We start from the raw sequence: 143,563 nt of genomic DNA on the forward strand, positions 1-143,563 counted from the left end.
ACAAGAGGCGCCAAGAGGAACCAATGTTTTATTTCAGTGTGTGTGTGAATATCCAGAGATGGGCCTTAAACATGAACAGACATGACAGACACAGTAAGAGCAAGCAATAACAGTACATGAAGCTGGTTACAGTCCAGGCTTTCATTGTGAAATTAAACAATCACTTTTATGATGTTATCAAACGTAAACGGACCTGATTCATTTTATAGGACATTTCAAATCAAGTAGGTGAAAGAAACTCAATCATTTTACCCACTTTCATTATTTACACATAATGAGGCTAAATATCCAGCAAACAAGGTTTAAATTAGGAAACAGCCTAATTTTAACTCCACTGGCAAGAAAAAAAACTCATTCCAGCTCAATGAGAGACAAAAAACCTCTCAGACATAGCAGCACTTTGTTAGCTGACAATCAGAAAATCCAGTCACACAAACTGACAATCAGCACAAATAGAAGAAGAAACAAATAAATTGATGAGAACTATAGTTTGAATCTATTTATTCTGATAAACATGCAACTGTTGGATGGCTACAGTAGATCTAGTGAGTGAACTGAAGAGCCGCGAGCGAGTTAGCATTCAGTCTAGCTAGTTAGCATTTAAAACAGACTGAACGAGTTAAAAGCTTGACAACATGGATTCTATCCAGTGAGCTGTAGTAAGTGTTTAACCCATAGTTAACTAGCTAGTACTAGATAGCTACCTAGTTTTAACTAGCTGGTTTGCCATGTTAATTAGCTAGTTTTAACCAAAATAGCTAAAGCTATCATGGTAGAAGCTAGTTTTAGCTATCTAGTTAACCATGAGGTGCAATGGTCATTGTTTTCAAACTGGCTAACTTTTGCGTTATTCCTTTAAGATGTGACAATTTTATTTTAAAATTAAATAAATATAAATAGATAAGACTACACAATTATTCCAACCAATGAAAGGCAATCGCATTTTGATTCAGACAACTTGATGAAATGTATAAAAACAATGCGGGCACTTAAGAAGGTCAAAGCACATGGTGGAAACAAACAATCAAACTGCAAGATAAACAAACAATCAAACTGCAAGATAAACAAACAATCAAACTGCAAGATAAACAAACAATCAAACTGCAAGATAAACAATCAAACTGCAAGATAAACAAACAATCAAACTGCAAGATAAACAAACAATCAAACTGCAAGATAAACAAACAATCAAACTGCAAGATAAACAATCAAACTGCAAGATAAACAAACAATCAAACTGCAAGATAAACAAACAATCAAACTGCAAGATAGAGAAGCAATTAAATAGCAAATAATGAATGAAAGTCATTTGTCAGTGGGATCGTCAAGCCTGGATATGATTTAAAGAATAACTTCCTAATTTTGATTTATGAAGATATTGTGTAAACCACTGAAAGGTATGCCAATGTTTAAATGTTTTATCTGAGTGCTGACATATTTTAAATGGCAGCTGACTGGTTTTTGACTTGTTGTAAAAGTCTTGGAAGATATTCACTGAGTATGTATTGTTTTTCTCTGTGCTAATGAGACAGTATCTCAAGAGACATTAAAAATTAAGACCATTGAGAGGAACTGACCTCTACAATCTGCAGTAAAATTGGATGGGCATTTAAAAAATCAATGTAGGAAGTGTGAATATATTGATAATTTATCATGATTGTTGACTGATACAGTGTTCAGCCAGTATATTAAGGTATACAAGAAAATATGATGTTTATTATGCAATTTTGCAAAAATAGTGACTCAAATGAATTGGTTATCAGTTTTAGGAGTTTGGATATGTTGCTAGATGACGACTGTCAGCAAAATATAATTTCCTGTCAGTAGTCAACCTTTTCAGGACATTATCTACAATCTCACAGAAAGGAAAACAAAACCCAATAAACTGCTGTAGTTTTTGCATGCATAACACAAGTATTGATGGTGTTGTCTCCTTTAAATCCCTTTAAAATCTTCACTTTGGAAAACATTGTTTTTGAAATGTCACTGCTTTAAACCATTAGACCAAGTTTTGGGCTATGCTCAGGACATTCTGCAGCGTACTGTCCCTGAATGGTCCACATTTGGTGCATCCTAAATATTTCAACAGAAGGCAGCATGACTTCTAAAAGCCTGAATGGAAGCACACGGCGATAACAAGAGCATGCTTCTCCAACACTGAGGTATTGTTTCAACATGAAATGATGTGTGAAATACTACAGGTTGACATCAAAACTCTAAGATAGAACTCTAAACGCGCTCTAGAACCGTGGACATTAACAAAAAACCCAAATCTGAACATTCTAGAAGCCCCGCCTTCTCTTCACAGCAGAGACATACGTCAGTGATTTGAAATGTTGATTTTACCCGGAAATGTTAGAAATGTTCTCAGAAATATATAAGATAGATTTAGAGATTTTCATTCCTCTGTGTGACACACAACCGCACACAGAGACGATGCTGTGGGTCAAAGTCCCATTCCACCAGTCAGACAGTCAGACAAGCAGCTGTTTATAATGATGAATCTATTGTTGAAGATTTTTAAAGGATTCAATCTAATGGGAGAAATAAACATTCCATAATCAAAACAATCCATATGTACAAACAATGTTCAACAAGTTAAAAGTGGTCCAAGGCAGAGGAATCAATCCAAATTTATCGAATGCCTCCCAACCACAGAGTCATCACTTTGAACATGGAGGTTATAATATTGACATTGGTCTGCAGTTTGCCGACTATTAGGACCATTGTATATGATAAAATAAAGAAATGTGGCCACGGAGAATAAAAACTCTTATAGACTGGACCCTCCTATTCAAACTTCAGTTTTTATGGATTTTGTTTTTGATGCTGCTGTTGCAAAGCCGCCAATCAATGCCGCCATTCATTTCCGTTAGCACTAACAGGCTGTACCTTGAAGACCGTGAATATTAGCATTAGCACTAGTGCTGAGACGGTTTCCACTTTGCCCATTAATGCATATTAAGGTATATTTGGAGATTGAACTATGACAATAAGTAATCATAAGAGTTTTTAGAGAGGGTCTAAAGTCGGATGAGGTCCCTAACCCTTGGTAAATGTCTCAGGTTTTCCATTTAAAGTTCTGAGTTTTAATTTTAATTTAACCCTTTTACCGCTCTTCCATCATGTTTCTAGTAAATATGGAAATTTAACTGCTCTGTGGCCATATTAATATGTTTTAATCTACAGTGACCCTAATACTCTCATAATGCTTTAGTTTAGAGAAATTGAGTGGAATTCCTTGGGTCGTAATCTTGCTCAGATATTTACATTTCTATCACATTTCCACTGAAAGCTTGATCAGTTAAAGCTGATTGTTTTGCCTAAAGACCATCTGAGCAGTTGACATGAAGCCTTTGAACAATAAACTGAGAAAAGTCAAAGCTCTGGACCCCTTTTACCTCACCAGACATTATTTTGTCTTTTACATACAATACATCAAGGCAGAACATTGTCAAACTATCAATAATTCAAATCATTTCCACCAAATTACCTCAACATCTGCATTTATGCCACTGACGTTTCGTCAATCCAACATTCACAACATAGATTTAATATGCAAGGTTTCCAACGTACGACTTCTTCCTTTTTGCAACCATTAATTTTCCACTTGTATTCAATACTTGGCTGATCAATCTTTTTCGCTATAGGTGAAGGCAGACATCTTTTATTAAAAACAGAAATCCATTGCTGCAAAGTACTGCAGAGATACGTTTCTGGAGGGGGCAACATGTCACCTTTATGTTCCACTCTGGGTTCATTCCTCCAGACGTCACTGAGGTTAGACGTCTCCTCTGAAGTTCAGGTCACGTAAGGACAGCGGCCGAACGTTTTCCTTGGCATTTCTTTCCTTCAGTTAATCCATCAGGACAAGTTCATGCAATGGATAGATGGAGTTAAACATTGTGAGCTTCAGCTTTCACTCTCACCACTGCCCTCCTTGTTCTCCTCTCCTACTTCTTCACTAGTCTTTATCATTGTAGGTAGCGGTAGACCTTGAAGCAATGGTTACCAGAGTCGGCGACCACCACATGGCCGTCCGAGGTCAGTGCCAGGCCTTGCGGGCCGTACAGTGGATCTGCTGATGTGTTTATGTAGGACAGGAAGGAGCCACTGCCATCAAAAACCTGAGAAAGTCCAGTGAAAATGAGAAATATAACTGGGGTTTGTTGCTAAAATGCAGCATAAATGCCATAAATCAGTGCTTTACTTGGATTCTGCTGTTGCCCCAATCAGCTACAATGATGTTCCCATTTACATCCACAGCTACACCAGTGGGAGCGTTGAACTGGCCGTTTCCTTCCCCATTTGAGCCGAACTTCAACACCAGCTCTCCCTCAGTGGTAAAAACCTGACAGCACAAAGATATCAGATTATGTTCAGTGATTGATTGGACTCTATTAAAAGCAAGAGGGTGAATGTAATTGGTTGCGTACCTTGACAGAGTGGTTATGGAAGTCTGTCACGATGATCTCATTATTCTTGTTCACTGCTGCAAAGTGTGGACCTTCAAGACGAGAACAAGGAAGCAATCAGATGTTTTATATCAAAATGTCTTCCCTTTATTAAAGGATTAGCCAAAAGATTAAAAGCTTCAAGTGAAGGCTGCTCACCAGCACTGTCGTACAAGGTGTGTAGAACTGAACAATTAAAGTAAACTTCACACATACTAAGTTTTAGAGGAGTCTAACAGATTTAAATGTACTCAGCAGTTCAATGGAAATCCAGCTTACCTGCAAACTGCTTGTCACCATTTCCCCGACTCCCAAACTTAGCAATTAGCTTGCCGGTTAGCTGGAAGATGAAGACTGTACACGCCTTGTTGTCGACTACAATCACATGACCATTTTGGTCCACAGACACGCCTTTTGGCCCCATGAGTCTCCCTGAGCCCAGTTTCGCCTTGGATACAGCAGATGTACCAGTTAAATCCAAAAACTGCCTAACCAGCCATGATGGGAAAGAAATGTCAGTACTGAGGAACTGAACAGCTTACCTTGAACTTGCCCTCGCACGTGAAGATGCTAACCCATTTGTTATCATAGTCAGCAATGATGATGTCACCGCTCGGGTGCACCGCGACCCCGGTTGGCCGCTGCAGCTGGCCAGGAGATCGCCCACGCACCCCAAAACGACTCTTAAACTCACCCTCGTTGGAGAAAATCTGAGATCAAATCAATTTCTGAGTATGCAACCCGAAACTTAGGTTTCATTCAATTTACCTGTGAGATGTCAAGACTGGATGAACTGAAGTATACCTGGACACACTGATTGTTGCTGTCAGCTATCAGAATCCTACCGCTAGAAGAGGCAGCCACTCCTTGAAGGTTGGTGAACTCACCCTTATTTCTACCCTTAGTTCCTGTAAAAGAGAAGAACATATTAAAGACAAAGATGTTGTCCATTGCCATGCTAATTATATTTAGTCATCGCCTCCTGAGTCTGAACCACGCATCGCCAACTTATTTAGCTCCTTTGAGCACGTCTATCATTCAGGTTGGTGGCCCAGATGTTATGTTCAGAGGAAATTGTTTCAGGTTTTCTCACCGATCTTGAAGATGAGGTCGTCCTCGATGGATTCTGAGTTTTTCGTCGTGGGGTTCCCAGAGCGCTGCTGGCCCTCTTGGAACCTTTCTTCTTCTGACCCGGGGACTTTCCTCGTCTCTTTGTCCCGTCAGAGGAGCCTGTGGACGGGGTGGCATTGGCTGCTGAGTTGGTTGCTGTGGTGGTGGATGGAGACACCTAGAAATCCCACAGAGAAGTATTCATACTTTACCAAAGTTACAAAATTTCTATAAACCACTGATCCTACGTCGTAAAGGTCCACATGGGTTAGCCGACCCACCTCGACCTCGGTCGCCTTGGTGACGGTCAGTTTGAAGGGGCTTCCTTTGATGTGCTGGTCGTACAGACGGAGGGCCAGAGAGAAGTTGCCCTCCTTGGGCACCGTGTAGACGAACTCATATGTTCCGTTCTTGTGGTCCAGGATCTCACCGTCAACAATGCTGCCGTCGGGGGTGAATACCTGCATCAGCACACGTTTTATTGAATTTTCTGAATGAATGAATTAATGAATCAAGAAATGCAGTTAATTTGTAGATTGATTTATGCCTTTGCAGTTGCTATCATTATGTGACACCAGCAAACAAGGAGTTTTATTATTTATTAGTTCAAATAATTCAGTATTTCACTCAGTCTCTTTAAATCCAGTAGAGATGTGCTGAGATTTTTCCTCTGATTCTGTTTATATTTCTCTGAAACAAACCTCAGCTGATAAGATGGCATTTCCACTCTTGCAGGCTCCCCCTGACTTGTCTCTTGTTACTATAGTAACTGAAGCAGGATGTCCCACAATGCACTGCTCCAAGCCGTGCCCATGGCTTCACTCTGACTTGCCACAGCGCTGAGGAAGAAAATAAGGGTTAGATACAGAAGAATCAGCGTTTTGTTGTATTTTCTGTTTGTTTCGTCACCTGGTTGTAACTATGGTCCCCAGGTTGTGAATGGACTTCCTCAGCCCGTCTGTCTCCATCACCAGGTCCAGCTGGTCGTTCTCCTCTGGCTGGCATGGCATTCTCAGAATAGCCATCCTTGAGCCTCTCCTCCAGCTCATGCTCCACCTCCAGCGTGGCCACGCTCGCCTCCTCAGCCAGAGCTTCCTCCGTCCGGGTGCAGGTGGACGTGATGTCCCCGTCTCCACGTGTGAGGTTGTCTATCTGGGCTTGGAGGACCTAAAGACAGATAGATCATTCTTCAATACTTCCAAGTTTCTCTTCCTGCAAAGTCAGAGCACAGTCCAAATGACTGGCAAATGCACTCTGTTTTATCTGTCTGCACCTTTTGTTTGAGCCCATATGTGACTTCGAGCTCCATGAGAAGGACGCTCTTCCGAACGTCCAGCTGCTTGTGCAGGTCCTCGAAGCTGGACTGGATGTCCTCTTCGATGGAAGCTCTCTGGTTGTTCAGCTGCTGCAGAATCTCCGTAACGAAGGACAGAGCATCTGAAATCTGGGGCAGTCTGCAGAGGAGGAGGGAAAAGGATCATTTCATACTTATCAGCCCAATACTTAAATCTTGTGCCCTTCATGTTGTGTTTCCCCACACGGCCACCAGATGTCAGTGTTTTCCCGTTTACAAATGCTGTGTCTTTAGTCCAAAACCATGCTGTGTTCCAGTTTCATGGGAAGTGGGAACTTTGACATCTGATTCAAGCTAAAAGAGTTCTAATTAAGAACTTGGAATTTCAGTATTGCGATGTTCTCAACATTGTTTGCAATAACTCTTACAAACATCATTTTAATCTTTCATTTCCATCAGCAAACATCTCTTTTCATTAGTTCAGCTCAGAGTTGCAGACGATACATTTAACAGTGATTTTAGACTCACTTTTACATGTGTGTCTAGTAAAATAAACATGTTTCCACCACATCTTGATGTGTGGAGCAGCGATACTGAAGAGCAAAGTCAGCCTCACAAGTCATAACTGGGGGAAGTTGGGGTTGCTCCAATTTCCCAGTTTGTAGGGCGTTCCAGTTGATTTTTTTGACTGGAAAATCAGAATTTAGCACTATGAGTACAACTGGAATGCAGCATCAGTCCTGCAGGGCCAGAATGCTGCATGTTTTAGTTCTCTCTCTTTTATTTACCAACACCAGAGGCGTGCTAACAACCAGGGAGAGAGCTAAAACATGCAAGACCACCTACTGGTCACCCCTACACTTGCTGTACTTCATTTATGTTCTCTCCTTTTCATATTTTAACTATTAGCATATAAATGTCCGTGTGTGGTCTTTGGGGTTCTCTGCTGGTACCTGCTCTGGACCGCCCCGAGTCTCTCCTGCAGCCGGCTCCGGTGCTGCTCCAGGGCCTGGCTGAGCGCCACCGTGGGGTGATCCTCATGGGCCGGTAAGCAGTCCTCACAGGGCACACTCACAGGCCGAGCAGTACAGGTCAGCCACCTGCAGGCGGATGGAGATGAATTAACTATCATAATCCCATCAAATTTCTGCTTTTTAGATGATTTTTTCAGGTTCAAGCTCAAATAGATCATAACTATAGGGAGGCCTGATTTAAAGGGAGTTTTTATGTAAAGTTGCTTTTTTTGTGTTGAAAAGAGCAGGAGCTTCTTAAAGAGACAAAGGTTCAATTTCAAGGCAAAATAAGAAAAATTAAGTCATGTTTGGTATACAAATTGCATTTTTATAATAACTGAATGGACTATAGTTATTTGATTGTGCTATAAAAAGGCAACATGAAAAATACATAGAACTGCCCCTTTAAGAGTCAAGGTCAGAGTTTGAATCATCCTAATCAGGTTGCTCACCTTTAATGGAGAAAAATTTAGTAACACCAGCCGTAGTTTGACTTCATTGAACTTAGTGTAACAATAAACAAAGTTATATACAAATAAAATAAATTTAAAACAAACACAGTGAAGTATTTTTATACGTTCAGAGTGGGTAGAAGAGTGAACTGCTTGTTTTTCACCCACCCTTCTTACATCTGTAGCATCATCCATAAATTACTATTTATATTCATTTGGTGCCATTAGGATTAATACTTGCATTCATTTAATATAATTGTTCACTTTATATCTATTTAACATATTTTACATATCAAGTATACATTTTATTAAGCTCTGATGTAAATACAGTTGTATTTTATATCTTATTCACTTCCTGTTCTAATTTTTTACATTTTGTCATTTTATTGTCCTGTTTGGTTCATGTGTTAGTAATGTGATGTGAACTCGGAGGCGTTCTGACCTTCCCTGCATGCTGCAGGCAGCTGTTCTTGCTGGGCGCGGCCTCCAGGACGGTGCACTCCTCACTGCTGCTATCTGGGGAGTGTTGGTGGGCCTCCATCTGCGCGGCAGCCTGCTGGGGGGGAACCTCCAAACACACCCCTCCTTCCTCACCGCAGCCAGGGGAAGACGCTTTACGGTCAAGCAGAGGGTTTGTTGCTTTGGTTTCTAACAGGTTCTTTCTCCCGACTCTGTTTGTTTTTCACTCCATTGGACATTCAGGAAAAATGAGAAAAACACTCCAGTAGAAACTGTTGGCACATTCTGAATATAAAAAAGATCTGCACTGATCTTAGATTTGATGGGTTTTAGTCAATAATCCACATTAACGTTATTCTTCTGTAGATCTGAGAGTCTTCTGTCCCACATTCCAGATGGTTATTTATCCATTGAAACACCAAAAAGAAGAAGGTGAAGGCAGATAGTTTCCCTTCAGGAGTAATTTAACTATGATCAGTTGAACTGATTTTATTTGGGAGCACTGAGGATGAATCCACTGATTCCTGCAGGAGAAAAATAGAAAAGAATGTTAGGAGTTAAAGATTAAGATGGAAAGAAGTCATTCAAATCTTGACCACATGCTTTCATTTGCACAACTTATAAAATCAGTGACACCAGCAGGTTGTCCTGATGATAAGGAATAATTCAGTCCTTTGTGTTCTGATCTGTTATCATGCCAGCAGACACAGGGTAAACAATGCAACACAAAATTAGTTTTATATTTTATTCAGTTCTGCAGATAATCTCCAGTCCCACTATCACCACAATGTCTCCTCTGCAGGCCGCAGCAGGGGCAGCTGTGAGGTTTCCATTGAATAAGGATGAAGGTTGAGCTGCTTTCTGTAGTTCTGCAAACCACCACCAGGTGGCAGTGTACTAATGCCTGAGTCTCTGCTCTCTTGATTCATTAATATTTTTGACTTGATCATTTAAATCTGAAGAACTGAAATCCTTCAATATCCTCCTTTACAGAAGTTTTCCACCTTTTACTCATCATCTTTGCCGGGTAAAATAGTTATGATTATGATTAGTAATCTATCACCAGGATGGACCAAACAAGGATCACAACTTCAGATACAATAAACTATATAATATTTTCACAGTTATTTAAGGTGATAAATAAAGTGAAGGTTTAATCACACAGGCACAAAGTAGAGGAAAAAGGCCAAAATGGAAACTTTAGGTTATAAAATCCGCGGTTTAAGTTGGCAAAGGGAGAAACTGATGTGAAGTTGAATAAAAGCAACGACACTTCATTGTTGTTTCCAGACATCAAATTGTTTTTAATCTGATGTCTGTTTGCAAACGTTTCCCTATAAAAAGCTTGTTTGCAGTGTTCTGGGTTCTCTCCAAGTCTTCTGTTTTCTTTCCTCTGTCCAAAAACACGACGGCGATTCTGTGAGACGAACACCAGCAGGTGTGGATGATGGATGGCTGGCTTGCTCTCACTATCTGTGGGATTTATTGATTTCAATCGGCTTCAATCACGGTTTCTCTTCTTCTGAATTAGTTCCACTAAACTGTTCGCTCCACAGATCAGGGAAAGCCTCTGCCATGCTACCATCCTCAGAACAACCTTGTAAAGTCAAAACCTAATGAAGAGCTTTTAATGTAGGTCACCAAACAGACGTCAAAGTGATGGAGAAAGGTGGGGGGTTTCCATGGTAACAGACTGCACAGAGCGAGTGGGGGTGCGGTGACACCAACCAACGAGAAGAAATAGAAGAAAAATGTGAAGCGGCGACGGGTTCTTTAATCCCAGGACCCTATATTTATCCTCCAGCATGTGAATGGGTTCACACTGACGATGCAGAGCATTCTGGGTCGCCGGCTCCCTCTGCATCAGCGATGCACACGTTGTGATGATGATGGGCGGTTAGGTGTGAACAAGAAATCTGTCTGGTCCTCAGTCAGGAGGAGATCAAACCTCTAATGGGAAAAATGTCTCAAATATGAATCTCAGCAGCAGGAAACTGCAGGTAACAACTTTCACTAACCAGGTTTGATTCCTAAGATCTGACTGTTGATCGTTTTTCTGCCAGCCAAGCAATTTCTGTTCCAGTGTTTTTAAAAACACGAGGCCCAATGTTCTGGTGAATAATTCAGAGAGGGGAGGGGTTGCAGTGGTTTTCCTTGTAATCCAGTTCAAAGGCCTGTCCCCTGAGATGTTCTGATCAGCCTCCTGCAGACAAACCCACTCCTAACGTCTGCACACACACACACACACGCACACACACACACACACACACACACATACACACACACACACACCCACACACACACACACACACACACACACACACACACACACACACACACACACACACACACACACATCGTACCGCAGAAGGATTCCTCTGAAGTCTTCAGGATGCACACCCCCACATCTCCATTCACTGATGCTCTGATGTTACAATGCAGCAAAGGATTCTGGGACGCTCTCTCGCAGTGGGTTGTGTGTCTGGTGACGGTCTGTGGCTGTTACGGTTCTGCAGACAATTCAAGCCCTTCTTGTTTTGGATGTTTGAGAGGAGCTGATTGTTTAATGCTCCAGAAAATGTTTCAGCATTTTTATGAAATGATTTAAAGTTTTGAAGAATCTGAGTGAACCGTAACCTTTTGTGCTTCAATGTCATGACTATAGGGATGGATTCTGCATGCTTTGGTTGCAACAAGTTCTCCTTTAAGCTAGTGTTGAATTCTTCTTGCTGCACAGACTGGCTCATTTTCTTCCTGCAGCTGTCATATATCTATCCAGTCATCTGGTGTCTCTAGATGGGTACGCCTATAAATATGATTGTCATTGCTTTGACTAAAAGCAATTAGACACACCATTTAAAGGATGGGAAACCTACTGGACCGAAGCTGAGGACGCTCAACAAAAGGATCACCAAACAAACCAACCAACGTGGCAACAGGACAATAGTTGTCTAATCTGAGGAGAGGCCTCAGAGCAGCTGACTCTCACTGATAAAACTCATGAAAACACAATCAGATGGAGGTTTTCAGGTCTGCAACACACACACACATAAAGCTCACATCTGCAGATGCAGCACTCTACAACCAGCCTGTCGTAAGAGCTTTTGTTTATTAGTGACACAGAAAAAGATAAGATGGATTTCAAGTGTCCACACAAGCATAAAAGCAGACATGATTCCAGATGCTCTTAGCGAACAACAGTGAAGCAGAACAATCATTAAATACTCTAATTTATTTATTAAGGCTATTTATTAAGACATCTATTCACATAAATACAAAATTAGACAGGGAAATTTATAACTCTTGGTACTAAATTGTGGCTGTTTTATTCTAAATGAGAGTTTAAAAGGTTTAACTCAGAATGAGACGCTTTGAGCCTCTTTATCATGGTGACATTATCTCCTACGAGAAGCATAAAAACTCAGAATTTGAGAAGTTTGGTACCAAACGTCACATCTGAAGTCTTGGATTTAGAGCTGATGTCAGATTTCAGTTGAACAAATCAGTTCCACAAGTTTGTGTTTCAGGTCAGAGTTTGATTTCAAAAGCTAAACATGAAGTCCATCCATGTCCGATGGACGATGTGCGTTTCATTCGTTACATTAAACCAGGCTCTGACATTTCCGTTAAATTGTTTCACCTTCATACTGGCTTGATTATCACATAAATCTCACCGAATCAGCAACAGGCTGATGGACGAGACCTTTTCCCGTGAGGAAAGGTCATTTCTGTTCAATTAAATGTCAGGAATTGATTGAGTAAATTTCTGGAATGAGATAAAAAAGGGGACTGAAACAGAGCCCTGAGGGACCCCTCATAACAAGTAAAAAGGAAAATACTTTCTCCTTCTGATATGGGGTTAATCTCTGTTTGAGTTCAGGTTTTGCTGCGATTCAGTTCATTCACGACTGAATGAGCTTCGTCTGTCGAACCAGAACTCAGTTAATTGAAAAACTGCTTAAATCCGTCTGGATCAGCAGACGAGGCTCCATCACCTGATTGCAAAGCTCAATAAAAACTAATTTCAGGGAAACCTGCTGGTAGCAAGTCCATAAATCAACAAACCGGTGCCAATCAGACAAAGAAACACACAACACACACACACACACACACCACACACACACACACACACACACACACTGGGTTCATCTGATCCGTCTCCTCTGACGTTCCCACGGGAATGTTCGTGTCCACTTTCTGTTTTTCTGTGTTGTAATCACTCATTCATCACGTTCTGGTCCCACACATACTCTCCCTCTCCTCCCTTTCTGGGTGAAATCAATAAGAAGCTTCATTTTCTACTGTAAGTGTTGAAGTGTCCCAGCGTCTCTGCAGTGTTTTTGGAATATTGTGTGTGGGATTCAGAAAGAGGTTAATAATTTTACTCTGTGGCAATAAAAATGGTCTCATGTTGGCTGAACTAATGTGTTTTGTTTTTTATTGATAATCTTTTGTAGCTGATGGTAAAAATCTGGAAGAAATGCAGTGAAATAATCTGACACTTCAAAATGAAAGCCAATCTGTAACATTCATTTTATAAATCCACATGATAAAAAGAAAATAATTAACAATATTGCAGTTTTTTATACAGATGTGTGTTTTAAAGTTGCTTTGTAATATTTGTTGCCATTTTTGTATCTTTTAGCAATATTTTTGTTTGTGTTTCAAGTGTTTTGTCTCTTTCTAGTCGATTTGATTCTATTTCTACTTCAAGTTTTCTTTTTACTTGTTTGCTTGTTCTGATCTTCTTATAACAACTTTTTATTCAGAGTTTTGGTCCAACTGTTCTGTCATTTTAACATTTATGCATCAAATGCCTTTTAGAAATCAATCCGAGTCTATTTATGAAGCTCTTGTTCGGCTTTATGGACTTTATTTTGAATTGATTTGTCTTTTCTTCTGCATCTCTTCCTAAATCCAATTATTGTTGAATTTATGATACGTTATATTTTCCTCTTTAAGTTAATATTTGCATATTTTTAGTGATATTTTCAGCCGTGTTTTTCTATTTGCACTTGTTTTGCATCCATTTTCTCTCACTCAACTGGATTTTCCAGCTTTAAGCATCTTTTTTTTTTTTTACTGATCAGTTGATCGGTTGCATCTGATCACTGATCCATTTGAATTCTGCAGGAACTGCATGTTCCTATAGACAGAATGTGTCGCTCAGTTTCACTTCAGAGAAGTGACGTACCTTCTGTTTCTGTTAGCAGACAGGATGCTAGCATGTGCATGCAGGCCTGACAGCACACACACCAAACACACACATACACACACGCACACACACACACACACACTCACAGATAACTGATTATTTATCCACAGATAGCTGGTCAGTTTGCACTGCATTCAGTCGGTCCATCCTCATTTCCTCCATCCCAGATCCCATCATGCAGTCCTTTCTGCATCATCCCCCTCTCTGAGGCATGCTACAGCTGCTGCTGTCACCATCAAACATTCCTCCACCCATCGATCACTCATCCACCCCTCCACCTTTCCATCCATCCATCCTTCTGTCCCCAGGAAATGCATCCAGCTCTCACCCTGTTTTCCAGGCCATCAGTGGGAGCGTCTGCTTTCCAGCCTGCAGCCATCGCGTCATGAAAAACTGTCTTGTTTGCTGCCTCTTCTCTCCTCTCCTCCTAGTCTGTGTGTGTATGTGTGTGTAAGAGGGGGAGGATATCATCGTCACAGCAACACCAGCAGCTTGCAGCAGCAACAACCACCAGCGAGGAGGAGGAGGAGGAGGATGAGGAGGAGGATGGTGGAGGATGAGGGGACACAAATAATATGCACTTTGAGCATCCAATCAGGAGCTAGATGGAGGGAAAAGGAGAGAGGGGATTGGTCCATATGTCCACATACTCTCTTTCTCAATGACACTCTATTCATTTTAGTGTCTCTTGACCTGCAATAGTCACAAGATTTCTCTCTCTCTTTTTGTGCAGATATAGATGGTATGCTATGTATAGCAAGAACATTATATAATATATTATGATTTTAAAAAACAGAGAACAGTAGTTTTAAAGTACTACTACTGATAAAACAAAAAATAAAATCTGAGAAACCCAAGCAGGGAAGGATAAAAATACAATAGGCCTAATTACTTTCAAGAATTAATTTAAAGAACATAAAACTTTGAAAACTGAAAAAGATAAGATTTTGTGAAGATTGATTAAAAAAACACATAAAAAAGCAAAAAACTCTGGTGTTCAATAGCTGCTGGAAATATTTTAGATAATGAAAAATACTTCAGTGTGTGAAAATGCATTTAACACATAAAAATCAGCTTTTTTAAAAAAAAATCATCATCAATCCAATTTTCACTCAGACTTGAGTTCATAAAACACAAGGAAAGCTATTTAGAAAAACTAAAAATATAAAAGCGGAAAATATATAAAGTATTTTGCTTACAATATGTATTTATATAAACATTTGATTTAACCTGACTTGAATAAATATCTAGAACTTCCTCAGTATTTTTGTTCTTTATTTAAAAAAGAAGAAAAAAGAAATAAATCTAAACTGCAATAAATTTTCTTTTTTCCAGTTCACCTCCCGTCCGGCAGGCGGCGCCCGTGCACCGTGACGTATTTAAGCAGAGACGGAACTTCGCTTCGGTCATTTTGCCACAGTGGGCGAGAGGAGCAGGTAACTTCGTCTTTACTGCTGAGTTTTGTGTTTGTCTCATAGATTAAAAGGTATAATTTAACATCAGTCTGTTTAGATGTGACGTTTAATCTTTCTACTAACGAGAAGACGAGATGGTGACTTTATTTGGTGGATGGAGTTGGATTGTTTGTCGCTGATTTCTGTCGCAAACTTTCGCCTCCACGTTGTGACGCATCTCGAGCTCATTTCACGATACTTTCTGGGATTAAAGATGAATTTGCTTTTAATTCATTGCGTTTTACCGATAAAGTGACATAATTATTTTGTAAAGTTATTTATTTGTATTTTTTCCGTGTTTCTTTGGCTTCAGCCTGTATAATTATATAATATCTGTAGATTTAACATGTTTAGATTATTACAATAATAGTTTAATTACTGAACATGTGTAGAAGAGTTAATTGTGTTCATTATGAATTGCCTATTGTAGTAAAATGACATGATTTATTATTGCTTAAATGTTTTTGTGGCTACATTTAACATCATTTAAATAAAATGTCATTTAGTCTGTGAGAAACCAGACTAAATGTTCCTCATTCATTTGCTCAAACGCCACATTATGGTACCTTTATTTATTACATTAATGAGGAAAATGCATCTTGATGTGTAGCTGAATAATTTGTTTATTTCTCCTCTTTTTTGCAGGGTTGATGCGTTTCTAGCGTTGAACCAGCAGCAGCAGCTCAGACCAGGTGAGTCTCCTCCAGGTGATCCTGGCTGCATTCACTTCCTGCGCTGTGATGACGATTTTCCTGCCATTCGTAGTTTCCACCAGAGGTCTTAATGACCGAAGATGGCAAAATCTTCCTTGGATGTCTGAGCGTTTACTGTTCTCACCAGTAACAGTAAAGATTTGTTCTGGTTCCTTTCTGACTGCAACTGTTTCCACAGGGTTCTGCTGGTTGGACAGAAAATGGTCCTCCCAGCCACCGTAGAGGCTCGGTTGACCTTTACCGATATATTAAGGAGAAGAAGAAAGGCGAGAATCTCCTCAGGTAGAGTATTGATGATATAAGATCCGTTTGTTTATGGTTAAATCTGAAATATGGAGAGAAATTCTGCCTATAAAAACTAAGTGAATTTATTTTAAGGATAATCACATAAAAGTTTAATCAAACCTGAGTTTTCAGGTAAATTATATATCATAATAAACTGGCTGCATTCACTTCCTGCGCTGTGATGACGATTTTCCTGCCATTCGTAGTTTCCACCAGAGGTCTTAATGACCGAAGATGGCCAAATCTTCCTTGGATGTCTGAGCGACCCTAAACCATCATTATAACCTTATTGATTATTTATTTTCCATCTAGATAAAGGAAACCTTTAAGCATGGCCTCCTGAAAACCACTGAAAATGTAAAACAATTATAATTGTAATATGGATGTCAGTTGGAACAGTATTTGTTAAAACGGGGCTCTGACCTTCTGTCAAAGGCAAGTTTTGTGCAACCATGTCAGAAAGCAATAAATGCTGGTGACTTGGTGTGATTTTAGGGGGATGATTTAAAAAATTTTTCAAAGCAGAAACTTTCCTAGATCTTGAACTGGCATGTAGGATCCCTGTTTTAAATTTGTATAAAATTAAAACCTCAAATTTGTTTGCCTAAATTATCATTAGTTGCTAGAAAATGGGTGTTTTAATGTGACAGTGCTGTTGGTTCTGAGTATTAGAATAATATTTTCAGTTGAAAGTTAATCTAAACCTTCCTTGGATTACAGTTGAAAATGAATCGTATGAATCTGTTGACAGGCTGAATGTCTTCCTGGTGATTTTCTTGCCAAACGATGAAGCTGCTGGGTTTTCTCCGCTCATCTAACTGGTACGTTTGGTTCAGTTTATGTTCAACCTGTCTGGTCGCTGTGATGACGATTTTCCTGCCATTCGTAGTTTCCACCAGAGGTCTTATATGACCGAAGATGGCCAAATCTTCCTTGGATGTCTGAGCGACCCTAAACTATAACCTTATTGATTATTTATTTTTCCATCCTTTGCTTTAAATCTTTTTGCTTCTTGTTTCAGGTAGAGGAGTTTCTGCAGGAAGGCCTTTCAGTATTGGAGGCATGCAGGTTGGTACCTGACGTCTTAATTCATTTTTTCGAGCCGTTTTGACGGGTGTGTGATGGACCAGGTCTGTTCGCTATGATGACGTATATTCCATCCGTTCGCAGTTTCCACCAGAGGTTGAAAGACCAGAGATGGTTCATTCCTTCCTTGGATGTCTGAGCGAAAACAAATTAATCTGTTTGATCATTTAAGAGATTAGTTGGTCCTGAACTAAATCAGTGTATAGCTGATCTGTTGTGTAGTGAGGTCCAGTCCAACCTTTCTGCTGGCCTCTGATGTTCCTGCTCCGGTTTGTCAGTGAGATCTGATCGGTTCAGTCTAATTCAAACAGAATTTATTGGCAGTTAATATCAAATTTTTTAGAATTATGACTCATAAAAGTCACTTTTTGTCTCAAAATACTTTTTTAAATGTATTTTTTAGTGATCCTAAACCTCGTCTGTATAAAATTGAGTTGTCCTATTGCGTTCTGGTCCAACATGTCTGACTCGGGCCGTTTCCAGCAGCTGGTCTGCTCCTGCCAGAGGATCGCAGCGCGACATGCTGCTTTTCAGACTGACTCAGTTTAAAGGAGAGCAGAGTAGAAATGAATCGTTTTCTGATATATTACTAAAAAGCAGCACAATGGAGGGCAGATTTCCACTTCTTGTTCCGTCTACAATATAAGAAAAGCACTAACCAGACGTTTCCTCTTCCAGGTGGTGAAACGTTGCAACCTGCTGGGTCGTCTCCAGTGGTTCCAGACCTCATGCAGCTGATGGTACGTTCAGGTTTATATTTACTTTATTTTGAGTCGCTGTGATGACGTATATTCCATCCATTCGCAGTTTCCTCCAGAGGTCTAAAGACCGAAGATGGTTCATACCTTCCTTGGATGTCTGAGCGACTTTACTTCTGCTTGCAACAATTTAATCAAATCTGTATTTTTCTTACGCTTTCTCTCTTCTTCCCTCAGATGGACGGATTCGGTGAGGACGACTGCTGCTGGTCCCTTTGATTGTTTTGCAATTTATTAATAAAGTCTGAAAGTTAAACTGATGAAAGTGTTTTGTTTCTGCTGTCATTCATCTGGATTTAACTTTAACATGAAACAAAGGCCTGAAAAATGTTTTGATTATTTTTTAATGGAACTAAATGACAATATTTTTTTTATATGTGAATTTTTAGATTTCAACCAACTGGGCTATTAAGGTTTTGGCTGATGGCTTGTTACACTTCTAAAGATTTATTTTCTGGATGAGTGACATTTATAGATCTGTATGCAAAATAAAAATATAACTTCTGCTAGAAATACTTTTCTTTCATGACCGGTGTGATAGTTAATCGGGTCAGACTAAGATTTGTTTTATATTCCAAGAATAAAGTAAACATGAAAATAGTCATACAGGCAGAATGAAGACTTCGTATTAACAGGCACAAGTCATAAACTTCATCAAACATTGATGCTTTTAATCATAAAAACAATATTTTCAGATGCCCTAATCTTCCGTATGGAAAGCTTTACTAGTGTAAAATCTGGTTTAAAATTTATATTCAACTTGCTTCTTTAGGAATGGTATTTTAAAAATGCGAAGTTGTGCGTATTGTCCCTCACGGCGTCGCGTACACTCGGCTCGGAGCCGCTAACGCCGCCGGCCGGCTGGTCTTCGCCAGGAGCGGACAGGGTGAGGCCATGGCGGGGGTTCAACCTCAGGTCAGTGGTTTACTGTTAAAATAGGAATATTTTATTCTGGTCTGACTGCGAACTGTTCCGTGTTTTACGTGAAGAAGCGGAAATGAGCGCGGATAACTGCTGCCAAGCTAACAGGCTAACTAGCCGTTAACTGCCGGTGTTTTGACGTGGCATTACAGAGATGTTATTACTCACGTTTCAACCACGTTATGTCATCACCTGCTGCTAAATGACGTTTCTCCGGGTTGTATCGGCTTTACCTGAGCGGCTGAGTCGTGTTGACCTACATTTAAATGTCCAGAGAGTTCAAACCTCCCAGCTGCTGCTATTTGTGTCCCATCATCTCAGGACGACCTGCTGAAGATGACCCACCGGAGAACTGGAGGTGAGTGCAGGCGGCTCCCGTCATCATGCTGAGGGACAGGCATCATCAGCCGTGACTCCAGCTTCCTCCTCCTCTCTGCAGGGTGCAGCATGAGCGGCTGCACGTCAAGCACCGGGGTCATGAGGCCATGCATGCGGAGATGGTGCTGATCCTCATCGCCACGCTGGTGGTGGCGCAGATCGTCCTGGTGCAGTGGAAGCAGAGGCATCACCGCTCCTACAACGTGAGCAAGATCTGCTTCCTCTGAGCCAGACAAATCCAGCTGCTCTCCATGAAAACGCAAACACCTGGTGGTTTTTCTGACAAACTTTTCCACGTTTCGTCTCCTCAAAACCACACGCTTCAATTTATTTTATTACCTGACATACCAGCATGAAGTAGTTAATAAATGTAAGGTGCAAGAAAATTGAAAAATTGAAATATCCTTTTTTTTTTTTTGCAACTAAAAATCAGAAAAGTGTGGCATGTCTGTATATTCAGCCCCTGAGTCAATATTTACTATTTTTATATGCTATGAGTGGAATTTAGTTTAATGTTTGCTAAATAGCTCATGTCTGCTTCCACTGCTGAGGAAAAGTATGGTGTCAGCATCATGCTGCCACTACCATGTTTCACCATGGGTATGGTGTACTCAGGGTGAGGAAGCTGCTCTGTTCATCAGGAAGAAATCTTTACAGGTTTGTTTTCCAAAATGTAAAGTTGACCCAGATGGGGCCTCTGACCTCAATGTCTGTTATTATGTAATCTGTAAACTCCTTTCAATAAAACCAAAGGTCAGAAAGGAACAACTGGTGGCTTCTTAACAAAATCCACTTTAAAAAATCTAAATTTTCCCTTTAAACAAACCCAGATTAATATAAAAACTTGGTGGTTTTAGCTAAAGTTTTGCCAGATTTGGGATTTGGAGTGAAGTTGTGATGTGCTCTGTTTCTTCCAGCTGGTGACTCTGGTCCAGATGTGGGTGGTCCCACTTTACTTCACCATCAAGCTGTACTGGTGGAGGTTCCTGTCCATGTGGGGGATGTTCTCCGTCATCACCAGCTACATCATCTTCAGAGCCACCCGCAAGCCGCTGTCCTGCAGGACCCCCAGGTAGGAGGCCGACTCGGAGAACGATTCCTAAAAACTACTAATTTTAAAATAAACGAGTCCTACAGATTTAATAATAAGAGGAGAACCTGGTCGACTACAATAGATCAGAAATAAATAAATGATGATTGTCATGGAGTTTCTGCAGTATTTTGGCTGCTGCAGCTTCCATACTTGAAAGCAAGGCTCTTGGTGCCTGGTTGAACATGAGAGTTGAACAAAAAGACAGAAACATGAACTTCAATGGAGATGTCTGGCACAGACGGAAGAAATAAAGTTTCTGCTTGGAAGTGTAATCATGGCAACAAAGTGTTATTTTTACAACCAGGAGCAGCTGATTAGCATCTTAAATGCTCACATAATACCTGAACTCTGACCCCAAATCTCAGAGGAGATGAAAAGGATGCAGGAGGAAGTTTATACCATGTCTTCCAGGTTCCTGTGTGAGGCTTTTGAAACGTAAAATTCTCAGTTTTATTTGTGAAACCTGAATAAACATGGATCTCTGTGTTGACGTGTTGAATTGTTTTTATTCGCCGTGTTTGTGTTTCCTGTCCAGGATGGTCTACAAGTGGTTCCTGTTGATCTACAAGCTGAGCTACGCTGTGGGCGTCCTGGGCTACCTGGCCATCATGTTCACCATGTTCGGCTTCAACGTCTTCTTCAGGTCAGTCAGCTCAGTCACAACCAAGCAAAAACACAAGTCATGTGGATTCTCAACAGGTGTGAGTTGTTTTAATTAGTTTTTAAGTGTAAATGACTGATGAAAATAAACATGTCACCTTATATTTTCTACAGACAGAATAATAATGGTTTATTAATGTAATAGTTTTCAAAAGTTAAATTGACATGATTCTTTGATTTGCAACACATTGATTTTACCATTTTATTCACTGTTATTTTGAGTTTTGTCTCACTAAATATCATTCAAAGATGAAAAAAGGCCAACCTGTGGTCTTCTACTGGTTTTAAAATGTCAAGCAAAGCACTAAAGATTATAGTTTTTGTTCAGTTGTTTCAAACAAAATAAGATTTGTTGTGCTCATAAACCGTACCATAAAGAATCTGCATTCAGTGTTGCACTTTTAGCCTTTATTTAAGAAGTTTCTCACTTTGAATTAGAGGTGATCAAAGTTTGTCCTGATGTAGAAAATCTCTGTAGCAACATTACAAGCTCTGAACACCAGAAGCAAATGTCTCCCAGCTTTCCCTTTACTTTTGATGCATGTAGATAAAAATATCTTTCAACCATTCAACCAGTATAAGGTTAATGTTTTACAGTAATGTTCTAAAACTACATAAAAATCTTGAAATTTGAGTGAATTGAAAGCAAAGAAACTTACTTTGTCTATTTTTTTATTTTGCAAATGCATCAGCTGCAGTTTGAGGTACAATAAAAAGAAAAACTGATTATAATTCAATAAAGTGCAGTAATTTTTACCTTTATTTTAAAACATTTCGTCTTTCTCCTGTTTGTTTGCCTGTGCAGGATCAAGGCGGAGGACTCCATGGACGTGGGTGTCATCATGCTGTTTTACGGTCTCTACTACGGTGTCATGGGCCGCGACTTTGCAGAGATCTGCTCTGACTACATGGCTTCTACGATCGGGGTAAAGGAAGCCGCTCTGCCTTCAGCAGAGACCATTTCACTGCAACCCAACATGGTTTTAATGCACAAAACCGTCCAGTCTGAGTAAATATTTACTCTAAGTGCAAAAAATTCTGCAGAAAATAACAAAAAATTACCTCAAGCTTGCAGAATCAGCACATTTTATATATCTATAAATGTTTAGAGAAAAATGTAGTAGCCCCATATCATGTTCTGGTTATTACTTTGATGGTCTTATTTGTAGAATACTGAAACACCCATCTGTGTGCCTTCAGTACTACAACAAGGGCGGCATGCCCAGCAGGAGCCTGAGTGGAGACATCTGTGCCGTGTGCGGTCAGAGGATCCTGGTGGAGGTGGAGGAGGAGGGATTTATAGAGGACACCTTCCAGCTCTCCTGTGGTCACATGTATCCTGCTCTCGTTTCTTCCTGCTTCAGGCTTTTCTCTTAGCAGGAACGTGACTCCAGGTCAGGAAAACGCTCCTTTTCTCCATGTGGAGCCTGTCAGCCTTAACTCAGACTCTGCCAGATTCCATGAGTTTTGCATCCGGGGCTGGTGCATTGTGGGTAAGAAGCAGACGTGTCCGTACTGCAACGAGAAGGTGGACCTGAAGAGGATGATGAACAACCCGTATCCTTGAAAGTTGTGCTCCACAAGTTTCCTTCAACAATATTTTATTTTTTTAAAAGTCACATAAAGTAAGAATAATAAATACAAACATATGTTTGTCACTTGCATTAGGAGCTACACAAAAGTTTACACCATATTGAGTTTAAAAGCTTGATATCCTGAAGATAAATCATTTTCGGTCTGTTCTTACTTCAATAAAAACTGAGGAATCGTGAAATAATTGATTTTTAATCCTGATGTAGTGGAGCCGCGGTATTCTGTGCTGTTCTCCTTAATTCCTCCTGCTTCCAGCTGGGAGAAAACCCACGTTTTGTACGGCCAGTTGCTCGACTGGCTGCGGTACTTAGTCGCCTGGCAACCCATCATCATCGGCATCGTTCATGGGATAAACTTCTCTCTGGGCCTGGAGTAGAGCCCTGAGGAACACCGCTACAGGATTATCTGCAGTCAGCGCCAAAAAGGACTGCTTCAGGCCGCTGTTCTGAACTCTTGCTGAATTTCCTGCTGGATTAATTCTTCTGGGCTGAAACGTTGCTGCAAAATCAAGTTTCCTTTGCTCGCACAAAGGAAACTCCAGGCACAGATCCAGTATTCTTAAACTGCTTCTTGAAACAGGTTTTGTTTAAATTAAACATTAATTCATCTTGTATTATCTCGGTTTAATTGGGTTTTATTTGCACTCTTTGCTGCTGGATTGTTTGACTCCAGTTATGAGTTTCTGCTTTATTTATCTAAAGCTCTCTGCACAGTGTTTACATCAGGACTTCTCTGTCCAAACGGTTCTGGTTACTCCTAAAAGCTTTTTATGTTTTCAGGTCTGCTTGTTTTAAATGTTTCATTTGGAGCTCATGTTTTATTTAACTATTGTCCATTTAAGTTAATTTCACAGGTAAATTATTGGTTTATTGTCCTAAACCATCAACACAGAGAATGAGTACTTCTCTGAAAATGCAGAAGTTTGATTTTGAAGTGTCAAAAATGTCCGTGTTGTCAAATGAAATATTTATTTGCCAAAACATCTGAATTTGTATTTAATAAATAATTCTGAAATATTTTCAAAGTGTATGTCATATGAAATGCATGTAGTTTAGTCCAACAATCTTATGACTCTTATCAAAAACACAGCGCCCCCTTGGGACATGGGGATTTTCTTTTCTTTTGCATCCCCTGGCAGTACTGTACAGTCAGTTATGCGGCATAATTCAATACTTTCTTATGGTGGCCGCAGTACTTTCTGCTTTAATAAGGTTATGTGAGGTTTTTTCATCATCTTAATGTCTCTTTGTGAAATATCTGAAGTTTGAGATTTTCCTTTCTGGATAGGCACAAAAAACTTATGATATAAACAGAAACGTTCCGTAAGTAGGAATAAATAAAAATACATTCTAATTTATTATCAGAAATAATCAGTCATTCGTAGTTTAAAGAGCTGCTTTCATGTGAAACTCCATCTTAACCTTAACAGACATAAGCATGCAGTAAATAAATCGATTTTTGATCAGTTTTGCACCAAGACCCTACAAAAAAAGCGAAAACTACTCTTGCGAGGTTTTGTGGACTGAAATGAAACCATTCCAGGTTGAGTTCAAACAAAATCAGAAACAGGAAATTTACAACAACTTGGATTCGCACCTCTAGTTTGACGGTACGAGAAAATTAACTTTGCTGAACATACACGAAACTAGCAAACGTAAAAAACAACATGTAAACCGATTATATAAAATTTGATTTAAAATGGATGTTTGTTCTTTTTAGTATCAGAATTCCCAGTCGTAGTTGAATGCACCATGCAAAACGTAGTCGTCGATGATTGGCTCTGGACACATGGCGCCATTTTCTAAATCCCCTCTCAGTAGCTGACATTGGATCAGTGGCAGGTGAGAGGGTAGAGAGAGGATCCACGGCAGGACTGAACACCCACTGGTGGGTTAATGTCTGCCGGTTAACAACCATAAATCCTCTCGGACCTCTCTTCCACTGCTGTCGGTATCATTCCTTCCGTTGTTTACGCCATTTTTCTCACTTTTTACTGTACATTTAAAGTCAACAACAGTTTCCAGGCAGAAAAGCTTCGTAAGTAATGTTCAAATATTTAACAACATGGGACAAAAAAACAAGTTATGTTAAATTTAAAACGGGAAAATGATGTAATTTCTAAATGTATAATTTCTGTTGATGTAATGAATTGTTATACACTCAGTGGTGTGAAGTTATGACAACCAGACAGCATGAAGTTGGCTTCTGACCTGCAGCTTCCCTTGGAGCTGCAGCAGCAGCAGCTAATGTTTCTGCACAACATTAACTAACATTAATATTAGGATTTTTAGTTCAAACCCCCCTGCAAAATGCAAACTTTACATGCATGAGTCATTCACTCTAATAGGGGGGAAATTAAAATCAGTTTCAGTGTTTTTTATGGCAGGTTGGACTCCTTACTAAGTTACAGCGGCGCCCTTGTTGGGGCTTGACAGCTAATGAGGAATTAATCTCCCGCTCTTACTGGGAGCTTAAACCCTCCCAGTATGACTCCTGATGTGAGTCATGGGAGCTGTGAGTCACATCAGGGCTTTTTTTCCCACTTGTTTTTTTTTTTTTTCAATTAATACAGTTTTAAAAAGACACTTTAATTTTATTTGGACATTTGAAAGAATAAGTTTTCCCTTTTTGTATTTTCCTAATGGAGCCGCTGACTTAATTTGGATTAAACAAAAGTGCAAATAGTTAATATTCATTCTCATTGTGTGACTAGTTGTTCAGGTTGTTTTAAAATTCTGTCTTTGTCGTTTTCACAGCTCATCAAAATGGCTCCCAAAAAACGAAAGACTTCAGAAAAAATGCCAGACATCAGAAGCTACTTTGGGAAGGAAAATGTCAGTAAGACGCTGGTTTAACAAAGCAATTTTTTTATTTATTCGGTGCCTAATATTTATGACCTTGACTTTGGGAGTTGTACGTTGAAAAGGATTGCTGTTGTTACACATTTGCCTTCTTTTAACAGGATGTTCTGGCAGTTCCTTCAAAACACCAACAAAAAGTGGTGGAAAGTCCCAGGTGAGCTGCAAGTTCATAAACAATCAGTATAATATGCCTCCTTCTAACTTAGTAAACTGAACTTGGCTGAATTGTATTATTAGAAAGTATGTAGACAAATTTCAATCTGTCTGTAATTTGCTTCTTTTCTCTTGTCTCAGAAACTGGTCTGAGATATTTGTTGAGAATATAAACAAAGTGAATTGAGCTAAATTGTGATAATATCTATAAATCTCCCTCCACACTTCAAAGTCTTTTAGTTCCTTCCTTTGTTGTTGCAATGGGGCAATCGTGACCAAATCATAAATTAAAAACTGCAGTGGTTGATCTGTATTTCTGCAGCAGGAGTTCAGTCCCAGTGATCTTAATATGGCGGTTCCTCAAAGTGTCCACTATGAACATCCTGTGTCATGTCCGCTTATTGTCTTAAGGACAAAAGGACCGTTAAGCTTTGCCTGCTTACGGCCAACACCTGCTGCAAACAGCATTTCTACACACATCCTGTATGTAGAAATGCAAGCACATATTTACAAAAGTTAACTCCTTCTTGGCAATCTTTATGAAGATGTTTTTAATACTGTTGCATAATCTGACAGTGATTATTGAAAACATTATAAATATGTTGCTGTACCCAGTTGTTGTTGCCTTTAAAACTTTGTAAAACTCGGTTTGCCAAAAGCACAGCGTTTCCAGGTTGTGCTTCTCATCTGGTTGTTGACCATGTGACTCCTATGATGTGGATAAAACATTTCTATTGCAGTTAAATGTACCACCAAATTTGGTGAAATTTGATGCAGCTGAAAAAAAAAACACCTCAATCTTGTTTTCAAAATGTCAAATTGCGCAATGGAAACGACTATTCATCTGTTTTTCCCTTGTCTTTTTATTTGAGTCAGTGACAGATGGACATCTACAAAATAAACTGATCAATTGTAAAAACTGAAGCAGAAATAAAAATGCTGAATAAGACTGATTTAGGGAGATTGAAATAATTCCAATTCCCTTTGCTTTACTTTTTTTCCTAGACTCTGACACAAACACCAATGAGAGTGAAGAAGGAGAATGGAAGTGATTCTCTGGTTAGTTTCTATCATCTGCAAAAACAGTCAATTGTTAAACCTAATTTCTGTAATCAGAGTTAAATTTCCCCACTGATTTCTTGCAGGCAACACATTCCCATCGTTTCATAGTAAAACTCACTCCAACAGAACTTAAAGAGTACACCATCAGCTGCGATCAACCGCGTACAATCCTGGAATCAATTAGATCCGGTCTTGGCACAACTGAGAAGATAATGAAGTATGCAGATGAGAGCGTCATCATTCAGTTGGGTAAACAGGACAAGGAATGTGGTTCCGACACATTTCCCTTGTTCTTGTATTGTGAGGGGAGACAGTGATTTTACATCACTATATATCAGAAAAGATTGAGAAAGTTCAGGAGCAGCATGACAAAACCATACATCCAAAAGACAATTATTCTGTCTTCTACATTGATACCGTTGGGGGTCTGAAAACCAAAACAAAGGAGTTTTTCAGAAACACAATCATTAAACAGTTCAAGTTTCTCTGTGTTTATGGGGAAAAGGGGATGACGGTTGAAGAGGCTCTGAAGCAAGATGGCCGATTCCTTGACAATCTTGGAGAATTCAAGTTGTCTGATAACAAGAAACCCAACCGCCTCACTGTGCACACACAGAAGGTTGATGGCCTCCACCGTAAGAAGTTCAAGATACGTCTTCCACTGAATAAACGGGAAAGTGTTGGAAACCCAACAATCTCCATCCTAAATGTTGCTCGTGTCAGTGGGAGAAGTGTTAAAAAAGCAATGGAAGAGCCAGTTAACAGCGGCTGCTCCACTGAAGAGATTTATGAACTTCTGCGTCAGCAGTTTCCAGAGCTGAAAGAATGGATGGAGAGCAGATTCCCTGGTGATTCTTATGAGAAAGCTCTGAACCTCGGGACTGAGAAGTTTGGAAAGATTCAACAGTCTTTCAGTGAAGTTCATAGACTTGAGAAGTTGATCAGAATGGGCAAATCTGTCTGTAAAGTCATTGTTACTAATGCTTCACAGGGAACAGGCTTTGTGCTGTTTGACAAGTTTATCCTGACCAGTGCACACCTGTTTAAAGACTGTGTCCAAGGAAAGAAACTGCTGGATCACGTAGAAGTCTATGCTCTGTTTAACTATGACGAACCTGAGCCAGAGACAAATTACTTTCACTTCTCTGCTGAGAAAACATTTGTTGACATTGACTTTGAGCTGGATTTTGCTGTCCTTCAGCTGAAACCAGATGGCACAAAACCCAACTCCAAATCCAAACCAGACAATGTAAAAGTACCACCAGGGCTGCTGAACAGATTTGGTCCACTTCCTGGAAGTGGAGAGGCCTGTCTTATTGGACACCCTGCAGGAAGTGTGAAGAAAATAGATCCTACATGCATCATTGAGCCAGAAAAGAGAAAAGAGGCTGTCATGGATCATTTGGCTAAATACAAAGACCAAAGGGTCATTGTCAAAAAAGTAAATGAACTGAAGGACCAAGGCATTGATGATATAATGATGGGTGGAGAAAAAGCAGAAAAGGTGGCTGCTTACAACACTTTCATGTATCATGGAGCTTCTGGCTCTCCAGTGTTTGATGCTCATGGCCAGATTTTTGGGATTCACACTGGAGGATATGGTCTTGGCGACCATGTTATTGAGTACGCCCATCTTCTGCTCAGTATTTTGAGAAGTTTGTGATTAATCTGAAGGAAAGTGGAAATGATCAGATGTTGGAGAAGGTTAAGGAGGCAGTGACTGAGAAGGACTACCTTAAGAAGATCCTCCAGGTTGAGCCAATGGTGGTAGATTAGGCCAAATACACTTAAACATTTCTGACCTACATCTTTAACTTTCTCAAGATTCAAAAATTTAATCAGACTAACATGTCAGTTCATGTTTGCTAGACCTGCTAAATTCCTACATTCACAGAAGATGGTGATGAGACAACCAGTCCATTTCAGAGACAAAAAACAACCATTTACACATCACCATCTTGGACATGCAGATGTGACTCTTATCCAAAGCTGCATTATCAGAAAGATGAAAGTGTGTGGACAGACCATCCAACTCCAGACCATCCAACTCCAGACCATCCAACTCCAGACCATCCAACTCCACACCATCCAACTCCAGACCATCCAACTCTACACCATCCAACTCTACACCATCCAACTCTACACCATCCAACTCCAGACCATCCAACTCCAGACCATCCAACTCCAGACCATCCAACTCTACACCATCCAACTCTACACCATCCAACTCTACACCATCCAACTCTACACCATCCAACTCCAGACCATCCAACTCTACACCATCCAACTCTACACCATCCAACTCTACACCATCCAACTCCAGACCATCCAACTCCAAACCATCCAACTCTACACCATCCAACTCTACACCATCCAACTCCAGACCATCCAACTCTACACCATCCAACTCCACACCATCCAACTCCACACCATCCAACTCCAGACCATCCAACTCTACACCATCCAACTCTACACCATCCAACTCTACACCATCCAACTCCAGACCATCCAACTCTACACCATCCAACTCTACACCATCCAACTCCAGACCATCCAACTCCAGACCATCCAACTCTACACCATCCAACTCTACACCATCCAACTCTACACCATCCAACTCCAGACCATCCAACTCCAGACCATCCAACTCCAGACCATCCAACTCTACACCATCCAACTCTACACCATCCAACTCTACACCATCCAACTCTACACCATCCAACTCCAGACCATCCAACTCCACACCATCCAACTCCACACCATCCAACTCTACACCATCCAACTCTACACCATCCAACTCTACACCATCCAACTCCAGACCATCCAACTCCAAACCATCCAACTCCACACCATCCAACTCTACACCATCCAACTCCACACCATCCAACTCCACACCATCCAACTCCAGACCATCCAACTCTACACCATCCAACTCTACACCATCCAACTCCAGACCATCCAACTCTACACCATCCAACTCTACACCATCCAACTCCAGACCATCCAACTCCAGACCATCCAACTCTACACCATCCAACTCTACACCATCCAACTCCAGACCATCCAACTCTACACCATCCAACTCTACACCATCCAACTCTACACCATCCAACTCCAGACCATCCAACTCCAAACCATCCAACTCTACACCATCCAACTCTACACCATCCAACTCCAGACCATCCAACTCTACACCATCCAACTCCACACCATCCAACTCCACACCATCCAACTCCAGACCATCCAACTCTACACCATCCAACTCTACACCATCCAACTCTACACCATCCAACTCCAGACCATCCAACTCTACACCATCCAACTCTACACCATCCAACTCCAGACCATCCAACTCCAGACCATCCAACTCTACACCATCCAACTCTACACCATCCAACTCTACACCATCCAACTCCAGACCATCCAACTCCAGACCATCCAACTCCAGACCATCCAACTCTACACCATCCAACTCTACACCATCCAACTCTACACCATCCAACTCTACACCATCCAACTCCAGACCATCCAACTCCACACCATCCAACTCCACACCATCCAACTCTACACCATCCAACTCTACACCATCCAACTCTACACCATCCAACTCCAGACCATCCAACTCCAAACCATCCAACTCCACACCATCCAACTCTACACCATCCAACTCCACACCATCCAACTCCACACCATCCAACTCCAGACCATCCAACTCTACACCATCCAACTCTACACCATCCAACTCCAGACCATCCAACTCTACACCATCCAACTCTACACCATCCAACTCCAGACCATCCAACTCCAGACCATCCAACTCTACACCATCCAACTCTACACCATCCAACTCCAGACCATCCAACTCCAAACCATCCAACTCCAAACCATCCAACTCCAGACCATCCAACTCCACACCATCCAACTCCACACCATCCAACTCCACACCATCCAACTCCAAACCATCCAACTCCAAACCATCCAACTCCACACCATCCAACTCCACACCATCCAACTCCAGACCATCCAACTCCACACCATCCAACTCCACACCATCCAACTCCACACCATCCAACTCCAGACCATCCAACTCCAAACCATCCAACTCCAAACCATCCAACTCCACACCATCCAACTCCACACCATCCAACTCCAGACCATCCAACTCCACACCATCCAACTCTACACCATCCAACTCTACACCATCCAACTCTACACCATCCAACTCCAGACCATCCAACTCCAGACCATCCAACTCCAGACCATCCAACTCTACACCATCCAACTCTACACCATCCAACTCTACACCATCCAACTCTACACCATCCAACTCCAGACCATCCAACTCCACACCATCCAACTCCAGACCATCCAACTCTACACCATCCAACTCTACACATCCAACTCTACACCATCCAACTCCAGACCATCCAACTCCAAACCATCCAACTCCACACCATCCAACTCTACACCATCCAACTCCACACCATCCAACTCCACACCATCCAACTCCAGACCATCCAACTCTACACCATCCAACTCTACACCATCCAACTCCAGACCATCCAACTCTACACCATCCAACTCTACACCATCCAACTCCAGACCATCCAACTCCAGACCATCCAACTCTACACCATCCAACTCTACACCATCCAACTCCAGACCATCCAACTCCAAACCATCCAACTCCAAACCATCCAACTCCAAACCATCCAACTCCACACCATCCAACTCCACACCATCCAACTCCACACCATCCAACTCCACACCATCCAACTCCACACCATCCAACTCCACACCATCCAACTCCACACCATCCAACTTCAGGACCTGAATTCTGAACAAGTTATTAGGCATATTCTCTTACCTTCTGGTCTTCTAACAGATTTTTCAGAAGAAGCAACAAATCAGTTAAATTTTATGCTCCTCCATCAATAAATCAATTTTCTACATCCTTCTATCCCTGCAACATCTCAGAGGTTCCTCTGCACCGGTAATTGGGCGAGAGGCGGGTCTCTGACCAGATCAGAGACTCTTGTCCTCGTATTCTTGCCTTGATGCACAACAGGTTGTTGGGTCTCTCTACCAGGGGCAAATGAAATTGGTTTATTTGCCCCTGAACAAAAAGAAAATTAACTCAGTAAACATAAATTCATGTTCTTCTGCAAACCTTTTGTCATGCTGCTGCTGCCCAATAGTTTCCCATTTTCCATATCAATAAAGTACATTGTCTTCTGTTTTCCTTTAACTGCTGAATACCAAAGATTAAATCTGGATCTGATGTTTTGCTGAAAATTGAATGATTAATTTTTCATGGTAATTTGATCAACATATTGCTATTGCTAGGCTTTATTGTTTAATCATCTCATGTTTACATTGACTACATTCATTCCTTAGTTGTAATCATTGCATTGAACACAAGCAGCTGAAATTGCTCATGAATCTGCATGTTCGTGTTTTAAATCTCTCAGATTATGTTCTCAGGGTATAAATTACTTTTTTATTCCAAAATAGGTTGGATTTTTCTTCAGTGATTGAATGAAATGTAATCAGTTTTCATATATCTTCATTACTGTTTCAGAAATCATGTATTTCTGATTGTACTGCTAAGATGATATCACTACATTATGGACGTCTTTGTTTTTCCATATTCACATCATTTTAAACTTTTATAACCTGTTGATTTTTATTTCCATTGTTCATTATTTTTGGATTGCATTGTACTGTTTGTCATTTAAAGGAAAAGCATTTTCTCTTTTTCAACAAATAAATCTGAAACCTGTCAGTTTATCGACGGCTTCTGATCAAATGTCTCCTTTTTTAGTATAGATGTTAAAGTTTCACGTTTGGGTTGAAATACTTTGTGTTCACAATAAACAGTAATATGAACCATTCACTTTAATTTTAAGCTGCTGTAAATCCTACAGCAGCAAAAATAATCAGTAATGAAAATATCACCAATATTATTTTTTAGTCCAACATAAATTTTAACAAAATTATAATTAAAATTATAATAAACACTCATTCAGTTTATTCATATTGAGTAAATGCCCTTATTTTGTAAAAGTCTAATGTCTACAAAGTGCTGCAGTAAAGGAGGAAAATATTGTGATTAGATTTAATCATCCAATGATGCAGAATATCAATTGTCTAAACTCACAGGAGGATTCGTGTTACTATTGTCTTACTGTTGGTTCCATAGGATAATGAAGGGATGCAGAGTTTTTGTTTTCAAATATAATAATCACTTTGTGCACCACAATAAAGAAAACACTTAAAGTTCAGAAAAAATATGAGCTGCAGACTCATGATGAGATTTTTAGTCTATACCTTATATTGATAAACAAACATTAGTTTGGATTTTCCCATTATTGAAACATTTTCCTTCATCTTGTTATGAGGCGGCAACATGTCTGACAAACTACATGAACTAAAGAACAAACTGTAGAGTCCAGAGTCCTCCCAAAAGAAAACTATTTTGGTTTCTTCATACAGAAACAAACAACTTTAAATGTGATACTAAACCAAATCATTTAGATTTTTCTGTGTTTACAGGAAAAAAACAGAATATATGCTCATTGTGAACAGCTTGAGTTGTTCAAAACCTGTTCAGTGTACACCTGTTTGGGTCCAAGGAAAGAACCGCATGAATCAAATAAAAAAGAAAGAAAAATACTTCTACCTGGCCCTGTTCAGCACCAGGGCTGCTGAACAGATTTGGTCCACTTCCTGGAAGTGTCTTATTGGACACCCTGCAGGAAGTGTGAAGAAAATAGATCCTACATGCATCAATGAGCCAGAAAAGAGAGAACAGGTTGTCATGGATCATTTGGCTAAATACAAAGACCAAAGGGTCATCCTCAAAAAAGTAAATGAACTGAAGGACCAAGGCATTGATGATATAATGATGGGTGGAGAAAAAGCAGAAAAGGTGGCTGCTTACAACACTTTCATGTATCATGGAGCTTCAGGCTCTCCAGTGTTTGGTGCTCATGGCCAGATTTTTGGGATTCACACTGGAGGATATGGTCTTGGCGACCATGTTATTGAGTACCCATCTTCTGCTCAGTATATTTGAGAAGTTTGTGATTAATCTGAAGGAAAGTGGAAATGATCAGATGTTGGAGGAGACTGTGGAGATGATAACTGAGAATGATGACCTTAAGAAGATCCTCCAGGTTGAGTGGTATCTCAACCTGTAGTATTGGCCCATCTAAATACAACTAAATACTGCAGAGTTCATGTTAAAATGATTTTGAGATATATGTAACTTCCTCAAGATTGAGAAATTGAATGATTTTAATTTATGTTATGCTTTTAGAACAGTGGACATGTGTTCATGCTCTTTCCCAGCACCCTCTTTACTTTAGTAATTAATTGAAGCTAAATTTCTAACCCTTGTTTTAATAATAAACTATCATGATGATAACTTGTGTAACAACATACTGAGTCTCAATAATTATGTTTTTGTTGGTAAGTCTGTCAAAATAACACATTTTGCTGGATAAATTGTTCCAGTAATTGTTGTCATAACTGATAATATTGTTGTTTTGAGACCATTTCAAGTAATAATTCAAGCTCACATCTCAAACACCAAGAAACTTTAATTTTGTAGAAAACAACACTGAAACTGTAAAATATTTTAAATAACAAAAAAAAAAAAACAGCCAAAAATAATAAATACAATGAAAGCCACACAAAACCGAAACCATAAATGAAATGGTTTATAAAGTCTCTGTAAATAAAATATTACTTTAACAAATGTTAATAATCATCATGTAAATTATCAAACACATTTTAATTATATTATGCTCTTAATCGCTTATTATTATGTGACAGTTATGTGTAGGTGAGTTTCTTGAATATTACTAACAGCTTTTTCAGGCACAGTTAGTGCAGTGACCACATCCTGTGCTGGTTCTGTCTTGTTCTCAGCACTGGAACATGTGCAAATAAATACTGACATTTACAGCTTTGTCTGGTTGAGGAGGGGCAAAAAGGTGTGTAAACAGGTTTCATTCACTTCCTGGAACATGCAGAGCTGATAGAGAGAAGCTGAGGTAAGACATGTTTCTTATCATTCATAGAAAAGTTTTTATTTCTTCTCTTTTGTGGTAATCAGAATAGAGCTTACTATAGAATGTATGTCTTTAGAAGAGATGGCCTGAAAAAGTATGTAAATATGTTAAAAATCAATTGTACTGAGTTGTAAAATAAATATTTATTCTGGTACATTTTGGTTTTCTTTTCAACTTTTTGTGCCTGACATTAATCTGTCAGCTGCTTCCTGTATTTTATGATTTTTTATGAAATCATAAAAAAAGGAAAAGCTAGCAACAACCTCCATATAAAAATTACTGTTTTGAGTGTCAGTAGGTTATTATTTGGTACAGACATATATTTTTATCTGTTACTCAAGGCTGTATAAGAACATAAACCCTTTTTTAAAATCTCAAATGAAGAATTGAGATTAAAAACATTATTTAATCTCTTCCCGCAAACAAGAATATTGGCAGGAACTGCACGTATTTACAGTGACTCACAGCGTTACATATTTACAGAAACTGGGTGTGTGCTGAATAAAGCCAGCCAGGTGGGAACATTTTTATGTTTTTATGTTCCCACCTGGTTGAATTTAACTGAAGATTCATTAGATTTTCAGTTATTCATTTTGAATGTGGAATATTTTTTGTTAGCTCATTATTTTCAAGATTGTTGTTAATGATCTATCTTTTTTAAATTAACATTTATTTATTTGATATATTACTATATATCAAAAAAAAAATTATGATTAGATTTCCCAAATGAAATGGACCATTGGTTGAAACTCTGAGAAAGATCTCAGCTGAAGCCAGAGATCAATATGCCAGCTCTCAAATGAAGATCTATGCTTTCATGGCATACTTCTATGGAGTTAAGTTTGTTTCACAATTGGCAGAGGCACATTTATGAAACTATTGGCAGTGGCACATTTATGAAACTATTGGCAGTGGCACATTTATGAAACTATTGGCAGTGGCACATTTATGAAACTATTGGCAGTGGCACAGTTGGTAGCACTGTTGCCTTGCAGCAAGTGGGTCATAGGTTTGACTCCTAGCCCAGGGTCTTTCTGCATGATGGGTTCTCACCAGGTACTCCGGCTTCCTTCCACAGTCCAAAAACTATCAGGTTAATTGGTCTCTCTAAATTCCCAAGGTGTGTGTGTATGCTTGTTTGTCCTGTCAGTCTGACAGTTTTTGGACTGTGGGAGGAAACTGGAGTACCTGGTGAGAACCCACCATGCAGAAAGACCCCAGGCCGGGAATCGAACCCAGGACCTTCTTGCTACAAGGCAACAGGGCTACCAACTACACCACTGTGCAGCCTCACTTTCACAAATCATGACTGTAAATCTTTTGGAGTTTTCTACAATATGTCATAATGAATAATTAATGCACCTTTAGGCTTCAGATGCTGTTTTAACTTCAAATTTGAGTTCCATAAAATATGAAAGTAAAAACTTCAATCCTACGTAATTATTTTACTTTCCACACGTTGAGTAAAATAAACAGTTTATATCTCCTGTGTCTGCAGTGATTCAAGGTTCCAGGTGTCTCCATTGCCCCTGAGGTCTTTCATTTTACAGCCTTTAGTAAAACATCAGGGTGAAACAGTCACAACCTTCACTCAGGTAAGCTAGAAGTTTAATCAAACAACTAGAAGAATCTCTACAGAGACAAATCTGGCTTATTTTATTCAGTGCTTAAAAACCCGACTTGCTTTTAAGCACAAATGAAAGATTTTCTTTTTTAAATTAATATTTGATGTGTGTTGCAGAGAGACTTTTGACTTCTTGTTCAGGTGAGTAATTTTCCCTCATGTTGACGATAGAATAGCTCATAGTTAACAGACTCTTTCTTAAAACTTTTTCACTGTGTTGACAGAAAAAATGGCTCCAAAGAAAGCAGTAAAGCAGAACGTGAACTTTTATTTGTGCACGTCAGAAATTTTTGGTTGAGAGCCTAAGTTTTTTATGAGAGGCCTCTCATAGTTTTGCGATTCTCAAACTTCTGGTTTTGATCCTCCCTTCCTGGTTGAACTCAGTGATTTTTGCTTGCCAACACTTTCGTAGCTGTTAAACGGTGTAATTTTGTGAAAATCATTTACCATTCATATTCTGTGATCCGTCACCGAAGCAAAGCAGCAAGCCTTGCAGTTCTGAGATAACAGGCAGTCAGAGTCGTACGGTTTTGTCAGGGCTAACCAACAGAAGCACGTCTAACATCAGGCGTCTTTAAGCCCCGCTCACAATGTGTTCAAAATTTGATTCACAAACAAAAGTTTGAGAAGCACAACCAAAATAAAACATTGCAACCAAAGATTTCTGACATGCGTGAATAAAAGCAAGTGTTTTGCAAATAACTTTTCACTTCATGAGACAAAACTCAGTCATTTTAATTTTAAAAAGTTTTTTAAAGAGTTTTTTAGTTTTAAAAAATGTTTCCTTTGCTGCAGATGAACTCAATAAAGGTGAAGACAGAAGACATGGAGGAAATGTCAACTTCAAAGGTTTGTGTTTTTTCTAATGTCCTTCTGACATGTTTGTTCGCTAGACTCTAGAGCAGAAACAACTACAAACGCCACACCAGCAAAAGGTAAGTTCGAATTTATTTGTGACCAGCAGCGGGGGGCAGACAGGTGGACGGAGCAGCAGCAGGCAGCGGGTAAGGACCCGTTGGGGGTTTGCTTGTAGGAGGCGGTGGGGGCGACGGGAGGTCCCGGGAGGGAGAGCCGGAGCATCCACAGGGGAAAGATGGGTGGACAGGCAGGCGAGCGCGTAGAGCGGGGTGATTCAGCAACGAAGGCGGAAGGACAAGAAACGGAGCCAGGCAGGAGACGGGGAACGGCTGAGAGCAGGAGCCGCGTGGAGCTAGGCGAGAAGCCAAATCAGACCCTCTTGCAGACCAGGAACGAGGATTACTTCAGACCGAGGACTCTTAGACCAGGAACGAGGATTCACTGGAAGCGTAGAACCATCTGGCAGCGCTATCAGGATCCGGCTTCTATTTAACTGCTCCTCCTGATGGATAGACGAGCTCCAGCTGGCCGCTCCTGTCCGACACGCCCTGCAGGAAAGAGGGTAGACGACAACACACTCACAGCACCGCTTCGTGGACATGACAGTACCCTCCCCCTTAATGGACGCCTCTTGGCGGACAACTAGAGGTAGAAGCAGATGACCTCTCAAACGAAGAGATGAGATCAGGGTCCAAAATAAAGGAACGGGGAATCCAGGACCGATGTTCTGGGCCATACCCCTCCCAGTCCACCAGATATTGACGGCCACGTCCACGAGGGCGGACCGCCAGAATGCGCTGGACAGAAAAGGCAGGATGACCATCCACTAGCCGGGAGGGCGGAGGGGGGTCCGGAGGAGGGCACAAGGGACTGGAAAAAACAGGCTTGATCTGAGAAACATGAAAAACCGGGTGAACCCGGAGGTGAGAAGGGAGTTTGAGGCGCACTGTAGAGGGGCTAATGACCGAAATGATGGTAAAAGGGGCAAGGAACCTAGGAGACAGTTTCTTAGAGGTGGACTTAAGGGGAAAAATCCTTTGAAGAGAGCCAAACCTCTTGACCAGGGGTGTACTGGGGAGCTGGCATACGTCGTCTGTCTGCTATCCTTTTATTCTGAAAGGAGGTACGTTGCAGGGCAGCTAGTTTGCCCCCACACTCTCTGACACCTTCTGAGGTGAGTTTTAACAGAAGGGGTGGCTGATTCTGGAAAAGCGGATGGTAGGAGAGGTGGCTGGTAGCCAATAGAGGCTTCAAATGGGGAAAAGCCTGTAGCGGCCGAGACATGTGTGTTGTGTGCATACACCCAAGGTAGGTGGGTGCTCCAAGAACCAGGATTAGATGCACAAACACAACGCAGGGTATTCTCCAACTCCTGATTAAGTCTCTCACATTGCCCGTTGGTCTGAGGGTGGAAGCCAGAAGATAGACAGGGCTTGGCCCCTAGCGCGGAGCAAAAATCCTTCCACACATGTGAGACAAACTGAGGCCCTCTATCAGAGACAATCTCAGATGGGATGCCGTGCAGGCGGAAGACATGCTGCAAAAGGAGTCTGGCTGTCTTGGGGGCCGACGGGAGCTTGGCCAATGCCACTAGGTGGCATGCCTTGGAGAACCTGTCAATGATGGTGAGAATCACTGATTTATTATGGGAGGGGGGAAGACCAGTGATGAAGTCCAGGGCAATGTGAGACCAGGGACGTGAAGGGACTTCGAGAGGCTGAAGCAGGCCGGCAGGGGGACGGTAGGACGATTTACCCCTAGCACATGTGCTGCAGGCCCTGACATATTCTTGCACATCCTGGTTAAGGGATGGCCACCAGAAATAGCGTCGGAGGAGTCCAATAGTGCGGCTAACCCCAGAGTGACAGGAGAACCTTGATGCGTGACCCCAATGGATCACTTGACCTCGCACAGAGGTGGGGACAAAGGTTCGATTGGGGGGACCTCCTCCAGGGTCCGGTTCACCTGCTTGGGCAGCTTTGAGGGAACTCTCCAGCTCCCATGTGATGGAACCGACCATACAGGTGGGCGGGAGGATACTCTCGGAGGAGTCGTCCAAGCTGTCAGGGGAATGCTGTCTGGAGAGGGCGTCTGGTTTGGAATTTTTGGACCCGGGGCGGTATGTGATAGTCAGGTTGAAAGGAAAAGAACAGCGTCCAGCGGGCCTGTCTAGGGTTCAGGCGCTTAGCAGACTGCAGGTAGGCTAAGTTCTTATGGTCTGTCCAGACCAGGATGGGCTGCTCTGTGCCTTCAAGCCAGTGTCGCCATTCCTCCAAAGCCAATTTGATGGCTAGGAGCTCCTTGTCGCCAATGTTATAATTGCGTTCGGGAGGAGTGAAACGTTTAGAGAAAAAGGCGCACGGGTGAAGCTTATTATCGAGGTGAGAACGTTGGGACAGAACAGCCCCTACCCCGGTGTCGGATGCATCCACCTCTAATACAAACTGAGTAGATGGGTCTGGGTGAATCAGAATGGGTGCATTAACAAACCTCTTCTTGAGCTCTGAGAAGGCCCGGTCAGCTTCTTGGGTCCAGGAAAAAGGTCTCTTGATAGAGGTAAGAGCCGTGAGGGGGGCAGCCACCAAACTGAAGCCTCTGATGAACCGCCTGTAGAAGTTCGAGAAACCTAGGAAGCGCTGCAGCTGCTTCCTGGAAGTTGGGACTGGCCACTCCTGGACAGCCTGAGTCTTCTCCGGGCTGGGCCTCACCTGTCCTCCCTCAAACACAAAACCCAGAAAGGTCAAGGATGGTTTATGAAACTCACATTTCTCTGCTTTCACAAACAGGTTGTTCTCCAGTAAACGTTGAAGAACCTTCCTTACGTGGGTCCGGTGTTCGGTGAGACTGTTGGAGAAGATTAGAATGTCATCCAAATAGACAAACACAAAAACATTCAAGTAATCCCGAAGGACATCATTTACTAGGGCCTGGAAAACTGCTGGAGCGTTGCAAAGTCCAAAAGGCATAACCAAGTATTCATAATGTCCGATGTGGGTCTTGAAAGCAGTCTTCCATTCGTCTCCCTCTCTTATTCGCACTAAGTGGTAAGCATTGCGCAGATCTAATTTGGAGAAAATGGTGGCCCTTTGGACTGACTCAAAGGATGAAGAGATGAGAGGGAGAGAGTATTTGTTCTTGACGGTAATTTGATTAAGCCCCCGATAATCAATGCAGGGACGGAGTGACTTGTCTTTCTTTTGGACGAAGAAAAACCCCGCCCCCATAGGGGAAGAGGATGGACGGATTATGCCCGCGGAAACAGACTCAGAAATGTATCTCTCCATGGCTTCATGTTCGGGTCTTGACAGATTGTAAAGTCTGCCTGAAGGCAGGGGGGCTCCAGGGAGTAATTCAATGGCACAATCATAAGGGCGGTGTGCAGGGAGAGATAGAGCTAATGTTTTATTGAAAACTCTCTTAAGATCATGATACTCGGTGGGAACTGATGATAAGTCTGGGGGTTCAGGTTCTGCAGTAGGACTGGGGGGCCCCCTGGGGACGGCAGATTGTAAACAGCAACTATGACAGTGTTCGCTCCACGACTCAATGAGACCAGTGGACCAGTTAATGTGCGGGTTGTGAGTCTGTAACCAAGGGTAACCAAGAACCAGGGGGGCGGACTTGGTCGGAAATACAAAAAATGAAATCTGTTCATGGTGATTTCCTGAAACCACTAACGAGAGTGGGTCAGTGCGGCAGGTTATGGTAGTTAATGGGCCTCCGTCCAACGCCGACACTGGAATGGGGGCAGAGAGGGTGTGGATCGGGATGTCATACTCCTTAACAACCTCTGGACTGATTAGGTTTTGCTCGGCCCCTGAATCAATAAATGCTAGTATGGGGTGCGTCTCTCGACGGATACAAAGAAGGGAAGGGATACTCACATGAGGTTTGGTGGTGAGTTTGCCCGCCAGTACCCCCACGCTTACTGACGGGCCCCGGCTTTTGGGCGAACAGGGCAGTTGGCGATGAAGTGGGCGGGAACCCCGCAGTACAAGCAGCATCCGGCGTCTCTCCTCCGTTGACGCTCCTCGGGAGTGAGCCGGGCCCGACCAATCTCCATAGGTTCCGGCGGTGGTAATGGGGACGGAGGAGGATTCGGGGTCGGAGATGTGACTCTGGGAACCTCGGCCCTAGACGGGACTGCGGAGGTCCGGATCGTTGTCTGGACCTCTCCCGTATTCGGTTATCAATACGGACTGCTAGATTAATTAGCTCCTCGAGAGTCTTAGATTCGTCCCGGTAAGAGAGTTCATCTTTCATCCTCTCGGAGAGAGCGTTGCGGAAAGCTCCTTTAAGAGCCGCACTATTCCACCCCGTCTCAGCAGCCAGAATGCGGAACTCCACTACGAGTTCAAAAACAGGCCGGTTACCCTGTCGTAACTCCCAAAGTCTCTTACTAGCGTCCTCCTACTGGCTGCCATATCAAAAACCTGCTTGAAGGACTCAATAAAGTCATCATACGAGTAAAGATGCATGCTTGACTCGTTAATTACAGCCTCAGCCCATTTCAGGGCCTTGCCCCTTAAAAGACCAATGACATATGAAACTTACTGGCGTCATCGCGGAAGGATTGAGGCGATCGGCCAAAAACCAGAGCGCACTGGAGCAGGAAACCCCTGCACTTACCCGGCTCCCCGGAAAACGGCTCCGGTGGAGGGGAAACAACCTCGCGGAAGCTGAATGAAGGGGAAGTAGTGCTGGGAGCTGGCGAGGCGGCAGGAGTACTGGTTCTTGCAGCAGACGGCTCGATTTTAGCGCTTATCTCCTTCAGCTGCTGTGACAGTTCGGAGAGGTCTGCGTTAGCTCAGACTGCTGCTGCTGCATAGCCTGAAGCGCGTTGTTATGGCGGCCTAACAGAACTCCTTGCTCTGTTAATGCATTTCGTAGTTGCGCTGCAGAGTCAACCTGGCCAGATGGTTCTGACATGTTTGTTAGCTAGACTCTAGAGCAGAAACAACTACAAACGCCACACCAGCAAAAGGTAAGTTCGAATTTATTTGTGACCAGCAGCGGGGGGGGGCAGACAGGTGGACGGAGCAGCAGCAGGCGGCGGGTAAGGACCCGTTGGGGGGTTTGCTTGTAGGAGGCGGTGGGGGCGACGGGAGGTCCCGGGAGGGAGAGCCGGAGCATCCACAGGGGAAAGATGGGTGGACAGGCAGGCGAGCGCGTAGAGCGGGGTGATTCAGCAACGAAGGCGGAAGGACAAGAAACGGAGCCAGGCAGGAGACGGGGAACGGCTGTGAGCAGGAGCCGCGTGGAGCTAGGCCAGAAACCAAATCAGACCCTCTTGCAGAACAGGAACGAGGATTACTTCAGACCGAGGACTCTTAGACCAGGAACGAGGATTCACTGGAAGCGTAGAACCATCTGGCAGCGCTATCAGGATCCGGCTTCTATTTAACTGCTCCTCCTGATGGATAGACGAGCTCCAGCTGGCCGCTCCTGTCCGACACGCCCTGCAGGAAAGAGGGTAGACGACAACACTCACAGCACCGCTTCGTGGACATGACACCTTCATAAGTTTGCATTATTTCTACATTAATCTATGATTATCATTCATTTTTTGTATTCTATTTCAGTTACAGAAGGTTGACCATCTGCACAGCTTCACAGTCAGATTTGGTTCCCGTCCCCAGAAATACACTATTGACTGTACAGAACCACGCACTGTGCTTCAGGCCATAAAAGAACAGTACCACACAGAACTACAAGAGGAAATGGAAAATCACAAAAACGGTTTAATGACAACATAAAGAAAAGAAAAATAAAAACAAATGAGACAGTAGTATCTGAAGAAAACATCATCATAAAGGTGGGTGAAGGGAATGATTCCCCCTTCATTGCAACACATTTTCCTTGTTGTCTTGTTAAGGAAAACGAGTGTCTGACAATAATGATAATAGAAACAGCCGTAGAGAAAAGACGAGAAGAGCCCAGAGTAGAATCAGGGGAGATTCTACCAAAGGACAACTACTCTGTCTTTTTCATAGATGAAAAGTTGCCGAAAGGAGACAATTATAAAGGAGATATGGTATTCATATGTAATAAAATTCCTGCAAATTTAAGTATTTCTGCGTTTACGGGATAAAAGGCGTGAAGGCAGTTCCGAAACATTGAAGGATGCTTTAAGACGGGACGGTCGCTTTGTTGATGGTCTCACAGACTTTTGTCTCATAACGAGACCGCAAATCATATAAAACATACAGGAGTAGTTGACAAACTAGATGGGAAAAAATTCAAGATATGTAAACTTCCTCCAAAAACCCAACCAAAAGCAGAAAATCCAGAGCAACAGAAAGTTGTAAAGCAAAACCCAACACATGAGGAGCAGGAGGCAAAAGTATCTGCACCAACTAGAGAACAGAGCAAGAGGGAAACGATATCAGTAGTAGAGCTTGCAGCAAAGAAAGGTGTCAGCATAAAGACAGCAATGGAAAAATTTGGGTACAAGAATATCAACCATGAAGAGATCAATGACATTCTGCGGAAGCAATACCCAAAACTGAAGGAATTGATGGAGAGCAGATTTCCTGATCGTTCCTTTGAGGAAACCCTGAAACTGAAAAAGGAGAACTTTGGAAAGATCCAGGACTCCTTTAGTGAAGTTCACACTGTGAGAGAACTGCTGAAGCTCAGTGAGTTCATTTGTCTTTTGAAGATAAAGGAGAATAATTCAAATTTAACTGTGCAGGGCACAGGCTTTGTTCTGTTTGACAACTTTGTTCTAACCAATGCCCACTTGTTTAAACCTTGGGAGAAAATAAATGACTTGGGGAACTATGTGAATATTACTGCAGAGTTTAACTTTGAAAATCAAGATAAACCAGGGATGAAATATCAGGCTACTCTAGTTGGTGGAAGTCATGATTTAGATTTTGCTCTGTTGGAGCTCAATCAAAACCCTGACCAAACAGAGCTGCAGATAATACCCCAAGGTCTCCTGAAGAAATTTGGTCCAGTACCTGAACCTGTTTATGATAGTGGGGCTTGTATTATTGGTCATCCAGCAGCAGAAGTGAAGAAAATGGACATTACATGTATCATCAGGAAAGAGAAGAGGGATCAGGCTGTCGAGCAGAATTTAGTGTTCTATGAACCTTTATTGTTTGCTCAACTAAATATAACATCAAAAGAGATCCCGTTGCAGATAACTGTGTGACCTACAACTCCTTCATGTATCACGGCTCCTCTGGCTCCCCAGTGTTTGATGCTTTTGGACACGTGTTTGGTTTGCACTCTGGTGGATTTTTCTATAACGAGATAATTCCTGGTCACAGTGTTTTGGAGTTTTGCTACCCGCTGCTTGATATATTCAAAAAGCTTCTGGTTGCGCTCCTGAAAGCTGGTAGGATGGATTTGTTGTGGAGAATTCAGGTGGAAGCAAAAGGGAATCCTTACCTTGAGGAGATCCTTGAATCTGTTGGACTGACGAGATTTACTATGTAGTTCAGAGTATTGTGATGTGGGGATGTGGGAGCAGGGAATCGTTTAGGTTTTACTTGATTATTTTTTTCAATAATCAAGTATTGAAAAAATACTTGTGTGGAGAATCAGGGGAGAACAGATGAAACAGGAAATGAAACAGGAGAACAGTTTGTTGAGGAGGAAATGGAGACAAGTTAGTTTTCAATTTAGATGTCAAGAGAAATAACATCACATCACATATTGATTACTGTTATAAAACATTTAGCAGCTTTGCTGAATTTCCTTTACAAATGTTGGTTCTGCTTTTTTAAATCTTATAAATCAGGGTTGTAAAACAAATTTTCGCTTTGGGTCAAAGGTCATGAATGCTCTTAAAGGACCGGTTGTGCCTGAATGTATTGATAAAACCTGTTCAACTGTTAAATATCAATAAATTCTTACAATTAAATATCATCAAACAGATTTTCAGTCCCTCCAGGATTTTGTGATAAACTTTGTGATTTTTTTGCAATTAAAATCACTAATTTGGAAATATTTGCAACATTTGCACTTATTTTTCATGGTAAATGTGATTTCTTGTATGGATCATGGATTATAATTTGACATCAGTTAAGACTGTTTAGAACAAGTCAGAAAGTTTTTGACAATTTTTGATGAAAATCTGTAATAAACTCCCAATTATTCATGAGCACAAACAAGATTTGTTGAATTTGCATGAATGTTCATCATAATTCTCAAGAAACTGGACTGATTGATATAATTTGGCAGTAAACATAAAAACTGCATTTAGTGAATCTGGAGGGCCACATAAAAAGCTACCGTGTGCCAGATTCGGCCCACGGGCCTTGAGTTTGACACATGTTCTGAAATAATAGTTTTATTGAATTTAGTCTGAATGTTGGGTCTTTTCTGGAACGGGATTATTTTTATTATTCAAGTAGAAATGTGTTGCAACAAATATTTTCTTCGCTCTGATTATTCTGATCCATTTAAATAAATGTTTTGTTTGTGTTTAATAATAACCCAGAGATAATAATAACCTAGCATCCAGATTAAAGTGTGATGTATAAAGTTACTTCCTGTTGTGTGAAGCAACAGGAAACAATCAGATGAGATTCCTCATATAGGAAACTTTTCTTAAATGTTAAGGTATGTTTAACTGACTCTAAGTGCCTAATGATTATTAAATTGTATGTATGTCATTTGACTATCATGGTAATAATGTTTCTATTGAATTACTTTGACTGTTCCTTCTGCTGTTTTTGTTAATAATCAGGTTTCATAGCTGTACTTTAAATGAACACTTCTTGGTTTCTGTAATGTTTCATTGCTGATGTTTCTGTCATATATTACTGCAAAAGCAAAATAAATAACATAATAACTTCCACTTTTCAAATAAATAGATTATTTAATTTGCACAGCAAACATTCATTGTTCCAGGTTTCCTGAAGATCTTCCAGAGGTTTTCTTTGGACTTTCACTGGTCCAGAACCAGAACATCTTTAGAAGAAACAATCGTTAGTTAAACTTGTTAATCACACAAATAATCTCATAAATATCTCATATAATATAATCCAGTGTTGTCTCAGAACAGATCAGATTATTTCTACCCTTCTTCACTGCTGAGTCTAAGTCATTCTGCCCTCTCGTGGAGGATCTCAGTACTGCAGCTGGTTAAAAATGAGTTGGTTGATTGGTGATTGGTTGATTGGTGATTGGTCGATTGGTGATCGGTCGATACTTACATGTGAAGGTGATCTTAATTGATCTAATCCAACTCTGCAAAGGTCTAAAAATCTGCCACTGTCCTCGTTTGCTCTGCCATGACTGAGGACCAATTCTTACCAATCGTGTCTGAAAGAGTCACCAGTGACTTTTTATTGACATTGACCAAACTTGGAATCAAAAGGTTAGGTGATTTTGGGGTTTTTTTTGTTTTTTTTTTTTTTTTTTTATTTGTGGTTGACAATAAGCCAGAAAACTGCAATCAGTGTGTCCCTAATAATGATGCTTTTCTTCAGTTTCACAGGAAAAAAAATCTACAGTTAGAATGTAAAACATTGAATGTGATGAAGGTTTTATAAATATATGTTAATTATCTAAAGCCAAACTCAGAGCTGCCTTTATAAACGGTTCAGATGATCCAGGAGTAACATTCAAGAATCATTCATGTCTGCAGGAGCAATATTTGGTTTGATTGTTGATTATTAGTAAAGAGAGGAAAATATCAGATCAATAAAATGATCAGTTTTCTGTACTTTGAGTTGTTTTCTATTGTTTTTTCATCTTCAGTCAACAGAGTTGCTTCCTGCTCCAAACATGGAGGCTGTTTTATGTGCAGGACTGGAGAAACTTATTCATGACATTAAAATGTTTTACTGCCATGTTATTTATACTTTCAGTTTGTTTTATTTGATTTTACTGCTATTTATGGTGTTTTTATTGTTTTATTCAGCGTTTCTTCAGTTTCTATTGTTAAACTCTGATTGTTTTTTGAAAAACATTTCAAACATTCACTGCTTTGATGTCAGTTTCTGTTGAGTTCCTATAAAATGATTCACTGTTTACCTGCTGAACACCTTCAGATCCAATCAGCAGCAGACGATCAAATTCTTCATCATATTTCAAATATATAGAAGTTCATTTCCGTACTATTTATTCAACTTAGACTTGTCAGATTCAGGTAAATTAGTGTTTTGATCCATTTTGGCCACAGATAAATCTTAAGGGATTTATATCTCTAGTCCAATGAAAACAGACCAACATGCAGCGATCCATCTGGTCTTTATTAGGTACATTATCAGCTGTCTGACAGTAGCTGTAAGTTCTTGTCTTTCTTCGTTTGGTTTTTATCTGTTAGTTCTGCTCATTGTCTCCGGTCAGAGCGATGCGGAGACTCCTCCAGAACTCCGGCCTCCTCTCCTCCTCTTCAGGCCACTCCAGGTAGGTGGTGGAGCTCATGAGTTTGCGCAGTTTGCAGAACCGTTTGGGGACGTCGTCCTTGGACAGCGGCTCCAGCAGAATCAAAATGGCGGCGTCTCCGCCGGCCTCAAACAGCCAGAAGTGGGAGAAGTCCAGTTCATAGCGGCACCAGTCGGACTGGACGAAGTTCTCGGAGAGGACGAAGATAGTACGACGACTGCGTTCGATGGCGCTCATGATGTTGTCCATGATCCAGTGACCAGGAAGGAAGTCTCGCTTGTGGAGGCAGAGAGTCAACGGGGATGTTGGAGTCTCAGAGTCTGAGTCCCTGTAACCAGAGACGAATCCAAGTCATCTTATGTCTTTTATTAGAAATACAATTTCAATAACAAGCCCAGGAACCAGGGAAGCATCTAAAACCTGTGAATATATGCTAGGAGACCCTTTGTTTAGCATTTTGAACTTCATGAGATCCAAGCAGCTCACCAAGGAAAACTTGGAACGATATTTGTTGCAGCTTCTGAGTCTAACGGGATTTTAAGAAGTTTCAACAGAATGTAAACATGATGCCTTTGTGGAATATGGTCTAAAAATGGAGAAACAATTACCAACCAATTCTGATCCCTTTAGCAGGTTTACCTCAGGACAGACCGCAGGATGCTAAAGGAAGCTTCCAAGAGCCCTAAAATACTAACTTGGGATCTACAGACGGTTAATTGTAAAGTCCAAGCTTTTACAATTAGAGAGAAACTTTTACATCGTGAGCAAGAAGGAAACTTGTGCTTGTTTAGATAAGGCTCAAATTTCACAATATAATTTAATTATCTGACAAAAAACAATGTTTACAAGGTGGCTTCATACATCCTATTGCTTCAGTATCACAGCAGTATGACATGTTCACTGACAGACTTGTTATTTTTCAGTGAAGGCGTCTGAACCATTAAAATAAATCAAAATTTACATGAACCCATTCAGTTGAGATATGATACAAGAGCCAAAGCAACGTGGAAACAGAAAGACGTTTTACCTGGGCTCCTCCAGCTCAGGTACCAGGAACTCTTCCACCCAGCTGGCATCTTGTTCACTGTAGGAAACAAAAGCATCAAAGGACAGCAATGGATCCGATCCCTCCGTGTTTCTGTTTCGCCGCCGTCGTTGGGAACGTCTCTTGGCCTTCAGCCAAGCCCAGGTCATCTTCAGGAACCAGAACGCGTGGCATCGCCGGAGCAGGCCGGCCACCAGAATCCCCAGAACCAGTGCGACCCCACAGCTGACCGACACACACAGAACTGGCTGGCACTGGATGATGGAGAGGCTGACCTGACTCACTGCCTCCCCCTGCAGGTAGAGAGGCGAGTCACAGACATAGGTCTGATGGTTGTCCGTTATTTTCACATCTCCGCTTCCTGTTAGCTGTGAGCGGAGGAATGCGACGAATTCACAGGAGCAAACGAACTTGTTGTGTCCCGCCTGGAGGTTCTCCAGTCGCCTGTATGACTGAAGGTCTGAAAGGCTGAAGGCGTTCAGGGTGTTTGACTGAAATGTACGAAACCAAAATGGATCAGCATGGAGAGCACAGAGACTCAAACTGATGATGGGATTTTACCTGAATCATGAGTGTTTGCAGATTGGGAATGCGCCCCCTGCTGGTAACCTCAGAAACTTGTTCCCACAAAGGTGGAGCTCTCTCAGAATTGGCAAAGTCAACGCAAATTCTTTGAGATCATTGTAGCTTAAATCCAACACCTTTAAAGAAGCGAGAAGGAGATAAATAGAAAGCATCTTTCAGTGGGAAGGTTTTCTGGTCTCTGTACCTCCAGAGATTTTGGAAGACAGGGCGTGACGATGGTCAGCTTCGCCCGGGAGATGTTCAGGTACCCCAGGGTGGACGGCCAGGAGCAACTGGGGGGCATGGAGCTGTAGCCGGTTCTGCTGACATCCAGCTGGCTGAGCTTGGTGAGCTTGGTGACCAGACGGCTCAACGTGGACAAAGACTGCAAGAAGCAGACAAACGTTCAGAGGTTGGCGCTCTGAGCAGTTTTACACAAATTTGACCTCAGGTTTAACATCGACACCTTCAGAAGGTTTCCGCTCATGTTTAAAACTCTGAGCTCCGGGAGAGTTTTGTCGCCGTCACACAGCATGTAAGACAGAGTCAGGTCGGTCAGCAGATTATCGGACACATCCAAGTACAACGTGTTCACCATCATCTGGGTTAAGTAACAGGATAACAGGAACAACTGGAATAAAATGAGAGCAGAGCTGTGAGGAAAACATTTCTTATGTTTAAACATTTATTTTAATGTGATTTGGGATAAAACCACACAAAAATACAGAACTCTTCTCACAATGACAGAAAATCATGAATTTAAAATAAAATGCTGTTTGGTTAACATGAATGATAAGATGAAAAATGATCAAACTATGATTTAAGAATGAAAAGCATCACAGCCTGATTCACATTACCACCATTGAAGTGTGATTTTTACCTTTGCGTTAATAATGGAGAGCTTCTTCTGGTACTGCAACAGATACTGCAGCTCTGAAACCATGGCGAACTTCAAAATGTCTAAAATTGTGACGTCACTGGCAAAGAACTCGTCCATGCTGCTCAGATCGGTCCGGTTCGCCGTTACCCACCTGACGCAGAGTCAGGAAAGGCTTTAGCCACATCAGATGACAAATACTCAGGTTTGGAAGAACAGTGAAGGTCAGAATTATTCATACATTATTAATCTGATTGGAATTAGTATTGATTTGAAATGTGACCCAGTAAGAGACTTGAATCCCAGCTTTGGCTCTCTGACTGTCTCACACAGTCCAAAAACATGACTGTCAGGTTAACTGGTGTCTCTAAGTCACCATTACTTCTCCGTATGTTGATGATTGTTTGTTCTTTGTCTGTGTTTCCATGTCAGACTCTTGCTCTGCTGAAGGGAGACTCCATGAACTCTACAAACTTTCAAGGATGACTGAGTACAGACAATGGATAAAGTTTGGACTAAAACATCTGGGCGGTGATGAACAGCTGCCCTGTTGGTTTCCTACCTGCCCTCGCCTGTCAGAGTTAAACCCTCAATGGAGAGGGATCTGAGCGGGACGCCGTCGATCAGAGCCAGCATAGAGACGCATGCTTCATCGGACAGCGACACATTGCGGAGAGACAGAAATCTGGAGAGAAGAACCAAAGGAGAATTAACGTTTCATAAACATTTTGCTCCATTTAAGTGTTTCTACCTGCAAAAAGGGAGGTTATTATCAAACCTGATCAGGTTGATTGAATCTTTCAAAGGCTGGACAGACACATATTGAGCCAGATGGAGATCTGACAGAGTGAGCCGAGTTTCAGGGTAGGACACGTCGTTGAGCACAGCTGCAGCCAACGCAGGGTTTGTTAAAAACGGGCCGTGAAGACTTAGGGTGACACGACCCAGAGGCCAAATGTCCCCAAAAGTACCAGCATCATACCTGCAGAGAGACAGAGTCAAAGCAAGAGGAAAGACAGAGGACCGATCAACACGGGTTTGGACTTTGGGTTTTATTTACCTCCATGAATAAACTGCTTGGCATTTATTTATTAATTTATTGTTTTTTAGCTGAAATTTGCCACTCAGCTGGAGAGGACATGTAAAAACAGGGTAAAGTCCAGTGAAAAGCAAAGATCACCAGAACCTTTGGAGAACTTTAAAAGACTCTGACAACGTCTCGGTGCTGGAAAGGGAAACCTGGTTACCTGTCCAGATTGTTGGCTTGAACTGTTAGCTCTTCCAGGTGGGTGACTCCTGATAGGTCTTCTCTCTTCAGCTCCTTCAGATCTGGACCGCCAAACATCAACCTCCTCAGTCTGGAAAGTCCAAGAAACAATGAAGGGGAGCCGAGAAAGCTGTAGGAGATCGAGAAGGACAAGAATGGCGATGAGTGTTTACCTGGTCTCTGTTTTCCTACAGGCCAACAACCCTAAACGTTTATCCTGAGCTACCATGGGATGGTTTGATTCAATCATATGCATGTGGTCAAATGGCCCATTCAAAGTCATCTGAGAACCCGTGGTAAGGCTTTAGGTTCTTCACAAGATGCCTCTGCCTCAAAGCGTAAGCTGCCCTCCTCACCTGTACGGATTGTTGATCAGGTTGAGATGCTTCAGCAGCTCCAGCTGGTTGAACCACTGGGGGTTGAGAAACGTCAGCTGGTTGTCAGACAGATCCAGTTCCTCCAGGCTCCACAGAGAGTCGAACGCTGATGGATGGATCTCAGCTATCTGGTTACCTGCAGGACAGAAACGTCTGCATTCAGAAACGCTCTGCTGCTCATTTCAGTGTGAATCCCTTGATTTTTACCCTGGAGATCCAGAAGCCTCAGTATTGAGTGTCCCGTCAGGTCGTCTTGGGCCACCATGGTGATGTTGTTGAAGGAGAGGTCAAGGCTCAGAGCTTGGTCTGTGACCACAGGAACATGGGTGAACCCCCTGAAGGAGCAGCTACAGGCGTGATGGAGGTCGCAGCGCCTGCAGGTCGGCCTCCCGTCGCCTCTGTTCGCCGCCTGATCCCGGATCAGCCACAGGAGGAGGAACGGCGCCAGAATCCTCAGATGCTTCATCCCCTGCAGAGACAGTCGGCTGTTCCAGTCGGTGAAACGCAGAGACAGGAAAATGAGTCAGATTTTTCCCATTTTGCAGCTCGTTTTACATGACTGCGGCGCAGAAGTGAAAGTCTGGCAGGAGGTGTGAGGAAATCATTTCATGAGGAAATCAAGTCTTTTTGGTTCCACAGTGGATTATTAACAGCATCCTATAAACACGTAGCAGTTAAAGAGGGAAGTTCTCTTGACGTTATTATGGGAATTCATAAAAACAGAGAAAGCAGATGTTGCACTTTGTGGTTAAAGCGCATTTGTCTGAAAAAATGAGTAAAATCTGTGCAGAAGATTCCAGGAGGGAAAACAAATGAAGTGGTGCAAATGAGCAGCTGGTAACATCAAATGACTTTAAAGAGTTTCTAAGCTAAAAGACACAAAACAAAGAGACAGAAAAAAGTAAAGAGGAAAACAGAAAACTTGTGTTTGACAGAGTGAGCAGCTGCTGGTCGAGTTGAAACGTCTGCAGCTGCTGGTCGAGTTAAAATGTCTGCAGCTGCTGGTCGAGTTGAAACGTCTGCAGCTGCTGGTCGAGTTAAAACGTCTGCAGATGTTTGAGAGCAAACAGTTTTGGGCTGCGATGCCTTTTCACAGGTTCCAGCTGAGGGTCGACTCCATGAAGCGCAGAGATGAGTCGGTTATTCAAATGAAACTAAACCTACCAGCATTCTTCAGGACGTCTTTATGGTGGGAATTGTGTTGAGTTTCTAATGTATTTGTGTATTAAAAATGACTAAAAAGGGAATACAATGATTTTTTTTAAACACAACATGTGTAATTGAGTTTCAGTACTTTGAGCAATATTAAATATTGTCTTTTCTAACTTTCTTTCTGTGTTTCATTTTCTCATCTGAACAATAATAACTGATAATAACCTCTAGAGGAAAAGCAACAAGATTAACAGGCTGTGTTGGAGAAACTTTTATCATTTATCTACTGTAAAATCTCTTTTTCAATAAGAGTAAAAGATTACAAAAAACAGCATAAAACATTAAACTTTGATGGATAAAAGTATTTTTAAACAGCAAAACATGCTTTCATCAGGACTCAGTGGATGTTTCTTACCTTAGTATCTGGAGAGATGAGATGAAATGGATGGCAGAAAATCAGAGTCGGAGAATAAAAAGGGTTTTTCTCCATCACAAGAGGAACTAAAGTTCAAGTGTAAAACAGGAAGTGAGCCAGCAGAGCAGTTTCGTAGTAAGCAGTCAGGGGTCGACAGACAGACAGGTGGACGTGTGCGAACAACCACAAAACATGGATCACTTCACAAAACCAACAGAGATGTTTCAGTGTAAGTTCAGGAATAATTAGACAAGAAAGTGTTAATTTTAATGTTTTGTTCTTTCCATATCAGGACCAATTATTCCTGCTCTTAATAAGGATTCAATCTGTTTTCAATCTGCTGATGCTGTGGATTTAATAACACAAAACGACATGGAAATATAGTTTTATCTTTTTTATTCTTTGCAGATTTTTGTCCTCTACAAATAATTATAAAAAATAAAATAAAAAATGTAAGAACATAAATGCAAAACCAAATTTTGAATGCAAAGCCACAATTTATAATTGTTCATTATGAATAAAAAGCATTTGTCATCAAGTCAAGTTGCTCTTTAGAAGATATTATTGGCAGAATAGTTTCAGCATTGTTCTTTTGTACGTTTTTTTATTTTTCAATATGCCCAATGCATCTTTTAATTGTGTTATTAATCTTATTCAAGGCATTATTTATAGTATGTTTTCCAGTTTCTATGGTTCAGTGATTCACCTTGGATCATAGTTTAACATTAATTACATCATTTATTCCCACTAAAACTGAGTGTAGATGTCTTTCTTAGTAGTTCAAACACCAAATGTCCCTCAGCATGAATAAATACGCACAGTGAAAGTCATGTTAGCTACTGCACAAGCTAAAATCCAACATCTTATTTATTTCCACTCTTGGGGGTTCAGCCAATAGGAACCAAGGAAAATAAAATCCACTTGTGGTTTGGTTGCTTTGCAAACACCAGCCAGCAGAATGCCCAACAGCGTTGCACATTTCACTTTCCCAAAAATACACAAATGGTTAAGTTTTTCATGAATATTTTGGTTAAGTTACACGAGAAAGTCCTCAGTGCATCTGATATTTTTCCTTCCCCTCGATGTTCAAGCTCTATTTGTCAGTCATTGTCTCCGGTCAGAGCGATGCGGAGACTCCTCCAGAACTCCGGCCTCCTCTCCTCCTCTTCAGGCCACTCCAGGTAGGTGGTGGAGCTCATGAGTTTACGCAGTTTGCAGAACCGTTTGGGGACGTCGTCCTTGGACAGCGGCTCCAGCAGAATCAAAATGGCGGCGTCTCCGCCGGCCTCAAACAGCCAGAAGTGGGAGAAGTCCAGTTCATAGCGGCACCAGTCGGACTGGACGAAGTTCTCGGAGAGGACGAAGATAGTACGACGACTGCGTTCGATGGCGCTCATGATGTTGTCCATGATCGGTTGTCCAGGAAGGAAGTCTCGCTTGTGGAGACACAAGGACAACGGCCCAGAAGAGCTGGTACCACTGGAACCAGCCTCACTGCTGAGAAAACAAACAGGAAACCAGATTATGGATCCACTTTCTACTTTATTTTAAGTACATGAAAGTCAGACTGAAGCCAAACTGACAGCGAATGGTCACATATTACCCACTGCATTGGACCAGAACCAAGCAGGAGAAATTAAGTGTTTTGGTCGCATAGTATGTAAATCCTCAAGACCTCAGACAATTGATCCATTGATTAATTGTAACAAGAAGGAACAGACAACATGGGGTTGAGGACAAAATGACCAGATTTTAGTCAATCATGAGAATGAGAACTGATTTCAACAGTTCGACTGGATCATGCAGAGCTGGACAAAAGCAGCTTGATCCAAAAACTTACATTTTTTAGAAGAATATATAAATATGTATGTTTGACTGAATGTTTTTCTTACATAAATGCATAGTTGATGGGCTAAAATCCTTGTTGAAGTATAATATGAGCTAAAAGTTAAAAATACTCACCTTGGCTCCTCCAGCTCAGGTATCAGGAAGTTTTCTACCCAGCCAGCATCCCTCTCACTGTAGGAGACAAAAGCATCAAAGGCCAGCAGCGCTTCTGAGTCTGCAGCTCTTCTTTGTCTTCGGGAACTTCGCTTTGCCTTGAGCCAGGTCCAGGTCATCTTCAGGTACCAGAAGACGTGGAGTCGCCACAGCAGAGCACAAAGCAGCAACCCAACTAACAGGGCCACGCCGCAGCTCACAGAGACAAACAGAACCCGGTGGCAAACCTCCACCGAGAGACGGACCTGACTCACTAACGCTCCCTTCAGGTGGAGAGGGGAGTCGCAGACATAGCCGTCCTTTCTGTCTGTTAGCTTGACATTTCCTTTTTGTTTTAGTTGTGACTGGAGAAAGTTAACAAAGTCGCAGGTGCAGATGAACTTGTTGTAACCAGCCTGGAGGTTCTCAAGCCGCCGGAAAGACTGAAGCTCTGGGAGGCCGAACATGTTCAGGGTGTTGAACTGAAAAGAGAAAGGCGTCACAGACTGGAGAATGCAGAGTTGACTTTATTTGGAAATACAGGATTCTTTCATACCTGCATTGTAAGCGTTTGTAGGTTTGGAAAGGATTGTCCAGCGGGTAAACCTAGGAACTTGTTCCCAGAGAGGTACAGTTCCCTCAGTAAAGGCAAGTCCAGGGAGAAACCTGTGAGATCGTTGTAGCTCAGATCCAGCACCTGTCAATAATGTTCACAGTCAGTTACGCATAATTTGGTTATAACTGCTTTGCATTTGCTGGCTTTGCTTCTGTATGGTTCAGTATCTTTACCTCTAGCGATCTTGGTAGACAGGAAGTGGTGGTGGTTAGCTTAGCTCTGGAGATGTTGAGGTATTTCAGAGGGGAGGGCCAGGAGCAAGCCGAGGGCATTGAGCTGTAGAGAGTTCTGCTGACGTCCAAGTGGGTCAGCTTCAGGAGGTTGGCCACCAGATGGCTAATCAGTGACAAAGACTGGACAGAAGTGGACAAAGCTTGAAACCAAGACATTCTGGTTCCTGGTAAGTTACACAGATTTGACTTTAACTATAAAGACACCTTCAGAGGGTTTCCACTTATGTTTAAAACTCTGAGTTCTTTCAGCGTTGGCGCTCCATGACAAAGCGATTCTGCCATGGTCAGGTCGGTCAGCAGATTGTCAGACAGATCCAGGTACTGCAGGTTCTCCAGCAGCTTGGACGTATCGCAGGGCATCACAAACACCTGAAGACAAAAGAAACTTTTAAAAGGAATCCAAATCATTTCTAATTAAATACAAAACTTAGTTTTGTTGAGACTTTGGTCAGAGCCTGGAAACTTTGGTTGCTATCAGCACATATTTACCTCGCAGTTTATGACGGACACCTTCCTGGGGTAATTCAGAAGAAAACCCAGCTGGAGGAATGAAACAAACTTGTAGACGTCTACCACCACAGCATTTCGGAGGAAGAACTCGTCGATGCTTTTGTAATCAGTTTTATTGGCTTTCTCCCACCTGCCACAGACAAACAGTGAAAGTTACACAGTCAGCTGATCACAAAACGTCAGTAACTGTAAGCAAGGAAAAATGCCAAATCATATCTATTCAAAACTAAGGGAAAAAATCAATGCAATGGACAAAACAGAAGGTCCTTTCTGACACATTCATGTTCTCTGGTGGAGCCTCTACATCAGAACAGTACCGATAAGACGGAGTTACAAACTTCAACAGATGAGATGCATCTGTTGCTGCAGGTTCTTCACCAGCCTTTCTAAATCTGAACTGTTGAAAATGTCATCCTGCGTTAGGACCAGCAGGTGTCACTGTCGCTCTTTTAGTACAATACACCAACACTACCAGTGTTTATGGCAGTGAGTTTTACAAGTTTTATCAGGTTTTTAAGTGTATTCCTCCTTATTTAAGTTTAGTTAAAACTGGGCTTCACTTTGCTCTGTTGGCTGATTATTGGAGATGTGTCAGTAATTTTACAGAGATTTGTTCAACATGGTCAAATTATTACTTTTGTTTTAAAAAAAATCCTCTAATCATAAATATAGATGTTGGTTTTGTAGCAAATTCCTTGAAGACCTAAAGATTTTATTAGCTTAGAACAACCTGATTTCTAAACATAAACCTTATAGATCAGTAGAGGAAATGATTTTCATCCATCGGGTGTTTGAACATCTGCAGGTTTTGGTTTCCTACCTCCCTATGCCCGTCAACGTGACGTCTTCCACGTGAAAATAGGAGAGCGGGGCTCCATTCATCACCATCAGGAAGTCGACAAGCGAGGCATCGGTCACAGAAAAGTTACGGAAAGAAAGAGATCTGAAGCACAACAACAAGAAAAATCAATGAGAGCATGTTTTACTGCAGGAACAATTTGTAATGATAATCCAACCTGATCCTCTTTTTGGCTGACTCTCTGAAGGACTGGACAGACTGAATCCCAGTCACATCGATGTCCTGCAGAACGATCGGAGTCTCAGGGTACGACACATCTGCAAGCACAGCTGCAGCCAAGGTCACGTTGGTGAGAAACGGACCATGGAGGCTTAAGGTAACACGACCCAGAGGCCAAATGTCTCCTAAAGTGCCAGAGTCATAACTGCAGAGAACGGAAAAAAGAAAGGAAAAGCCAAATATTAACTGGGAGTTAGAGGTCACTGCATCATGTGGGACGGATGTGGGAACACCTGGCCAGGTTGTTCGCGTGGACAGTGAGGTCCTCCAGCTCTGTGACTCCAAACAAATCTGTTCTCCGTAGTTCCTTCAGGTCTGGACCTCCAAACTTCAGCCGCCTCAGTCTGACGAGTCCAAAGAACATCGAAGGGGAACCAAGACGGCTGGAGGAGACCAGACAAGTTTCAGCTCCGTTTATGATACATCTAGTATGATTTCCAACTGAATCTAAAGACATGCTTTAGGTGAGGAACAATCTGTGCATGAATAAATCCGGAGGCATTCAAACATGTAAAAACTAATCCATATTAAACAAACAAGGTTTTTCTCTTGTCCCACCCCAAATTAAATATGGGAACAACGTGTCATGATTGGACAGTGGAGACATCGTCCCAGTCCTTCCACTGAGAGAATAAACTTTAAAATATTTCTGTTAGTTTATAAATCACTGGACGGTTTAGCACCACAATACATTAAAGATCTGCTGCTGTTGTATCAACCCTCCAGTCTTCTGGTTCTGTTCTGCTCAGCGTCCTCAGAACCAGAACCAGACATGGAGGCCATGTCTGGTTCTGACTTCTCTAATCTGGAACAAACCTCCAGAAAACTGCAAAACTACTCAAACTCTAAGTTTCTTTAAATCAAGGCTAAAAACTCATTTCTGGAGTTACGTTTGCGGGGCGCTGAGCTCCTTACCTGTACGGATTGTTGAGCAGGTTCAGACGCTCCAGAATCGTCACATTTTTGAGCCAGTTGGGGTTGAGAAACGTCAGCTGGTTGTCAGACAGGTCCAGTTCCTCCAGACTCCACAGAGAGTCGAACGCTGACGGATGGATCTCAGCTAACCGGTTACCTGCAGGCAGAGGAGGGCAGAGTACCAAACTGTCCTCAGGTAAGAGTAACACTACTTTCACTTATTCAAGTCAAAGTCAAAGGTAGCTGTCCAAAATTACTCAAGTAATAGAAAAACAATACAGAAATGAGTTGGTAGGAAGTCTCCTCAAGCACTGAGGAACTGAACAAGTAAAAGCAAAAAGTACAGACAGTAAAAATACTCCGTTACTCAAGGAAATGAATGTGAAAAGTTATTACCAAATGTTTCCTGCAGGACAGAAATGTCTGAATTTCACTGGGATGCAGCAAAACAGTGGTTACCATGGAGATCCAGAGCCCTCAGCCGGGAGTGTCCCGTCAGGTCCGTTTGGGTCACCATGGTGATGTTGTTGAAGGACAGGTCCAGGCTCAGCGCCTGGTCTGGTATCATGGGAACGCTGGTGAATCCGCTGTAGGAGCAGTTGCAGCAGAGATGGAGGTCGCAGCGCCTGCAGGTCGGCCTCCCGTCGCCGCCGTTGACCTTCTGACCCCGGATCAGAGGCACCCACAGGAGGAGCAGGACCAGGGAGCCCGGAGTCCGGCGTCTCATGCTGCAGAGTGGAAGAGCAGATCTGTTGAGCGAGACGCAGAAGTGAAACACACGTTGGGGAAGTGATTTGTTAAAACAGGAAAAGACTGTTGTTTTTTTATTTTATTATCTCACGAAGGCTTCATGCATCTGTCCAGAAGAAACCGCAAATATCTGAACCAGGTTTCACTTGGGCTGCTTCCCTGACACTCAGCTCAGGGTTAACATGAGACATTTTCAGTGAAACAGTATATTTACCACATAACTTCAATATCTGAAAAAGCCTTCAATAAAATATTAGAAACTCAAAATGACCTAAAATTCAGTAATTAAACTATAGAAAATTGATCAGATTTAAGCTTCACAAAACGATGCTTTCTCAATGATCAGCTGAGGAAGATGTTTCTCTGGTTCCAGTTTTCTGATTCTGTTCACATGCAGATTTTCTTCAGCTATAAAAGAAATAATTACAAATATTTCTGAATATTATAACAAAAAGCAAAGATGTGATTTGAAAAAACTAAATTGTAATAATAAAAGAAATTTCCCATGAATGTTTGCATTAACACTCTGATGATATGAACTCCTCTGTTCTGACCTTTCACACACTTTCAGCTACTTCCACCGATGTGAGTTTCTGCTGATCCTCTAATAGTTTTTTTCTCCATGTATGATTCTTGTTCCAGTTTATTTTCTCTCATTTGATCTGCTCAGCATCAGCATTGATTCTTTTTTGAATCAAATGTGCTCCAGATATGACCCACAGCTGATCTTGGACCAAAGTGAAGCTTTTGCCACTGCAGGTTCTGGTGTTTAAAGCAGATAAACCTAAAAGTTTTCATGCTTTGAACCCTTTACAATCTCTGCCAATATTTTTGCCATACTTATTTTAATCTATAAAATCCAAAATTATGCACAGAAGAAAATCAACAAACTTCAAATAAAAAAAATCTTCATAAAAATAATTAAAAGCAAACTAAACATTTACTAAAAACAAGGGCAGTTTAGTCGTGAAGTAACCGGTTCATGTTTGATGCTTTATATCTGAGTGCTGAGTTTCACCTGGTCAGAAATCAATCCGCTGATTTTTAATCTCTTACCACATTTAATAGCTTCTCTTTTCTTTTGTTCTCTATTTGAAACAGCTGAATGATCTCAGATGCAATCACAAAGTGGGAAGCGCTGCTGCTGAGATCCAAAGTTTTGCTGCATGACGAGAACACGCCTTACCTCGTTTGCTCCTGAGCAGCGTCTTCTGAAGGAGCAAATATTAAAAATGTCCAAAAATGAAAGTGACAAAATTATGTTTTCAACAAGAGGATGTTAAACTCTTGACTGACATCTGGAAGCAAGACTAAAAAGGGGTAGTAAGCAGTTAATTTGTGGAGGAAACATCCTCCAGTGTAAGCAAACGTAAAACAAGTCGGACCAAATCACTTCAAAATACAAAAAATAACTTTTCAGCTAAAAACTATTTTTCTAAAATTAAGTGTGAAAGCAAAGTAAAGCAGCCAAAGGTCGTAAACTGTGTGGGTTCCTGTAACATCATATGTAAATGTCAAGAGGCACTGGACCATAACCCTAATGTCTGCTTTTACAGCCCTACTGACAGGATTATTATTACTCTTTTTTTCAAGCTTATAAAGTCAAGATTATTTATTCATATCCTGCTTCTCAGCAAAAGAGAGAAGTGGAATATTCTCCCATTTCAAAATGCTTTACATGGTAAAAATATAAAACAGTGAACAAACAACAACAAAAGACAAACAACAGTGGCAAAATGAGGAGAAGTGATGGAAAGTTGTAATCCAGATCAGAATTAATTAATACTCCAATTATTATTTCAAAGTGAACTCTAATCAAATAGGTTTAAGTAAGTCACAGTTTCAGCTGTTGCAGATTCCAGGAAGTTTGTTCCAGATCAGTGGAGCCTAGAAACTGAATGTTTTTGTAATTGACTTTATGTATCTTTGAATGTTCAGAGCAGATTCTCAGTTTTAGTTTGAAAGTTCAAGTTGAAACAATTTCTCTTTTCCACAACATCTCTCACTTCATTCTAAATTTGATCAGTTCTGCTTCTTGTTCTAGTTCCTGCAAAAGCTATTTATTATTAATGACATTGTAATCTGTCGAGATGCATCAGTAAGTTTGTGTTCTCACAATGACAATAACGGGGCTGTTTTGGATCAGATTCAAACGACTTTAGAGATTTTATTCCACATTTCTACGAAGTCTGGGAGAAAAGATCCATGTAACCCAGATTTGAACAATACAGAGGAAGAAGATAAAAATGTAAACAGATAGTATCTGAAAACAGAAACCTACAATGTGAAAAGAAGTGAGATTTTCTGGGAAGAAACCAAACAATTGTATGAAAGTGATATTAATAAAAACACAAACCCAGACTTTCTGGCAATGATAACTTGAGTCCTGAAAGGGTCTTTCATTAATGTACTGGTCAATAATAGAACAAAGACATGGGAGCAGGTGAGGTTTATTGTTATTGTGAAATTAGAGTCTGGAGCTTGTGTCGAGTTCATGGAACAGAAACAAGAATCTGCAGAATAAAAGTCAGGGGAGCAGCAGAGACTCCAACATTTTGCCTCGTCCAGAACAAAGTCAGTTCACATTGGGGCTTTTCAATTTACAATCAAATAAATTTGAATTTTGTTTTGAATATGTGCTTTAATTAGGAATCTCTTTGTTGTAAAAGTAACTAATTTGTATTTTTTTTCTGCAGATTCCTTTTTCCAGCCTGTTCCACCATCACCACCATGACCTTTCTTGGTGTTGTTCTCACGTTTTGTGGCGTATTGACGCTGACCCGAGCCGGGCCGATTAACTCAACCCTCACCAAGAGCGTGGGGTTTCTGCGACCAGAAGCACCTGCAATGCACGATCTTCCCCGGGATGTTCTGCCCTCAGTGCGACGCCAACGGGAACTTCCTGCCCCAGCAGTGCTCCGGTTCGACCGGATACTGCTGGTGCGTGGATATAATCACCGGAGAGGAGATCCCCAAAACCAAGACCGCACCTGGAGTCAGGCCCATTAACTGCGGTGAGTGGTTTTGTCTGAACTGACAGAATATAAGAGCCATGACGTTTCCTGGTAGGTGACTATGTTTTTTTATCCAACCATATTGCAGACACCAGTGTTTATTTTACTGGTACATATTTTATTAAAAGTTAATATTTTTCTATGTAAAAATCTTTTACATATACATCAACACCTATGGCTAACAGGCAAGTGCTCTTAATAATCATAAATTATGATCTTTTCCAGCCGTGACCTCTGATTGCATTATGCCTTTTAAAAGAAAGAATAATACAAAGATTCTGTTGATTCTTTGAGTTCTTTTATGTCTGTATCATCTGTTTTTAATGTTTGTTTTTATTTCTCTAGATTTAAAAAAGTACACTAAATTTGAGACTAAAATGAGTTAAAAGTGAAATAAAAAAAGGACTTTTCAGCTCATATGATGAAATGTGTGTCTGTGTTTTGCAGCACAGAATTTGCGCTGCCCATATGGATGGACCAGATTCGGTCGTCGGTGTTTCCTCTTTATCGACACCCCAAAGACATGGCCTGAGGCTGAGGTGGGGTAAATTAAGCATCTTTGAGCTGTTTATATGTGGTAAAAATCAGATATTTGGAAACTGTCATGTGTTTTTCTGTACAGTTTTACTGTCAGTTCGAAGAAGCAAACCTGGCGTCAGTCCACAGTTACGAAGAGAATCGCTTCATCCAAACTTTCACCAGAGGAGACACACACAGCTTCCCAGAAACCTGGATTGGAGGAACTGATGCTATACATGTATGGAAATCTTTAAAACATCATTTACCACTGAGAAATTCTCTTTCAAAGATAAACCGAGTCATATTTAAAGCTTTTGTATGATTTCTTTCTAACATAAAAACAATTATTTTCCCGATAAAGTCAGACCAAAATTTGTTTGGTAACTCAATCAAATGTAATTATCCTTCTTCTACAAAGCTGTTGAACATGTTTAAGCAGTTTGACACCAAATGATGTGCAGTATAGTTACGTATAGTGGTTTGTATGAGTTCATGTAATTTTGTTCCAACAGCTTGATTTCTGGATGTGGTCCGACGGCTCCAAGTTCGACTATGAGAACTGGTACAATGACGACCACAACGAGACGGAAGAGCGCTGCCTGAAGATGAATTATCACTGTAATGTCTAACACACATACACACACAGAAGTTTGTATTTCTACCCATGTTAGAACTTTTTATTGACTTCCATTCAATTTAGTAAATATATTTATACCTAAATGTAGTTCCTAACCATGACATCTGTAATAAAAATGAAGGTCTGCCACGGAATAACTTGAGTTTTGTTACCATAATTACCCATCTAGTACATACACCAGAAAGGGCCTTGAATCTGCAATAAACAAGAACTCACACACACACACACACACACACACACACACACACACACACACACACACACACGCACACACACACCCCTATATATATATATATGAAAACATGTACACACAGAAACACACATAACATTATGTCTTTCTATCCTCACAAAGACTCATTTTTCATTCATTACTATATGAAGCTGTTTTTCAGTTTTTCCACAGAACTGCAACACAAAAATAATGTGTAGAAAATAAGATACAATGTTTCTACAACTTATAAATTGATACATTAGTATTTAAATACTTGTAGTTTGGAGACAGGAATTACCTTATAATACTGGTTGATTTTGTATTCAGTGAAGTTAATGATCAACATCTCTGTTTGTTTCCTGACTGCTTGTTTTTTCAGATACCCTGAAGTGGTCTGCTGCTCCCTGCGACCACTATCTCCTTTTGTTTTGTTCCAAGGACAACTGAACGCATCTTCAGAAATTAAACCTGAGCAAAAACAAACCCGACCCGTGTCACTAACTGCGGTTCGAGAAGCACAGAAGCTGCCATTTTTACCAAACACATGCAATTTTTGTTTGTTGTATAAGAAATAAAAGCAAAGAAATAAAACCAATAAAATTAAATAAAGCAACAAAACCTGTTGTAGTGTGAATCAAGTTAGACAGTGGTTTCACAGAGAATAATTAAAGGTCCAATAATATAAATTTTCCATTAAGAGTTGGCGCACCTTTTTTACCTGACCCTTCTACTTTCCCACTGTTCAAAACATAAATGAAGGTCCCAAATGTTGCAATAGCTTTACAAGGCCAGTATGTGGCAGTATAAAATCCCCACTGAAAGACATAAACAGAAAAAAAAGCTAGACAAAATGCTAATTGTAAAAGGTAATGGCAATATCTGCATGAAAACCTAAACAAAAACCTCAGGGTGATGCAGACTTACTGGTATCTTTGCAAATATGTGACATAAAGTGTTCACTGAACATTATCTGCGTATTTCATGCACATTTTGGGGCAGACAAAAAGTGAGGACTTGGTTGCTCTGGTGTGGGCAATAAATTATAACTTCAAGGGGAACATTTTCAATACTTTTGATGATAAATTACTGATATTTTATACAAATTATCCAAAGATGTCCACTCTTCTGAATTTATTTGTTACATTTCACAGCTGTTGAGCTGCAAACACAAAATTCTAATACTGGTTTCAGCCGCATTTAGTCAGTAAAATAAAACAAAAATTGACCCATTTTACTTCAGCTACTGTCCTCTTTATGTGGATTAAAGAAAGCAAAATGTTTCCTCGTTAAGTGGCTGAAATGCTTGTTAGTGCAGGTTTGTGGATGTTTGTGTGGGTTGTTGTTTAGTCATGCGATACTTTTACCCTTTTGGACTCAAACAGCAGTGACTCTGAATGAGAACTTCCAGGCAGTAACATGCTGTGTTTAACTGAATCATCACTGAGATCATAATGAAGTCGATCAATAATACCAATTCAGAAAAACAAACACAAATATTACATTATGGCACAGAAAGGATGAAAATCAATGTTTAGATGTCATGCAAGACAGAGTGTAACTGTAAATTTGTTTTCGTCGGCTTTATTTATAAATGCTTCAGTGACTGTGAGTAATAGTTATAAAACTATGCAAAATACCCCAGAGTTCATCATTTTATCCAAACGAAGTCCACATTTCTGGACTCAAAACCATTAAAATGGGTTTGTTTTTCTGATCCATTTAGAAACTGATGGTGATATTTATAAAATTTAGAGATTATCTGCTGCAACAATTATCGCATTTGAGTAATAAAATGTTTTCCAGTGAAAATTAAAAAATCTGAGTCTTTTCTGTCTGCCTTTTGCTCTTTTTTGCACATATTTTGTGATATTTGATTTTTAAAACATGATTTAGCGACATATAAGTGTTGAGGCTTTAAAGTGCTGTGATTATGAAACCTAAAATCTTTCAGTTTTCAGTGGGAAATAACATGTTGGACTATTAAGGAAATAATTTTGTTGCAGATCTAAAATTGCATCCGATCTGAAATAAAAAGCATGTTTCATTTATTTCTGTTTACTTCAAAAATTTGAAAGTGTTTTGATGTTACATGAGTCATCAGACTGACAGTAAACCACATCATTACCTCCTTCAATCCATCCGTTAAACAAATTGTGACTCCTCTCTCCTTCTGCCCTTTTGTTCCTTGGCTGATTTCAGAGCTGAGTCGGGTTTGGTTGGACCGACCTCAGCAGACGGTTACTGATCAACTGCAGCGGATCAATAAAACCTGGGGGAGGCAGGTGGCGCAGAAGCTCAGAGGATAAAAACCTCAATAGCAGAGACCAGAGGGTCAGAAGAAGGAGGCAGAGAGAGGAAAAGTCACAGAGTTGATGATGAAGACGTTACTGGTTCTATACCTGTGCCTCTATGTCACCTGGGCTCAGGACGTCTTAGAATACGACGACTACGACACGGTGAGTCAAATCAGCCAGAGAAAAATAAATTCAAGTTGTCTCTGCTTACCAGAGACAATCTAAATGTTTTTTTGTTCTGATTATTATTGGTAGAAAAGATAATGCATTTTATGGTATTTATTTTGTTCCTGAAAGATTACCGTTTATTAATTATTGTTTCAATTAAAATGTCAGCAATGGGCTTTTATTAACGTGATTCATGATGTCTGATAATCAATCCAGCAAGCAAAAAATATGTCATTAAATCATTTGAAGAGACTAAAAACAACTAAATTATTGGTACTTAAAAAAATTCTAATTTTAAAATATAATTAATATTCATCCATCCATTTTCTATACATCGTTGTGCTGCTGCCCATTTCCAGTGAACTGGACCGGTCGCCAGTTTGTCCCAGCGCAAAATTATTGTGATGCAAGTCATATTAAAATAAAATCCTGGTAGATGTATCAGATATAATTTATGGATTCATTAGGTAATTTTTTTTCATCTGTTTTAGGGAATAAAACTTTTAGCAGAATCATTAAATTAAAAAATTCCAGATTTTTAAAAAGATTGTGATTCAAAAAGTTATTTAAAATTTGTGATGGTACAAAACATTTTTTTATGCATTTATTAAAATTTTATTTGATCATATTAAATCATGTAAATTAAAAAGCTATACACTGTAGAAAAATAAAATGAGAAAAATTCAGAATTTTTGCAAATATTTGATAAAACCAATAGATGTAAACTTTACGGTTGAATTTCAGCTTACTGACGTATAATTTTTTAAAACTTTAATAAATAGCTAATTCCTTTTACATAATTTTGTCAAACTGCTGAGTTAATCAGTTTTTCTTCACAAAAATTTGTTTTACATCAGCTTTTGATGCAATCAAAACATGCATTTATTTTTTGTCTTATTAATCTTCGTAAACTACGTCAGCACACAGAAAATAAACACCAAAAAAGCAGAAGAATTCCTAACAATTATTTGTAATGTTTCTTCACAGGACGCCAAGGCAAAGAATGCCACAGTATGTAAATCCATTTCTCTGGAGGAATATGTTACATGATGAGAACTTTGTCATGTTTACCTTAACTTTGATATTAACGCTGTTCTCTGTGCAGAGTGGAGGATTAGCCGTTGATGCTCGAGGTCATCGGCCGGTCAGCGGACGCAGAGACTCTTACAGCCCAAACCGATATTCCCCGCCACCAATCAGCTCAGGAAACAGGTAAGCCCCGCCCACAGCCTCACCTGACTAAAACACTCCAACACCTGGCGTCAGGATGAACGGAGCGAATCGTACATTATCCATACTCATATTACTGGAGACCCACATTAAGGAATCAAGCTAGGAAACTGATAAAATCCAGGAAATGCTGAGAAAATGATTAAATAGTTTAACTAAAAGTTGCATTTAAATTTAGGGCATTATATTCCTATCCTGCTCTTACCCAAGTCCTGTTGTTCGCATAGGAGGAAATAGAATAAAACGTTTCTGTAGTTCTTCTGTTTTTAGAAAAGAAAATCTACAACAGTTTCTTTTAAAAGAAGCTTAATGTTTGTTTTTTTTTTCAAAATGAAAATATAAATATACTTTATATTTTTAATTCATTTTCTTAACTTTCAAAATTAAACACCATTTACTACATAATTATCTTTATTTTACAACTCCACAAAGACGATTATCTGCATATTTTATAAAACTAAATGCTACAGAAATAAACTGAAATAAGTTTAATAACACAATAGCTTGTTAATAGATGTTTAAAATGGATTTTACAATGAGAAAAAAGGCAAATGAACCAGTTTCTGGTCTATTTTTAGCCCAAAGGTTATTTATTTGCTGATATTCCCATTCTAGTCAAAAACCTTTAAATGTCAGTCTTGCTTGGCCCATTTAATGTAAGTTGTCCAAATTCGGACTCCAAAAACAAAGAGTCAGAATGAAAACTTGCCTTGCTGTTGAGTTTCCAGTCGGTTGATGGTTTTCCGGTGGTTTTCTGTTCAGGTACCGCGGTCGGCCCACTCCAGCTCCCGTCGGCCGTCTGGCGCAGGAGAAGGAGGTGCAGCCTGATGCGGGAGGATGCACGCATGCCTCAGAGGCGATGGTAGGAAAACATCTTCAGCATTCATGAAACAAGACTGAACCAAGTTTTAACAGGATTTTACTCATCAATCCGTAGATTTGACTTTATTTAGTTTGAGTCTGAGAAATCAGCAAAGAAGGATTTCAGAAAATTCTTTGAGTAAATGTTAACAGTTTAGAAAACAAAGAGGATTTTGCTTCATCAGTGTTTCGTTCTCCATCAGGGTGCTTTGTGTCCGACTGGCTGCGAACTGAAAAACGCTCTGCTGAAGCAGGAGAGGAACGTCAAAACGGTAAACTTCACTCGTTTTCTTCAAGTTATTCAAGTGGAAAGTTTTTTTTAGAAGATCATCTCTGAAGATGCTTCAAGAATAAAACCGTTGCGCTGCAGATGTTAATTTCTCATTTCTTGATCTTCTTCCTGTCAGGTTATTGTTGAACTCAAGCCTCAGATTGAGGAATTGTCCCGCTCGTCAAACAATGTCTACAACTACGTGAATGGCATCTCCAACTCCCTGAGGGAGACAGCGAGTCTTCAGCAGTAAGATGCACAATACGATGCTACTTTAAGTCAAACCGTTGTTTTATTTAAAGGCATCCCTGCTTGTTTATTTTATCACTAGCTGTCTGCATGTTTGGTGTGTGGATATTTATTTTGGACAACAAATTTCCCTTTAGAATGTGTTTTTTTTTAATAGAAATCTCGGTTGCAGTCTTTATAGACGATCACTTCTCATGTTTCCATTCCTGATGTTTCCAGCCAACAACCAGGTGGTGAGTCAGTACACCGACCAAGTGGAGGAACAACACGCCTACATCAAGGAGACCATCGACACGGTCTTCCCCTCCAACATCAGAGTCCTGCAGGTCATCTAGTTTTATGACTTGTTTTATGAAGAACCAGCATGACAGACAAATAAAGAATGTTGTTGTGGTTACAGGGGGTGTTAGACAAGATCAGGCTGAAGATCCAGAAGCTTGAAAAAGCGATCCTGGCCCAGAATGAGCAGTGCAGGGATCCGTGCGTCACCAGGTGTCCGATCCCGGTGGTTTCTGGTGAGTGAGGACGGAAAAATGTTTTTCACAAAGAGAAAAACAATGGGGGACAGAATTACCTCTGGTTTTCATTGATTACCTCCCTTCGTTGCGATCCAGGTAAGGAGTGTGAGGACATTTACCGGCGTGGAGGACGAGACTCCCAGATGTATCTGATCCAGCCGGATCCATTGCTCCCACCGTACAAGGTCTTCTGTGATCAGACCACCCAGAATGGAGGTCAGAGTGCAACTCATTCAGCAAGTTCAGAGTGTTTTCAGTTAAACTCACAGTACTTTTCAAAATGTCTCCTTCCAGGATGGGTCCTCATCCAGAACAGGCTCGATGGCAGCGTTGACTTTGGCCGCCGATGGGACGAATATCGCCGTGGTTTTGGAAACATCGCTTTTGAATCCTCCAAGCGTTTCTGCGAGACTCCTGGTAAGACTTTAAACAACTGAAAGAACTGAATCCCAACCATGAAGCTGAATGTCACACTGTCCTGTGTCGTCATGTGACAGGCGAGCACTGGCTGGGAAATGACCGCATCAGCCATCTGACCAAGATGGGCCCCACTGAGGTTCTCATCGAGATGCAGGACTGGACAGGAGCCAAGGTCAGTCTTTTCATTAATGTGGTGATTTTTATTCTAATAATCTAAAGTATAAGTCATCTTTCATCTTTGAATTGTGAAAACTTCAACTGAATCTAAAGCTTCCCGTTCCTTTTGCTATAAGGTCTACGCCCAGTACCAGCAGTTCACCATCCAGACTGAGACTTCCAACTATGTGATGGCCGTCAATGGTTATTCTGGTAACGCTGGGAACTGCTTCCTGGAAGGAGCTCTGGAGCTGTACGGAGAAAACCGCACCATGACCATTCATAACGGCATGATGTTCAGCACCCACGACAGAGACAACGACAACTGGTAGGCAACCAAGCGAACGCTGAGCCTCACGGCTGTTGCTTCAACTATTCCTGTTGGTCATCATTTCCTGTCCATGTCTGCTGCTTCCAGGACGCCGGGCGATCCCTCCAAGCAGTGCGCCAGGGAGGACGGCGGTGGCTGGTGGTACAACCGCTGCCACTCGGCCAATCCAAATGGGCGATACTACATGGGCGGAGCCTACACGTCAAGGATGGCAAAGCACGGCACAGACGACGGTGTGGTGTGGATGAACTGGAAGGGCAGCTGGTACTCACTGAAGGCCATCAGCATGAAGATCAGGCCTTTCTTTGCCTCCAGATGATCATGCAACAAGGACGGGCACGTGCAACACAAACAGGAAACTGCCAAAATAAAAGACCAACAAAAGAGTTTTCATCAACGGATCAAAGTCCTCAGTAGATTTGGAAGAAAACCTGTTTGTCAATAAACACAAACATATTTATACACAACTAGGTTTGAGTTTTTAAAAATGATGCAAAAGCAACAAAAAAAGTTTTATTCTTATATTATAAAAATATTTTCAAAAGGTTATATTCTTGAAAAGAGGAGAAATCCGATTTGTTGTGGAAACGTATGCTGTGACTGATCTTGTTGTGCGTGATGACGTCGTTTGCATTAAAGGAACAGTCCATAAAACTGTCCTGCGCTACTCAATAAACACATTGAGGAACCTATCAGTATGTTTTATTAATCCCATTCATTTCCAGGTAACATGAAGAAACATTCTGATTAAACATGTAGAAGAATAAATATGTTCTATCTCAAAATGTCAGTCTACTGAAAGAAAAGCAGCTAAACATCCATCATGCATGTAAATAACTAAACACAAAACAGGAAATACAGACAAAAACTTGCTGAAGTCATCAGGTAATAAGAGGATCCACTAATTAGACCCACTCAACTTTAACATATTGATATCAACAGTGTTAATTTTAACATGTAGAATTAATGTCTGTTTATTACAGTTTTACATTATTGAGGTTGCAAAACGCTTTCTTTGCTCTGATTGGTCAGCTCTGATGGTCCAATCAGGCTCCAAATTCACTTTTTGCTTCAGTTCACCTTAAACTTCATAATATATTCAAGTTCACCTCATCACTATATCACCACCACAGTCCAACCAGAAGCAACGTCGTTCTTAATCTGTTGCTTTGGGACAAATTTTATTAGCAGCTGCACAAAGAACAAAGTTAATAAAATAAATGAATTTATCTTTAAATGCCAGAGATGTTAGCAAAAGAGTTATAAATTATTTACAAAGACAGAAATGGCTTTTCTTTAGGTAATAAAAGTTAATTGTATAAGACAGAACACATGACTGTAATAAAACAATGTTACAATAAATAATATTAATAATCAAGGAAATGATTTAAATATTTATCATCAAAAACAAGTTTTTCCAAAGTGCCACAATCAGTAATTTTAAGCTAAGAATAAGTGATCAGTTCATTTAAATAAATGTATCTTTGCTCATTTTCTATCAGTTTAAATCAGGACAATTGATAAATAGCACATAAGAGTTGAAAGAACTTGAAAGGTCTTTCTGTCATAAGTGAAGTTTTTCTCTGCCTTTATTAAGCATTATTACAATAATTCACCCTCAGCTGTTGGGTTAGAACCTGCAGCTCTGAGCGGTTTCACCTCGTCTGCCTGATCCACCAGAACAATTTGGTTCTGTTCAACGTCTTCAAACTGCGTCAGCAGCTCTTTCTGGACCGTCGGGATCTTTTTGTATTCTGCAGACGGCGGCGGGCCGACGTTCGCCGGCCGCAGCGTGACTCTGGGAATGTTCTGGGGAGGCGTGGCGGGTTTGGTTCTGTCCAGGAGGCGAAGGTCCGTTTGAAGAGCCTGGTAGACGTGGTGATCGGCGCTGAACGGCAGCGCCGCCCTGCAGGTTCCCCGGCAGGTCCTCAGCTTCATGTCAACGTCCACCTGTTGTTGTAAAGCACAAGATGTTAGCAATAAATCAATGAACATGATTATAAATGAAAACAAACTCAATAATCTGTTTTTCTTGTCTTTCTACTAAAAGCTGGATAATAAAAGGCCTCAATCTGGTGCTTTGGCCTCAACTATCCTCTCTTTTGAACAACAATTATATTTACAGAGACTTTAGTGTCTACTTTATTTGATTGTTTTTTTATTATTATTTATTTTGGATATTTGAAATGTCTTGCAGTTATAAATTTCTGTCAAAAGAAAAACTTCTCAGTTTTAACTGTAAAACCTTCAGAACAAAATGTCTAATTTTCCTTTCACTTGAAAAACTTGCGCAGCTGCATTTCTTGTCTGTTTTGTTGCATCCTCGCCTCTGTTCGATGCATTTCCTCCACCTGTTTCCTCACATGGCTCCTCAACTCCTTCACCTTCTGTGCCAGAAATCGAGATCGCTGTCGTAGCTCTCCGAGGTTCTTGGCCAGTTTGTCGTCACTTTCCACAAACTTCAGTTCTGAAACTAAACACAAAATCCAGCTTTATGTTATTTATTCCAAAAAGCCTAAACTGAACACTTTGTGTGAATCTTAACTGTATCTGTTGACCATGACTCTGCGGTTGGAGTTGTAGATGTGCGTCATCTCCGTCATGGACTTCTCCATTGCGATTTCATAAAGACTTGACTTTTGACAGAACATGTGCAGCTTTTTCTCCACATCACTTTCCATTTGTGACATCAAACCCTGCAGCCTGCAGCCAGACGGGCATTTGGAGACCTGAGGAGGAGGAGATGAGAGCTGGATGTGAGAAAGTTGGGGCCAATGGCTCCTAACAGAAAGAAAACACTGATCCAGTTAAAGGTGGAGCACCACAAGGCTCTATCCGGTCCTGCATTATTCTTTAGTCATAAAAAGGATTATCAATAAGTTAAAGGATATTTACTAGAAACAAATCTTTAGAAACAAACCTACCACTTTCAGTTGCCAGTAACTACACATCTATTTCATTTCACAGTTATTGATCTGTTTAAAACTGATCAATAACTGCTTAAAGGAGCACTTCCTCAGACTCAGACTTCTCACCCAATCATCATCTGAACACAGAGAGAGATGCGATCCAGTTGAGCACTGTTGCATCCTGTACATGCTGGTGCCACTTGCAGAGTGGCGGCCATCTTGTTTCTGCTGTTTGAACCTCTGGCACACTAAAGAGGAAGAGAAAAACAAGGCAGAGGTCGGTTTGTGTTTGACAAGCCAGGAGGTCAAACAGAACGAAGGAGATAGCCGTGTTTGTTTTTGTCTCTTGTTCAGACCAGAAGGACCTTTGGACCAGTCAAAGATCCTGTTGAACCTTTTCAGTATTTGATTTGCATTTATATAACATGTTTTTTTCCATCCTTATCTTATTAGAACATTAAAACACAACATGCAACTTCATAAACTTGTTTGAGACAAAATGTGACATAGAAACAAATTTTACTTTCCTCAGTCGCCTGCAGCTTTCACAGCAATAAAGAACATAAAGACATTCACTTATTGTATACTTCAACACTAAAGCGAACACCTGCAGTTTCATGTACTTCCTGCCACAAAATACTAATAATTAGTATATCTTGACTCATGTTTACATTTAGTTTATAACAGAGATGCAGCTTCAGTTGAACCATTTTATTTACATTTTTTAAGTGCATCTTTTTCTCTCCCATTTTTGACAGATTTGACTTTTTAGAGAATATTCCTTACATTTTTATTTTAAATTGATATCCATAAATAGACTATATGGTATATTTTTAAAATTATATTCTCATTCTTTCTTGTGATTTTGTAAGAATATAATTCAGTGTACATCCAGTATGGCTTAACTTCAGGAATACTTTAAGAAGCACATTAGCTTCGGCTGATTTTATTTGCATTATTAACACAGTAGAGTTTCTGTAACTGTACAGTTTCAAAATGTTGCCTTTAAAGTTTTTAAGTTGGAAAAAACAAGACAACGAACAGCAGGTGAAGTGAACACAGAGTCTTTATTTATTGATCAGATTTAGTTCTCTGATCCTCACAGGGTTCAGCAGCATGGAGAACATTGGACAGTTCAAGCTAACAGATCGATACAGTTCAGTTTTATCGGCTAACATTGTGCTAACAGGTAAACCGTCAGGCTCATCCTCATTTCTGTTTGCATGCAGTAAATGGACAAACTTCTAGATGCTTATGAGGTTTAGTGATTGGATCCATGTGTCAAACTCGAGGCCCGGGGGCCAAGTCTGGCCCACGTTAGTGTTTTATGTGGTCCTCTAAAGTTACATCAATCAGTTCCTCCAGAAATTTAGGCAAAATCAATAAATCCCTGCATGCTTTGTTCTAATGCATAATTGTGTTTGTTGCAAATTTTCTGCAAAAATGGGTTTTAGTGATGTTAACTCCCACCTGCAGGTGGCAGTATTTCTTACTTCTACTACTCTGCTGCCTCAGCCTGGATGTAAAGCTTTAGTTCATGATTGGGAGTAACGTCAGAAGTGCAAAAACTTTTGCAAATGTATCCAAATTAGAATATTGTAAGAGGTTTTAATTCTGGTCTCTTTGAGAACGTTCTTGTCCTGTTTTGGCCCAACATGAGTTTTCCGGCCCTGGTTTGGATCAGAAGGTGGCCGGTCGGATGAACATCCGCGCCGCCTTCAGGCTGTAAGTGGCCGGTTTAAACGTGGGCCACACCACGCCGTTCGCCGTTTTGTAAGGTGTGTTTGTTTCTGGGTCATATGTTCCTTTGTAATAAATCCCGTTTAAGTTCACCGCCTGGCAGCTGTTGTACCACCAGCCGCCGCCGTACGCCTCCGCACAGTTCGCCTCCGACACGTCATTGTCTTTGTCGAAGGTGCTGAACTTGACCCCGCTGTGGGAGGTCAGAGCGTCCCCGGCGTCTCCGGTGTATCCGGACGCCTGCAGGGGGAAGCCCTCGTCCTCGGTGCCCACCCTGACCGTGTACTCAGCCGTGGCTACGCCCCCCTCCCAGTCCACCAGCTCCACCTTCAGCATGGTCTCCCCCGGGTTGGTCAGCAGGTGGAGGTTCTGGTTGCCCAGCCAGAACTCCCCCTTCCCCAGAGCGTCCACCGAGCCGAAGCCGTCGCGGTACTCGGCCCAGGAGCGGTTGAAGCTGACGGAGCCGCTCTCTCTCTGCTGGACTAACAACCACCCGCCCATTATGCCCTCCTGGTGGCAGTAGACTTCCATGGCCGCCATGGAGCCGGCGGGTTTGATCCTAAAAAGACCATTTGCTTCACCTTTCAGGTGCTTCTGGTGGACGTCGACGCAATCTGGGGACAGAGGGGCAAACACCGAAGACCGCGAATTAGCGAGGACGGCTTTGGATGAGCCGGCTCAAACTTACTGCAGAAAAAACGCTTCCTTCCTAAATCTCCCAGGTCTACTCTGTCTGCACCAGGGCTGGGCGACAAATCGAATCAATCAATCAATCAATCAATCAATCAATCAATCAATCAATCAATCAATCAATCAATCAATCAATCAGTGGCGCTCTTTCCACCTGGTTGTCTGGTATTCTCATGTCAATTTGGGACCAAAATTGCAACATTTGTTGCATTTTCAGCTGCTGTGTTTCTCTTTCTCACTTCACTGTCAAACTGAACAAGCTAATTTGAAAAACCTGTTCCCCTCCTCGCCTGTGGGGGCGCTGCACCAAGAACCACTACAGGAAACAAGAGGACAATCTGAACACTGAGTGCAACTTCCTCTCCACAAAATGTCAACAAGCAGCTTCAGATTTGAGCAGCTGTCGAATTTCTCTTTAGACTTGGTAAAAGACCACGAGCCATTCCTTCCGTTAGTGTGAGAGTCTCACGTTTGTTTTGGATGCATTTACCCAGAATGCCCTGCGCTGTAGTCCACTTCCTGATTTTGGAGCGGTCGCCTGAACCAGAGTTCATTTCAACCAAACCGAGGCCACGCCTCCCCAAACGAACCAGAGTTCAAGACATTCTTCTGGTAACATTATGACTATATTCTCGATTTTTTACATCTTTTCTGTCATTTGTAATTTCTTTAGAAAAAACATCAAAAAGTCAACTAAAACTGTAAATTGGATCTGGAGATTTTTTTAGGCCACCCAGCCCTCGTTTGGACAACTGGAAACGTTTAAAGTTGTATTTGTTACATAATGGGTCGATGTTCGATAATAAAAAGGTTTTAAAGTCTTTGGAGAATCAATGTGTTAGTTAGCTTTTCAATGCAAACTTTTACGTCACATTAAATGTTTAAATGTGGAAACCAATAAAATAGCAGCTTTGTATTCACTTCCTGATTTTGGTACGTAAGGCTAGCTAACAAGCTAGCTGTCTGTCTGGCCTCCTCCTTCCCGTCTCCTACTGGTCCTACTCCAGTTCGGTTGTTTTGGTACCTGTTCCTACAAAGTCCGCCTGCCGTTCCACAACCGCGCTCTTCACACTGCGAGCATGGAAATCAGGAAGGTCGTCCTCTGTGTTGTCGGTCATGAACGCGCCGAAGTCGGTTCCAAACGGGTTCAACCCGGATTTAGAATCTGCCAGAATGCTTCCCTTGGATCCGCTGGAGTGGAAGGATGAGAAGGATGAAGAGGACGTTGAGCCACCGAGCGTTGGGAACAAGGAGCCCAGGCCACCCTTTGACAAGCCGACCGTCCCGTCACATCCGGGTCCGCCGCCCACTTCCTCCACCCGCTCCACCGGCCCGTCTTTGGTGTGGACGACCGTCCTCCTGATGGTTCTGGTGCAGCTGACAGTTTTGGTGCTCACGCCCATGCTGGGCGGGGCCGCCAGTCCTGTGCCGTCGAAGCCGCTGATAAAATCGCCGTCGCCTCGTCCTGAGAGCTCGGTGATGGATTTAGACGGGGATCCGGAAGAGGAGGATGAGGATGATGGTGAGGAGGGAGACGTTGAGTGGGAAGTACCTGGGACCTTGGAGACGGTGGCTGGAGATGAGCTGGAGCCTTCCTCCTCCAGGATGAACTGAACAGTATTCACCTGGAAACAGAAAAACTACGACTTAAGAATGGGAGCCAATGATTTCATCCTTCTGTGGGCAGAAAGTCATTCAGGAAGGTCATAGTTCATCAGGCTGAGGTTAAGGCATGGAAACAATCTGACAGAAAATCATCCAGATCACATTAGGAAAGCTGGACAAGAGTTTGACCAGATATTTTCAATTTTAGCCCAATAAAATCACCCAATATGCTAAATTACTCAAACGTGGAAAATAATGTAGAACTGTAATTTTGCTTAGAGAGACATTATAATCAATTATTGTTATAATTTTGATTCTGTGTGGATTTTATTTAATTTTTGGGATGTAGTAAAGTTTCTAAGTCTTTAAGAGAACATTGCTATTTCATTATCATCATGATAAAGTTAATGACATCATTTCATTATTTTCTGGGATTTATTTCTCATGTCCTTCAGTTTCTCTCTGCTTAAATACGTCACGCCTCTTTAAAGGTTTGTTTCTAGAGAACCCAAAGCGCTCCTCACCTGAGGGAACAAGTCCTCCGTCCGCTGAGCCGCCACATCCTTGGATTTGAACCTGGAGTCGACGATGACGTCCTGCAGCGGGCGGCTCTTCATCACGTACAGCGTCCTCACCGTGTCCACGCTCTGGGCCGCCTGGGCGTCCAGCTGGTTCACCTGGGAGACGCCGCATCAAACATGATTCTTTACACTGAGGAAATTACTTCTCTTCATTATGATCTTTGCTGCGTCAGCCATTTATTTGCAGTTTTTTCTTTTTCAAGTAACCTGGATGCAAAAACAACTGAGTTTGCATCCATTACATAAATCACAATAGATGCAGTTTCTGACTTATGGAGCTACATTGGTGTTAGAAGTGTGACGTGTTCACCTGTTTGTCCAGAGTCACGTAGCTGTCCCGGTCCACCTGGTACACGGTGTGTCCGCCGCAGGATCCCTTGCAGGAGCGCAGCTTAATGTCAATATCCACCTAATAGAAAAACAAAAATCAGTACAAAGATAAATCTTTACGTTTTGCTGCTGCCTGATTTAAATGCTTCTCTTTCCCAGGCAGTGACATTTACTTTCCTTATGATAAACCAAATAAAAGCAGAATTATAGATATTAGAAAACAGATCACATTTCACAGCTTATACGACTTTACTCTTTTTCTTCAGTCTCTATCCAGTTTTTGTTTGTAAAAGGAGAAATCAAGCATCTAAAATCAAATTAAAGTCAGAGATAAAATGCTTTATTTAGGCTTTTAAGTTTGTTTTCATAAGCACCAAGTTTTAAAGCTTTATTTTAATTATTGTATTTGAGATTTATGATTTAAAACCTACTGATTTAACTCAAATCTGTTTTATGACAAACAAAAAACCCCCCAAAAAACAGCAACTTTCACAAATAAATGAACATTTATTTTTTTACAGTTTTCTGAATTTTGAACAACCAGGCCCAAAATTATTCAAACCTGACAGGATGAGGTAAGAAATATAGTAAAACTATAAAATAAAGACCCGTTTTTAGAAAGATCAGGTTTTTAAATATATATTTTAAAAAATAGCATATCAGAAATGGTTCAGACTCTTATCAATAACCAATAAAATGTGTATTTTCAGTATTACAAGAATAAAAGCCTTGTTTTAGCTGCCAGATGAAATGCACATAAATTATCAATAATTTTTCTGGTTGAAGCGTTTGCAGTTTTTGTACCTCCAGTTTCAGCATTTCCGCCACCTGGTCTTTGACCCGACTCTTCAGCGCCGCCAGCGCTTGGTGCTGCCTTTCGATTCGGACCTTCATCTCAGTGATGCGCTGGCGCAGCGTCTGGGCCAGGTCGTAGTACATGTTGTCATTTCCGGTGTCCAGGGTGAGTTTCTCCCTCAGGATGTCGTAGGTCTGCTTGGACACCAGGTCCACGGAGCGATGCCGGGCCTTGTGCTGATCCAGCAGGCTGCGGATCTTGGCGATCTTCTTCAGCAGCTCGTGGTCGTTTTTATCCAACAGGCCCTGAATCCTGCAGCCCGACGGGCATTTTGAGTTCTGTGGGAAAACATGAACAAATGTAAACCAAAAACCTGACAGGAGAATCCCGAAATAATACAAATAATAAACATTTTCATTTCAGTGGACCTTCAGGTCAACTCACAGAATATAAAAAGATATTAATAATTTAACAATAAAAAGCAAACTAAAATAAAACCTCTGAGTTTATCCTTCATGTAACCCATGTGACCGACATGACCCAATCACCTTCCTTTAAGCCCATCCCTTTAAGTTCATTGTCATGTGTGTTTCCGGGTTGGCTGCTGCTCACTGTTGGTTGTCGCGTCCGTTGTTGATAAAACAACTTGAAGTTATAAATCGACTCATCACTCATTTAATCTAAACTCAACTTTGAAGATTTCTGGTGAGTTGTTAAATACCATCTGACTTGACGTATTGTATCTGCAATAATAGCGCCGCTAACATTCCCTCCCATTGCAATATTCGCCCATTAACAGCTGGAACACCTTCCTGAATTGAACAAGTTACCATTGCATCCACCTCCTCAGACAATCCGTTACTCGACGGTGAGTAAATAACAGTCATTTACAGTAGGCCGTTACTTTTGCTACGCTCCGCCAGTTAGCATTAGCTACCAACTCGACAATCAGGGGCCACATCATTTAGTCTATTTATGAATTATCTACTTAATGACAAGTCACACTGTTTCAGCCGAATTAAAGACTACCCCTTTAATACTTAAAGGTTTCCCTTTTAACTTTAGATTTGATTATTTTTCATGATTTCTTTGTTGGTGTTGTTTCTATGCTGGTGCAGCAATGAAGTCTGGTATCCAACATGATTTGTTGTAGCTACTTTGATCAATCACATTTTTAAATTGATTGATTTTGATTCAATTAGTTGTTGTTTAACGACTGCTAATTATGTCAATTAAGAAACTTTGAACTTGAATTATGAAGTGCACTTTTTAAAAGGATTTTTTCCTTATTATAATGAAATTGTCAAAAACATAGCAAGTATGTATTTGTTTTATATAAATGTAAAATTTATATATGAACTTAATGTGTGTTTGCTGGCCTTTTAGGTCAGGTTTTTTTTTCTTCCGGACTCCTGCACGGATACACTGGATGACGGAAGATGGCGAGCTACCCACCCACCATCTGGTGGTAGGAAACAGAACTACACTTTCCATATAGGAACTGGACAGACTCTAAGGACTATCAAAAAAGGGAAAATAACTATTCTCCCTTCATTTTTGGACCTCTTGTGGACTCTATTAGGTTTTGAAGTGTCACTGACAAGTGTTTTGTTTGTTTTCTCTTTTCCTGTTTTTTTGAGAACTTTATTTATTTATTTTTGTTGTTTTGGTATTATCATTATCATTATTATTATTATTATTATTATTATTATTATATTGCCACTGCAATAAATAGCAGTATTAACAAACCTTTTTTGGCATCAGTTGTATTAATTATTCACCCAATCATGACTCCATGTCGTACCTACTTCTGATCTACAAACTGGTTAACACTATACTTTGCAGTCAGGTCTGCGCATCAAGCGTTACATTCAGCTTAACTTTCTTTTTTTGTTGACACAAAATAAAATCTAATAGTAAATGAGTTGACATATCAAGTTATAATAACTAATAAAAAATGTAAATAAAATAAAAATGTAACAAATGAAGCTAACTAGCTTAATTCTGACAGCAGTAACTAATTCAGATTGAAGTTTGCAAACACTAAAAGTTAATAAAAGAAAAAAGTTTTATTGTATTTCATCGCTGGTTGCTTTAAATTTGTTTTATGAGGCTTATTTTTACAAAAATCAGTGAAACCAGTTCAGCAGAAGGTGAACTGTATTAAAATCTAATGTTCATATTCTTATTGCTGCTTTACCCAGTCGTCGTCTGAGCAGAAAGGCCACTCTCTCTGGGTGGCACATTTCTCATCTCTGGTGGACGGTTCCACCGGTCGGGCTCCTCTTGGGTCCAACAACACGGCCTGGATGAAAAACGCAGACAAACATTTATCTTCTGTTTGGAGACGAATGATCAGGACAAAAAAATAATTTCAACAAAAACTTTGCAGATATTGAACTGTTTGGTTCATTAACTGTTCACTAAAGCTACTTTAGGAAAATCAGATTTTAAAGTTGATATTGAAGTTTATTTTGTGAATTGAATCTTAAGACAACTGCAACCAACTAGAGTTTTTATTAGAACAATCCATTGTTGTACTTGGATCAGGTTTTTATTTCTGTTCATCTAAACTTCTCACCATGTCGTTTTCAGCAGATTTTCAGGTAAAGTTTCTGATAAAGTTCATTAGTTTTGTCTCACCTGTGTTATGGCCACAGAAACCAGACAGAGCAGTAAACTGAGCTTCTTCATCCTTCTGTCGTTCTTCCTCTGAAGATCCTGAATGTTCCTGCAGCCCGCCACTCGGATCTTTTGAATCCTGCTGGTTCTGTTTGTTGAACCTCTGACTCACCAGAAAGTCAGGTCCGATCCGAGTTGAGCAACGTTGCGTTGGCTGTTTTCTGTACTTTGTGTCTCTTCTGTGCAGTAAAGTAAACATAGAGGGAACTCAAACATGCTGCAGTGCTGCGTCAATGCCAACAGTGACAAACCTCTGACAGTAACTATGAGAAGGACTGATCAATATTGGAACGATCACCAATAGGGAAATAATTTAGCATTTATTACTTATTTGTTTAAAAAGGGACATTTCTGATGCGACTCTTTAATCCTGCCAAGAAAATAAGTTCATTTTCATTAAGTCCTCAGTCAGGTTGATGTTTTACCATTAAAAGAGCTGAAAGATTAAAACCAGTAACTAATTATTTCTGGTTTTCTTTAGGTCTGACCGGCCAGTTCTGATTTTCAGCCCTACTAAATACGTATAATAGTTTAGCTGTTAGCTTGCTATTTTAGCTCCTGGTTAGGAGATTCTTCTTGTACAAACATAACAAATATTTTGATTATCATGCTAACAGACACTTTAGCTGCCAGATACTTTAGCTGTTAGCAAACAAAATAGCTCATTTAATTAGCTATAACTAAATTATAGCTAATGAAAATTGATCAATGATGATAGATTATCATTTATCATTATAAATGATAAAATGATTTATCATGATGTTAGTTTTCTGTCAGGGTTTGCTGTCCCAACTCTTCATAAAGAGAAGATATTTAATTTGAAGCAGGAAAAGTTTTTATGAGCTTAAACGTTTCCATAAACATAAATATTAAATTCCACAGATCTTTATTCAAATTAAATATTCTACATCAGAGTAAAGAGAAAAACATTCACACCTGCACATTTCCTCTTGAATGACTGCAGTCGTGGAAAACGAGGTTCAGGATCAACTTGAAGGAGTGGTTGTGGGTTTGAATCCGGGATAAAGAAATAAATCTCCCGCTCTGCCTGTCTGGTTCGGTTTTTGCTGTTTGATCCTGCAGGTCCGGAGCATCGTAAGAATGATCTCCTGGTCTCATTTCCAAAGGATTGTCCGCTCCGCTCACAGCCGTTCGAATCGGCACAAGGGAGGCTTGAATTTCCCTGAGGAGAAAAAGGCGACAGGATAAAATTAGATTTGTTTTATAGCGTCATCATGTCTCCCTGTGAGCGTTAGCATCTCAGACCCTGAAAATAAAAATATGTGAAACTGACAAATTGAAAAAGAAACAGTTGAAAACATACAATGGATTAATAAACAATAAACTCAATCTTTATTCAGAAACAAAGATTTGGCTGCACTGCTTTTTATTTTAAATAAACTTTTCATACTTCTCAGAGCTCAAGAGCAAAATTTGACATTTGGATTCAATATTTATTTTTTTTTAACATTCATTAAGTATGACCCTTTCTGGCTCCACATGTTACAGAAACTGAACGTTCAGGTTGAACTGAGTGATTCTGCTGCCATCTGCTGACTGTTTGCTGGAACTACAGATTTAGGACTGAAAAGTTTTCAGTTCACATTCTTCAGTGAAAACAGATTATAAAAAGATTCATTGAGAATTTAAACACTTTAGCTGTGAAAACAATGTTTTTAAAGTAGAAATTTTAATGTTAAAAAACATTAACATTAAAAAAGGCAAACTATGTTACTCCAGGTTCACTGATATTGATTTTTTCTTTTATATTTCTGTGACTTTTTATTTTTTTGGTCACTAATTTCTTTTTATCTGTAATCAGAAATAAGTTGTGTTCTTTCACATGAAACCTGTGCAGCAGATTTAAAGATGGACGCCTTTTAATGCTTGATTTTTTTCATGCAAGTTGAGGATCTAAAAGAAATGTGCCTGATATTCCAGTCAAAATACATGCACACATAAATTCTATATTTTCATTTGTATTATTTTTATATTCATTCTCTTGTAGTTTTCAGCTCATAAGAGGAAGATTCAATAATATGACTGAGAGCAGAAACATTAATTCACCTCTGAGACTTTGATACGGGGCGGAAAGTGTAACATCTAAACGATTTGCAGGTTTATTTAGTCAAATATAAGATATTATTTTTGAAGGACACAAAGTCCAGCTGTTTTCACTGTTAATTATATTGTTTACAGAGTAATAATCATCTTTATGATCTAATGTTGCTGTTTAACAGCAGGAACAGCAAAAATAAGGCTGCATAAAAGCTAAAAAAATAATACATTGTCTACTTATTTGTGTGACTCATAATGTTGACCAACTTCTATCTGTCAAAATTCATTAACTTATGAAAGGGATCTATTATGAAAAATTCACATTTTGCATATTTTTAATGATTTAATCTCATTCTAAAAACAGCAGAAGCACTTTAAAAAAGCTGATTTTTTTTAAGGCCACAAATTTATGTTTTCATTTATGCTTTTGCAGCATGAATGAAAGAGCGCTGCACTGGTGGCAGCAGCAGCAGCAGCGGCTGCAGCAGCAGCGGCGGCGGCAGCAGCAGCAGTGGCAGCAGCAAGCGGCAGCAGCAGCAGCAGCGGCGGCGGCAGCGGCGGCGGCGGTGGCGGCAGCAGCGGCGGCGGCGGCGGCAGCGGCAGCGGCAGCAGCAGCAGCGGCAGCAGCGGCTGCAACAGCTTCTGGCCACAGCTTGTTTTAGAGTGTCTGGTTTTAGAGACAAGACACTTTAGAGCAGCTCATTCTGAAAACAGGCTGACTAAAACCTCAGTAAATAAGAATAATTTGATCAAAACACATGTAATGAGCATGTTTTGCATAGAGACCTATTCCACCCTGATCAAGGAAGTGCAATAGATCATCTTTAAGCAAGCAGAAGGGTTATTATACTGTAATAAAGCAAACAAACAAACCAGATGTATTAATTACGTTTCGTTGGTGAATTGTTGAGTTTAAGGTGTGGATTTTCTTCTATAAGTTCAGATAAAAGCTGATTAATTATTAATAACAGTTCATTTTCTCCAGCATGTTGTAAATCAGCCTGTAAGCCGAAATGATTCACCAGGGTGAAGTAAAATCAGCAACAATCTTCAGAGCTTTTTATCTGAGCACCTCCCACACAGCTGGGGAGAGAACTCCATCAGGTGACCTGGCTCTCCTCCACCAACCACATCTACGCTGCCGGAGCAGCAGAGAACAAACCAGACCTGCAGGCAGCAATCAGAGGAACACAGGATGACGCAACGACACCTAACATTCCTCCTCAAGGCGGCGGTAACCAGGCCGACGGGTTCTGTGGTGAGACGAGTCCTTTGAGAACCAGGCAGACGCCAGAGAGGCGAAGATCCAAACCAGCTTTGCAGACAGAGCCTGAAGGCAGACAAGAAGAAACCAGAGGAAACTTTGTTTAGTTTATATCTTTTGAAGTCTGAGGAAGTTCAGAGAACGGTTTGATGTGCGTCAGGCTGCAGCGCTGATCTGAGGTCTGACTGAGGTTTGGGCTCAGGCTGCAGCGCCACACGAGACATCAGCTCGCCGAGCGTCACGGAGGCGAGATAAAGGAGCAGCGCGACCATTCAAGTGTCTGCAAGTAGCTCGGTTACCTCTGCACACAGTAACAAGCTGACACCACGTAGAATCTGGGAGCAGACATTTTGACTCCAGCTGTGAAACCGCAGCTCTGCTTCTACAGGCTGCAGCTGTAACTTCTGCAAAGCAACCAGAAACCGTTCCTCCTTTTTCAATAACAAGGAGGAACAGCACGCTGCAGCCTGGGTCAAACGGAACATCACCACCCGGACCATTCTGACCAGAACCTGCAATTAAACAGCTGTTGTCAACAGTGTCTAAACACAGCTACACACCAGCTGTGTGTTTTAGACACGCATGAAACAGAAACACACAGAGCAGAGCTCAAGGCTGCCCACAAATAGTCAGCTTTTTCGATAAAATCGACCAGAATAACACAAAGAGGTAAACAGAAACTAATTTATGTCTATTTCTGTTTATTTCCTGTCAAGCTGTTGCAAACCCTGAGATCTGCTTCAGGTTGCATCTGAGGTGCAGAAACGGACGCCTCAGTTTAGCTTCTTTTCTGTATCTGAGGTGCACAAAGGAGCATAATCATAGATCCTCCCTTCCAGGAGCTGTTCAGACTTTAGAACAATAAACTGTTTTACATCCCTGATGTCATTCACAGGTTTTTAATTTCTTGAAAACAGTCTGTTTTTTATGCCTAAATTTCTAGAATTGTTCTACTCAGATGCACATTCTGTCACCTGAGTGAAGTTGCCCCCCCACCTTCTTCAAATAAGACAAAATTGGTGTCAAACGTTTGTGCTGGTTTGTGTAGCAAAAATTTTTGTTTGTGCTGCTGTCATTTTCAAGATATAAAGAAACGTTTTTAGAGGTCATCAAAGGTCAACCAGCCCCCCCACCTTTTTCGAATCATACGAAATAGATGTCAATCAACTCGGCCGCGTTTGTGCTGGTTTGTGCAGCAAACATTTTTGTTTGTGCTGCTTTGGCTTTGAAGATATTAATGAAAGGTTAAAGGTCAACCAGTACCCCCACCTTCTTCAAATCAGACAGAATTGGTGTCCAACGTTTGTGCTGCGTTTGTGCAGCAATTTTCTGTTTGTTTGTGCTGCCATCATTTGAAAGATAGAACAAAATGTTTTTAGAGGTCATCAAAGGTCAACCAGCCCCCACCCCATTTTCTTCAAATCAGACAAAAATGGTGTCAATCAACTCGGCCGCGTTTGTGCTGGTTTGTGCAGCAAATTTTTTTGTTTGTGCTGCTTTGGCTTTGAAGATATTAATGAAAGGTTAAAGGTCAACCAGTACCCCCACCTTCTTCAAATCAGACAAAATTGGTGTCAAACGTTTGTGCTGCGTCTGTGCTGGTTTGTGAAGCAATTTGTTTTGTTTGTGCTGCTATCATTTGAAAGATATAACGAAATGTTTTTAGAGGTCATCAAAGGTCAACCTCCCCCCAAACTTCTTCTAATCAGACGAAATAGGTGTCAATCAACTCGGCCGCGTTTGTGCTGGTTTGTGCAGCAAATTTTTTTGTTTGTGCTGCTTTGGCTTTGAAAATATTAATGAAAGGTTAAAGGTCAAAAGGTCAACCAGCCACCCCACCTTCTTCAAATCAGACAAAATTGGTGTCAAACGTTTGTGCTGCATTTGTGCTGGTTTGTGAAGCAATTTTTGTTTGTTTGTGCTGCTATCATTTGAAAGATATAAAAATGTTTTTAGAGGTCATCAAATGTCAAAATTTGGTGTCAATCAGCTGTGCTACGTTCGTGCTGGTTTGAGCAGGACATTTTTTTCATTTATACTGCTATTACAAATTATAGCACTATAAACTATTATTAGTTATATAAATAACAGGGTCATCAAAGGTCAACCAGGTCCCCTACCTTGTCAAGGTAGTAAAACTGTCAAGGTCTGCGCTGTGCTTTCTGTGACAGTGTTTCTACTCAGAATGTGCTAAAAAGCACAGAAAAAAAATAAAATGTTTCAGCTTGTGCGAGATATTGCTGTCTTACATCATACTGTACTGAAACAGTTAATGTTTTGGAAAATGTGTAAAAATACATAGCTTTATGAATCTTACATACTGCAGGCCCCAGTGGACAAACTTACCTTGATGCACTGCTATGAAGTATTGAAAAGAAGCTCTGATGATTGCTGTCGATAATAACATTGACCTCAAAAAGGCAGAGTAGATGCTGAGCACATGTTCTGTTCTTATTTTTTGTATTTCAAAAGTACATTTTGTCTAATAGCACCCTCTAGTGACGAGAAGCTAAGATACAGGTCTTAGAGATTGTTTTGGGAGGTGATGTACCAACCTATTCATTTTAGATGAGACCTAATTTGAATTGAATTTTCGTTCATGTTAAAATTAAATTATTTATGCTCATTTGTTAGCAACTTACACGGTAATTTAAATTAAATTGACAGTTTCAGCATAAATAGATGTTCATTGACCTTTGATTACCTCAAGACAGTTTTCTTTTAATATCTTCAAAACGATAGCTGCACAAACGAACATTTTTGCTGAACAAATGTAGTCAAGTAAATTGACACCCATTTTACCTGATTTGAATCAATCAATCAAATTTTATTTGTATAGCACATTTCAGCTACAAGGCATTTCAAAGTGCTTTACATCATAAACACAAAACACAAAGACATGCAACATAGAATAAAATACCAAGTTTTTTTTTTTTTTTCCCTTTCCTCTTCCCCTTTTTTTTTCCCCCTTCCCTCCTCTTTCCCTTTCTTCCCCCTTTTCCCTTTGACACGGAATTTAAGCGCCTGTTACCGCCGGACTCCGCCGTCCGTTTAACCACGGGTATTCGCCGGGCCCCGTTGCCCACAACAGGAAAAAAAAAAAAAAAAAAATTACATACATATCCACAAAATCAAATCCATACATATTAAATTTCAAATGCAACTCTAAACAGGTGTGTTTTTACTTGAGATTTAAAGGAAGTCAGGGTTTCCGCTGTTTTACAGTTTTCTGGAAGTTTGTTCCAAATTTTTGGTCCATAGATGCTGAAAGCTGTTTCTCCTCTCTTGGTTCTGGTTCTGGGGATGCAGAGCAGACCAGAACCAGAAGACCTGAGAGGTCTACAACAACAGCAGATCTTTGATGTATTGTGGTGCTAAACCGTTCAGTAATTTATAAACTAACAACAGTATTTTAAAATCTATTCTTTGAGCTACAGGGAGCCAGTGGAGGGACTTTAAGACTGGTGTTATGTGGTCTATCTTCCTGGTTCTAGTGAGAACGCGAGCAGCAGCTTCTGGATCAACTGCAGCTGTTTGATTGATTTGTTGGACAGGCCTGTGAAGACGCTGTTGCAATAATCAATGTGACTAAAGATAAACGCCTGAATGAGTTTCTCTAGATCTGGCTGAGACATTAGTCCTCTAATCCTGGAGATGTTCTTCAGGTGATAGAAGGCCGATTTTGTTACTGTCTTTATGTGGCTCTGGAGGTTCAAGTCCGAGTCCATCACTACTCCCAGGTTTCGGGCCTGATCGCTAGGTTTTAGTTGTAATAAAGCTGTGCATTGACTCTAGATCGTTCCTCTTTAGGTCCAAAAAAATGACTTCAGTTTTATTTTTGTTCAGTTGGAGAAAGTTTTGGCACATCCACACATTTATCTGTTCTAAGCATTTATTCAGTGATTGGATGGGTTCAGAGTCACCTGGTGACATCGTAATGTAGAGCTGAGTGTCATCCGCATAGTTGTTAGCTAATATTATTTCCTGTTATCACCTGAGCTAGTGAGAGAATATATAAATAAGAATTTCCTTATTAACTTGGGGTACCCCACATGTGACCTTTGACCTCTTTGAAGTTTCCAATTGAAACAAAGAAATCCCTGTTCTTTAGGTAGGATTCAAACCAGTCGAGCACCGAACCGGAGAGTCCGACCTAACTCTCCAGTCGATTCAGTAATATGTCATGGTCGACAGTGTCAAAAGCTGCACTGAGGTCCAACAGAACCAGCACTGTGGTTCTCCCACAGTCCGTATTTATATGGATATCATTGAATACTTTTACGAGGGCAGTCTCCGTGCTGTGGTGAGCACGAAAACCAGACTGGAAAGTGTCAAAGCAGTTGGTCATCATGAGGAAACTATTTAATTGTTTACACACAGTTTTTTCAATAACTTTGCTGATGAATGGGAGGTCAGAGGTCGGCCTGTAATTCTGCAATAGTGATTTGTCCAGGTTGTTCTTTTTTAACAGTGGTTTGATGACTGCTGTTTTCAAAGCCTGGGGGAAAACACCAGATGTAAGCGGTGAGTTTACGATTTGGATCAGATCAGTAGCAATAACAGGCAGGACTTTCTTAAAGAAATGTGTGGGAAGGACATCCAGACAGCAGGAGCTTGAACTTAATTGACTTATAATTTCTTCTAGAGTTTTATAATTAAGTAGTTGAAAGTGGGTCATTGTTTCTGTATTTGTTTTGTTTTGGTACAGCAATGGTTCTGGCTTTGAAGTAGGTAGGGGAGCTGGTTGACCTTTGATGACCTCTAAAACATTTTGTTATATCTTTCAAATGATAGCAGCACAAACAAAATTTTTTGCTACACAAACCAGCACAAACGTTTGACACCAATTTTGTCTGATTTGAAGAAGGTGGGGTGGCTGGTTGACCTTTAACCTTTCATTAATATCTTCAAAGCCAAAGCAGCACAAACGAAAATTTTTGCTGCACAAAAGTTTGACACCATTTTTGTCTGATTTGAAGAAGGTGGGGGGGGCCAACTTCACTCGGGTCATCCACCTAATCTTAGTGTGCTTTTTTTATTCTCACTTTATATCACAGTTTGTATCTCCATGCTACGGTTTACCTTTAACTTGCTCCTTTGGGACAATAAAGGAAGTTTCTATTCTATTCTTCTGTTCAGTCTCATATTTCTGGATGCTCATTTTTTATTTGCGGTTTAAAGCTTAAATAAAAAGGGTTTGGTTTTATTTCATTTAATGCCTCCACTTAACTTATGGAAAGGAAACTCACAGCATGTCACCTAATTAAGCTGTTCCAAACGGCACTTTTACCAGTAAGGACATTAATGTAGCATTTCATTTAGAGCAAATTTATTGTAATGTCACACAGTGAGTGTGAAATTAAATGATCGTCTTCTATTTTTTTTTATTATTATTATTATTTTGTTTTTAGGGGATTCATTAGTTAAAGAAACATTTTATTTTCCTATTTTGACTTACTGTTCAGCTCTTCCCGCTTGAGCTGAAACACACACTAATCCCCTCCTCGCGTGGCGGCGCTTGTCTCGCCGGCTTAGAAATGGTGCGGAGCCCCGGCTAAAGCTTTTAGCCTTTTAGCCGCAACTTCATCGGATACAAAGTGAAAATCTGCCACTGAGTTACTTCAATATTCGCGTCTGAGCTGAAGAGCCCGAGCCGGACGCCATGTTGTGTCTGTTTCAGCAGCTTTTAAAGCAACCGCTCGACGTCCGTCAGTTTAAACTCCGCGCGTTTCACACAGAGTCAAACTGATAAACCAACCTGCTCACAACTCACCGAGTCAAACTGATAAACCAACCTGCTCACAACTCACCGAGTCAAACTGATAAACCAACCTGCTCACAACTCACCGAGTCAAACTGATAAACCAACCTGCTCACAACTCACCGAGTCATCACCACATCTCGCATTTCAGCTGCAAAACACAGAAAACTCAGCTCCTCCAACATCACCGTCTGTTTTTCCGCGCTTCTTCTTCCACTACGTTCAGACGGTGCATAACTGGCGCTATGCTGCCCCCAACTGGTCAAAGTTTATTACTACAGGTGAAATTTCAGATACATTCAGAGGAACATGAGAGAATCTGGGGTCACAAAGCAGGTGAAGAACAGTTCCGTTCAATTCGTAAATACTTTATTGACCCCAGAGGGAAGTTAGATGTTATTGTGATTCATATTATCCGAGGTTTTTCTCAGAGGAACAGAAGCTCTCTGAACTCTGCTCTACAGTGTGAGTGGAGACCACAGCCTGGGAAATATTAATAAAAGCTTAATGCAGTTTAGACAAATCAATCATTCACCAACAAGAAAGCAATAAAACGTAAAATCTTAAATTTAACTACTTGGTCAAAGTGTAATATCTTATTATAGTGACTCAAACACAAAACAACTTTAAATGTTTTTAAATCAATGTTTAATCAACCATTTGAACTTTTGAATCTTTTAAAGGTTTTTTTTTTAACATTTTAAAGTCTAGTAATACATATTCCTCTGCTGTATTATTTATAAAGCACTTTAAAACAACCACAACTGAAACAAAGTGCTGTACATAAAATAGATAAAAACAAATACAGTTTAAAACAAATAAACATACAATATAAAACTAGATCTCGCTGGAGTTGAAAGCCAAGTAAAATAAATGGGTTTTAAGACGAGCTTTAAAAGTGGACAGTGAAGGGGCCTCTAACCTGCAAAGGCAGGTCATTCATAGGACCCACGACAGAGAAAGCTCTGTCCCCTCTGAGCTTCCTTCTAGATCTCTGTCCCTCCAAGAGCAACTGATCTGCAGATCTAAGAGACCGATAAGGTATGTAAGGGTGAAGAAGCTCAGAAAGGTAAGTCGGGGCAAGATCATGCAGCGATTTAAAAACAAACATAAGAATTTTAAAACGGATCCTAAAATAAACAGGCAGCCAGTGAAGTGAAGCCAAGACAGGGGGTTACATGCTCTCTCTTTCGAGTTCCTGTCAAAAGTTGTGCAGCCGCATTATGAACCAATTGCAGACGTGAAAGCAGTGACTGACTGACTCCCAGATATAGAGAGTTACAGTAATCCAGTCAAGTCGAAATAAAAGCGTGGATCACTGTTTCACTGTGTCCCTGGAAAGAAAAGATTTTATTGATGCCAATTGTCTTAAGTGATAAAAACTGGATTTAACCACAGCTCTAATTTGGCTGTCCAATTTAAAATCACTGTCCACCTTAAAACCAAGATCTGTAATAACTGGTTTAAAATAAACAGGTTTAAAATACACCTCCAAGGGTCAAAGGTCAACAGAGGAGGACTCACAGGAGCCACTGGGTCCAAACACCATCACCTCCGTTTTCTTTTCGTTAAAATTTAAAAAGTTCAAAGCCAACCACGCTTTAACATCATCTAGACATGCCAGGAGATGTTTGATTGACTGGAAATCTTTCTGCTTCAGAGGCAAGTAAATCTGGCAATCGTCAGCATAACAATGAAATGAAATCCCATGTTTCCTGAGGATAGAACCCAGAGGCAGTAAATAAAGACAGAAAAGCAGTGGGCCCAGAATCGAGCCCTGTGGTACACCATATGACATTGAAGCAGTAGATGATTCAGAGTTTCTAATATTTACTGAAAATGTTCTGTCCTCCAGGTAGGACCTGAACCAATTAAGAACAGTGTCACCAATACCTACAATATGTCGTAATCGCGATATTAAAATGTTGTGGTCGACTGTATCAAAGGCAGCAGTTTGGTCAAGTAAAATCAGAACAACATGATTACCAAAATCACATGCTAAAAGGATGTCATTAAAAACTCTTATTAAAGCAGATTCTGTGCTAGAAAAGTTTTAAAACCTGATTGGAAAACCTCCAGAATACCATCCTCATCTAAAAACTGTTTCAGCTGATGGTATACATGTTGTTTTCAGAGCAAAGACAATGCAACAAGTCCTGTATAAACCATGGAAACATCATCAATCTAACAGTTAAAGTCATACATAGTGGCAAACTGATTATTAATTATATCTGGTCAGTATATCTCTCCATCCTGAACTCAGAGAAGGTCAGAATATTTATGAAAGCATAGTAACTCAATTCAATTTAGTTTATTTATCCATAATAAAGAACAATTTCACAACAAGTATCATCTCAAGGATCTTTACATATTAAAATAATAAAATTCAATAGTAAAACAGATTCAAAGTCAGTTTCACAGACACTCATCCAGATGTCAGTCCTGTTCAAACCACAAGAGGGAGAAAAGAGATCAGTGAACGGCGTTTCCTCCGCTTCAGTCAGGGCATCGCAGTGCAGCTGATGCACACGTCTGTTCACACTAAAACTGAAGCATTAAAAACATGCTACAGTAAATATATTCTGCAGCTGACAAAGTAGCTAACACATGGACACATGTGTCAGTTATTTAACTGATTTAAGACACAATTATTTTACAGTAAAGGTGATTAAAATGTGAATCCCAGAGACACTCAGGAACAACAACTTTAATCCTCTGAGCAGAAATATGAGTTTATGCAGTAAAAGTAATGGAAAACTTTGTTTTTGACCTTGTATTTTCTGCACACAAAAGTTTATCCCTCCCACAGAGAAGGGCGTGTCTGTAATGCATCAACCAGATGGAGTAAGTTGGAGCTTTGCTCCGACTGCCTGGAGTGGGAGTGGGAAGAGGACGTGTGGTTTCAAAACATTATCAAAACATTCATTTTGAGTCTGTCTGAGAACAGAGGAACTTTATTTATGTTACATTCAATTCAATTCTCTGCAGATTCAGTTTGATCGATTATTCTTCTGGTTGGGATCGGTCAACAGAGGAGGGCAGAAAACTTAAAAACTAAGTAAGAGCAGCAAAACTTCAATACATTTTACTAAAGTGGAAATAAAACATAGCAATAAATGACTTCTGTCAGAGAGAAAAAGTCCACTGACGTAACTGATCATTTAATTTTTAAAAATCACGATATTAACTGTAACATTTCGCAAAAACGTTTATCTGGAAACGTTTGAAAGTTTAAAAAAAACAGCAGGTGTGTTTGTGTCTGGTGAATTTTTTGTGTTTGTTTTTCATTCAGTGGGTAGAAAATCCAGAAATTTTACTCAAGTCAGAGTAGAGATACTTCATGATGAAAATACTCAAGTAAAAAGTACCTAAAAGTATTTATTTTATTTCTTTAAAAGTTACTCAAGTAAATATAATTGAGTAAAAGTAGAGAGTTATTACCAAACCCTGGTTGATGAGCCATGCAAAACATCTGGTTTGTTGCACAAACTCATTGTTTGTAATCTCAAATTGAGCCTTTATTGGCCCAATGGAAACTCAACGACTGAAGCACTTAACCAGGCATTTTCTTTTACAGGCACATAAAAATAGAGAATAAAAGGGGATGAAAAAGATAAACATATACTGAGAGGTTCCTGTGTGTTGAGTTTAAACCCTCTGCTGTGTTAAAAGACTCGTGTCGTCACTCTGGAGGGTTAAATAGTCTGTTTTATGGCCGAACCTCCCGTATTAGATGTTGGTTTTAATTGAGCCGAACTCAAAGCACACTTTGGTTGGTTGAAATGAGGCGTCTCAATGTGTTTACTTTGTCAGGCATCATTAACCCACAAGTCACTAATTGTGACTGGAACGAGGAAATAAGTGTTGTAACAGGAAGAGGTAATTATGGATATTCCCAGGTGATAAAGAAGGTGGAATTTCATGTTCAGAGTGTAAATGTAACAAAGACCGAGCGCTCAGTGACTGAAAACCCCAGAGGCTCCTGACAGATGCCACGTCTGGAAAAAACTGCTTTTATTAACAGGAAGTCATTTGAAGCTTTGCCTGGAACTGAAGGTAATTTCAGTGTTTGGCGTTATGAGTGAGCGGGCAGCGTAAAACACATCTGGCACGTTTTATCAGTAAACTTCCCCTTCGTGTTACAGAGCATGACACGCTTTCAGTTCAATTACTTCAATAAATCAGAGTAAATACTCTTCAGTTTGTTTTGGGTATATTAAGGGAAATGCCGAGAGGCGCTTCGGTGATGAGCATTTACACAAATAAATCAATAAAATAATAAAACATTTTTATGTAATTAGTGGAAATGAGAGTTTTAGTTGTTTTAGAGAGAAGAAGATCTGAGCGAATTAAATGAACCAATAAACAAAAAGTCAAGCCTGTGGTTTTATGAAAAAACTCCCGTTTCTCTATAAAACATTTCTGTGCTGAATTCAGCCGTTTTCTCGTCGTCACCGTTCTGCTCGGTCAGAGCTCTCACAGTTCATCACACGCAGACTTATTCATTTGAATTACATTTAATGGAAAAATCACAATTGCAAAATTGGATTTTTTGGACAGCAGAATATTGAAAAAGTTTTGGCCACATTTGTAATTGAAAGTCATGTAGTGGGAGTAACTGAAAGGGTTAGGGTTAATCTTACCCTAACCCTAACCCTCGACATCTAGACTTTGTTGCCTGAAACACAAAGTCCAGATGTGAGGAAACCAGTGGAAATACTGGTGTCTGCATGGACAAGTGGAAACCACTGGAGTCACGACACTAAAGACATTTGCAGCTTATAAGTGGCTTGTTAAAAACTCTCAGAGTTTGCAGTGAATCCAGACATCAGTTCAGTGGAAGTCAGACGAACGCCGACGCTGAGCTCATGCAGAGGGGACTTCGTCTTTTCCACCTGCCTCATCAGTATTCAAGATTCAAACTGCTTCAATGTTTTGTGGTGAAACATTTTGACCCCAATTTTACATCTGGCTGAGCAAACATCCATTTCACAAGCACTCAGCTTCTCTCACTGCTGCTGCACCTAAAGGACCATAAAGGTTTATAAACTCATTTAACGTCATTGAAGGCCTAATAAAGCAGCCTGTAGATAACATACAATAATCCCAATGGTGCCATTCATTACAGTGAAAAGCCATGTGGCCGGGTCAGCTTTCTTTCACTGAATCTTTTTTTGTCAAAGTTGTACAAAGAGCAACTTTGTAAAAAGTTGTTCTTTGGAAATGTGAATAGAGAAACATGGAGGATTTAGTCAAATCTTCACTTAGATTAAACTCTTCTGACCTAAAAATGTCCACTAAAGGTCATAAAAACAAACGCAAAGGCTGAAAAGATCCAGAAAGGTTTGACAACATATAAAAAATATGAGTTAAATGTCTAATGAGAGAATGATCAATTATGCAAAGAAGACCTGATGATTTCCAGAAAACCCTCAAATGAGAAATTTATGCATCGAGGATCAACTGGACCAACGGTTCTCACTGAGGAACGTTTTCACAGCTTTACTACCTGACTGGTGTCAAAACGTTGAGCCTGTGCTGCTGCAACGGGAGAAACATGGACGTCTCCCTCACTCACTTCTTCTTTCCCTGCACATCCGCCTGCATTGACAAGACAACTGATCCATACAAGTTGGTTTCCAGAGCCTGAAGTATTTATGCTGCTGCCCTCCAAATGGATTTATTGGTCTTCAGTTCAAGCTTCAGTCCAACTTAGTTCCCACTTATGAGGTGAAATTCACTTTTACAAATAACAGATTCTGAAGCACAGAATCAGCATCAACACCAGCCATCGTTCCAGATCGTCCCTCTGCCTGAGTTCATTGGTTGACCAAGTCAGGCTCCAAGAGCGTTCCCTCTACCGGTGTTCCTCCTCTATCGTTGTTCCCTCCTCTGCCGGTTCCCCTCTATCGTTGTTCCTCCTCTACCGTTGTTCCCTCCTCCACCGTGTTCCCTCCTCTACCGGTGTTCCCTCCTCTGCCGGTGTTCCCCTCTACCGTGTTCCTCCTCTACCGTTGTTCCCTCCTCCACCGGTGACTTTAGAGCAGAACCAGAACCTGTTGGACTGAGTAAACACTTCCTTTCTTTCCCAGGAATCTCCTGGGATTCTCATGGGAGCGTCCCATGGGAGAGATGAAACTGCAAGACAATGAATTCATGAAAATTGGCGGGGAGGTTAATAAATAAAGGAACTGTTTCACTGCCTGAATTTGGATTCCTGGACTGGCTTTAGTGTGTAGTTATCAGCTCTAACACCACTCACTCGTAATTAAACTGTGTTTAATTTCCCTGCTGGTTTTTCACTTCCTTCATTTTTATCTCTTCTGTTCTTCCTCTTTTCATCAGCTTCCGTTTTCTCCCCGTATCTTTCTCTCCAGTTCCTCCACCTCCAACCTGAAGCCGATGCTAATTGGCTTCTAATGCATTTTTTAATGTCCAGACATCCAAACCACACTTTCCCAGAGAGCTCGTCTGATCGTGCGTGTTTGCTCTTCTGTTTAAGAATGCAATTAGGGTTAGTGTGTGCATGTTTTTTTGAAACAGGAAGGTAATTTCTACTCATCTTCTCCCGCTCCAGTCCCTGCAGACTCCTTAATGGCCGAAATGGCGAGCTGAGAAACAGGAAGTCAGATGAGACGTTTTTTGTGTTGTTGTTGACTGCCGTTGTAAAGTTTTTTTTTTATATAAAAGCTTTTCCTCTGACTATTTGACGGTGGCTGCACTTCAGTGAGTCAGCTCACGCTGTCCTGCCTTGCTGCCAAACTGGGTCACTCGTGTGTTTGTTGGTGTGTGTTTGTGCGTCGTTGTTCCCTCGAGTCCAAATTATCCTTAAAAGGGTCGAGTAAAATCTTTGGCTGGATGGTTTGAGCAATCTCTTCAAGGTTAAACTCATTAGGGTTGAGAAAAAGACTTTGCTCATAATTTCCTGCTCAGTTTGAAGCAGGAAGATTTAAAGACAGAAATGTCAAATGCTGGTTCCTCTGAGCAGTTTCCTCTCAGGTTGGATCGGCACCAAGAGGATCTGGGCTCATTGGGACCCGGTTAGTTTAACTCGTTAGTCAGTTAGTTAGTTAGTTAGTTAGTTAGTTAGTTAGTTAGTTAGTTAGTTAGTTAGTTAGTTAGTTAGTTAGTTAGTTAGTTAGTTAGAGCTTCTATCCTGCATGTTTCAGTTTTTCTCTGGCTCCGCAGAGCAGGCGGAGATACTTGCAGCATTTCAATCAGTGTTAAACCGTGAGACATCCAGGACTCTGGACACAGTAACGAGCTACACCACACACTGATGATGTGTCAGCTGTCATGTTTAATCTGTTATGAAGTTAAATTTAAGGATCACTCCAACCCGGTTTGGTCCACTTTAATTTGTTAGCCTAGAAAGTCCGAGGTATAAATGCTGATGAGAACAAAAACGTCAAACTTTGGTCAACCTTCAAACCTCTGAATCCCAGGCGCACAGCATTCTGGGTAAATACAACCAAAACAAAAGCCTGCAAAACGTTTTGTTCATTTTATTTTCATAGTTAATGTAAGAGATTAATTTAAACAATGTGTAGAGTAAATATATATATTCTTTATTAACCTCAAATATAAATTTTCACCAACACAAGCAAACGTTTGAGATCTTTTCTCCTTGAAAACTTTCACAATAAAGTAGAAACTGCTGACATATAGTGGACTGCATCCAGCAAGCTGTACGGCTGACCCCAGCCAGCCGAGCAGCTTGACCTCTGATGACAAAACGATAAATTACTCAGAAAGGCCAAACCAAGTCAACATCTAAGCTTGGCTCCTGAATTATCCATGAGAGAAACTCTTCCTTCTACGTTACATTTTTTGAATTTTAATACAGATTTGGTCCTGGACGTTCATACTAATGGCTGAGCAAACATCCCAGAGAGGAAATATTACTTTGCTTAAAGGGAACTGTGCGAGTTGGTTAATCAGAATCAATAATGAAAGAGCTTGCAGATGGAGCAGAACCTCCTCTGTTCTCTGTTCTGTAACATTTACACAGAGCCGGAGAAACCAGATGCTAAATGTTAACGGATTCCACCAGAGGAATGAAACCGTTGTGTTTTTCAGGACAGCGATCATGTGCAGGGCAGAAATTCATTACTTAATATTCATTATTTAAAATTCATTATTTAAGGAAACACAAGAGACTGTCTGGCGATGAATACTAATTAGAAAAGAAGAGAAGAGGCGTCTCACCTGCTGGCCTGCAGGTTCTGCAGATTTGCTGAGCTGTTCTCTGCAGTTTATCCTCCAGACGGGTGAACGTCAACCCGACCCGCCACTCCTGACCCAGAACGCGTGTTCAGGCGTTTAGGTGGATGAATCTCTGGGAATCTTGGCTCTGGGTCCAACATCCCCACCTTCAGTCACCATGGAAGCACCTTTTCTTGATTATTGTATCATCAGCCCTTTTAATCCAAGAGCATTTCTGGATTCTTTCAATGAGAGCATCGATGAATATCATAAAATATGATTAAATGCAGTTTAGGGACATAATTTATACTTTGAGGTTGACTGATGTCCTAAAAAGCATTTTTCAGGATCAGTATTTGTTCCTGTTGTGCTGTGATTGCAGCCACAGTCATACATTTAAGAAAAGAAAATGTCTCTCATCATTGTTTTTATTGGTTTTTTTATCACAGCAAGCCCACAAAATATCATAATAAAACTTTAAGTCCATATTGGCCAGCTCTCTACTAAACTAAAACTGGTGTTGGTATTTCTCTATGCTTTGATATTCTTCCGAATCTGATTAGAAATGCTGGGTTGCATGAAGCTCTCTTGGAGTTTGCATATTTTCTCCGTGCTTGCATGAGTTCTCTCTGGGTACTCCAGTAAAAACTCCATCACTCTTGGGTTAACTGGTTACTCAACAAACATACCAAAATAATAATATACTCATGCAATTTCTTTTTATCTCCTGAAATATTTTCCCACGTTTTTTACAGGCTCAGGGTTTTTCATCTCCGCGACAGAAACTAAAACCTGAAGCAGCATTTCTGGAAAGCCTTCGCTGTTTAACCATCCAATGGAGATATTTCAATGTACTGATGTCCTTAAATGACATTTCTTATGAGAACTAAATATGTAAATGAAATTAGAGAAACTGTTGTGAACATGCTAGTCCATGACTCAAAAGCAAAACGTGGAAAAGCGCCGGCTCCCCTTTCACGGCCTCTGAGTCCATCTAAGTTCCTCTGAGTTCCTGAGCATCATGGTTGGGTTGTACAGTTAGTGAATGTTTAACGGTCGAGCAGCTTCCCCTCCAGAGAGAGGAGGTCCTGAGTTCAGCAGAAAGAGCGCAGCATGTCTCTTTAAATCATCCCACAATCCTCGGTTTTAACCAGGTCTTGGCCTCGGCTTCATTCTGCCCTGATGATTTTGTCTGATTTTGTCAGCCGAGACGTCTTCCACGTGAAACTGCTTTATTCTCACAGACAAATGCAGCATAAATAAAGAAATGGACTCAATCACGGTCTTTAAAAGTAAGATTTTAATGTCTAAGAATGAGGGATAAACATAAATATCACAGTTTTGCTTTGTTGATCCTCATTGTTATTTTTTAAAATAAACATCGACCAATTCATCCTGAAGTTCCTTTTTCTGCTAAGATGTGAATATGGATCCCTTCTTATTGTTGACATATTTGTGAATAAAAAGCCTCAATGAAACGTGAAATGATGTTTTCTGGCGTTGATTAGGTTTTAAAGTTTTCTTGAATCTCCTCCATCATTTTGCCTCGTTTCCCATCTGAATCACCAGTTGATTGACATCAGCTGATTTTCATTTATCTCCTCCTGCACAGATACTCAGAGATGTTATTATATTTTCAGTGAAGTTCCTCCATGCTTGGTTCCTCGTTTCATCTCGTATTCCCCGGCCGTGCAGCTGTTTTTATTTGATGTAAAGTTTAATTTTATCCACCTGCCTCTGGAGCCTCGGAGTTTGAATTTGGCCTCTCCTGCAGCACAGAGATGCTATAAGACGACCAAAATGGAGATTTTAAATTGAACTTAATGGAAGCAGCAGCGTCACGGTGACATTGAAGTTTCATAACCCCACCAGCCTTAAAGCACCAGAACCAGAACAACAAACTGCTCCCATAATAGCAATAAAAGATGCTGCAATAAACTTTGTGCTGCGGCATCAACATGAAGGGTAAACCAATAACTTTAATAATATATAATGCATCTTAAATAAATTAGCATATCATTAAAACGTTATTTTAATGCAGTAGTTCAAAATAAAAAGTACTTAAAGAACCCATTTCTTAAAATATTGTAGTTCAACATTTAGTTTCTAACATTTAAATATTATAAGATTTGTTATTACAGCACCTTTCTGAATTGAAAGTACTTCTGCTTATGATTTTATGAGACATATTCATCAGTTTTTCTGAAATAAATGATTTAAATTTCGAGTGAATTTAAATATTAGCAGAGGTTTTAGCTTGAACTTTCCAATGATATGCTAATTTATGGAGATGCACTTGCAGATAGTAACCAACAAAAACATAATTCTGCTTTGTTCCACAATGATGCGTCAGATTAAAATAAACATTTAATCAAAAAATGTTCTCTAAGGTCAATCCAATCAGTTATAATTGGGCTTTTTCCCACCGGCTTACAAACAAAGATTAATCTCTGACTTATCTGCGTCTTTTCCAAACATCTGTGCACCACTGCGCTTTAAGAAACAAATAATGCCATTTGTCAAAGCCTGCAGAGCATTTTGTGTTTGGAAAGTTGGACCTCGGCAAACAGAATCGCTTCCCACAGCTTTGTTTTCCTCCGATAGCAATCAAGGATAAAGTTTATCAGAAAGTAAGCCAGAAACTTTTAATGATTTTTTTTAGTTTGTTTAAAGTCACATTGAGACAAGAAACGTGTCTCACTGGAGTGTTTTGATCAGAAATCTGGCATCAATGCAACGTATGCAAACTGTTGACGCCTCTTTCAAAAACTGAAGGTAATTTAGACAAACAAACAGCAGAAGCTGCAGGGAAATAAAGGCAGGAAGAAAGGAGAGTTTTCAATGCACATCTGAACCAAACTCAGCTGGGGAAATTAAAACCAAACGCTTCAGAACGGTGCAAAGCAGGTCTGTGAAGCTGCATTATGTGTGTGTGTGTGTGTGTGTGTGTGTGTGCGTGCGTGTGTGTGTGTGTTTTAAATGTGAATTCTCCCTAATTGGGATAAGGGATAAAAATTCAAATGGTAACAAGCAAAATGAGACAGTAATGGCCGCTGGCTGCACCCAATTATGTTGGTTTGCATTTCAACAACTTTTATGTTTTTATCTTTCAAACAGCAACAGCTTCAATAAAAAAACAAAATGTCCAAACCTGGCAGATAAAACTGCTGCTTTCACTCAATGGCATCAAACTGGTGGCAGCTGCACTGGAAGCACTGGTTTCACAAAACTGTCATTGTTTCCAAAATACAAAAATAATAAAGTAAAAAGTGGGACAGAATGTTTTAACTGTGACAATCTAAAAAATTAAAGTAATTAATGCTGATTTGTAATTCAAAACATTTTAAAGTTTGAATGTGAAAGATGAAGCAGAAACTCTGCTGTCATAAACTGATCATGTCCAAAAATGTCTATGAAGCAAATGAAGGACAAATGTTCAACATTTTAGGACAAACCTCATAACACGGCGGCCTGCTGGTTTCACACGCCGCCCAGAACCAAATCCTGACCGGGTCAGAGTCTGGAAACAATAAAAAAACTCCTCAAATCTGAAAAGTAACATTTTCAATGACGACTGTCTGCTCAGCCCTGATTGGACAGAGAAATACTTTGATTTCACTGCATCCAAATTGAAAACCACTGGGATGAAGTGGATCACTTTGCAGATGTTTTTAAGCTCTATATGTGGAAACAGCTGGAACAGAACTACAGGTTTTATTTTCCTAAGTCAAACCTTTTAATGTTTTAAGAAGCAGAGTGTGAATGTGCGCAGCTTTTTCTTTTTTTTGATGATGTGGTGATGCTGACATTTCGCTGGTTCTCCCTGCAGCTACAGTCTGGCTTTTAAAGGTTGTGCTTTCTAAATATTTCAGCGCTCTGAGAATCACGTTAACTGCTCACTTGGTTATTTTTAATTACATTTGGTGTTGACCAAAGTGGATGCCAGAGGGAGCCTGGGATCTATTCAGATCAATACAAACAAGAGAACTTCACCTTTAAGCAAAGAGCCAAAGGAGCAAAGCAGAAACAAACCCAGAGCAGCGTGGCCTTGTTTCTGCATCCTGATGCCTGCCAGGCGCCTCGCTCCCCCGGCTCCGGATCAGCAGCATTCAGCCCGTTTCCAACAGTTTGGACCTGGAGCCAAAGGTGTTTGTTGTGGCATCCGCTGTCTGCTGCAGGTCTGGGAATGTGGATGTGCTGGCCTCCCTCCCAGCAGCCGGCCGGCTCACACAACGCCGCCGCGGCGCCGTTTCTCCTTCTGGCTGAGCAGCTGCATCCTGGGAGCTGCAGCCATAAGATGCTCACCAACAAGCAACATTTTAGTTTTTAACGTTTTTAGTTCTAATCCATCTGTAGACTGTTCTTTGGAAAACTGGTTTACTTTAAAGACAAGTATTTGAATTTGTTTTCTGATTTGCTGTTGTTGGGTTTTATTACAGCTCATGCTTTCCATCGGAAGTAGATATTTTTTATCTGCATATACTTCTTAATTTCTTCTCCAATTTGTTAGAAATTATAACCATCTGCAGCCAGGAATATGTAATGGTGCCAGTGCTCTGCAGTCACTGGGATGAAACTCTCTGGCTTCTGCCCAGTTGGGCTTTTTGGGCAGGTTGTTCAAATTTGCAACAACAGTTGGTTTGTTTTTAAAAAGCATTCAGTGAAAAATGTTTTCAAATAGTTGTCTTTGTGTGGCAGAAAAGCACAAAAACCTTTAATAAAATGCTGTATTATTGCACTCATTAATTGATGTATTTTGAAATGTTTAGAATCAGATGAACATCATCTGTGATTAATTACTGGTCAATCCAGAGTCACTAAGACAGAAATCCCAGTGCAACATGATTTACCTCCAGCATTTAAATGTTGCAAAGTGTGACAGAATGAGATGGACTGAAATGTGTCATCATAAGTCAAATATATTTTACTCTCCCCGGTTTTACCTGCATATTTATAATTCTGACCTAAATGTTACTGTTTGCAGGTATAATGTTTGCCAGCAGTTTGGGTTGTAGATTTGTTAAAGTGTGAACCGATCTAGTAAATACTTGGTGTTAGTTACTGTCACATCAGACAGCTGGTTCATCAGAAACGCAGCGTTGCTTCACGGTTGGACTCGTCATTGTGACTCGTCATTGTGACTCGTCTGCGGCTCTTTTCCAGCGGACAGCAGCGTTTAGTTGATGCCACTGAAAGGACTGAAGCTCACAGAAGAGGTGACATTTGCTCCAACCAGGATGTTAGGATAAAAATGTTTGCTGGAAAAGTGAGAATGGCCCCGTCAGGTCAGGAATGAGTCACTGCTCGGTCTGAGGGAGAGACGCCCCTCTGGGGTCTTGTTAACAAATTAGAGAGAAATGGAGCATGAGATTGATGGTCATACCTGCAAGAATGAAGAGCCAAGTCGAGTCAGGTTTGTTTATATGGGGACTTTCATGCAGAATTGCAGCTTAAAGTTCTTTTTTTCAAAGATGAGAGAAACTTCCAGATAAATACCATGTAATAAATTGTTACTGCAGTTTTATGCATTCACTGCTGTTTTTCTGACCTCCATGCAGCAGAAAGGTCAAGAAGGCCTGTGAGCTCTGGAGAAATGCAAAGTGGTTTGATGGCTGCAGTGATTCCCAGGAAGACTTTTGCCTCTGCTGATGCAATGATTGGGTTTAAGAGTTGATTGAAATGCTCGTGTCACTGGCTCCAGTTTAGACCTGCATGTGCTTAGTTTGACCTGATAACACGACGTGGATGGAAGACGAGTGTTTTTTATGCAGAAAAGGTCACAGAAAGTCAACGGATGGAGATGCAAAGGAGAAACGACAAGAAAATGTATGGATTAATTTATTGTGAGGCAACGATGAGTCAGATCAGAGAGAGGAAATGTCAGGTGGAAAAAATGAAAAGTAACGATGCAATTATTTGCTCTATGATGGGAAGTCAAACGGTGGAAAATATAATCAAATAGAAAAACAATTTCTTTTACATTTTTAGGGCTTCGAATGTAATTTAAAGAATATAGTTCCTATTTTTATTTCTGAAAGGTGAAGACATTCAACCAAGAAGTCTTACAATGCAAACCGAATGAATGGAATATTTTATTGATTCAAAGGATTTTGAAAGTACAATATCAAAGCACAGCTTGAATTACTGTCAGTAAATGTCAACTAAGCTCATCTGTTGCCAAAATGTGTTTGTTCAAAACAGGAACAAAGATTTTTCACAATGCCAGGATGCTCTCTGATCCACACATCAGACACTGTAAACCTCGCTGTGCCTGAAGTCTTTCCACTCAGCGTTTTACTTGTACAGCTCACATTTGCTTCCAGTGAGGCCGGGGTCACAGACCAGGGAGTATTTCACCTCCAGCTGTCCGTTCCCTGAGCAGGTGATGGTGCGGGTTCCCTGGGTCGGGTAATGAGTGCACGAGATGAGACGGTCATCGTTTGCCACGTCCTGGTCCCAAACCTCAAACTTCAGGGCATGACTTGTTTCCACCTTTAAAGAAAATTCAACGTTATCGAGTTCTTTAAGGTGTAACGCTAATCTGTTAAGCTAAGCTGTGAAGAACTCACATGGCCCAAATTAAACACAGCGTTCCACACTGGATTGTCCGACTTGATCTCTCCGGTCCTGTAGTACATGGCTCCGTACCATATCTTAGTAAAACTGTCAGCAGGAGCGAAAACAACAAATTAATTAATGCTGTTGTTCATCAGGTGATCCAAGCTGTGAGACTGAGCTGTGCATCAACCCACGCATTAGTGGCTCCGATTTTATCTCCGTTCAGACCGTAGGCTCGGACAACGATCACAGACAGAGTCCCCAACATGGTGCGCCTGGGGCCCACGTCGCCGTCGGCCGCGTCTCCCACCAGGTCGTGACCCGGCTGCAGAGGAGTGGCGTTGATCAGCAGCAGGAGGCCGAGGAGGAGAAACCCGGAGGACAAACAGGACGGCATGGCTGCAGTCTGGAGCTGAAGGAGAAAACCACAAGAAATCATCACCAGGAAAAGCAGTTTGGAGACTAAACATCCAAAAATAAACCTGAAGTGACTCAAAGGCAAAATTATGACTTGGAAATCAGTAAATACACCAGGATTCAGTGGTCAGAACTAAATTTATAGATCAATAAATTTGGTTTCAGACACTCGTCCTGCAGAAAAATGTTTCAGTGAATCAAATTTTGTTGTCAACGTTTAGATAATTTAAACGCAGAAGTAAAAGTCGTATCTTCCAGTGTTAATTTTCCTGATTCCTCGTGTAAAAAGAGCTTCAGGTTGTTTCAGATGCTGAGTAACTCACAGCTGATGAGTCTCTTCCAAAAACCCGATTCAGAAGCAGAATTAATGCCTGAGCAGGACGAGCTGACGACCCGTTTATAAAGGGTCCAGAGACGAGGGGCCCGCCTTTCCCCAGAGATAAGGAGGGTAAAAAAAAAAGAAAAATGAACTAAACAAACTGAAAAGAGATAAGAGTTCACCTGGAAGTCCAGGTGTTTTACTAACTTGGCTAATATTTACAGGTGATTATCCAGCCAGTCAAGGTGATTGTTACACAACATGATTTCTCTGTAACATCTGAATGTGAGTTAATAAATTCAGAAAGTTCAGCATCAACACAAATGGAGTGAAAATAAAAGTGTTTTTGTTGAAACCTGGTGCATAAAATCATTTGTTTTGTTCCTGCTTGTTTCTGGAGACAAAAAGCAGCTGTTGTTCTGTATGTGTTTATTTCAATAAGTAGACCAAACTTTAACCTTCTTGGGAAAACTTTGGATGACTTCCATGTTTCTAGAAATTAGATAAAAGAAAAGCCAAAAATATCCAGAGTCTGATAAAAATGTTATGTAAACTGTTTCCAGGTAATTTTCTGTCTTTCAGAGAAACTTGATGATAAAAATTTAAAAAACAAATTCAGTCTTAAAGACAGATTAAAGTCAAGATATTTTTATTTTCTGCTTTCAAGAATAAATGATTTCTGGACTTTTTTAATTTAACACAAAGTTTAATCACTTTTTGTTTCTACTCAGTTTTCTAAACTAAAATATCCTAAGTTGTGTAACTCCTGCACACACAGGCAGGCCTCTTTTCACACTTAAAGAATGTCCTTTACTTTGACTTTTTAAACTGACAAATTTTGCATTTAACTAATTGTCCTAGTTAAAACCCAAAGCAGAAAATCAGCCGTACATTTTGGGAGACATTGACTGAGTCAGAATCAGGTTTGTTTCACAAGTTCTGTCTGCGGTTTAATGCAGTTTTTATCAGTTCTGTCCTGAACCGTTCAGCAAAACGAACAGACTCAGAAAAAGCTCCAGTTTCAAACATTAAACCAGCAGAACCATCCGGATCGGAACCAGAACCTTATAATGCAGCAGTTTGATTAGATGAGCAGTGAAACTCCTCAGCCTGAGGAAATCCACATATTTCAGCTCCAACAAGCTCAATTTGTCTTATTTCTTATTTCCAACCCTGAGGATGACCCTGAGGATGACCCTGAGGATGACCCTGAGGATGACCCTGAGGATGACCCTCAGGATGACCCTGAGGATGACCCTGAGGATGACCCTGAGGATGACCCTGAGGATGACCCTCAGGATGACCCTCAGGATGACCCTGAGGATCGGGAACGCTGCTGGCTTCCAGGCTCCGGGTTTATTTCCACTGAAGCTCCAGTTTGCTCTGGATGAGCAGCTGAACTTTTCAACTCGTAGCTGGGGGGAGCGAAGGATCCACAGAGAGACGGAAAGGCGAGAAACAGAGGAATAATTTGAAAATCAAAGACGTGGAGAACGAAGGACGGAGATGGAAACGGAGATGATGAACGATGGGAGAATCAGGGGTCATTTTCAGGTCACGCCTTTCTCAGGAGGAAGTGCTGCAGAGACGCCGCTTTGGTTTCCCGTCCCTTTGAGTCGCTCAACCAAAACCGAATTATTTCCTCAGCAGCTCATAATGATCAATATTAACATGTGATCTGCTTTTCTCGTTAAAATGTTACGAGACTGTTTTGTTATGTGATGAGGTTTTTTTAGCTCATCTAAATTAGAAAGATTTTGTTTTGGAAATATACAGAAGTTGTCAGAGTGCGAAAAACTTCAACATCTTTTAACTGAAGTGAAAAAAAAAGCAGCTGAACAACAAATTACTATTATAACAAAGTATTTGTAAAAAGTTTACTCAAGTACTGAGTAACTGATCAAATTATCAATCATTTAATATTTACAAAATACATAATCAGAAGGAGCAAAATATAAAGTTAAGATGAAATTTTTGAATTTTAAGGACAATAATAAATATAAATAACAAAAAAAGCAAAATCAGAAAGAAGAAAATGTTTCTAAATCAGTTTCTTAATAATTTAAAACATGTTTGTTCTTCATTCAGTGGGTAGAAAAAAGCAGAAATGGATGGATATGATTAGTCCAGTTATAGCCATGATAGTTTATAAGACAAGCAAACAAGAGCAGGTTGTTTTGATCGCGTTTCCTTCCTCCTTCATCCTCATCGCTGTTTCTTCCTCCCTGAAGGTGTGAACCAGCTGATCCACTGAGACTGATGGCTTCATGAAAACACCTGGAGCGCCGACACACGCTGCTCATTTATTTAGACACCAACACTCCTGTTTCCCTCCCTGACAGCTCAATAACCAACATGTACAAAAGTCAAATGAGGAGCTGGCAGCCAGGGAGGAAACCCATCATGGAAAACCTGAGAGATGCAGACAGGCCCATTATTTTGAGGAAATCGATTGCAGCTCTGAAAACCCATTTCTGTCTGGAGAAGCTCACGTCTGACTGCGCCGACCTTTTAGGTGATCCTGAATGCAGAAATGATCGCAGCTTCTCTGGCGAGCGGCGGATCGATGGAGAGAGCTGACAGTCCGGCTCCGGTTGGGTGTGTCTGACGCGTTGTGACAGCGGGCTGCGTTCCCAGAATGCATTTCACCTTCACACCATTCCAGAGATAGCAGAAGTTTGAAACTCCTCCATGACAGAAGCTGCAGCAGCTGCAGCTCTGCTGCTCTTTAATCTTCGCTCTCAGACTTTAATCAGCCAGGCGTCGTTTCATGATTCAGTTTGTGGCTCCAGGCGACTTTTTCAAACATATTCCTAACATGACTGGAGACACAAGCTTCAAAGTCAGCAAGGAGCAACAATTTGTTGTGATCCGTGGCTTTCTGATTCTGTTCAGGTCGCTTCTCTCTCACATCTTGTTTTTTTTTTTCTAGTCTTTGAGGCAAATCAACTCTTGTTGACTCGACTCCAGTAAAACTCAAGTAGGTCATGCTGCAGAGCTGCAGAAAACTTGTTTTCAGTAAATCAGTGGTTTGTTTGGTTGCATGAGTCATTCGCAGACTGGAGTTGGTTCTCCAGCAGAGAAACCAGTTAATCATGTTAGCATAATCTCTCTCAGGTTCCCACTGTGGATTTTCCCACTGGGAGATCCTGCAGAGGTTTGAAAGCACAGCTTGACTGTTGCTCCGCTGCGAATGCCTGCAGGCCGACTGCTGGAGTCAAGTGGTTGTTGAAACTTGCAGCTCCACACTGGAACTTTATTTTCAAATCATTATTCATAAGAAGATTCATAACGTGGATCAAACAGATATTTACTCACCTCTTAATATTACAAACATACAGTTTATGCTGCAAAAATCAGTTTATTTTCTAATTTATCAACTAATCAACGTGTGCAGTAAAATATTTAGGTGTGTGAAGAACCTGCAGGGTTTCTATCGCTCATGTCGTCTGTCTGTCTGTTGTTCTCATTGCGGAGCAAAAATCCTGCCAATCATCTGATTTCAGAATAAATGAAGCATCTGGTGTTACAGCTTCCTCAGGTGAAGCCATGATGTCTGCTAATTAAATATAAAGTTTTGCATTAATATCTTTAGAACGGGATCTTCTTACACATTTATTCTGTTTTTAGCAAATAAAAGTATTTTCTCATACTGACTTACATAACATAAAAACTTTTCTTATTTTTCAGAAAATGTCAAACTTGTCAGTGTGTTTGACTCAGAGTTATTCTCTGTTTTCTCTTTATCATTATATATTTGTGATGATCAAAGTCTTTGCTGGAGGATTGAATCAGAAGGCCGGCTCTCTGAGGATGGGAAGTGATTAAAATGGCAGCGCTTTCGGTGTGAGGTGTGACTATTGGACTCAGAACCAACAAGAGGCTGTTGATAACTCCTGGCCTGACATGCCAGACACCAACCTCACACTTCTGCAACTTTGCTTTTCAGTGAGAACGTGTAGAAACAAGTAATGAGCAGATAATAGAGGACAGTTTTCAAGAAGACGCCCCGGCGGCTCTGAGTGGGAGCCAGGGATTATCTGAGGTGTGGGAGCAAATTGGCTGCTGGCGCGTGAAGACGGTGAGGTCGGTCAAAGCAGCAACTCTTTTGGTGAAGCCTCCGAGATGGAAAAATGAAAATGTTTTCATTTTGTGGAGTAAAAGTGAGATGTCCTGCCTGGGAAAGTGAAGATGGATTTAACTGTTTGTGAGCAGAGACACTAAAAGTCTCCGGGAAAATCAAATCCTCTGTAGCAAGTTTGTTATTTTTAGATAAAGTGTGACAAACTTAATAAGTCTTATGATGCACTGGAGCAGTTATCAGAAGATAAGTGAGACTTTATATTTATGAATGAACAGAGTCACTGAATTTATGCTTGATAAGAAAACAACCACCAAAATATTTAACTATACAATCATCAAGACCAACGACTGGCTGAAAATACCCAGACAGCAACACTGATCAGCTTCAGAACAGATAAAAACGCCGATCTGATCCGGATCCTGATCAACCGGATCCTGACCAACCGGATCCTGATCAACCGGATCCTGACCAACCGGATCCTTTCGGTGTGGAGGAGCTGCAGGCCTCGGCTTCTCCGACCAGAACCGCAATCTGATGACTGCAGGTGTCGTTCCCTCCTGTGAGGCTTAAGCTGCTGACTAAAGCAGAGCAAACCCTCCAACGAGAACTCTGCTGGGTTTCCTCTCCTTACCCACAAACTTTTTTTCTCCAATAAACTTTTCCGACTTTCAGTTCTTGTCAGGAATAATTTCCTCCTGCAGGGTCTCAGTCAACAGTAACATGACATGACAGAAAGCACACAAACTTCCTTCAGGTACGTCTAATTCGATCTAAATATGAAACCCAGGTCAGCTGAAAGGCGTCTGAGCAGGTAGGAAAAGCCTGACACCACTGGTTCTGAGATTTGGATCAAATGATGACATGAGACAAATCCTGGAATCTTTTTTTCCATCTTGTGAAGCAGAAAATCTGAATCAAAACCAGATTTTATGAACTTCATTCCTCACGAAGCAGCCGGTGACGACCCTTCATCCCTCTGTCTGCTCTTTATTTTTAAATCCTGGTTTTGGCTGCAGAGCTGATGAATAAATCCTTCACAGCAGACTGACTCACAATGAACAGAGAGCCTTTTTTATTCTGCTGTCCTGATCCAAAACGCCCACAGCTCTGAACCGCGGCGTTCTGCTCCCAGCCTCAACGCTGACTGCAGTCATTGACCAGTTTGGAAATCATTTCCATCAACCTGAAGCAAACGGAGCAATGCTTTCATTCAATAGATCGAGTTTTACTGCCACACAAACACTTTGCAGGCAAAGTGGTGGAAACAGGAGGGAGACGGCGCTCAGAGAGCAGCTGGAGGAAAACGCTGTGCAGGAGAGTCCTCCGAACAGCAGGGGGCGACGCTCCAGAAACGGAGCTAGACTCAGTGAGAGGTCGGACAGTTTGAACCAACACCAGTGGAGACTGATTTAGAGACAAACAGCAAGCAGATTAATCAGTTTCAGCAACATTTCAAGACTTTCCAGGGAAAAAGCTCAATCTTGACTAATGAAGTGATTTATTGTTTCGTTTGACTCATAATAAACCACAGAAACATTTCCTGTGCTTCCTGACCTTCTGCTTCCTGCAGCTGTTGTTTTATATTCGGAGACGAACCCGCCTCGTTACAGTGAAATAAAGCATCTCTTAACCTTTATACAGGAGACTGAGACCTTTTAAACGTGTCCAATAAATTTATGGGGTCATGATGTAACAGGCCTCAGGTCCCCGGATCGAGGCGCAGAGTCAGAGCTTTCATCACACATTTTCAGCCATTATTCAAACAATCATCCAGAGGAACTGCTTGTCTTTTATATGCAGACTGAAACCGAGCTTTTAAAACGTTCTGAAAGGCGAGAAGAAACCCGAGTTTAAAAACAAACTCAAACTAATCAGAGCGCCGGCCTCAGGTAAGAGCTGTTCTCTCTAAAACTTAATTAACCGGCAATGTTTTAAAAACCCAAAAGGCACATTTTCTATTTTCCTAAAGATGTTTTCTGCAATGCCCCAGAAGGCCAGATAAAGAAAATACACGGCCTGCTTCTCATTTCGTGCCGCTCTGCTCTTAATAAAACACGGTGGCCTGAAAGCAGCTTAGAAAACTTTAATTTTCTTGTCAGCACAATAAGAAAACACTTTCCTCTCGCAGCGGTTGAAGGATTCATTTGGCAGGTAAATACTTTCTGAATGACCACCGGGCATTTTCAACTTTAATACAAAAGACAAAAGGTGACATTAGATGTGCAAATGCAAGTTTGTCTGCAGCCTCTGAATGCTTGGAACAATAAAAGGTTCAGTTGTTGAAGGTTCACTTATTTTCTCAGGCCGACATGAACTAAAAGCTGTGACTAAAATCCTTATATTTTTGTTTCTGATCAATTTCTCTCAGATTATTGAACAGATATAGTTGTAGAAATAAAACAACTTAATGCAAGGAATAACTTGAAGGTATTTAAATATGCAGCAGTGGTGATGGAGCAGATGAATAAAAAATTATGTTTTTTTTTAGTTTCACTCTTTAATAAATCATAGAAATATTTTGGCTTTCCTTCAGGTCGAAGGTCGTTTCCTGCAGGCTGCAGAGAGAGCATATTTTAAAATACAGATTCTTTTTAAATATTTTTGGGTTTCTATGGAGCCGCTGGTTCTGCTGATCAAATATGGAGGAAGAGAAAGAAGGAAGCGGAAGAGCTAATCAGAGGTGAGTGGATGCAGCCAGAGGCAAAGTGAGAGAAAACTGATCAGGCAGAAAGAAAAAAGAAAAACAGATAAATGATCAAAACAGAAAGGTATTTTCATGTCTTTTCTAAATTAAATACTTAAACGGGTTTTGGTTTCTGGTGTGAATGTAAACAGTTAATGTAAAGAGTTTCTCTGGTGCTGATCATTATTATTCATAGTTTAAGCAGAACTCTCTCCTCCTGGGATCGTCGCTCTATTCATCCCAAAGGTATTTTATTAATAAAACACGAGCTGCAGCTTTCATTTATTTATTTCTGCTGATTGTTTTCTCCCTTCGCTCTCATCAGTAATGCAGCAGCTCGGCTCACCTCTGATTGGCTGGAGGGGCTTCGTCCCCACTGGGAGCCAACCTGCTTTGTGTTTCAGTGTTTATGCATGCTGGTGTGTAAAGGGCTGTGCGTTAAAATGCAATATGTCCTGCAGACAGGAAACAAGCCTCAGCAGCTCAGACAATCTAAACACATAAAAGCAAACAGGACAGCAGAGCGAGAGGCTTTAGGAAACAGGAAACGGACTCCACTCCCTCATTTCCTCAGGATTATTGAACTCGGTTTAACAAATACCTCCCAATGGAGCGAAAGCAATGAGAACCAGAAGATAATAATAATAATACTGCTATGAATATTTGGAGAAAGTTTTATTGTCTGATAAAACAGAGAAGCTCTGAACGAGTCCCGCTGAGGATTAACTCCACTTTCCTAGCAGGGCTAAAAAATAAACTAACTAACTCAGTTTGATCCGACATCATCTGGAAATGACAGAATAATTGGGAATATTCTGGAAAACACCTGGAATATTTTTACAGGTCTGCAAGGAAAACAAACATAGAAAACAAACAAAAAACTGTTTTCAGACTTTATTTTCTAGTAGGAACAGACATTTCTATCCATCCATGTCTCAGAAAGTCATTGTTCTGTTTGGTGTATGTTGGTTAAATGACTTGAATTATTAAAAAATGTTTAAAAAGTTTGATGTGAAATTTTGATTCAGCTTAAAATAAATATGGAATCTCGTTTCGGCCTCTTCTGCTCCGAATTTCATCCTCATCTCACGAACATGTGGACGACTTTCATCTCATCGCTGGATCCATTCATCCATCCATATGTTGCCTCATCCCTTCATCTCCAGAAAACGGAGACCTTTGAACTGATCCACCCTGACTCAGAAAGAGGAGAAAGAAAAGGAGTTTGAGCAGCACAGACTGAGACGCTCCTCCATCTGCTTCATGAACCCTGAAGATGTTCAGGATTATCAGAGGGAGAAACGGAGAGACGGAGAGACGTTCAGCTTTGGTTTCTGGTTACCGCAACGTAAATCAGAATTTTCTGGCATAAACACCTGAAACGTTGGGCAGGAAAACAGGAAATTTTCCAGATGTTGAAAAAAAGAGCTGCTGAGACAAAAACAAGTAAAAATCAATTCATTATAAATCACAGGTAAAAATGTTGAAAAGTTTGGGTTGAAGGAACATGTTTGCTCAAGAGTCAGTGGTTCAAGCTGCCCAAATATTAAAGCGTGTGAGTTTTCCCCCGAGGTTTGGACGTGCGTGAAGGAACCGGTCATTATCTCATCTGACTCCTGCCAGAGCGAGTCCGACTCCGTCTGAGGCAGCGGGAGGCGAGATGGAGCAGATTGCAGCTTTCAGTATCTTCAGTAAAGTGCTGCAAGTCACACTGATCACAATCATCAACACAGTGATCGCTGAAATGACTGGTTCAGGTCGTGTAATCACAGTTTCCCCAAGGAGGAGGCAAAACAAATGCAAATAAGTAATTACAACATGATCCGGCAGCCTGGATGCTCTGCACACGTCTTCCTGCAGAAAGGCTGCAGGTCCTTTGGAGATGTTAGGATGCAGCTCTCACTCATCGAAGGCTTCCAGAAACATTGCAGATCATTTTGCAGAGCAACACAAAGTTTTTGCTTTATACTGCTCTGGTATCTCGGTAATGGATTCCCAGTTAGTTCATCGCTAACGTTCAGTTGTTGCTGGAGGTGGTCAGACTGTTAATTAGACGTCAGACGAAGCTAAGTTATCTCCAACGCTCCCCACAGAGCCGCTGAAGAGAGTGGGCCTGCGCCGCCCCGTGCACACCGTCTGTGTGTGAGTTCAGGCATGATTATGTGTGCAGAACCAAATTATTAATGCTCCCTCGGCCAGCTGCGCGTCACTCTGACTGACAAGTTTCCCATGAAGCTGCGCCTGAGGGATCAGGCGCGAAGCCTCAAATCTGACAGACTCACAGCGGCAGAAACGCCGTCGCCGGAGGTAACAGACAGGACTGATTGTAGTAAAGTGCTGCTGAGGGAAAGTGAGTCTAATAGTAGAAGAAGAAGAGGAAGAAGAAGCCGTGGAAGTCGCTGACTGGAGGCAGAGCTGCTGATGTCAAAATCGGTGGATTTTAACATGAATTGTTGGCTGGAAATAGAAAAATATTTTTAAAGCGATTGTACTTTCTGTCAAGAGAACCATCACGATCACAACTAATATAAATACTACAGACTGTTTGGGTTTCTACAGTTACTGGCAGAACAATAAAGGCCAAAGATCAACATTTGACCTTTGATGATTTGTTACAGATGAATGTTGGACGCTCTCTGGCGAGAAGGATAGTTTTCCTGTTATGTTGACTCAGTGTTTGGTGTTCGCAGATCAGACTAACATTTCTCCTTCCTCACATATTTACTTTATAGATTAGTGACATTCTCATGTCCAGGAGGTTTCTGCACCTCCACCATCAGTTTCAGCCTCACTGTGAAAGAGAAACACGTTGAAGAGATGAGAACTGAGACGGGTTCCTGTTCCGGGCTGAACCAGTTTCACTCTGACGGGTCTGAAACGTGACAAAACTGATTATCCAAGATGATCAAAGATGAAGAATGAAGTGTAACAGAGTCTGAATTATATAAACAACACATAAGTAATTGATCAAAACTCCTGGCAAAAGTCAGCTTGTGATTAACAGACTCCAGAATAAATGTGAAAAACAGAAACGACTATAAAGACGGACTGTCAGAGGAACCAGGAGCAACAAAACCTGCAGGAAAATCCAACAGGATCTCAGTGGAAGAGGAAAGTCTGACTGGAGGAGGAACCGACTGGAACCAGTTTAAAAATTCTTACTGGACGGACAGACGGCCGGCTTGAGGAAATGTTTAGGCGTCCCAGGACTATTGATAAGCTTCATTTGAAGTCAGAACTCTGAATTTTTGATTTCCCAGTCAGAGAAATCAACTTGAACGCCTCCTGAAGTCGGACTTCCCAACGGGAAAAGGATCGACTGGGAAGGCCGACTGTGTTTCAACATGGCCGCTCCTCACATCAACAGTGATAATCTGTAAAACTTGTTTGTTTTACAGGACACAGCAAGAGTGAGTCTAAAATTACAGCTACATTTAACACCTGCAACTCTAAACTGGAAAAGTGAAAAGTGATGTTTAGTTATGGAAGTAAAGCTTAAAATGTTCAGAAGAGGAATTGTGAGCAATGGCTGCTGACTTCTCCATTCACATTGAATGAAACTGCTAATTTAATTCTTCCGACTTCAGATATGAATGAAACAGGAAGTTTTAGTTATTTAGATTTGTTTAAAAGAAACCAGCAGAAGCCTGAGAATCCCTCTCAGGCTTTTCCTCCTGGCCCAGCAGAGTGACGATGGATGCTGAGGGCTGAAATATGGAAATGACCAGCGTTAGCCGCAGGGGGCCTGGCCGTTCAGATTTATTGGAGCATCAGCGCTTCGAGCTAAATTGGTGTTTTATCTGATGGCTCCACCAGCCGCTGTTTCTATGTGACAAGATGGACTGACCCAAATGTTTATGCACCATTTAGTCAATCAATTTCCTGCAGCCGGGCTGAGAAGGACTGGAGTCCCATCAGTGGTACAGCGCAGGCAGGACCGTCTTATTACTCAGCTCCAGACGACATGCAAGTTTTACTGCATGATTTTTATCAACATTTTCCAGGAGATTAAAAAAGTTCAGTAATTTGCTGCTTTGAAAACCTTTGGTAGATTTATATGTTAAATGGTCAAGAAAACCTTGAAAAATATTTTATTTCATTTTTGTGTTTTCAGCTCAGTTTGTTGTGATGATTTAAAACATTTCGATGCAACAAAAACAGAAGGAATTAGTCAGGAGCAGAAGAATGTTTCAAATCACTTTTTCTAGGAAGATCTCATTCCTCCAACCTGGAAGAAAAATATCACACTGTGTTGCTTCGAATGTGTGAGAAACCAGATCTCTTAAGAAGCGGAGAGAGGGAATCAGAAATGATGCCTGAAGACAATGACGACTCCCCCGCTCCGAGTTCAGCCAAACATTTCAACAGCACAAAGCCAAATCACTGCGCATGAAGCCTCTGATTGCCCTGCAGGTACCAGGCAGAGGCTGGAGGAAGGAGGATGATTGGCCACAAACACAGCAAGGAGAGAAAAATACCTGAACTGAACGTCTGAAGAGTGAAGCCGGTTTTTCACATGTTTTCTGTTCCATTAAGGAAGGTGTTAGTTTAGTTTGGTCACCATTAATCCAACAACATGTCATGATTAGGATTAAACTGAAGCCAAAGATTCATTTGCAAAGCAGGAGGTTTAATGAAAAGGTAAAGAAACGACTTACAGACATGAGATTTGGAGCAAAGACCAGGAGAAAGAAACACGAGAAACCAGCGAAGAGCAACAAGTTCAGACAGGATCAAAGACTGGAAGTGAGCATGGAGCCAAAGAAGCTAATCAGCAGGAAGTGGAAGCAGCTGAGGGAGAACCAGGCAGAGGAGAGACTAGAGATAAACATGAGGAAGAACTGGAACATCGAAGGAACCTTAAAATACATCAAATAATAATAATGAACAGCAGAAACATGAATCAAACTTCAAACATAAAATTTTGTTATTTCTCATCAGGCCTGATACCATAAATATGTTTATGAAGCTAATTTGGACACAGTTTCCTCCAAAGTGAATATAATATCATCTTCTACATGAAACTCTCTGTTTCATTAAGGTGGACACATTAAGAAGTGACAGAATGGTTTATCATAGAAATCTACTGGGTCATTAATGAGCTTTATGGTTATTTCTGGGAGATAATTAAAACACTTTGAGGCTGTTTATCCTTCACTGGATGTTTTATTTCAAATGTTGGTTTATTTCTGTTTTCTCTGTCTGAATTTAATGATCTCATCACTTCTGCTGTCAGATTAAACTTTCTGGCTGCTTCCTTTTCGAAGGTATAGATTATTGAAACTGACTGATCAATGATAACGACATCGATTGGGCCTTTAGAGGCTGGTGAGATAAACCTGATGTCTAGTGAAAGATCGTGACCAAAATCCCAAAAATATCCTGGATATCAGGCGAGAATGAAACAGACTGTTAAACAATAGTCTGGCTGAACTGCAGAGCCGCAACTATTTACTGCAAAGTTATATCCAGATATTATTCTAGTTCCTTTCGCCAACGTGGATGAATTCCTGTTTTAAGTTATTCATCTGTTCGAGGTGTAAACGTTGCCTCAAATATCCTGATTCCTGCCCTCAGCTGATGTTTTTCTGTCTGAATTCATGTGACAGAAGCAGGTTGCAGGAAGCCGAGACCCAATGAACGGCGCCGGCGTTGTGGATGAAGCCATCACAGGAGGAGTTCGTCCCACTTTAGCAGAGCAAGTAATGCTTCCCCGCAGAGAGACGTGCAGATCGCAGCGATGCCGGCCGCCTCGCCGGCGGCCGCCGCGCCGTGGGAGAGCAGCAGGCTGGTAAACAGCGTTTTGTGTCTGGATGCGAGCCGAGCAGCACAAACAGGTGTTTCATTCTTCACCTTCAGCCTCTCGGCCCGTCTCCTTCACTTCGATTGACACAGGATTTGGATTTGGCTGCAGTGACTGTTTGCTCCTGCATGCCTGGCTGCGACTGCTGAGTCATTATTCATTGAGTCTTTGGTGTTTTGTGGAGGTGAAGCCGATCACACAGCAAGGTTTTCGTTCCCGTCTGTGGAAGGAGAGGCGCTCAGAGCAGCGGCTTTCTGGACGGTTTCTGGACGGTTTCTGGACGCTTTGGGCCTGCAGGATGTTTCTGCCATGCAGCTTGAGCTCCATGAAGGTCCCACTGTCACATTTGTTGTCACAGCAACAAATGAAATGTTAACCTTGAGCTCAGGGAGACGCTTTTACAGCTCATGACTTAATTACAGACCTCCTGCGGCTCTGCTGAAGCAACTTAAACTTCATCTTGACATCATATTTCAGTGCGTTTCTATCTTAGTATTGACCTTGTTTGTGAGGATTTTGGTTCTTTGTTCCATCCATTGTTGAATCTCCTCCTTTGTTTGGATTCATTAGATTTTGTAGATTTTGTGAGGATTCACTTTTAAACAACGTTTTATTTATGGGGCAGATCATTAGTGAGGGAAACTGTTGGGTTGGTTTTGCCTTTGTGTTTCTGTTGCTTTAATCAACTTGTTCCTCCAAAGTTCCCTTGTTTTCCAGACGCTTTCATGACTTACTGCTGTATATGTTGGCCTCTGTGAGAGCAAAGAACCTCAGACAGATCCTGGATTTTTAGCCAGCATCCCAGCAGAGACGTTTATGGACACAAACGTCTCTGAAACGTTTATGTGTCCAAGCAGAAAACAGTGGCCTCCTCCCTCTGAGTCACGACTGACTTTCTGCTTTAATAATCAAGCTGTGAAGACGTTTCTCTCCCTGAGCAGGAAAACAGAATGGTCTAGTCAAAGTCCGGAGCATTAATCTCTTCTCTCTATTCAAAACTGATTGAGACTGAGGTGATCTGCAAAACACAGCCAAATGTTTCAGTTTGTGTTTCTATGATGGAACATTTCAAGGTTTTATTTTTTATTTCTTTGTCCAAATCTTTAGACCAACTGAGAAACTTCAGATGATGACAGGAGAGCCTAACGCTGGAGGAAGTTGAATGTTTATAAGGAAGCTAAAAATGGTGACAATAAAATAAAATAAAATCCCTGCAGTCCAATAGACGCCAAACTCTAGATTTAACTGGGAGACTTGAAAACGACGCATCATATTGGTTTTACTAAACAGTTTGCACCATGTTGAAAATTGATTTATGCATCTGTCTGTCCAGCTATTAATTATTGCTGATAATGGTTCTTCTGTTGTTTGTTTCCGGCCCAGATATAAAAGTCAAAGTTTTCCCTTCATTCCTCCACATTAATTGAGCCGTTTCTTCTCCACCTTCTGCTTAAACCAGGACCCTTGAAAATTCGCTCAGCGTTATCATATCCTGAGCCTGAACCCAGCGGAGCAAACGCCACAGCTTATAATTGACTCCCACCTGCTTCAATCATTATAGTGGAGAATGAAATTGGATTTCTGTGTTTGGTCACGCAGAGCAAACAGGTCTCTGTTCCTCCATTAACCTGAAAACAACCCGCCGTGTTTGGGCTGAAACACGGCGGGTTGGTTCCTGTCAGTTACTGGCCTCCTCCTCTGCACCTCCTGCAGGTTTTAATCGATGATGCAGCTGCAGCTGCTGCTGGTGCTGCTGCTGCTGCTGCTGCTGCTTTTTTATTTTGGAAGCAATTTCCACACAGGCAGAAAGATTATTCACAAAAAGAACTAAGAGTTGCTTTAGAAGAAGAAACTTGAGCAGGTCACATTTGCACAAATACCAGCAGTCAGACACGGTGGTGGAAGGTGATGCTGTGGGCTGTTTTGGAGCCAAATCCATTGAATCAACCATTAAAACTTGTAAATCAAAACATTAGTTTCTAATTTCTGCTCTGTCAGACGAAGGTTTCCAGTTTCTCGGGTCTCAGTTTCCGGTATTGTGAATGTTTTTTATTCTGATTCTGTTTTTTAGTGCAAATCTTAGATTTAACGTCTAAACTTAGTTTTTGAGTTTTATAGTTAGTAGCTCTTGTTGTGGGCGGCGCCTAAAGTATCCCAGTCAATCAGCTTCTTTCCAGCATCAACTGGTAACTGATGAACCAGCAGAACCAGAACCAGAACCAGTTTAGATAAATCAAATTGACATCGGTTGGAAGAGTTTCATCACATCGTGAGCCGCACATCAAGAACAAAAAGGAGACATTCATTTTAAAACCTCTAATTCTTCTGATATTCAGCAAATAGAAATGGATCTGATTGATCCAAACAACAGTGAGATAAATTTAACCTGATTTACAGTGAAGAAAAGTTGATGTTGTTGTTTTATACAGCGCAATTAAATATCATCACAAATGAAAGAGAGAAAAAATGTGAATCAGTTCCAGGTTTGGAGCAACTTAACACGAAGCGTCATGTTGCCACTTCAACAAGACACACGTCTGGAAAACAGTTTCCAGGAACGAGTTTCTATCAGGGGATTTTAATTAGCAAAGTCACATCTGGAGAAAACAAGAACTTACCTTGTTTTTTGTTTGCATTTTAAATTTCTTCGTTACGAACAAACTGGATTAGAAGTGAAATTAAACTGCAAATAAAACTGAAACACCTTGAAATAAAAAGACTAATTCAACAAACTCAGATCATAATCATAAATGAAAACCGACGCTGGTCCCGTTTCGCCCCTGATGAAAAGATTTTTCACTTCATTTCCATTTTCTGTTTGTGGAAAAGCTTCAGCTTTAGCTCCAAGGAACATTTCCACACGAATAAAAGAGACTTAAAGGTTTATTGTCAGCTCCAGTGTGAGAGCAGTGAATATATGGCAGGATGAGTCACTGCAGAACCAAACCAAACCGGTGATCAGGAAACCGCCTGATTGGTCATTTTCAGTGAATGCTTGTTGACCCACATGGTTTCTTTCTACCTGCACATTTAGACACAGAACGAAATCTTTTCCAGGAAATGCGAAGGGTCTTTTCTCCAAGCAAAACGTCACTTTTATACCGCAGAGTATGCACTTCAATTCTCTCCAATCACAGCAAATATCATGTCACTGTGTTTTCCCCAGTGCTCCCACTCAGCTCAACAGGCTCTTTATGGGGATAAAACTCACAAACATCCAAAGAAAATCACAACCAGGCTCAAACTGATGCAGGACGGATGGCGGCCATCTTTACTGATCTTGATTTAAGACAGCGATTATAAATGTTAGTGTGTGAAAGTGTAGAAAAGCGGCCGATGCTAAATGATGACATTTCTGTTCTATTGTCTTTGTTAAACTCTTTAATGTTCACCTTCTTGTTCATTATTTATTATTGTTATTTATTTTGTAGAATACCGGTATTCGTAAAAAAAAAATTGTTGTTTTCACTACTTTGTGAATAAAACATTTATGCTTCATGTTTTTCTTGAAGAACGAAAGTTTGAGGAAAATACCAGAAACTAAAACAACAGATGAGTTTGAACTTTTTGATCCGTGTGTATTTACAGAGAGCCCTAAAAGCAGCAGTGCATTATGGGTAATCACCTTTAAACTCCCAAGTCATTCAAGAAAGTGTCCTTTAGATGAATTTTAATTAAACATTTTCCACCTCGATGAATGATTTTTATACAGAATAGAGACTTTATGATGAATGAAGCCACGTCCTGCCGCACTTTTCAGCTTTTGGCAGAAAGTGAAAAGTGGAAGGATTTGTGTGAAGGTCGAGTTATTATATTAGATTTTAACGATGGGTCAAGAAGTAAAAGAACAGAGAATATTTGAATATCATTGAACACAATAATAATCTTTCAAAGTGTCCAATCAGATCGAAGCAGAAATTAACCCCCAGTGTGCCAAGAAACGCAGCTAGTGGATCTTACTTGTGCGTCAGGTTTACCGTCGTACCAGAAACATGTAAATACAAAGGTTCCCTCTGGAATCTATGTATAAAAAATGGATTTAAACTTTTAATGCTTTAAAGTCTTTCTAAGGTCAAGATCATCAGTTTTTGTTACAATTTTCAGGAAGCAAAACTCATTTATTAATATTTCAAGCCTTTTTTGATGATTACAGCTCAAGAATTATGAAACAAAGTGTTTTAGAAAAGTTTTAATATTTTTTATTGATCCATAAGATCAATAAAAACTGCATATTTTAATCAGATCCAGCATCCTTCAGGACTCTGGTGAAATATCTGCTTTTTATTCATTTTACTTTTTGTTTTTATGTGTTGGAAGGTGTGATATGAATCAATAACACCAGAAAATGTGAATAGAAGCCAGTAAGAAAGAAAGAGCCAGGAGACGAAGATGTGCTGGACAATAGTACATCTGTTGTTGGACACAAGTAAAGGCCAACAGGTTGTGCTTGATTACAGTCGCTCACACAGTTCATATTTACAACAACTTTACAATAATGAACTCTACAACATTACAGCCATGTTACAAAGTGGTTTACATTCACAGCTGGTAGAAGGTCAAGCAGCATCTGTGGTCATCCTGCCACAAACCTCAGAATATTTCACATCTGCAGAGACAAGACGAAGCGTTTCACTGCAAAAACAGGAATAAAAACTAATTCGAAGAGTTTGACTTCCAGTCCGTCACGCTGATCCAAAAGAAGGAGGAACAAAAAGGAGAGGATGTTTATTAGAGCAACGTGAAATAAAACTACAATAATTAAATGTTCTGCATTATTTACGGTGGCCCAGAAGGGCCAACAAAATCCAAAAGCCACAATGAAACAACAGCTGCCAAAGTCAGCACCATGTTGATGCACAACTTTTGTTTTAGCGTCTCTTCTGTTGCATTTTCTTGACCCTTCTGAGCCACCGTAAATGTTTTTTATACAAAAAGCACAAAAGAAGAAGAAAACATAGTTAAACCTGTTATGGACCCAATAACCTGCATCAGGTCAGTTTCACTGTTTTCTAACTGGAATCGCTGAAAGGATAAAAGGATTTTTACCTTCAGTAAATTGTAAAAATGTAAACATAAATGCAGATTAGAGGTTTCTGACCAAATCCTGCTGCTTACAGACACAGCAGGAAAACTTTTAACCAGATTTAACCATCAAGATTTCAGGATTGAAACCTTTAATTTAAATATTTCATATAACCCCAATGTGAACATTCATCAGATAAAAGTTCATTTCTGTTGAGTTTCAACACTAAATGTCTGCTGGAGATGAAGGTTTTTATTCTATCTGTTATCAGAATACAATAAAAGATTGTTATTTTTAGTACTTTCTACCATATTTGTCTGATGATGGTATCAATAACTCTGGAAAGATGTAAATGCAGTCAGTGTGTGCAGTTTGGATTCCTGTTTGAAATGTTTTTATTTCAACTTGTTGGTTGCCGTGTGAAGCTTCACAGCCATGCAGTTAAAAAAACTAAAAATACCTAAAAAATTGTTTTTATCATTAACAGGAAAATATCGTCAAGTTATAGTTGTTGCGTTTTTTAACTTTTGACATTTTGGCGACAATTGGGACAAATTAAACAAAATATCCAAACATAATTATTTCTATAAATGGTTGATGAATTTTTTTTATTTTTTTTAAAGGTAGTTTAGATCTGGGAAACATTATTGTTTGTGTTTTTGAGAGTATAAATAAATGCTTTGGTAGGCTTTAGAAATATGTTTTTATATATATATATTATAGTAAATATTTATGCACCCACAAGGTTTCCTCCTTTTTTGTGAAATTGTGCTTTAAAAGATTCAATAAAAACAAAATATTATTAAAAAGTTGTAATGTTGCAACATCAAAAGCTCTAGAAACTAAAGATGAGCAAAAAATTTAAAACATTTTTCTTCTATTAAATAAAAAAATGTAATGGTATTTTATTTTTTAAAGGTAAATTTGAAACTTAAGCACTTTGTGGTAAAATGTAATTATTTCAGCCTAGAAAACTCTTTAGAATAATTTCTAAAACTAAACGGAGTGAAAATGAAACGATGAGTTCAGGAAAATCAGGCGTTTCAGTTTTTTTGTTCCCCTTTTCTGTTTCTGGTTGGTTCATCTTCTGACTTCACTCCTTCATGTTTTTATTCTTTCATCCATCCATGATGAATGAAGCAATTAATGTTTCAACTCATAATTAAATCCCTTTTTTAATTACATTTTGAACAATGGAGCGAGCGCCATTTAGAAATTAAACTCATGCAGGGAGCTTTGTTTCTGTGCAAAGCAATGATGAAGATCAATAAGGAGACATCATCATCATCACTCAGCAGGTCGGATCAAAGTCCGTCTGACGTCTGAACAAAGGAACCAAAGTCACATTGGTTAATATTTAGCCGGCTCTTTTTCATAGTCATCAATCTTGATATTAAGTGTTTTTATTCATATTTGATTTTATTTTTTGCAACAATTTATTTGGGCTTGTAGATATAATGATGGTCAAGAACCTGGATTGAGGAAAATATCTTTGCTATTGTTTAATAAAATGTTTGCTTGGGAAATTATTTACATTTTTGTGTCATTTTCTGAAATAATTTATTTTACTTGATCTTGTGGGCATAATTTCTGCCAAGCTAGAAACTTTAACTGGTGAAATATTTGCAAAAAACTCGTCATTGGATTTGAGTCTCAGTGCTCAGCAGGGTGGAGGATGTGTAATGCTGTGGGCCTGCTGCTCTTTTAAAGGGACGTTTCTGAATTTTTCAAAGCTGCAGGAAAAAAAAAACTCATCTGTTTTAAGATGTCTGACATCCTGACATTAATAATGCTTTGGAATAAATAAAAAACTGATAGGATATTATTTTGAAATGTTAAAAATCAGAAATTCTTGATCGATGCAACTGGAAAAATATCAATAAGCTGCAGGAAACACAGGAAACACAGGAGGGCAATATTGTCCAACCATCTGGATCTGTTGAGGAAAAAAACTAAATGCTGTTCCTCTGCAACAGAAACGATCCTGCAGGATCAATGAAGTTTCCTTCCTGTCCGTCATCAGGCTGCCGGTGACCCGGTATCGTTTACCGGGTCGGCCTGCATATGAATCAGCTCTGCATTAAACACCAACGTCTTCAAAAACTGGAAATAATCAGAAACACTCCGGCGCTCACGTTTCTTCAGCAAGCCGGACAGAATCACAAATTTACAGCAGAAATTAGCAAAACATTTTATCAAAAATAATGAAGTTGCTATGAAAGCGTAAGTCTGGCTGAACATTCATATGTTGGCAGAAAGCAGGGATCATTTCCAGCTCGTTTTAGTTTTAACAGGTTTTTCTTAATCACACAAACATTTTGTTTCTAAAAAACAAAACCCTTCCCTCTCGACCAGCTTTCACGTATCAGACGCACAGACCGCGTGTTTCTCCTGCGGCGGGAAGCAGCCTCATCGCTGCAGGACTTCAATAAGCCACTCGAGGTTAAATGAATGCTTCGCATGCAGAGGTCAGAGTTCAGCCTGTTCCCAGGATGCATCACCAAGCTGAACTGTTTCACTCATCAACATGTCAGATGGAGATGAATTTGACTTGAACCGACGCCCCAAACGAGGCCTCTTCCTCCTCCTCCTCCTCCTCCTCCTCCTCCTCCTCCTCCTCCTCCTCCTCCTCCTCCTCCTCCTCCTCCTCCTCTCCTCCTCCTCCTCCTCCTCCTCCTCCTCCTCCTCTTCATCCTCCTCCATCACGTCCTCAGAGACGCTGCTTCAGTTGCTGCTCTTCTGTCTCTCTGGTCCTCCATCATTTCATGTCCTCCTCTATTTCCAGACGATAGAAACTTTTAATCCCTCCATCATCTCCGTCCGTTGCGTCTTCCGGTGAGCGGTCGTCACACGTCGGTGGCGTTCAGGTGCGTGGAGACCGGGTCTTGCGTCTCCAGGACGATCTTCTTCGCCCTCGCCGCGCCGGCCGCCCCTCCGCCGACGGGGTGGATGCTGTCCAGCCGGCCGCCGCGGTCTCTGCGACACTTGAAGACGGCGAGGAAGGCGGCGCGGTAGTTGCGGTTCATCCAGCCGTACAGCAGCGGGTTGGCGAAGGTGGAGCACATGGCGATGACGTGGAAGATGGTGTAGAGCAGGCGGTAGTCGCGCATGTCCAGCACGGAGCTGTCGATGTCGGTGGCCAGCTGGAAGGCGTGGATGGGCAGCCAGCAGACGGCGAACACCACCACCATGGTCACCAGCATCTTGGTGGTTTTGCGGCGGCGGCGGTGGCGCTCGGAGCTGGCGCTGCTGTTGACGCCGCTCTCCGCCGGGCTGACGTGGCCGCGCAGCTTGGACCAGATGCGGGCGTAGGCGAAGGAGATGATGGACAGCGGCAGGAAGTACTGCAGGATCAGCATGGAGATGCTGTAGAGCGTTCCGTCCGTCCCTTTACCGGGCCACTTCTCCCGACAGAACTGAGGAAACAGAACCACAAGTTTGGTTCAGAAGGTTTACAGGAAAACTGCGAAAATCTGCAGGAAAGTCTGGAGAAGCTGGACCACAGATCATTTGGACGTTTTGGATTTTTAAAATCTTTGGTGAAATTTTCTCTGCTTGTTGTAAACAATGTTAAAAAAGATCATTTTTAAAGACTTGTGTCCCTGATCTTTATCACTTTGGTTAAAGAAAAACCAGCTGAGACATTTTGACAAATAACTGAGTATTAAAAGCATAAAGACCCTCAAAAAGTGTTAATAACTGCAGATGAAAACCAAAGACTGCATGAACGTCCATCTGTTTGGCAGCAGGACATGCAGAAATGAAGGCTTGATAAAAACAATAAAAATGATTCGTAATCTTTCGTTCCTAGTTTATTCTAATCAAGCTGCTCTGCACAGCAGCGACGATCGTTAAATATTTCACACTTTCATGAGGAAAGTGACACAGAGCGCTTCTTTTTCTCAGGAAGATGAAAGGAAAACGTGAAAAAGTGAAGCTCTGCAGCATCCAGGTGGAGGAATTACACTAAGTGCAGAAATCTGCGGTAAAAAAGATAAAAGCGAGAGCGAAGGAGGCAGCAGCAGCTGGGAGAGGAGAAGAAACTGGGAGGAGAAAAGTCAGGAGAGGAGGAAGAAAAGGATGAAAGCACAGGTTGAGGGGAAATGTCTGCTGCTTCAGTGTGTGTGTGTGTGTGTGTGTGTGTGTGTGTGTGTGTGTGTGTGTGTGTGTGTGTGTGTGTGTGTGTGTGTGAGAGAGAGAGAGCGAGAGGGGAATCACTGTAACTTACATTTTGAAAAAAAGAAGTACTTTTAGGAGTATTTTTACTTCTCTGTACCTTTTTTTTCTCATTTTATTCTAAAGTATTTCTTCTCTTATTTAAGTTAAATTTCTGTTTTTGTTAAAGTTTCTTAAGTTTTTTATTGTAAGAAACTGATTTGGAAAAATGTTCTTTTGCGTGATATTATATTTTTGATCTTAAGTTTTGTTCTGATGATGTGATGTTTAAATATCAAATGTTCTGGTCAGTCGCTCGGTGAGTCTTTTCTCGGGCTTCTCCAGAGTGGAGGCTCCTGATGTGGTGGTACCTGCAGCGTGTGGCCCGGGTCCAGCACAAACGAGCCGTACTCTCTGAAGATGGCCATGGGGCTGGCCAGGACGGCGCTCAGCACCCAGGTCAGCGCGATCACCCCGAAGCACACATCCTTCCTCATCCTGGTCTCCAGGTGGTACACGATGCACCTGAAACACACACACACACACACACACACACACACACACACACACACACACACACACACACACACACACACACACACACACACACACACACACACACAGCTGAGTCCAGCTTGGAAAACACACACTGACACTAATGATGGCCTCAGATTAATAATGGATGCTGCAGCTGATAGGAATTTCATGAACAAGCGGCAGGAACGCGCTCCACCCTTGTAATGTTGCCACTTAACCTGCAGCCTGCCAGAGGAGCAACAAAAGCAGGATGGATTATTCATCTGATGTCTCTGTGGGAGCAGCTTGTTATTTATAATGCATCCCAGCGGTTTGATAATCCAGGGCAGAGCCACCAGCTTCAGTCAGAACCGGCTGCAGAATCACTGCTCTGGTTTTCTTTGCAGCACAACGAAGACCAGAAGATGTCAGACGATGGAGCAAACAGAACCATCGTCTGAATATAAAGATATGGATTCAAAGGTTTCAGATGATGTGAAGGACATGGAAACAAAACATAAGTTGTTATTTATTTTGCTCAGTTCTCAACCCGATTTCAGTGCTTTGTGAAATCTTAGATGTTTTCTCTGCTAATATTTTGACCCTTCATAAACAAACTAACATTTCTTCCACGACTATTGAATGTCTTCTAACGTCGATGGCCAATAAATGAGAAGCTTCTCATTGCATCAATATCATTTCACTCATTAAAAGGTAATTTAACCTCTAAATTTAAAGTTTTCCGAAACCAGTTAAACTCAGATCCTGATCTTTATTCTCCAATTATCACCAACTTAGGAAAACTAATGAAGCTTAACTATGATAAAATATGACTATGTCACCGTATTGAGCCAGAGCTGCAGATGTTGTGATTCCAGCTGCAGCTCATTAGAAAAGCCAAGTTATTCACTGAGAGGTTTGCACTGTGGTGCATAAATAAAGAGCAGATGAACAGGTGCAGGTGAAAAGCTAATGAAGGACTTTAATGCAACTCAGTTCCACTTAGAGCTGAAATCGTGACCCGCAGAGCCGACAGGAAGTCCAGAAATGGGCCGAACCGGTTAGTGGAAAAACACGGAGCTGATGTAAACATGAACAGCAGAAGAAAAAAAAACACTCAAATACCTTCTGGCATTTTTAATAAACATTTTTATTGACATTGTATAAAAATGTCAAAAGGTCAGTGAGACGTTGTGGGAGAAACATGCAACGAATAATCACCGGTTCTGGGACCCGAACCGTAACCAGGGCAACGACCCGAACCGTAACCAGGGCAACGACCCGAACCGTAACCAGGGCAACGACCCGAACCGTAACCAGGGCAACGACCCGAACCGTAACCAGGGCAACGACCCGAACCGTAACCAGGGCAACGACCCGAACCGTAACCAGGGCAACGACCTAAATGAAAAATTAGCTTTGCTATTAGCTATTAGCTATTAGCTATTAGCGCGTTAGCAGAAATACCCTCCACTGCACAGGAAAAAGCTTTCACCTTCAACTGGTTGGTTTTGGTGTCTTTGTACCTTTTAATGGATGAATTAATTTATCAATTCTCACTTACATTAGTAAAAAAAAATGTAAGTTTGTTTTCCTGCAAAGTGAGAAAACAAAACATTTTTTCTTTCTGTGTCGGTAGTTTGGGAGGCACCAGGAGCCCAGCAGCAGGTTCTTATGTCACCTGGTTCAGGTGCAGCAGGTGGACTGAGGCCGACATGACGATGGAGGATCAACGCCTGATGAAACCCTGAGAAAACTCATCGATCTGCCTGATAAACAGCCTCAATTCAGAAAGTCAGAGGGAGCCTGAGGCCTTCCTCTGATGCAGATTATATAGATGGGTCGGTCCAGATGGTTTTCCACTTGGATCCGCTTCCTTTGAGGATGTCTCCAACCGGCAATCACTGAGAGTGTCTGTAATCAGAACTGTGACGATGATGATGATGATAATAATAATAATAATAATAATAATGGAGGAACTGGGTTTCTGTCTAAGAAAGAAATTCAAATAATTGACTTTTAGTGAAAATGCTGCAGAATCTCCAAAGTTATGAAATGATTCAACTGTTGGATCTAAAGGCAATGAAATCAGAGCATGAACTCTGCAGTAGTCGTGTCTGGATGCTTCTTATTTTGGAGGTGAAACAGACAAACTGACTTTCAGTTGTTTCCTCCAGTGAGCATAAAGATTAGCAGCCGGAGACGTTATCGTCTCCACCGCTCGCTCTTTTCCTCCTCCTTTTTATTTGTATTCAGCGAATGTAACGTTCGTCAGCCAAGTGCACCTCTGCGGTCTTCTGGCCGCCATCTGTTTGCTGTGGATTAAAAGCTGCCGTCGCTCCCTCTAGAGCCAAAGCAGAAGCACGAAAGCGCGAGAACACCTGAGCAGAGGCCAGAGTCTAACCTGTGCAAAGGTGAGATTAAAAGTTTCCTCCGGCCTCCGGAGCTGGAAAGTGTTGAACAGAAACGAGTCGGGTTGGTTGGAGCCGGTGTTGGACATCGTGGTTTAAAAGATAGGCTTTCATTTCCCAACAGCAGGGAACTCCTTTAAATCATTCTGAACGCAAAGCATTCAACAAAGGTTTGGATTAAGAATCAGAGAAACTTAACGGGCCTTTAAGCAGCAGCAGCATTTTTAGGTTTTCTGCAGCAAACAAAGTCAACTAAACCGATTCATTTTATTCAATTAAAGGCATTTTTCTTCCAAACAAGCAGCAACATTAAATAGAGGCTCAAATTAAATAAACTAGGATGTTTTTATTTTCCTGATCTCAGTCCAATAAAACCAAACTTTGTGTTAAATGAAGCAAAAACAACTTAATTAAGTTAAATTATGCCTCTTATAAGGCAATTCTGCCAAATGAAGAAAGTAAAATCTAAAACAAAAATATACTCAGAATACAAATAATTCAGTTAATTTTTAATTTCCTGGAAAAGCAAATTATGAGAACTTGTGTTTTAAATCGATGCATGTTAACTGTTTTATTCACTGAGATTTAAAAACATTAGAAATGTAATGGGTCTGAGACTGAACCCTTGAGGAACGCCATTTTATTGAGCAGAACTGAAAACTGCAAAAACCTGAAGGAATTTAAGAGCATTTAACAGAATATGATGTTATAAATCCTAATGGATTTTATTTACTGCCATTGTTTGTTGATTTTCCATTTTCTACATGCTGATTAAAACTTTTATTTGCGGTTATGTTCAAAACACTGAACTGGAATTACAGAAAAAATAAAAATTAATAAATCAAATAAGGGGAAAGTAGAGATGAAAGGAAGAAATGCATGGAAAAACAAAACACAAATGATAATAATAATAATAATAATAATGATGATGATGATGATGATGATGATGATGATGATGATAATAATAATAATAATAAAAATAATAGTAATAATAATATAATGATAATAATAATAATAATAATAATAATAATAAAAAAATAGTAATAATAATAATAATAATAATAATAATAATAATAATAATAATAATAATAATAATAATAATAGTAATGATGATGATAATAATAATAATAATTATAATAATAATAATTATAATAATAATATTAATAAGGCTTGACTCAGAAGCAGAAACTCCAGATTTCTCCCCAGCTGGTAGAAAGAGATGAAACTCATCATGACACTCCTGAGAATCTCAATGAACTGAATGTAATATAACAGTGTTTAAACTTTAATCCTTTCCAGGAATAAAATTTAATTCTGGATGCAAATCCTGTGGCCTGAAATCCTCCAGGAGGCCGAACAAATTTAAATTATGACAGTCAGGTCTTGTTTTTAAGTCAAAGTGAGTAAAATATGTTTCCTGCTGTTCTGAATAATTTAATATAGTGATCAACATTCAGCCAATCAGACGAAGGAACCAGGAAACCAGGAAGTGCTCGTCCAGGAAAAACTCAAAATATTTATTTTTCACTTCTATTAAAATCCTTTTATATTTTTAAAATGAAAAATAACTTTAAGAAAACGATTATTATTAAAAGTAAAATCTTGAAAATAAATGTATGTTTGTCAGTCAGATCCGATTTTAATAAAGTTATTCCTAGATTTTTAAAAATGTTTCTTTTTGTTTTCTACAAAACAAACTGCAAACATCATGAGGTCAAAAAGCCAAAAAGTGTTTTTTATTCCAATCATCTGCTCTGCGAGACGAAGGCGAATTTATTTGTAAAAAGATCATTGATCAAAAATCAATCAGCAGCTTTATTGAACCTGACGAGGTTTTCAGCTCTGAATCAAACAGAAAGGCTTAAAGAATGAACCAAACAGATGACGACGTCTGGCGGCCTGATGCGTTAGGCTCCACCCACCTGTGGCGGTCCAGGGCGATGACGTTGAGCGTCACGGTGGAGACGTGCACGGCGAGGACCTGGGCGTACGGCAGCAGGAAGCAGAGCGTGCTGCCGAACCGCCACTCCCCCTGCAGCGTGTAGACCAGCGTGAAGGGGAGGCACAGCGTGTTGACCAGCAGGTCGGCTGCAGGACCAGAACACACAGGTCAAAAACACCACAGAACCAGCTGGACTTTGACTAGGCCAACATGGCGTCTTGATTGTTTTCTCTTTCAGTCGGTCTGTTGTGGATCTGCTGCTGTGTTCAGTTCTGTTGACCCAGTTGGTAAACAGACTGAACAAAAACAAATGTTTCCACTTTGGAATATTACAGGATGTTTGATCTGATCTGATCTCTTGTTTGCTGCAACGAGCCGAGCGAAGCTCAGCGGACAAACACACCGACTAACAACCACTAGTCTAATTCTGCTTCAGATAAAAAGGCATCTCTAAATAGTTTACAAAGCTTTCAAACGTCCTCCAGTTGATGTTCTCTGAATGAGCAGCAGAAGTCGCCGAGCATCAATCCTCCACCAGGCCTCTCTGCGATTCGCATCTTTCCCTTCATGACGGATAATTAATCAGTCCGATCGTTTCAGCTGATCGAGGATGATGGCTCTGAACGTCACGCAGACGGCATCCATCCTGCTAACAAGGAGACGGAGGGGGAGGCAACACAGCTCAACAAGCCCAACGAATCGTTTCTCAAGCGTTTATATCCGAGACGCAAAATGGTTTTTTAGATGAATAGAAACGCTCATTAACGATTGATGAGCCTCCATGAGGAGAAAGAAGCTGCAGAAAGGCAGCTGTGAGTCGGATGAAGCAACATTTTTCATCTCAATGTAAATACAGGATGTCGCAGCCTAACTTTAAATGTTTGCACAGGAAAATAACTGAAACGGACCCAAATAAAGCAGCTCCATGTTACTTTCAAACAGGCAACGTTAAAAGAGCCAAATCCTTTAAGCTGATGGTTTTATTCCCCGTCAGGTTTAATTTGTCTGTTGTGCTTTTAAATCCTAAATTACGACCCCCTGATCTTTATTTATTCTGACGCTCCTTCAGGCCTGCTCTTATCCACAGATTATTGTTGAGTCAGCTGAGGACGGCGCAGCGGCAGAACCGAGCCTCAGAGTCCGGGAACCGTGACACCATCTGCCCAGCAGGTCACATGACCTCTGCAAACATCATGTCCAGCCCAGACCAACAGTCCGACCAGGACTCAATGGACAGGATGCAAACTTTACCTCAGCGCCAGTGACAGGATGGAGCAGCCCAGTCCAGATCCTGTTCTTGTTATTTTTTAAGCCATGAAAATAATCCTGTTTTAAAATAATCCCAACACTGGGAAGCAAAAAGATTTGCTGGACGACAAACGTGAACAAGACAGAAACTCATCTGAGTCTAAATCAGTCCTGCTGTGAGACCAGCAGCTGAGACGGTATCTGAAGTCCATCCTGTCCATCTGTCTCTGTCCAGTATTGGACACAGTGAGACTGGACTTTGTAGTAATGCAGTTAATTGCAGGATCTGTAATTAATTCATTGCAATTGATCACATTTTGATCAAAAGTCAAAATAAACATTTTCAATCTGAGAGCAACACGGAAATTGTTTCATTTTTCTGTTTTTCAGGTTATTAAACATCAGATGGTTGCAAAGTTTTACCGCTTCATTCATGAGAAGCTTTTAAAGTGGTAAATGTCTGTTTGCTGCGTCTCGTTTCGCACCGAGATGCAAGTTTAGGCTCTAATATCTTCACTGAACAACTGCAGATCAACTGCTGAGGCCAAAATGAACCTGAATCGTCCAACACTGTTTTCACGGGTTGATGAAAAACACAAATACACAAATTTGGGTTGGAACTTTTGCATGAAAGAAAAAAAACATTGTTTTAAATAATTAATGCATTACAATGTATTTAATTACATAACGAAATACATTGAGTAACAATCCAAATAACGAGATGAATGGAAACTCCAGGATTTAAAAACATTTAGTAAATGTCAAGTAAATTTCCAAATAATAATCAAATGAATAAACGAAATAAATTCTACAAAAAAATGATAAGAGTTTTGATGACCCGAGCCGACGAAGGCAGGATATGTTTTAGTCAGGTAATAAGAAGAAGAGAAGCTTGTGTGTCTTCTGCAGCGTAAGCAGAGATTTGATTTAAAATGCTTTTGGCAAAACAAAGATAATAAACCAGAGTAGAGAGGAACTGATGTGCAGAATATGAGAAAAATGCATCTTGTGCAAAATCTAAAATCTAAACTGAAGCATCTGAAGTCTGGTCTTCAGTAAATTCAGCATTTAAAGGCACATAGAAACACAGACTGTGTTCAGACTCTTCTCTCTCCTCAGGTTGACATTAACAGCAGCTGCAAACGAACCTGACGAGAATCTGACTCTGCGGTTCAGAAGGTCCAGTGAAACCACAAGGCGGGTCGCGGTCAAAGCCTGCAGAACACAAGGACTTCAGATGACTGAGTTTTCAATAAGCGCGTTCTGCCGGGGCGGATTAGACCAGAACCGAAGCGTCGCGCCGAGTCCAGCTCTTTTGCTTTAATGTGGCGCCTCGGGGTGAAGAGCGATGGAAACAGCAGGAGGAGAGAAAGGAAGAAATTAGAAAAGACAAACCAGGATGAGGAGGAAACAACAACCTGATAACAAAAACACCTTCTGGAAGAAACACATGTAGATTTATGTCTTCTGGTTTTGCATGTTTTGACTCACTTATGTCTCAAACTGACCTGACTGCAGATGAAAACATCACATATGCATCATGTTTCAGTTCTACCTCATAAATGCAATGTTAAAAATCACAAAGGAGACGGATAGAAACATTTTTTATCAGGATGGAAAAAGTTACACAACAATTTCCAAAGATTTGGACTGAAATGACCAAAACTGAGAGCTTTTATCTACAAAGAAAACAAGAAACCTTCCCAGGAGTCACCAAACTACCAAAAACTACCGCAGGAGTCACAAGAGCTTTGCAAAAATTAATGCAACATCAGATGGAAATACATATTGCTGAATATTATTTAAATAATGTCCCAACAAATGCATGTGATTGTTTTTAGTTTTTGCATTATAGGACAGGAGGAAGCAGCAGCAGAAATTCATTTTAAATGCAAAACTTTTACTGATTTAAAGAAAATAAGGAAGGCAGAAAACTTCCTGAACTTCTGATGTTTGAATACATGAAACATTTTTCTCTCTGTTTCATGTTCCTTATTAAACCTTCAGCAGAAAAGAAAAAACAAGACTCTCTCAAATAAAAGGAGATCTGAAGGAGCATCTTGTTCCTTTAGCTTCATCCTGAACGTCCAGAAACTGTCAGTAGCAACAACAAATCAAGTTGTGTCTTAAATCAGACCACTTTGCTTCCACACAGGACGGCAAGAAGAGACTCTTTTCATGTCAATTTATCCAGAAGCTGCAACTAAACAAACAAATCAGATGAATATTTGGGACTGCAGGAGCCGAAACCTGCAAAACAGAACCAGCAACATCAAACGGCAGCATTTCAAAAGGAAACCAAGCTGCCACCAAATAAACACGAAAACCTCAAAAATACAAGCAGAGCTCAAATCAAACTCCCAGCAGGCGACACAGGAAGTTTCTCATCTACCTGAAACTAAATGAGTCTAGTTCATCCTCCATCATAACTGGCTGCACCTGCAGGACTGAATAAATTCACTGCAGAAGTTCATCCTCGTTTGAAGGAAAAGCAGATTGAATGACTGAATCACCAGAAACCAGCTGCTGGGATTCATCTGCCTCCTTCATCTGGAAGCTAAATATTCACCGCATAGATAAACACAAATATTCAAACCTGTGGATTCAAGTTTCAGGTTAAACTTTTCAAACGTGCATCTGTTAAAAAAAAACAGTTCATTCTCTGAAGGGTCAGACGCTTCCTCCACGTCATTCAAACTCACATTTCCAGAGTTTTCAGTCTTTTTACAAAAACTGGTGGTGATTTCTGCTGAGTTAACGGTTTTCTGTGGACCTGTAGAGCTTCAGATTATTCCAGACTATAAGCAGTTATTGACTTTCAGAGTCATATTTCTCTCCTCATTCTTTCAGATGTTCCCTCTGCTGCTGCTTTTCAAACGTCTCCGTTTCCCTCCTTCCTATTCAGTCGTCAGAAGAGAAATAAAAGGCAGAAAGTGTCAGTTTTTGTCTTAATGCCTCAGCCTTGTGATACCAGATAAAAAGGCATCATTCATTCAGCTTCACTTAACAACGCTGGACTCATTTCCATTTCAAACTCAACCCTGCAGCTCCACTTCTGGGACGGTTCTGTTCTGAAACTGGGTCTGTCTGGCACAAAAGGCTCTCGGCCTCCTTCACATTGTGTTCCTCTCAGCAGCATTGTTGCCTCTTCTCATTATGCAAGTGCTGAAAAAGTACAAAATGGACATCTGCCTCTTCTTCTCCATTACAGCTTGTTCATTCGGCCAGAAAAGATGATGTTCCGGTTTCCTGACTGACGGGGAGAGAGAGCAGCACGCGTAGCGCAGACATGGGGAAATACTGCGTCACGCAGCGGGACGGGACGAGGGGGACGAGGGGGACGGAGACACAAACCTAACATGACAAGCCGTTCGTCTCATGTCTCGGTTTAAAGCAGCTGGAAGCAACAATGTTTAAAGAAGTCAAATCACAGTTTTCTGCAAATCAGCTGGAATGAGACCAAAAACATCATGTGGAGACACAGAAACACAGAAAGCATTCGGCTGCAAGATCACTAAATAATGTCAACCATACGAGGCGATAAAAGGTTCTACACAACCCGGTTCTACACAACCCGATTCTACACAACCCGGTTCTACACAACCCGGTTCTACACAACCTGATTCTACACAACCCGATTCTACACAACCCGGTCTACACAACCCGGTTCTACACAACCCGGTTCTACACAACCCGGTTCTCCACCATTACATTTCTTTTGAAAGAATATATTTTAAAAATCTGCTGTTAGCTTAGAAATCATCAAACAGCTTAAAGACCTGCTGCTGCTGCTGCTGCTGCTGCTGCTGCTGCTGCTGCTGCTGCTCCTGCTGCTGCTGCTGCTGCTGCTGCTGCTGGACCTGCAGCTCTCTCAGGGTTTGGTTCTGATCTTCATCCCCAGAACCAGAACCAGAAGCAGCAGCTTGTTATGTGACCCTCCAGATCACATCTATTAGTCCCTCCAGTTTTTCACAATTCTGCAAAATTCACACAAACTCAACAAATCTCCACATATTTTCAGATTTCACTGCAAATTTTCTCAAAATTGTTAAGAAACGACAGTTTAAGTGACTGCTGCTGCAGCTCTAGTCCAGAATTGAGTCCATAATTCAGACTTTAGCGCAAACATAAAAATTCCTCACAGTCATTTCTAAATTGGCTCCACAAAATCTGTAGTCATAAAATTGAACAGCCATTTGTTGATATCTTAACGGCTTAATTGTTTTGATCAATATATTCTGGCACAACCGGCCCTTTAAGAACCATCAACCCACCAATGGGGGTCCAATCTGAACCCAGCAGGACATCAGGCCTGACGCTCACTCTGGTCTGACTTATTGCACATGTACCGGGATGCACACCTTCCAAAAACGTCAGCTTTTGTCCCCAGATGATCACGATAAGTCCCGAGGCTTTTTGTAAAAGCCACAATCCTCCCAAATATGCTGAGATATCAACAGGACATGGATTAAGTTCGTCTTTAGTGAATCCTTGCCTTGCAGCTTTCATGCAGTCCATGCAGAGACGGATTAAACCCAAACTGTAAATGGGTCAGTGCGTTGCTGAGTTGTTTGTAGTCAACATGGATCCGTCTATTTTGAATAAAGTAGCATAAATCCCACTTGGCCGGAAAACGCACAATAAACAAAAAGAGCTTCTTAATTTGACAAGTTGGACGTGGAATAATCCTGAGTGGGCTTCGACCTGCAGATGAACCCACTCAAATGCCTTTTGTCAACAAACGCAGGTTGGGGATTGTGTGAAATTAAACATGTGTGAAGAAATGCCACATGAATCAGACAAAGCGCAGGAGGAAACGTGAACAAAGTGAAGGCGAATAGCACGCCGGTCCTTCAGGCAGAAGCTGCCAACTTGCGAATCCACCGACGTGTTGCTGCAGGAGCTTCTTCTGCAAGAAGAGGCCGCTTGGCACAGACACCAAGATGACGACCACAAAAACATTTGATACGGTGAAAACATTTTTCACACCATCTGGTAATGAACTGAGGCATGTTTTCCCTGCTGACCAACCTCAATCTGACCTATGAATCATTGAGGGGAGAGAAAAGCTGCAACACCTCAGGGATGAACCAAGGGCCTCATCCACGTCCTCTAATACTTAAACAGAAGACAAAGGACATAAGATTATCTTCAGTAGTGATACGTGACTCTGATCATGAAGGACTAATGTTGGGCCTCATGGAGTTTTATCATCACTAAATTCAACTAAATGCCCAAATATGGCACATTTTGAGCATTTATGTCTGTAAAACTGCATATTTTTTGTTGTTTTTATTTTTGCATTGACTGATTGTAAAGTATGTGAGGAAAAACGATGCTCTTTTTCTGCACTTACAATATGGAGTAATGTTTCTTTTTTATAAATCCTGCTGAAAAGTTACTTGTTAGTTTTATCTTATTTCTAGAGTTCTAACATATTTGCACCAGAAACTGAGCAAAACACATTTGTTGAGCTTTTGTGTTTTAATCTGGAGGACGAGAGCGTCTGCTCCCCTCGTTAAGACGCAGCAGAGCGTCTTAACGAGGTCAGGTCCTTCAATCTCAGGATCCGACCTGATGACCTCTGTCGCTGGACGGAGAACCGAGGGACAATATGTCCCCTGTGGCATCCGGTCAGACAAAAAACAATTTTAAAGTCAATAAAAAGCAGTGAAAACGAAACCCAGAACCAAAACCCAAAGTGGCCTGCTGGCATCATTTCAGCGATCTCATCTTAAGATCCGTGTTGAAGCCAGACGTTCATATCAACACAAATCAGAAAAGCAACTTTCAACGGCGCTGGTCCCTGAAATTATTCTTGTCAACCGCAGTTTCCTTCAAGAAAACACATTCTGTCAAAGTCACTTTGCATCAAAAAGACAAGAATACTGCTGCAAGTCAGGAAGAAGAAACCCAACCAACCAGGAACTGAATCATCAAAGAGAAGTTCAGCTAACGCATCGGGAGCCACCAGGAAAGAGCTTGATGAAAAGGTCAACAGGTCAAAGAGTTTCTGCATGGACAGCAGAGACAACAGAGACAGAAAACCGTCGTCCTTTAGGGAGCGGCGCAGGATCGGACTGCAGAGACCTGAGATGAAGCGTCTTAAAAGATCCTGATAATGAGAAGAAAAGCTGAGATCTGCCCTGAACGCATCCTGAGACCTTTCCTGTCTGGAGTTTGCTCACTATTCCACCTAATAGCATCAAAGTGAACAAAGACCAGGATCCAAACACAACCCACCACAAAATGAGCCCAGTGCTTCAGCCGCACGCTTCAGCCGCACACTTCAGCAACACAAGACGGAGAAAAAATAATGAAATCAGATCCTTTGAATCATTGTTCCAACTTTAATTTACCATAACTCCTGAAAAAAGACAAAAAAACACTAAATGTATGTGAAAAAGGAGTTTGATGCGACACTCTGGCAACCAGACGTTTCTCACAACACAAACAATCGTCTCTGTTTTCATTTGTTACAGCCAGCAGGAGGTTTGCTTTGCATCTCATTTCCTTAACATGTCTGAGAACAAACACACTCCAGGCCATGGAAATATTTCACACACACACACACAGATAAACTCTCACACTGGGAAACAAGTTGATAGGAATAAAATGTGATTATTTGTTTCTGCGGCTCATTAGCTCCGTGTGCAGATGGAGCCGGTCAGGCAGCAAGTCCAGCCGCAGAAATCCTGCCGCCTTTTTCTTTTGTTTCCCTCAAGTTCCTGATTTCTGCTGGTTGAAACAATCTCAGCTGATCTTTCTGTTGCATGAAAACGTGGAATGAAAGCTTTAAACCTTGAACAACATTCAGAAACTTGTTGCTGTTCCTGCCTGCTCTGTTGGAGGTTTGTTCACTGACTTTCCTCCTGCAGTTTCTCTTATTTCTAATCACATCGTTAGCAATGAACAATTAATCTTCCTGATTAAAAGCTCACAAATCAAAGCATTACTCTGCACCTCATTACAACTCATTATCTGTGCTACATGCTACTGGTGCATATTTATACTTTGACTTGCAGCTCTTATAGTTTAGGTGCTAATTACTGAGTACTGGGATTTAGTTTAGCAGGTTCTAATCAATTTGTTTCACCTCCAAAAACTAATTTTATAAACTGTCGTCATGTTTAATGTTCAAAACACGTTTGAATCGTCTTTAGAGAAGTCAGACTACAGACGATCCTAAACATTTGGTCTTTAGAGACTTGAAATGGGGTTGATTAGACGATGTGTGATTAGGTGTGGGATGTGTAAATCACGCCGGTTCACGCTCAGATAAATAAAGCTGAGGTGAGATCGCCCGCCGCGTGCTGAAGCAGATGACTGGGTTCGCAGAGTGTTTGAGTTCTGAGGTTCTGGTGGCGTTTTCTGAACATTTAAAGGTTTTCAGCCTGGTGACTTCACTCCTCTGCCCTTTCACGGATTCGGCTGGAGGCAGTGTAGGCCGATCACTTTGAATCTGAAGGCACTTTGTTTAAAATGAAATAGTTACACAACTAATTACAATTACTTACTCGGTAATTAATTTCTCTTCTAAATACAATATTAACTAATCTTTCCTAAAACCGTGGAGCGACTAAAAGCAGCAATTATTAGTAATTACAGACGATGAAAGGAGGCATCAGCTGACTCAGGAAGTGAGATAACAGCCTGACATGTGGTGTACCACAGGGCTCAGTGTTTGAGCCCTGTGGTACACCAGGCCTCAATAATCAGGCACTTTTTCTGATGCGTCTTTTCACCTCTATGCTGATGACATTCAGATCTTCTCAGATTTTAGGAAAACTGAATACTTAAAGTTTCTATTCTTGACAAAATGTATCAAACATACAAACTGTGGCTCTGTGAAAAACCACTTGCATGTGAACGATGAGACTGAAACTAATTATTGCCTCTGAGACCCGATTAACTCACATCGAGCATCGTCTTGGTTTATTGGGCTCTTCTGACTCCATCCTGTCATTTTGGTGCCGTTCTCATGGATTAATCAGAAACATTGTAACGAGGTCAACGGGTCAGCAGCAGATCTGCCACAGAGCAACATCTAAAGAGCTTCCAGCTCTGCGGCAGCTGCAGCGTTTAGGCGGTTTTGACGGAGTTATGAGTTCTGGCGTCTCACAAACAGCTATTTTTTAGTTGATGGGAAAATTACAACATATTTAAGCCAAAATGTTCAACCAACTCTGGTCCCTTTAAGGGCTGGTGAGTGGGAATGAAAGCCCAGGTTGTCTGTCCTCTGTATGTTCTGGTCAGGCCAGTTTTCTGACCACAGAGGCAGAACGGTCAGCAAACCAGCTTTCGCTACGTTTGGTCCAGTACCAACTGTCCTGGAAAATCAAATCAGCAACGCTGAGTTGTGAGTTTTTTCTGTAACGGTCCTTCCCTCCTCTCAGCTCTCTGTCAATTTGCTCAGATTGAGCGCTCAGTGCGCAGCCAGCATTTGTAACAATGACGCTTTGTGTCTCTCTATTATCTCTTAAATTAGAAAATCAGATCAAATTACTTGAAATTTCCTGCATCGTACAATAATCTAAACCCATGTCCCCAACCAACACTGTCCAGCGAAGTAGATTTTAATCCTATTTACTGTATAAAAACATTTTCTGTTGGTTTAACCTTAAGGGAACGAATGCAGCCGGACAGTCGACAGAGAATCTATTTAATGCACATTTCTGTCGCCTTTTGTTGGCGCCTGCTTCGCTTCTTTGGGGATTTTTCTTTAATCACATTTGATCTGATGCCATTATGATCCGACTTTGAAGTTCAAAGCGAGAAACGAACCGCAATTATAATCAATACAAAGACTGTGTTTCAGAGGTAATGACCACTGGTCTCCTCCTGCCAGCAGGAGTCAGCGGACCGACAGCTGCCGGTTCCCCGAGCCGCGTCCAGAAACCTCGACCCACATCTGCACACTAAGAGATCTGGAAACAACAAACGATACAATTCAAACTCACAAATACTTTATTTATCCCAAAGGGAAAGGAAATGTCATGAAACATCACCATATGTGGAAGCATTAGAGTCCTGATACATGTTAATCTATGATAAAACACTGAAATGTATGATTCATTATCCTCACAAAATGCATCTGATTATCATTTTAAAGACCACAGGGAGTCACTTTTTATCTTTGTCTTACGTTTGTTGTTTTTTTGTTCATTAAAAATGAGCAATCGAGTTTGTTTGATCAACAAA

At 40.7% G+C, this 143,563-nt stretch overlaps 7 protein-coding genes, 1 long non-coding RNA gene, 4 other non-coding genes and 4 pseudogenes across 13 annotated transcripts; 10 read left to right on the forward strand and 6 right to left on the reverse strand.

The window, feature by feature from the left end:
- Positions 1-1,507: 1,507 nt before the first annotated feature.
- On the reverse strand, positions 1,508-8,864 carry LOC129376676 (tripartite motif-containing protein 2-like; annotated as a pseudogene).
- A 6,523-nt stretch (positions 8,865-15,387) lies between these two features.
- Positions 15,388-18,549, forward strand: LOC129376603 (uncharacterized). Its single transcript, XR_008607787.1, has 7 exons — positions 15,388-15,433; positions 16,097-16,143; positions 16,343-16,446; positions 17,201-17,270; positions 17,471-17,517; positions 18,214-18,275; positions 18,471-18,549. It is a non-coding gene; the product is annotated as an uncharacterized LOC129376603 (long non-coding RNA).
- On the forward strand, positions 16,184-16,275 carry LOC129376781 (small nucleolar RNA SNORD14). The gene has a single exon (XR_008607819.1). It is a non-coding gene; the product is annotated as a small nucleolar RNA SNORD14 (small nucleolar RNA).
- Positions 17,306-17,398, forward strand: LOC129376780 (small nucleolar RNA SNORD14). The gene has a single exon (XR_008607818.1). It is a non-coding gene; the product is annotated as a small nucleolar RNA SNORD14 (small nucleolar RNA).
- LOC129376779 (small nucleolar RNA SNORD14) lies at positions 17,586-17,678 on the forward strand. The gene has a single exon (XR_008607817.1). It is a non-coding gene; the product is annotated as a small nucleolar RNA SNORD14 (small nucleolar RNA).
- Positions 18,309-18,401, forward strand: LOC129376778 (small nucleolar RNA SNORD14). The gene has a single exon (XR_008607816.1). It is a non-coding gene; the product is annotated as a small nucleolar RNA SNORD14 (small nucleolar RNA).
- Positions 18,550-19,117: 568 nt separating the features above from the next.
- On the forward strand, positions 19,118-23,954 carry LOC129376596 (RING finger protein 175-like). The gene is given in 10 exon segments (XM_055056192.1): positions 19,118-19,208; positions 19,536-19,557; positions 19,560-19,572; positions 19,654-19,795; positions 20,510-20,664; positions 21,221-21,328; positions 22,151-22,271; positions 22,546-22,679; positions 22,801-22,902; positions 23,194-23,954. Coding segments are annotated over 10 exon segments (939 nt in total). The 5' UTR covers positions 19,118-19,187; the 3' UTR covers positions 23,315-23,954.
- Positions 23,955-26,958: 3,004 nt separating this feature from the next.
- LOC129376634 (serine protease FAM111A-like) lies at positions 26,959-29,183 on the forward strand. The gene is given in 5 exon segments (XM_055056224.1): positions 26,959-27,011; positions 27,098-27,276; positions 27,278-27,326; positions 27,328-28,657; positions 28,660-29,183. Coding segments are annotated over 5 exon segments (1,725 nt in total). The 5' UTR covers positions 26,959-26,975; the 3' UTR covers positions 28,791-29,183.
- A 13,537-nt stretch (positions 29,184-42,720) lies between these two features.
- On the forward strand, positions 42,721-46,439 carry LOC129376496 (serine protease FAM111A-like; annotated as a pseudogene).
- A 1,331-nt stretch (positions 46,440-47,770) lies between these two features.
- LOC129376776 (toll-like receptor 2 type-2) lies at positions 47,771-53,636 on the reverse strand (annotated as a pseudogene).
- A 475-nt stretch (positions 53,637-54,111) lies between these two features.
- LOC129376764 (toll-like receptor 2) lies at positions 54,112-59,680 on the reverse strand. Its single transcript, XM_055056334.1, has 11 exons — positions 59,413-59,680; positions 58,954-59,110; positions 58,272-58,421; positions 57,977-58,183; positions 57,781-57,903; positions 56,940-57,090; positions 56,655-56,819; positions 56,391-56,570; positions 56,158-56,298; positions 55,584-56,083; positions 54,112-55,115 (listed from the first exon to the last, which is right to left on the reverse strand). The coding sequence occupies exons 1-11, from the start codon at positions 59,678-59,680 to the stop codon at positions 54,722-54,724; spliced, it is 2,436 nt and encodes an 811-aa protein (XP_054912309.1). The 3' UTR covers positions 54,112-54,721.
- A 2,851-nt stretch (positions 59,681-62,531) lies between these two features.
- Positions 62,532-64,696, forward strand: LOC129376673 (ladderlectin-like). Its single transcript, XM_055056260.1, has 5 exons — positions 62,532-62,717; positions 63,165-63,256; positions 63,340-63,474; positions 63,749-63,854; positions 64,464-64,696. The coding sequence occupies exons 1-5, from the start codon at positions 62,570-62,572 to the stop codon at positions 64,529-64,531; spliced, it is 549 nt and encodes a 182-aa protein (XP_054912235.1). The 5' UTR covers positions 62,532-62,569; the 3' UTR covers positions 64,532-64,696.
- A 1,702-nt stretch (positions 64,697-66,398) lies between these two features.
- On the forward strand, positions 66,399-71,274 carry LOC129376569 (fibrinogen beta chain-like). Its single transcript, XM_055056166.1, is given in 14 exon segments — positions 66,399-66,540; positions 67,534-67,557; positions 67,652-67,758; positions 68,539-68,638; positions 68,841-68,909; positions 69,045-69,136; positions 69,138-69,157; positions 69,377-69,483; positions 69,558-69,672; positions 69,772-69,891; positions 69,970-70,092; positions 70,173-70,267; positions 70,389-70,579; positions 70,670-71,274. Coding segments are annotated over 14 exon segments (1,479 nt in total). The 5' UTR covers positions 66,399-66,456; the 3' UTR covers positions 70,902-71,274.
- A 901-nt stretch (positions 71,275-72,175) lies between these two features.
- LOC129376571 (fibrinogen alpha chain) lies at positions 72,176-73,731 on the reverse strand. Of its 2 annotated transcripts, none has more exons than XM_055056167.1 (4): positions 73,618-73,731; positions 73,128-73,311; positions 72,910-73,055; positions 72,176-72,532 (listed from the first exon to the last, which is right to left on the reverse strand). In XM_055056167.1, the coding sequence occupies exons 1-4, from the start codon at positions 73,678-73,680 to the stop codon at positions 72,185-72,187; spliced, it is 741 nt and encodes a 246-aa protein (XP_054912142.1). In that variant the 5' UTR covers positions 73,681-73,731; the 3' UTR covers positions 72,176-72,184. The 2 variants fall into 2 exon arrangements, with proteins under 2 accessions (XP_054912142.1, XP_054912143.1); XM_055056168.1 differs by having other exon boundaries at positions 73,507-73,731.
- An 808-nt stretch (positions 73,732-74,539) lies between these two features.
- LOC129376568 (fibrinogen alpha chain-like) lies at positions 74,540-82,024 on the reverse strand. The gene is made up of 7 exons (XM_055056164.1): positions 81,877-82,024; positions 81,434-81,538; positions 79,242-79,571; positions 78,418-78,516; positions 78,051-78,203; positions 76,946-77,546; positions 74,540-75,845 (listed from the first exon to the last, which is right to left on the reverse strand). Exons 1-7 carry the CDS (start codon positions 81,925-81,927, stop codon positions 75,172-75,174), a joined length of 2,013 nt encoding a protein of 670 aa, XP_054912139.1. The 5' UTR covers positions 81,928-82,024; the 3' UTR covers positions 74,540-75,171.
- A 44,766-nt stretch (positions 82,025-126,790) lies between these two features.
- The window catches only part of LOC129376604 (neuropeptide Y receptor type 2-like), an 18,805-nt pseudogene continuing 2,032 nt past the window's right edge, over positions 126,791-143,563 (reverse strand).

Source organism: Poeciliopsis prolifica, unplaced genomic scaffold (assembly GCF_027474105.1).
Source record: "Poeciliopsis prolifica strain line A6 unplaced genomic scaffold, Auburn_PproV2 SCAFFOLD044, whole genome shotgun sequence".
NCBI classification, from domain to species: domain Eukaryota; kingdom Metazoa; phylum Chordata; class Actinopteri; order Cyprinodontiformes; family Poeciliidae; genus Poeciliopsis; species Poeciliopsis prolifica.

Bases quoted from the DNA above. Each gene is read 5' to 3' on its own strand.
- LOC129376571 (XM_055056167.1), bottom strand. From the start codon at position 73,680: ATGTACAGGATGCAACAGTGCTCAACTGGATCGCATCTCTCTCTGTGT. The intron at 73,312-73,617 runs GTGAGAAGTCTG...CCTCCTCCTCAG, and splicing joins TGTGTTCAGATGATGATTGG to GTCTCCAAATGCCCGTCTGG. The intron at 73,056-73,127 runs GTTAAGATTCAC...TTTTGTGTTTAG, and splicing joins AGTCATGGTCAACAGATACA to TTTCAGAACTGAAGTTTGTG.
- LOC129376764 (XM_055056334.1), bottom strand. From the start codon at position 59,680: ATGAGACGCCGGACTCCGGGCTCCCTGGTCCTGCTCCTCCTGTGGGTG. The intron at 57,904-57,976 runs GTTGGATTATCA...GTTGTGCTTCAG, and splicing joins TCAGCCAAAAAGAGGATCAG to ATCTCTTTCTTTCCGTAACT. The intron at 57,091-57,780 runs GTAGGAAACCAA...TGTCTGTGGCAG, and splicing joins ACGTTGACGGGCATAGGGAG to GTGGGAGAAAGCCAATAAAA.
- LOC129376673 (XM_055056260.1), top strand. From the start codon at position 62,570: ATGTTCTGCCCTCAGTGCGACGCCAACGGGAACTTCCTGCCCCAGCAG. The intron at 62,718-63,164 runs GTGAGTGGTTTT...TGTGTTTTGCAG, and splicing joins AGTCAGGCCCATTAACTGCG to CACAGAATTTGCGCTGCCCA. The intron at 63,257-63,339 runs GTGGGGTAAATT...TTTTCTGTACAG, and splicing joins AGACATGGCCTGAGGCTGAG to TTTTACTGTCAGTTCGAAGA.
- LOC129376568 (XM_055056164.1), bottom strand. From the start codon at position 81,927: ATGAAGAAGCTCAGTTTACTGCTCTGTCTGGTTTCTGTGGCCATAACA. The intron at 79,572-81,433 runs GTAAAGCAGCAA...GTTTTCCCACAG, and splicing joins TCTGCTCAGACGACGACTGG to AACTCAAAATGCCCGTCGGG. The intron at 77,547-78,050 runs GTGAGGAGCGCT...TTCTGTTTCCAG, and splicing joins CGGAGGACTTGTTCCCTCAG to GTGAATACTGTTCAGTTCAT.